The 144,179-nt window shown below is 43.1% G+C and overlaps 1 protein-coding gene and 1 long non-coding RNA gene across 2 annotated transcripts; one reads left to right on the forward strand and one right to left on the reverse strand.

The window, feature by feature from the left end:
• Window positions 1-37,184: 37,184 nt before the first annotated feature.
• Window positions 37,185-47,428, reverse strand: PAX1 (paired box 1). Its single transcript, XM_086701557.1, has 5 exons — window positions 47,062-47,428; window positions 45,971-46,600; window positions 44,248-44,390; window positions 43,502-43,724; window positions 37,185-38,656 (listed from the first exon to the last, which is right to left on the reverse strand). The coding sequence occupies exons 1-5, from the start codon at window positions 47,312-47,314 to the stop codon at window positions 38,565-38,567; spliced, it is 1,341 nt and encodes a 446-aa protein (XP_086557683.1). The 5' UTR covers window positions 47,315-47,428; the 3' UTR covers window positions 37,185-38,564.
• Window positions 47,429-49,938: 2,510 nt separating this feature from the next.
• Window positions 49,939-104,754, forward strand: LOC147582609 (uncharacterized). The gene is made up of 2 exons (XR_015248757.1): window positions 49,939-50,154; window positions 103,755-104,754. It is a non-coding gene; the product is annotated as an uncharacterized LOC147582609 (long non-coding RNA).
• The last annotated feature ends 39,425 nt before the right edge of the window (window positions 104,755-144,179 follow it).

A 144,179-nucleotide genomic window follows, 5' to 3' on the forward strand; every position in this document is an offset into this window, starting at 1 on the left:
GCATGAGCTGTAAGTCTGTGGACTTCTGAGCCTCCATGTATTAGTTTTCCATCTGCAATTTGGGAAGGCCCTGTAGATATAAACTCTACAATGTGGAGTATGGGAAACAGTCCTGGAAACCCAGGTGTCAGATTTATACTTGCCACTAATTAATTGCCAGACCATAGCCTAGTCACATTACCCTTCAGGACTCAGATTGTAAACCTAGATGTTTAGAGAATTTAAAAGATGTCTTTATTTTGAAAGTCACTGAGTTTCAACTGGTTGAGAGTTTATCCTGGGACATTAACATTCTGTCATTTCTAACCTGCCCCACACTCAGGCTGAGCGTGTTACTGCAGCCAGAGAACACACTTAGGCAGAGACAGGTAGGAATTTATCCATGTGTAGGCAGCTGTGTCAGAAGGACAACAGTGTTTCCCACAATTACCTTCCATCTAGACAACTATGGAACTATCTGCCCATCTCTTCTCTCTTTAGTAAGGTCCATCCTACCCACTGCTATATTCCATGAAGCTAAGGGACTAAGGGTTCCCATTGTGTGCTACAGGAAACATACACCAATGAATGCAGTCAGTGCATGCATGCATGGATAGATGGATGGATGGATGGATGGATAAATGAATGAAAACTACTATGTCCAAAGCAACACTATAAGGATGAGAACCATATTTATTATCTATTGCTGTGTAACAAATTGCCCCAAAAACTTACTGGCTTAAAACAACAAACATTAATTATGTCACAGAGTTTCTCAGGGTCAGGAATCCAAGAATAGCTTAACTGGGTGGTTTTGACTCAGGGTCTCTCATGCAGTTGCTGTCAAGCTATCACGTGCACCCACCATCATCTGAAGGCTTAACTGGGGCTATAGGATCTGCATACAGGATGGCTCCCTCTCATGGCTATTCTCAGAAGACGTCAGCTCCTTGCTGACTGTTAGCAAGGAGACTTGGGTTTTCAACACAAGGGACTCTCCATAGGGTTGCTTGAGGATCTTCAAGACAGGACACCTGACTTCCCCTAGAGCAAGCAATCCAAGAGAGAGCTGGAAGGAATCCACAGTGTCTTTGGTTACCTAATTTTGAAACTCATACACCATCACTCCCACCTTTCTCTATTTAGAAGTGACTCACCAAGGCCAATGTAGTCCACATGCAAGGGGAGAGACATTCAGCCCCATCTTTTGAAGGGAATGTCAAAGAATTTGTGAATATAACATAGACCACCATAATGACCATGTTTTCCTTCAACCCCCTTGAAGCCAACCACATAAAACACTCATTCTCAGACTGCATTCAAAACCCTCAGCCTTGTCATTCCAAACGTACCCTCAACACTCTTTCATAATCTTTCACACTAACCCAGTTCGTCTGTCTGCTGGTCATCACGCTTGCATTGCTGCTTCCTGATCTCTGAGCCTTTCTTACCACTGTTTTTCGAACAGGAATATTTTACAGATTTTGTCATAATTACATCCTACCTATCCATCAAGCGGAGCTCAAACTTCACCCTCTCCATGATGCCTTCCCCTAATTCCCCCCCACTGAAATCTTTAAAGTTACTTTGTACCATCTATAACACTGATCACTTTTTTTTTTTTTTTACTTCAAATTGTATTCATTCCCATGCCTTATCTTTCCAATGAGACTATAATTTCCTTGAAGTAAGGACTGGGCACATCATAATATGTTCAAGAGTGCTTCTCCAAATAACCTAATCTTTACACACTCTGCTGTACAGTGCCATGGTCTGTAAACACGTGGGTGTGGCTGTGTTCTGATAAAGACTTACATACAAAACAGATGCCTGGCTGGATTCAGCACATGGGCCACAGGTTGCCAATTCCTGAACTAAAATATTGCCTAGGTATCATCAAGTTCTAGAATTCTAAGATTCAGATATAGTAATTGCTGTAACTATTTTTATATACATTTTTTGGAATGTTTTTGTTGTGGAATTGTGTGTATATTTTCTGCTGTTTATACAATCTGGCCACATTTCCTTTATAATAAGAAAAAGAATATTTTAATTTTACAAATCTTTGACAGCTTTAGAACTCATTCTAAGGGAATAGAGGCTGGATGAGGTGTACACATATAATTATTTTTAACCATGTCCTTAACGTTCTTCTAATACAAAAGTCTCTATTTTATACTTTCTTATCTCATGTGAAAAACAACATATTTTATTCCCAAACAACAATTCTGTTGTCTACAATTCTGTGATGGCTAACCAGTAATTTCTACTCAAAGCTTTTAGACCACTGTTTTACAAAACAATCTTAATTTCACCTTTTGATTCATATATTTAAATTATTAACTTTTTTTATAAGAGAAGATATGCATTAATAGTAATAGTTTAAGAATCAGTGACCTACAATCCTATACATGAATTTAATGTGACTATTTAAGGAGCGAAGTTGAGCTTAATTAGCACATAATGCAAAAAGAAAGTGTCAGATTTTAGTGAGACAGCAAAAGAATGTGAGGGGATATACATTTGAAATGTCAAATGATGGGTTTTCATGGGGGAAGAATATTTTTCAACAAAACCGCTCTTAAAACCTCAACTCCTCTTTACAACATTGAATACGAAGCTTGAAAATTACCTTGGTGATAAATGAAACTTGCTGTTTTCAGGGAAATGTCAGGATGCAAACTGTACTCTTGTTTAAACAGAGCTAAGAGAGAGGCCACTGTGTGTGTTTGACAGTGACAAATGGCTTCCAGAGAAAATAAGGCAGCGTCTGCCCATCCCTGCCTTCAGCAAACCTGTTTTGCCGGCTGTCAAACCTTTGGCCTCCTATCTGTCTCAAGTAATCATGGGAAATGATTGTGAATCACTTACTGTCTTCACATTTACATGGACCCCTTCATTGCAAATATTTCACACCACTTCAAACTCTGTATGTGAGAAGAGTATGTTCCCTAAAATGTAATTAACAAATAAATGTTGAAGACATTCAACCAGCTTTAGATAATCTCCTTTATCTTTGCTGACCATAGCTCTTCCCTGGTCATCTGTGGAACTTTGAGGAAAGTATATTAAAACCTCAGTATCTCAAGGTCACCAGAATTTTTTTTTAAAAAGTGCTTATCTAACAAAGTGAGAAAATAAAGAGGTCAAATTCTGTGACCGTTGACTACAAAGGATAGGCCAAATTTGCTGAGTTAGCTCTGGAACATTATGGGAGAATCTAGCCTTTTTTTATAATACTGTGTGAAGATTTTTATTCTAATTATGGAACATTGTGGATAATAAAGTTTACTAAAATATTATTTTGAGAGTAGGACTGTCCCATCAACAAGAGAATGGATAAATAAATTGTGGTTTATTTTTATACTATAATATAGCACAGCAATAAAAAGAATAAACCCCTGGTACCTGTAAAACATGCATGAATCTCACAGGCATAATCTGAGCAGAAGAAACCAGACACAATCATACTAACAGTGTGATTCCATTTATGTGAACTTGGAAAACAAGCAGGCATGCTTGTGTTAACAGAAGCCTGGATGGTAGTTAATACTGGGTGGAGATGGGATTAGACAGGAAGGAGCATGGGAGAACCTTATGGATTCTCCACGTTGGTGGTAGTTACATGGGTCCATATGCAGTCATAAAAATTCATTAAGCTGTATGTCTAAGACTAGCATATCGTATGAACTTTACTGTACTTATGCTAGTCCTCAATTTTTAAAATCCTGAAAGTAAAACATTAATAGATTGTCAATAATTCTAAAATAAGAGACAGTAACTATAGACAAGATCCAACAGGACACCAGCAAGTCAATAACTGAGGAATACAAACTTGGGAATACAACTGGAGAACAGAGAAAGAGAGCATGAAAACAGAGGAGAGAAGAAACAAGAGTGGAAGCAGGAAAGAAAAGCATTAAGTGTAAGTGAAAGACGAAAAAGAATTAGCTGTATGCTTTACCTTCAGAGAATCCCATGCGACCTACAATTTCTTCATGCTTAGGTTTTAATCTGTTTTCTAATCAAGAGGAATAATTAGCAGAAAGAGCTAGAACATTTGGACCCCACCCCACCCCCACCAAATAAACTTAGGTAGAGGAAACTAGATTTATAATCACAAATCAAAAAATACTAGAGAAGCACAAAATTCAGTCCATGTGGTAATGGTACAAAAATGCCCAGGCAGACTGAGTGACTAAAATAGACAATCCAGGAACAAGCACCTTTAATTTAATTTAATACAGATGGTCCCCAACTTATGATGTTTTAACTTAGGATTTTTCTACTTCATGATGGTATGAAAGAGATACACTTTTAGTAGAAACTGAACTTGGACTTTTGAATTTTGATCTCTTCCTGGGCTAGCAATGTACAGTTTGATCATCTCTTGTGGTGCTGTTCAGTGGCAGCAGCTTTAGCTCCCAATCAGCCACATGATAACAAGGGTCAACAACCAATACACTTAGAACCACCTGTCCTCATACAGCCATTCTGTTTCTCACTTTCAGTACAGCGTTCAAAAAATTACTTGAAACAACACTGTATTTCAAAATAAGCTGTGTGTTAGATGATTTTGCCCAACTATAGGCTAACGTAAGTGTTCTGAGTATGTTTAAGGTAGGTGATACTAAGCCATGATGTTTGGCAGGTTAAGTGTATTACATGCATTTTTGACTTATTATTTTCCATTTATGATAGGTTTATAAGGATGTAACCCCATCATAAATTCAGGAAAATCTGTATATTGTAAAAAGGTTATCAAACATTTATGAGGATGGGGAAAAGTATTCACTACAATTGGTTAAGTCCTGGATGACCTTCCCAATGTAGAACCAGATACATTTCCCGGGGAGCCAAAATGCCCAAAAGTCTTAAGAGATCTGATTACCAAGAAAGATAAGCATTTGGAGAAAAGCTAAAGTAAATATTGACTATGAACATGGAGTTAACCAAGAACATGTCAGAAGAAGCACAGATGTTTGTATTTTGTCAGAAGCCCATACTGAAATACCCACAGGTCTTCCTCTCCTACGGGGTCAGAGGCTACTCAAGGAAGATGTTCCTGGTACTGTCCCTTTCCTATTTTGTGGCAAATTCATCTTTTTCTAGTCACTATTTGTGGAAATGAGGTCCCCACAAGGTCTGTTGAACTCACATACAACAACATGATTTCTTGCCCACTTTTCAATTTTTGATGATGGTACCCTGGTGAGATGAAGATGAGTATAAGGGGAAGCACCTATTCATATAGAGAATTTCATAACCTTCAATGAAACAATCTCTAGGGATGTCTGCATGGCTCAGTCAGTTGAGCAACTGACTCTTGATCAGATCTGGTCATGATCCCAGGGTAGTGGGATCAAGCCCCGAGATGGGTTCCGTACTGAGCATAGAGCCTGCTTAGGATTCTCTCTCTCTCTCTCTCTCTCTCTCTCTCTCTCTCTCTCTCTTCCCCTCTCCCCTGCTCACACACTTTCTCTGTCTTAAAAAAATTGAAAAATCTCTAAAGCCTTCAAGTGATCATGGTCAAATTAAATGTACCAAAAAGGAATGATTTAAGACCCAGACAAATATCTATGCTCTAGAATATCTATTGCAATGTGATTTATAAGAAGAGTAAAATTTGTAAACTACCTACTTGTCCACCCAAAAGGACATGATTAAATAAACTTTAATATGTCTGCATCATGAAGCATTATACAACCAGTAAGAGTTGCACTTGAAGAATGCATTGTTTCATCCTCATAAAACCTATGAGATGTGCACTATTTGCACTCATATTTTATGAGGGAGAGAAGCTAGGATGGCAGCATATTAGGAGGACTCTAGGCTTGCCTTGGCCCTCAAACACAGCTAGATACTATCAAATAATTCTGCATTCCCAAGAAATTGACCTGAGGACAGACAGACTGCACAACCACAGGGAGAAAAGAGGCCACATCAAGGAAGGTAGGAAGAGTGGATATGTGGTTTGGGGGAGCACACATATTTCACAAAGAAACTGAGGCTAAACATGATTGTTGGCAGGAGGCCTCAGTTCCTAACCACTCTTCCTAGGGTTGCTTGAGTGTCCCCATGACATGGAAGCTGGCTTCTCCCACAGCATTGAGCCAAAAGAAGCAAGGCAGAGTCACAATGTCTTTTATGACCTAACCTCAGAGGTCACATGCTATCATTCCTATAGAATCCCATCGGTAACACAGGTTAGCCCTTTACAGTGCAGGAGAGGACTACAGAATCAGTGGGGGCTGCCTTGGAGGCTGGCTGTCATGGGGATCTTTAGGAAGGGGGTTTCACTGGAATATTTTGAATATTTTCTGTTATATTTTGACAGAATGCTCTCCAAGCCGTCCTTGGAGTCACATCTTCAAAGACTAAAAAACAAATTATTTTCTTGCTTGAGGATGTTGGGAACCTGGTTGTTGATGAGCCGACAAGTATATATGTATATGTGTAAGGCCTGGAGACAAGATGGCAAGTTTGCGTGCCCTCAGATAAAGCCAGATCCTACAGAGGAGCACTCCACCCATGGCCTCTTTATCTCTTTCAGACTGTAAATTTCTCATCTTTTCCACATATTTCTTTCCAGATCAGCATAAATTGCATTGGGTAGGTTAATTGTAAGTGCCATCATTTAGCAAATAGAATTGAGTGCCTGTTACCTGCCAGATCTCCCTGTCAGGTGCTAGAAACTCAGTGTTGAGACAGACACACATGCTCAGGAAAACAGGTAGCAGGTGACACATGTAGGCAGAGTTCCAAAATCTCTTAACTTCACCAATGTAGAATTCCTGGGGACATCTACATTGGTGAAGTTAAAGGATTGCAGTTCAATTTTCCAACAGTAAGTAATTTCCACTGCCATGACTATAGACGTGTGTCCTGGGATACGGTAAGTAATGTTTCAAGCCACTGACCTGAATGAGGCCATTTGACAAGGATGCAATCTGGCACATAATTTTCAAGTTCCTGTTCCAAAAAGTCATAGATTTCACTCCCTGAGGTCTCAGGAACAGAACTGATATAAAAACAAGGTGGTCTTAGGAGATACCAGTGGATCAGCCCCCAAGTTCCCTAGAGGAACTGTTTTGAAGTCCCCCATAATATAATTTTGGTTGAACAGTAACCTGACACTCTGTACATTTTGTGACCAAGACTGGAAAAAGGATATGAAGAATGTGAGGAAAATATCTATATTATTTATATTTCAGGTAGCACCTTTCTCCAAGGAGCTCAGAAAGCTGCATGAACACTAGTCAGCATTATATATGGTGCTTCTGTTCTCACATGTTTGTTTGAATTTTTCAGTACTGCTTCCGCTGTGGTTTCTTTTTTAACTCTCTTTCTCCTGTTGCTATTCATAGTTATAATGTTCTGGTATATCCATTTACTAAAGAGATTCAAGACTTATGTTTTAGGAATCTAGAATACCAAGATGACATGGTTAAAAATAGAATATTTTTTTATGATTACAACCTGGTGATTCAGACTCTTATATATTACATGTTGAATAAATGCATGAGCACACTAAGAAATGTTCACAGCATGTCTTGCTTATGTCAAAGTGCCAGTAAATGTACATCCAGCCACTGGGAGCAAAAAAACGCCTGAAAACTAGGGACAGGTGTTCTTCACATGACCCAGGAGAGATCAAGATAATACCTTTAGTAGTGATTTGACAGTAGTTAGACAGAAAGATGTAAATTGGATTTGAAGTCACAAAACACCTCCTAGGTCTGGCCTGAAGTGGGAAAACCCACAACTTTATGGCTCCTGCATCCAGCCCCAGGGGGGGTGACTGGGTCTCCCTGCCCAGGGCTTCAGAATAGTGGGAGGAGGACAACCACGTGGCCTGGGCTGTTTCCAGAACAGAAATGGGGACGTCCTGGCACATTTTACTGATGATGAGAGAGGCAGCACAAGAAAGGAGAAGGTGGGGCCTAGGTTTTGGTTTTTTGTTGTTCTGTTTGCTTTTGCTGTTAAGGCCCAGTATCCCCATTCTTGGGCAATGCAGACCTAAAACAAAACAAAACAAAACAAAACAAAACAAAACAGCAAGCTTTCACAAATCATATTAACTCCTTCTTTTGGGAATGATTAAGCAAGGGAGAAGCTAAAAGTTTCCATTCCATGATTGCTCCCCCTTGAAAAGCAAGATAACATGTGATGAGGGAAATAAGTGTCCATTTTACTTGCATTTGACAGAAGATGGCGTCATGGAAGAGACTGTTTTAATTATGGACATTCTTAAGGATGTAGAGGGAGGAGTGTGGGCAAGAACATTGCTTCAGCCTCCATCTTAACAATCGCCATTAGTCAGCCACCATGACATTTTGAGGAGAAATGAGGAAAATAACCATTATCATGTTGTCATAAGCTGTTTGGTGGCCACTAAAAAGTAGTCTTATGGTTTGACCTCCTCCACGAAATAGCAGACTGGTTTCTCCCTTCATTCTACTCACTGCCTCCCCTTCCACATCCAGCCCTGAGACCACATTTTCTGTTCAGCCTCAAACTAAGGTCAAACTTCTAGCCACGTTGGTGATGTCTGTTGGTTCCTTTCCTACAGAGGGAAAATGGTAGCTGAGGAGTTTTGTGGCTTGTACTTCCTGGTGTTATGAATAAAGCACTTATGTGTTTAGGTCCTTTTAGGCCAAGCCAATTGTCTTTCAGGCTCAAGGTACAATTTGCCTCACTGAGTGCATGTCCCAAAGGCAATAAAGATCCTTGCCCAGTTTTCTAAATCAACTGACTGCTGGAGACCAAATCACCTGAGCAGCCTTCCTGTCACACGTATCTCTTCAGATCTGGGGGAGGAAGGTGGAGGGGTGGGAAATGGAGCTGGTAGCAAGAAGGGAGAGGCACAGTCACATGTGCAGCCACAAGTCTTGGGTCGTGAGGGTGAATGAATGATGAATGTCAATGCCTTCATCAGAACTGTGGCTTCAGCCAAGCTTAGCCAGCTGACCCCTGCCAGCACTGCAACCACCACTCAGCCGGCTCCTCCTCTCCCTGCTGACACATCCAAACACTCTCCTTGTTGCCTTGGCAGAGGTGTTCAGTCCTTAGATGTGGCTGCTACAGGGAACTGTGGAGTCCTGGATGAAGACCTGGTCCAGATTCTGGTTCTGCACATTAACTAGATATGTTAACTCAGGAAAATTATTCAGTCCTCCGAGTCTGAGACCTGTGACTTGCAAGATGAGGATAAGTGGGATTTGTTTCTAAAAAATGTATACATGATTCCAGTTATGGTGGACTAGTTTCTAATAAACCAAACCTCCCACATAGAACAACTACAAAAGTTGGATAGAATATTAAAAATACCACTCTGGAGGCAACAGAGAGTTGAGAAGGTAACAAGAATTTGAAGGGCCATGTTCCAAGGCAGAAGAAAAAACAGAGGTGAACCTATATTTGGTCTAGCCCTTCCCCTTGACAGATTTCTAGATTCCAAAGCAACAACCTAAGGGCCTAAACACTGAGTGGCAAAACAAACAAACAGACAAAACCAGCATAAAGTAATGGCCAGAAGTCTGAAATGTGCTATGTGTATGTTTATGTGCTCTCCCAAAGCTAGGTGGAAGGAACAAAAATTAGACCTCAGAGCAGACCAAAGACAAGCCCTAGACAATAACCACCAGCTCTTGGAGGCACCATTGCAGGGATACACCCTAGGAATAATGGCAAACCGTAAACACACCAGCCAGGACAAAGGCTGGGCTCAGTTCCTGACCAGAACTGATGATCTCCTGTTCTTTAGCAGCCTGCTTGAAGCACAAGTAAAGTCTACGAAGAGAAGAATGTCCAGAGCTTTAAGTTTTCGCTGACATTTCTGAAATACAATGTCAGGCATTTAATAAAAATTACTTAGCATTACCAGGAGACAAGACAACATGACAATATACAAGTTTAAAAAAAAATAGTCCCACAGAAAGTCCAGGTAACAGGGTTCCCAGAAAGGACTTTAAAAATAATTGTGATACATGAAAAGATGCTCAGCGTTGCTCCTTACCAGGGAAATACAAATCAAAACCACGCTCAGATATCACCTCACGCCAGTCAGAATGGCTAAAATGAACAAATCAGGAAACTATAGATGCTGGAAAGGATGTGGAGAAATAGGAACCCTCTTGCACTGTTGGTGGGAATGCAAACTGGTGCAGCCGCTCTGGAAAACAGTGTGGAGATTCCTCAAAAAATTAAAAATAGATCTACCCTATGACCCAGCAATAACACTGCTAGGAATTTACCCAAGGGAGACAGGAGTACTGATACATAGGGGCACTTGTACCCCAATGTTTATAGCAGCACTTTCAACAAGAGCCAAATTATGGAAAGAGCTTAAATGTCCATCAACTGATGAATGGATAAAGAAATTGTGGTTTATATACATAATGGAATACTACGTGGCAATGAGAAAGAATGAAATATGGCCTTTTGTAGCAACGTGGATGGAAATGGAAAGTGTAATGCTAAGTGAAGTAAGTCATACAGAGAAAGACAGATACCATATGTTTTCACTCTTATGTGGATCCTGAGAAACTTAGAAGACCATGGGGGAGGGGAAGGAAAAAAAAGAGGTTAGAGAGGGAGAGAGCCAGAGCATAAGAGACTCTTAAAAACTGAGAACAAACTGAGGGTTGATGGGGGGTGGGAGGGTGGGGAGGGTGGGTGATGGGTATTGAGGAGGGCACCTGTTGGGATGAGCACTGGACATCAATTGGACAATAAATTTCATGGAAACCAATTGGACAATAAATTTCATGTTAAAAAATAATAATAATTGTGATAAACATGCTCTAAGAAAACAGACGAGGGAGAATACAGCACATAATTAAAATCAATTTAAGAAAGAATTAAATGCAGATTCCATACTGAAAAATAAATGAACTGAAAAGAAATGGGTTCAAAAGTAGAAAAGAACTGATGAACTGGAAAAAAGATCAGTAGAATTTAATTAAACTGAGGCGCAAAGAGAAGAAAGATGGAAAACACGGAAAGAACATAAGAGAAGTATGGCGCACAGGGAAGTACAACATGCCTTTTAATAAATCTCAGAGGTAGGGGGAGGAGAGATTGTAGCAGAAGCATTTCTTATAGAAATAATGGCCAGGGTGCCTGGGTGACCATTTGGTTGTGTCTGACTCTTGATTTCAGCTCGGTCATGCTCTCATGGTTAATAAGGTAGAGCACCACATCGGGCTCTGAACTGACAGCACAGAGCCTGCTTGGGATTCGGTCTCCCTCTCTCTATCTCTGCTTCTCTCCCTCTTGCTCTCTATCTCTCTTTCAAAATAAATAAAAATAAACTGTAAAAAAAAAGGAACAATAGACAAAAACTTTCCAAAAGTGATATAAGCAGAAAAACATAATAAAGGAAACCACATCTAGCCTATCATAGTGCTGTTAGATAGGGCAAATGGGGAAAAAATATCGGTAAAGATATACAGGCTTAAATGAGACAATTAGCAAACTTGACTTATTGAACGTATATGGAATATTACAGAATATTCATGCTTTCTGAGCCCGTGTGGAAATTAGAATAGTAAGTGTCAAAGTAAAAGTGTGAGGTCATAAAACAAGTCTTAATGAATGTCAGAGGTTTTAAACCAAAGAGTATGTGTTTTCTGATCACAGTGGAATTAAGCGAGAAGTCAGTATAAAAAAAGATAACTAATAAAATCTCCAAATTTGCAAATTAAATAATACACTCTTAAAATCCCCAGAGACCAAAGTAGAAATCACAATGTAAATTAGAAATTATGTAGAACGAAGTGGTAGTTAAAAAATGTATCAAAAATCTGGGGCGCCTGGGTGGCGCAGTAGGTTAAGCGTCCGACTTCAGCCAGGTCACGATCTCATGGTCCGTGAGTTCCAGCCCCGCGTCGGGCTCTGGGCTGATGGCTCAGAGCCTGGAGCCTGTTTCCGATTCTGTGTCTCCCTCTCTCTCTGCCCCTCCCCCGTTCATGCTCTGTCTCTCTCTGTCCCAAAAATAAATAAACGTTGAAAAAAAAATTTTTAAAAAAATGTATCAAAAATCGTGAGATACAGGGACACCTGGCTGACTGAGAACACAGCTCTTCATCTCAGGGTTGTGAGTTTGAGCCCCAGGGTGGGTATAGAGATTATTTAAAAATAAAATCTTTTTTTAAAGCTTATTTATTTATTTTGGGAGAGAGGGAGTGTGTGCAAGTGCATGCACAACCTAAGGAGGACACAGAAGGAGGAAGAGAGAGAATACCAAGCAAGCTCTACATTGTCAGCTTGGAATCCAACTCAGGGCTTGAACTCACAAACCATGAGATCATGACCTCAGTCAAAATCAAGAGTTGGGAGCTTAACCTATTGAAGAAACCAGAACCCTCTTAAAAATAAAACCTTAAAAAAAAAGGTAGTGAGATACAGTAAAGACACTCAGAGAGGAAAATTTATGGCCTTAAATGGATATTTGAGAAAAAGAGTAAAGTAAAGTTAATGATCAACTACAGAAGTTAGGGGAAAAGAGTAAATTAAACCCAAAGAAAGGACACAGACAGGAATAATAAAAGTGATAGATACAGAAAACTAGTGTACAATACAAAAATCTAGAAATCCAAAAGTTGGTTCTAGAAAGGAACACAGGAGTAGAAGACACAAATGACCAATATCAGGAATGAAAAAAAGAACATCACTGAAGATTTTAGAAAATTAAAAAAACATGAAAAAATATTATGAACATTTTAAAACAATCTACCAATATAATACGTTTATATAATTTTTAATATAATTTAATATAATTTTCATATAATGTAATATAATTTTTCATATAATTTTTAATAATTTTCATCTTCCTGATGAAAATATGAATAGTTCCATAACATTTCGTAAAGACAACATTAAATAAATTGAATATGTAAGAACAAAACTCCCTTGAGGAAAGTACAGACCCAACTGGCTTCACTGGTGAAATCTACCAAATGCTGAATAAAGAGAGAATACCAATCTTACACAAACTGCCAGCATGCTGGAAAAGAGAAATTCTTCCTAAATCTTTTTATGAAGCCAGCATAACCTTGATACCAAAATCTGAAAAACCCATTGAAAAAAAGGAAATTTGAGGGCCAATGTCAGTTGTAAATGTTGGTGTAAAATGCTTAACAAAATACTAGAAAAACAAATCAAGTCATACATAGAGAATACTATGTCATTACCAGCTTGAGTTTGTTTCTAAAATGCAATGTTAACATTCAAAAATTAATAAATGTAATTCCCCACGTTGTTAGAATAAAGAGAAAATCATATGACTCTATTACAGATGCAGAAGGAGCATTTGAAAAACTTTGATATGCTTCAGGTTAAGCATCCGACTCTTGATTTCAGCTCAGGTTTAAAAAAAACATTGTAATTAATAAATAGTGATATATTCATACAATGGAATATTATAGAGTAATAAAAACAAATATTGACTGAGAGAAGCCAAACACAAAACAATCCACAATAAACTATTCCATTAATATCCAGCAAAGTTTTCATTTGGTTTTGGAAATCATGACTGAGCTTACCACTGAGGAGACGTGGGAGGTAGTTTGAGAAGAGAAATGAGGTTTCTGGGTGCTGATAATGTTCTATTTCTTGAGCCAGTGAGAAACCACAGGAATGTGTTCACTGTGTGAAAATTCATCGAGCCCTAATTGCTGATTTGTATACTTTCCTGTTGATGTTTTACTCTGACAAAACAGTTAACATACAATTGGCAGCCACCACAGTAATCACTATTTCAGACAAGAGTCATGAGTGGATGCTAAACTGAGTGTGGTGACACCATGATGAGGAATAGGATATTTGTCATCTCCAGGTGTCTCATCACAAGATATTTTTTTATATAAAGCCAAAGATCTGATTTATCCACCAAGTTTGACTATTTAATTTTTTTAATTTTTTTAAGTTTATTTATTTAGTTTGAGAGAGACAGAGACAGTGCAAGTGGGGAAGGGGTAGAGAGAGATGGAGAGAGAGAATCCCAAGCAGTCTCTGTGCTGGCAGCACAGAGCCCGATGCAGGACTTGAGCGCACGAAATTGTGGGATCATAACCTGAGTTGAAACCAGGAATCAGACACTTAACCAACAGAGCCACATCCTCCCAAGATATTATTAATTGCAAAGGGAAAAACAGTAATTTCGCAGTGGATAAAATTGATAGATACCACCTTACCGAGTGATCAAAGTTAACTTGTGAGTTAGTCTGAAAGGGCCACCATAACAAAGTGCCACAGACTGACTTAAACACCAGAAATGAATTTTCTCACAGTTCTGGAGGCTGGAAGTCCAAGATCAAGGTATCAATAGGGTTCATTTGTTGTGGGGGCCATGAAGGAAGAATCTGTTCTTCCAGGCCTCTCTCCTGAGCTTGTAGATGGTGGTTGTCTCCCTGTATGCTCACATCATCTTCCGTCTGTAAGTGTCTGTGTTCAAATTTCTCTTCTTATAAAGATACCAGGTCATAATGAATAGGGACCACCCCAATGACCTCATTTTAATTTAATTACCTCTGTAAAGATCCTATGTCCAAATACAGTCACATTCTGAGACACTGGGAGTTATGACTTTAACGTATGATGTGGAAGGACGCAATTCAGCCCATAACAACATATAGCAATAATGAGACAATTGGACAGCATCTGCCTCATGATATAATAAATTGAAATGAACACCGCATCATGTTTAGGACATTCTTGCCCAAAATCCATAACCTGAATCTCATCATGACAACGAAGTCAGAAATCAGAAAAACCCAAATTGGGACACTTCTAAAAAATCAGAAAAACCCTTGGGGTGCCTGGGTGGCTTAGTTGGGTAAGCATCCAACTTCGACTCAGGTCATGATCTCACGGTTCTTGAGTTCAAGTCCTGCCTCTGGTGAGATAGAGCCCTGCGTGGAGTGAGCACGAGCCCCACTCTCAGTTCCTCGCTGACAGTGCAGAGTTTGCATGGGATTCTCTCCCTCTGTCTCTCTGCCCCTTGTGGGATTCTTTCCTTCTCCCTCTGTCTCTGCCCCTCATTCACTCACACTCTTTCTCCCTCAAAAAAAGAAGAAAGAAAGAAAGAAAGAAAGAAAGAAAGAAAGAAAGAAAGAAAGAAAGAACCCATTAAAAAAAAATCAGAAAACCCCAATTTAGAGTATTTCTACAAAATAACCAAACCGTACTCAAAAGACTCAAGGTTATAAAAGACAAAGACCAAAGAATTTTTCTAGCTTAAAGGAACACAAACAAATACACAACCAAACACAGGATACAATGCCTGATTGGCTCCTAGGCCAGATAAAGGGAATAATCGGCAAAATTTGAATGAAGTCCATCAGTTAAATAATAGAATAATGTTAATTCCCTAATTTTACTAATTATGGTGTGGTTTCAGAGGAAAATGCCCTTACTTTAGGAAATACACGCTGATGTATTTGGACATAAATCTGAGGAATCTTGAAGAGTTTATAGAAATTTCTTGTATCATTTTTGCAACTTTTTTGTAAGCCTAGAATTATTTCGAACTTTAAAAATTAACAGAAAAAAGGAAAACAAAAAAGAAGGCAATTGGAAAAAAATACATAATTAACATATGTGAAAGCTGCTAATACTCATCAAAGTACCTGAGGAAACAAAAGCTGTTCCATTTACTCATTCATGCATTTTTTATCTTTTTGTTTGTTTGTTTTTTTCATTCATACATTTTTAAATGAATAGGAATGAGTGAAGGGATAAATTAAAACCAAAGGCAAATATGCATGAACTTGTACCATCTGGGAATCAGATTAACCTTCAGGGTAGTCCCTTAAAACAGGGGGTGGAATCTGGGGTTCCTCAACTGATGCCATAGCTTGCGCTCAAATTCTGGTTAAAAGCAAATTTTAAATAGTGTAAATCCTTATTAAAATGTTGTTGGTGCCACATAGATATAACTTCTATTAAACAAAGCCCCAGTATTAAAGAGGAACTTTCTATGACATTTTTTTTTTGTTTCTCCTCTGAAAACATACTTACTGTCACATAAGCCTCAAAATAGAGCAACTGACAGAAATTTCCTCTTTCTTTTTTAAAATTTTTTAATGTTTATTCATTTTTTGAGAGAGAGAGAGAGAGAGAGAGAGAGGAGAGAGATAGAACAGGCTCCTGGCTCTGAGCTGCCAGCACAGAGCCTGATGCGGGGCTCAAACTCAAAAGCCATGAGATTATGACCTGAGCCGAAGTTGGATGCTTAACTGACTGAGCCACCCAAGTGCCCCCAAAATTTCCCCTTTCAAGATGATGATTTTGTCATTACACAGATCAAAGTTGAAACTCTGGTTCAACCAGGATTCGACTCCATAATATTCCATTAAGTTCACTCATCATTTATTCATCCAGCAATTTTTGAGTGCCAATGTGTACCAGGCACAGTGCTACAAGCCACATGAATAGAAAGATAAATAAGGCATAGTATTTGTCTTTGAGAACCTCACCTTAAGATGCTAAGAATAAATGTTTTCCCTTCTTTTTGAAAATTATTATTAAAATATAAATTCTAGGGCACTTGGTTGGCTCACTTGGTGGAGCACATGTTCCTTGATCTCGGGATCATGAGTTCAAGCCCCACGTTGGATGGAGAGATTACTTAAATCTTGAGTGTTCGTTCCCTATAGCTGTCTGTGGTAAGAAATTACCACAAACTGAGTGGCACAAAACACCACAAATTAAATCTCTCATAGATCTGGAGTCTAGAAATCCAAAATCAAGATATCAGCAGGACCGTTTCCTCTGAGAGTCCGGATGGAACCCTTCTCTGCCTCGCTCTAGTTTCTGAGAGTGGCATTCAATTCCTTGGCTGGTGGTTGCATCACTGCAGCTCTGTCTCTGTCCTCCCTGTCTCTGTAGTCCCTGTGTGTCTCTGTCTTCACTTGGTGTTTTCCTCTTCTCTCAAGGACACCAGTCACACTGGATTAGAGTTCACTCTAATGACACCATCTTAACTCAATCACTTCTTTAAAGACTCCATGTCCAAATAAGATCACATTCACAGATACCAGGGGTTCAGATTTCAAAGAAGCTTTTTGGGTGACGCAATTGAACCTATAACACACACATTTCAGTAAGTCAATTTGATCATCTTTCTTGGAAATTTAAATCTTTAAGGAGAAGGGCAACACTGGTATGTTTTAGGTTTGTTTTCCATGACATAAATCAGACTTTTCATGATTTGAAGGGCATCTTTCTGGGCCTGTGGAGAAAGTTTAAGTGTATCACTGAGAGGGACTGTTCGAGAGGCATGCCAGGTAGAGGGTCTCAAGGGTGCTCAGATCTGTTGCTAAGTACTAATATCTATGCTTTGGGCCTAAAAGGGGGCATGTTGGAAGGAGACAAGGGAAGAATGGGGATTGTATAATGGCTAGGGTCCCCACCACCAGCCACGCTATCCATTGTTACCTCATCACCTGCTATACACATGGGATTTCTGTACAAAGATTCCCTGTGCAAAATAAAACACTTCTCCAACTGACAATATTTAAAAACCAATGGTTTATATGGCTGGCACATTTTTCAACACCACTAAGTTTCATTCCTGCTGGTGGTGGCTTTTTTCCCTCTGTCTTAATAAAATTAAGTTAGTCAGTTTATTTTCTACTTTAAATTATATTTTCCATTCCATTGCTTCTGCTCCTGTACTAATAAAATGCTATTGTCCTAAGTTTCTACTGATGGTAAAAATGTTTGAATAGTGGAAGACTAGAACATTTTGCCTGGAATTTTCTAAAAAAAATTCTAAAATACTTTTCTTTTAAAAATCAGTAATTCCCTTTTAATAATTCAAACTCCAGTATTGATTAAAATCTTATTACTACTGATATATGAAATTTGGGGAATTCATTTCCTCTGTCATTCTGAATGTTTTCTCAATGAACTCTGGCCTTTTAAGATAATGTCCTGTTTCACAGAAGAAAAACTGTATTCATTAATAGTTATTTTTTCTACATTTTGCTCACCATGTCTCTGTATAAACCTTTTTTCTTTTCTTGCTTTTTAAATATTCTCCCTACTTTATTCTTTTACTGTTTTATTATATCATGCTTAAGTTTTATTTATTTATTTATTTATTTATTTATTTATTTGAAACAGAGCATGAGCAGAGAAGAAGGAAAGAAGAGAGAGAGAACCCCAATCAGGCTCCACACTCAGCACAGAGCCGACTCAGGGCTCTATTCCACGACCCTGGGATCATGACCTGAGCCAAAATCAAGAGTCGGATGTTCAACCAACTGAGCCACCCAGGCACCCCTAATTTCTTTTTTGTTCTTAACTTTCTTCGACCCTAATGCCATAGCCCCACATTTTTAAATGTCATATACTTAAGTGATCCTGTTTGGACATTTTTCTTCATTGTTCTTACATCACTTTTAGTAAAAACTAAAAAGTATATTTTGTCTTATTAAATGAACATGACTTTTACTATAAAAAAATCACAAAATACAAATAAACAAAGATTTAAAGAAAAATAAAAAACCAAGCTACCACTTTGGGCAGCATTTTCACACTTTGATGTAGAGATTGACCATTGTGGGTAGGCCTGGCAAGGGGGAAAGAGATCCACCAGGGAAATCCACAACAGGAATTGGTCCTAAGGTGCCTGGTGAAGGGAGACACAGCTTTCCCCAGGGCATGGACAGAAAGGTTTGGGTGCCCCAAGCTGGCACTCCTTGAGTCGCCACAACTGCTGAAGCCCAGACTTGCCCTTGGGAACCTCAGGAAGACACCAGGGAGTCACATCTACACCCAAATGTCCTCCACCTTGTAGAGGCTCTGCTCACCACATCTGATGTGTAGAATGTGCTGGAATGCAGGAACCTCCATGTAGCTGCTGTGAGTGTCACCAGTGCACAGACCATGTCACTTTTATTTTTTTTTTTTTTTAATTTTTTTTTTTTCAACGTTTATTTATTTTTGGGACAGAGAGAGACAGAGCATGAACGGGGGAGGGGCAGAGAGAGAGGGAGACACAGAATCGGAAACAGGCTCCAGGCTCTGAGCCATCAGCCCAGAGCCCGACGCGGGGCTCGAACTCACGGACCGCGAGATCGTGACCTGGCTGAAGTCGGACGCTTAACCGACTGCGCCACCCAGGCGCCCCCCATGTCACTTTTAGGGGGTGCTTTAGCTGCAGAGAGCTGCCAGCACCCTTTCGCAGCAGTGATCCACTTCAGGGATGTGAGGTCCCCCGCTCTCGCCCCAGGATGGGACTGCCTTGGGGCGGGGGTAACTCATTCTGAACTATCTCCCAGGCGTCAGAGCCCTGTTGGCCCCCCAGCCACTCCTGCAGATCCCACAGCCTTCTTCACACTGGTTTCCACAGAAGTCCACTTGCTGAGGATCCCCACCCTGCCACATTGTCCCACTGGGCTCTAGAAACAACACCAAATTCTCCTTCCTCTGCCGACCATCAGGCCTGCTGCCCCAAGCCCCTCCAATGTTTAAAAAAAAAAAATCTTTGTATATTCAGTGAAGAGAGAAAAAAAATAGTAACAGGTTTTATTTGGCCTTTCTTTGATTACTACGAAAGTGTGGCTTTGTTTCACTGCTTCCTGGGCATTTGCTCTTACACTTCGTTACTGATATATAAATGATTTTTTTCCAGTTGTCCATTTCCTACAACAGTGATCATCTTTCCTCTACTGATAGGTATCTTCCCAAATGTATCCTTGGTCTTCAAACTAGATTTATAATACTTTTTTTTTTTTTTCAAGTAAGCTTCACGCCCAACAAGGAGCCCAGTATGGGGCTTGAACTCATGATCCTGAGATCAGGACCTGAGCTGAGACCAAGAGTCAGACGCTTAAATTACTGAGCCACACAAGTGTCCCTATTATATTTTTAAATATGCTGACATTTTCACTTGTATGTAGTCAGATGTCTCCAACTTCTCCTTTGTGATTTGTGTTTTTAATATCACATACCCAAAGTCCTTCATTACCCTACTGTTATAGAAATATTTGCTGAAGGAAAAGATTATTTAGAAACTGCCTAAAAGAGTATGAAATTGTCTATATAAATTGGGAAAGTTCTGTTGTGTTCTTGTTGTGTTGGTATTTTAAAAATTTATTATTTTGTCAAGGAAGAAAATAAAAGCTAACCACTATGACATCCAGGAAATTCTGTGCCCTCTGTCTTGTAGACTCTGGAGTCAAAGTCATTTCCACATGACAGGTGAATGTCTCAGTCAGGTTTCTCCAGGACCCTCTCAGCCTTCACTGCCTTTTAACATGGGATCGGAACAAGCTACGTATTTTAGGGTCCAATGCAAAAAGAAAATGTGGAGTTCCTTTCTCAAAAATTATAAAAATTTCAAGAGGGCAACAACAGAGCATTAAGCCAAGCTCCTTCTAAGCATAGGATCCTCTGTGACTGTACAAGTCTAAAGTCCATGAAGCTACCTGCCCAGAACATAGACAGACCAATCCTTCCAGGTCAATTCCTTTGAACAGGTAGACCAGTTAAGCCAGTCAAAAAATGTTTCATGAGGTTTTTGCTTGGTGAGTTTCTAAAAAGGATGTGACTGAATTCTTTTTGACCGAATTAGTTGAATGCAATGGTACCATGGGGGGAAAGTGAGGTGATTATCAGGTTGCAAGTTCTACAAGCAATTTGGGGGTAATATCTGAAGTGAAAACCTGAAATGTGGAATCTTTGAAGATCCCAAAGACAATTCCAAAATTCACCAATAACTGCCAATAATGATCATCCTCCAGGCCCTGGGCTGAGGGCATTAACAGGAAGGTTTGTTGACCACCCCACTCAGCAGGCACTGTACAGACCCATTTCACAGATGAGGAACTTGAGGCTTCAGGAGAAACAGAATAAATTCCCCATTTAACTTAGCCCATCAGCAGTGAACAGGGGTTAAAATTCATATCTGAATCCAGAACCTCCCTCTTGGCTTCCATGTTGTTCTGGAACCATGATCACAGGGCCTACCTTCCACAAACACAAGTGAAACTCTGGATTTGGGAGGACCATGGAGATTTCCAACTGGTGGTATCAGATTTCACACACCCTAAAATGGGCCTCTTGCTTGTGAAAGACCAGGAGGTCCTGAACAGTCCTGGACTTGCATGTCAAGGTTTCAGGGCTGAGGAAGGTGAAGCCACTGTGTTTTCTGCTAAAGACAAGGATTTTTTTCCCTCCTTCTCTGTATAAAGAGCAGGTTGTTTTCCTAGTTCTTAGCTGAATGCCAAGCCGCAATAAAAAATAAAAAAAGGAAATTTAAATTCTTGCATAGAACATTAAGGATCCAGCAGATGAACCTCAAAAACACAAGTGTTCAGGCTCCATGTGCACTACCAGCATTCCAGGTAACCTACTTAAGCCTTGCCTTCACCCAACAGTGTTTCAAAGCTGGCATTTACAGGCTTTTGCATGTGAATTGCCCTCTGCTTTTTGACCCTGCTGGAAACAAAGTTAAAATGACATGTTCATAGCACTGTGTGTTTCTGCTGTTCCTCCACAGCAGCCTCCAGATCCAGAGCAAAGTCCAAGAATTGAACTGTCTACAAGATTGAAGCCAAAATCATGGGGACATTTAGGACTTTCTCAGTTTCCCAGTTAACTATTTACACATAGATATCGAAATAAAACATCATACCTTTTCCTACTTCCCACGTCCCCTCAGGATTCAGACAACTGGACAGAAGTTTATTTTTTTTTTTTTTTTTTTTTATTTATATATGAAATTTATTGTCAAATTGGTTTCCATACAACACCCAGTGCTCATCCCAAAAGGTGCCCTCCTCAGTACCCATCACCCACCCTCTCCTCCCTCCCACCCCCCATCAAACCTTAGTTTGTTCTCAGTTCTCAACAGTCTCTTATGCTTTGGCTCTCTCCCACTCTAACCTCTTTTTTTTTTTTTTTTTTTTTGTTCCCCTCCCCCATGGGTTTCTCTTAAGTTTCTCAGGATCCACATAAGAGTGAAACCATATGGTATCTGTCTTTCTCTGTATGGCTTATTTCACTTAGCATCACACTCTCCAGTTCCATCCATGTTGCTACAAAAGGCCATATTTCATTTTTTCTCATTGCCACGTAGTACTCCATTGTGTATATAAACCACAATTTCTTTATCCATTCATCAGTTGATGGACATTTAGGCTCTTTCCATAATTTGGCTATTGTTGAGAGTGCTGCTATGAACATTGGGGTACAAGTGCCCCTATGCATCAGTACTCCTGTGTCCCTTGGATAAATTCCTAGCAGTGCTATTGCTGGGTCATAGGGTAGGTCTATTTTTAATTTTCTGAGGAACCTCCACACTGCTTTCCAGAGCGGCTGCACCAATTTGCATTCCCACCAACAGTGCAAGAGGGTTCCCGTTTCTCCACATCCTCTCCAGCATCTATAGTCTCCTGATTTGTTCATTTTGGCCACTCTGACTGGCGTGAGGTGATATCTGAGTGTGGTTTTGATTTGTATTTCCCTGATAAGGAGCGACGCTGAACATCTTTTCATGTGCCTGTTGGCCATCCGGATGTCTTCTTTAGAGAAGTGTCTATTCATGTTTTCTGCCCATTTCTTCACTGGGTTATTTGCTTTTCGGGTGTGGAGTTTGGTGAGCTCTTTATAGATTTTGGATACTAGCCCTTTGTCTGATATGTCATTTGCAAATATCTTTTCCCATTCCGTTGGTTGCCTTTTAGTTTTGTTGGTTGTTTCCTTTGCTGTGCAGAAGCTTTTTATCTTCATAAGGTCCCAGGAATTCACTTTTGCTTTTAATTCCCTTGCCTTTGGGGATGTGTCGAGTAAGAGATTGCTACGGCTGAGGTCAGAGAGGTCTTTTCCTGCTTTCTCCTCTAAGGTTTTGATGGTTTCCTGTCTCACATTCAGGTCCTTTATCCATTTGGAGTTTATTTTTGTGAATGGTGTGAGAAAGTGGTCTAGTTTCAACCTTCTGCATGTTGCTGTCCAGTTCTCCCAGCACCATTTGTTAAAGAGACTGTCTTTTTTCCATTGGATGTTCTTTCCTGCTTTGTCAAAGATGAGTTGGCCGTACGTTTGTGGGTCTAGTTCTGGGGTTTCTATTCTATTCCATTGGTCTATGTGTCTGTTTTTGTGCCAATACCATGCTGTCTTGATGATAACAGCTTTGTAGTAGAGGCTAAAGTCTGGGATTGTGATGCCTCCTGCTTTGGTCTTCTTCTTCAAAATTACTTTGGCTATTCGGGGCCTTTTGTGGTTCCATATGAATTTTAGGATTGCTTGTTCTAGTTTCGAGAAGAATGCTGGTGCAATTTTGATTGGGATTGCATTGAATGTGTAGATAGCTTTGGGTAGTATTGACATTTTGACAATATTTATTCTTCCAATCCATGAGCAGGGAATGTCTTTCCATTTCTTTAAATCTTCTTCAATTACCTTCATAAGCTTTCTATAGTTTTCAGCATACAGATCCTTTACATCTTTGGTTAGATTGATTCCTAGGTATTTTATGCTTCTTGGTGCAATTGTGAATGGGATCAGTTTCTTTATTTGTCTTTCTGTTGCTTCATTGTTAGTGTATAAGAATGCAACTGATTTCTGTACATTGATTTTGTATCCTGCAACTTTGCTGAATTCATGTATCAGTTCTAGCAGACTTTTGGTGGAGTCTATCGGATTTTCCATGTATAATATCATGTCATCTGCAAAGAGCGAAAGCTTGACTTCATCTTTGCCAATTTTGACGCCTTTGATTTCCTTTTGTTGTCTGATTGCTGTTGCTAGAACTTCCAGCACTATGTTAAATAACAACGGTGAGAGTGGGCATCCCTGTCGTGTTCCTGATCTCAGGGAAAAAGCTCTCAGTTTTTCCCCGTTGAGGATGATGTTAGCTGTGGGCTTTTCATAAATGGCTTTTATGATCTTTAAGTATGTTCCTTCTATCCCGACTTTCTCAAGAGTTTTTATTAAGAAAGGGTGCTGGATTTTGTCAAAGGCCTTTTCTGCATCGATTGACAGGATCATATGGTTTTTCTCTTTTTTTTGGTTAATGTGATGTATCACGTTGATTGATTTGCGAATGTTGAACCAGCCCTGCATCCCAGGAATGAATCCCACTTGATCATGGTGAATAATTCCTTTTATATGCCGTTGAATTCGATTTGCTAGTATCTTATTGAGAATTTTTGCATCCATATTCATCAGGGATATTGGCCTGTAGTTCTCTTTTTTTACTGGGTCTCTGTCTGGTTTAGGAATCAAAGTAATACTGGCTTCATAGAATGAGTCTGGAAGTTTTCCTTCCCTTTCTATTTCTTGGAATAGCTTGAGAAGGATAGGTATTATCTCTGCTTTAAACGTCTGGTAGAACTCCCCTGGGAAGCCATCTGGTCCTGGACTCTTATTTGTTGGGAGATTTTTGATAACCGATTCAATTTCTTCGCTGGTTATGGGTCTGTTCAAGCTTTCTATTTCCTCCTGATTGAGTTTTGGAAGAGTGTGGGTGTTCAGGAATTTGTCCATTTCTTCCAGGTTGTCCAATTTGTTGGCATATAATTTTTCATAGTATTCCCTGATAATTGTTTGTATCTCTGAGGGATTGGTTGTAATTTTTCCATTTTCATTCATGATTTTATCTATTTGGGTCATCTCCCTTTTCTTTTTGAGAAGCCTGGCTAGAGGTTTGTCAATTTTGTTTATTTTTTCAAAAAACCAACTCTTGGTTTCGTTGATCTGCTCTACAGTTTTTTTAGATTCTATATTGTTTATTTCTGCTCTGATCTTTATTATTTCTCTTCTTCTGCTGGGTTTAGGCTGCCTTTGCTGTTCTGCTTCTATTTCCTTTAGGTGTGTTGTTAGATTTTGTATTTGGGATTTTTCTTGTTTCTGGAGATAGGCCTGGATTGCAATGTATTTTCCTCTCAGGACTGCCTTTGCTGCGTCCCAAAGCGTTTGGATTGTTGTATTTTCATTTTCGTTTGTTTCCATATATTTTTTAATTTCTTCTCTAATTGCCTGGTTGACCCACTCATTCGTGAGTAGGGTGTTCTTTAACCTCCATGCTTTTGGAGGTTTTCCAGACTTTTTTCTGTGGTTGATTTCAAGCTTCATAGCGTTGTGGTCTGAAAGTATGCATGGTATGATTTCAATTCTTGTAAACTTATGAAGGGCTGTTTTGTGACCCAGTATATGATCTATCTTGGAGAATGTTCCATGTGCACTCGAGAAGAAAGTATATTCTGTTGCTTTGGGATGCAGAGTTCTAAATATATCTGTCAAGTCCATCTGATCCAATGTCTCATTCAGGGCCCTTGTTTCTTTATTGATCGTGTGTCTAGATGATCTATCCATTTCTGTAAGTGGGGTGTTAAAGTCCCCTGCAATTACCACATTCTTATCAATAAGGTTGCTTGTGTTTATGAGTAATTGTTTTATATATTTGGGGGCTCCGGTATTCGGCGCATAGACATTTATAATTGTTAGCTCTTCCTGATGGATAGACCCTGTCACTATTATATAATGTCCTTCTTCATCTCTTGTTACAGCCTTTAATTTAAAGTCTAGTTTGTCTGATATAAGTATGGCTACTCCAGCTTTCTTTTGGCTTCCAGTAGCATGATAAATAGTTCTCCATCCCCTCACTCTCAATCTAAAGGTGTCCTCAGGTCTAAAATGAGTCTCTTGTAGACAGCAAATAGATGGGTCTTGTTTTTTTATCCATTCTGATACCCTATGTCTTTTGGTTGGCGCATTTAATCCATTTACATTCAGTGTTATTATAGAAAGATATGGGTTTAGAGTCATTGTGATGTCTGTATGTTTTATGCTTGTAGTGATGTCTCTGGTACTTTGTCTCACAGGGTCCCCCTTAGGATCTCTTGGAGGGCTGGTTTAGTGGTGACAAATTCCTTCAGTTTTTGTTTGTTTGGGAAGACCTTTATCTCTCCTTCGATTCTAAATGACAGACTTGCTGGATAAAGGATTCTCGGCTGCATATTTTTTCTGTCTAGCACACTGAAAATCTCGTGCCAATTCTTTCTGGCCTGCCAAGTTTCAAAAGACAGATCAGTCACCAGTCTTATAGGTCTCCCTTTATATGTGAGGGCACGTTTACCCCTTGCTGCTTTCAGAATTTTCTCTTTATCCTTGTATTTTGCCAGTTTCACTATGATATGTCGTGCAGAAGATCGATTCAAGTTACGTCTGAAGGGAGTTCTCTGTGCCTCTTGGATTTCAATGCCTTTTTCCTTCCCTAGTTCAGGGAAGTTCTCAGCTATTATTTCTTCAAGTACCCCTTCAGCACCTTTCCCTCTCTCTTCCTCCTCTGGGATACCAATGATGCGTATATTATTTCTTTTTAGTGTATCACTTAGTTCTCTAATTTTCCCCTCATATTCCTGGATTTTTTTATCCCTCTTTTTCTCAGCTTCCTCTTTTTCCATAACTTTATCTTCTAGTTCACCTATTCTCTCCTCTGCCTCTTCAATCCGAGCCGTGGTGGTTTCCATTTTGTTATGCATTTCGTTTAAAGCGTTTTTCAGCTCCTCGTGACTCTTCCTTAGTCCCTTGATCTCTGTAGCAAGAGATTCTCTGCTGTCAGCTATACTGTTTTCAAGCCCAGCGATTAATTTTATGACTATTATTCTAAATTACTTTCTGTTATATTATTTAAGTCCTTTTTGATCAGCTCATTAGCTGTTGTTATTTCCTGGAGATTCTTCTGAGGGGAATTCTTCCGCTTGGTCATTTTGGATAGTCCCTGGCGTGGTGAGGACCTGCAGGGCACTTCCCCTGTGCTGTGGTGTATAACTGGAGTTGGTGGGCGGAGCCGCAGTCAGACCTGATGTCTGCTCCCAGCCCACCGCTGGGGCCACAGTCAGACTGGTGCGTGCCTTCTCTTCCCCTCTCCTAGGGGCGGGATTCACTGTGGGGTGGAGTGGTCTGTCTGGGCTACTTGCACACTGCCAGGCTTGTGATGCTGGGGATCTGGCGTCTTAGCTGGGGTGGGTAGGCAAGGTGCACAGGGGCAGGAGGGGCAGGCTTAGCTTGCTTCTCCTTAGGTGATCCACTTCAGGAGGGGCCCTGTGGCAGCAGGAGGGAGTCAGATCCGCTGCCGGAGGTTTGGCTCTGCAGAAGCGCAGAGTTGGGTGTTTGCGCGGAGCGAGCAAGTTCCCTGGCAGGAACTGGTTCTCTTTGGGATTTTGGCTGGGGGATGGGCGGGGAAGATGGCGCTGGCGAGCGCCTTTGTTCCCCACCAAACTGAGCTCTGTCGTCCGGGGGCTCAGCAGCTCTCCTTCCCTTTGTCCTCCAGCCTTCCCGCTTTCTGAGCAGAGCTGTTAACTTATGACCTCCCAGACGCTAAGTCGCGCTTGCTGTCGGAACACAGTCCGTCAGGCCCCTCCGCTTTTTGCAAGCCAGACTCGGGGCTCTGCTTGGCCGGCGAGCCGCCCCTCTGCCCCGGCTCCCTCCCGCCAGTCCGTGGAGCGCGCACCGCCTCGCCGCCCTTCCTACCCTCTTCCGTGGGCCTCTCGTCTGCGCTTGGCTCCGGCGACTCCGTTCTGGTAATCCTCTGGTGGTTTTCTGGGTTATTTAGGCAGGTGTAGGTGGAATCTAAGTGATCAGCAGGACGCGCGGTGAGCCCAGCGTCCTCCTACGCCGCCATCTTCCTCTTCCGAGACTCTGGACAGAAGTTTAAAAAAAATTTATTCACTTTTCTCATCCATGTTGGATTTGATAACAATCCAGAAGTGTCTCCTGATTCCATATCTAACGTTTGTTTGAAACTATTATCAATGTCTTAATGAGGAACTGGAAGTAGGAATGCTGAAATGACTTCCAAGCCATTAAAGAAAACATTGTAAATATTGTAAAAACATATTTTGCTGTGATTTTTTAAAAATTGATAACCCTGAGAAACTTGACGATATATTTCTCCCATCTGAGTATTCATGGCCCTTTGCAATGTGACTTTGATGTTCTCCCACAAGGAAGTGGAAACTATTTTATTATCTCTGGAGTCTGGGTTGGCCTTGTGACTTGCTTTGACCAACAGAAGTCTGTGGAAATGACATTATCCAACTTTTAAGACTATACCTGAAGAGATCCTGCAGCTTCTATTCTGGCCTTCTTGGACTGCTGCCCTGGGACTGCCAGGTAAAGAAGATGGTCTAGCTGACTGGATGAGAAGAGGCCATTTGAAGCAGACCCAAGGAGGGCCAACAGTCAGCACCAACTGCCAGCCATATGAGTGAGGCCACCTTGGACTTTTCAGCCTAGCCAACTTTCAGCCAAATAAAGCTGCATAAGTAAGTCCAGGGGGAATCAGCTGAGGAACCATCCAGCCAACCCACAGAAACAGGAGAAATAATAGAGCATTGTTATTTTAAGCCATTATGTTTTGGAGCCATTGTTTTAAGCCATTTGGTTTGTTACACAGCAGTGGCTACTTGATACATCTGCGGTAATGTTGCAAATGTCATGTAAAGATGATAGTTCTGCATTGCCTTGGAACCAATCTCAAAGTTAGGGACTTTCCAAATGTAACATATCAGTATCAGAAACAGGTAAGACCTGAAGGGCAGAGACCCTCCACTTGGAGTGAGGGAGAGGAGTAGATGAAACCACTGAGGTGCTTATCAGAATCTCTTGGTTTTGCAGGGATTAAGTATAGACTCTGAGGCCAAAGTGTATGGAGTCAAGTACTAGACCTGACAATATTAATTGAATAACCTCAGACAAGTCATGTTACCTCTCTGTTCCTTAATTTCTTCATCTACCAATGGGGATAGAAATGGTATCTCCCCCAAAGTCTGCAAGGAATGAATTAGAAAATATCCATAAACTACTTTGAAACATACATGGCACCTAGTAAAAGCATAATATTAGCCTTTATTATTTGGGGTGGACAGAGCCTATGCACTTTATAAGAGCAAATTTAATAATTTAAGATAATAGCCAATGTTCATGCACCCTGCTCTCCTGCACCCTGGCTCTAAAAACTGTAGACTCTACACTAGGTATCACTGATATGGGGTCAGATAGATAGATATAGACAGATATGGATATAGATATATAGTTTTGTTTATTTATTATTCTTGAGAGATACAGAGACAGTGTGAGTGGGAGAGGGGCAGAGAGAGAGGGAGAAAGAATCCCAAGCTGGCCACTGCCAGCACAGAGACTGACGCAGGGCTCAAACTCACGAACTGTGAGATCATGATCTGAGCCGAAACCAAGAGCCAGACACTTAACCAATTGAGCCACCCAGGCACCCCCATGTGGTATCTTTCTATCTCTGCTAGAAAAGGTTGGGACGTTGGGTGCCTGCGTGGCTTAGTAAATTGAGCATCTGACTCTTAATTTCAACCCAGGTCATGATTCCAGGGTCATGGGATTGAGCCCCACGTCAGCTCCATGCTGAGCTGAGCTCAGCTCAGCATGGAACTTGCTTAAGATTCTTTCTCTGTCTTCCTCTGCCCCTCTCCCCAACTTGTGTGTTCTCTCCCTCTCGAAAGAAAGAAAAAGAAAGAGAAGAAAGAAAGAATAAAGAAAGAAAGAAGAAAGAAAGAAAGAAAGAAAGAAAGAAAGGGAAAAAGAAAAAAGCTTCCAGCAAACAAGAGATTCCAATTTTCCATCTATAGGGCGGGGGAGGGGGAGGGGGAAGGAAGGGAAGAGTGAGATAGAGAATGTCTCTTTCACGATTAGAAATTTTTCTCCTATATTACTTTCTTTAAAGCCATAATACTTATTTTGAAACAATGTTTTACACATAGGAGGGTATGAAAATTTTATTTTTATCCAAAGAATCCTGAGTTTAAAGGCTCTACATTGATCAAAACAGATGAAAGTCAACTAGACCATTTATTATTTTCACGTGTATCAAACTCTCAAAAGAATCTCTTACTGAACCAATGGTTACCACTCTTGCAGCAATTGATAACATCACAGCTGAAAGTGAAGCTTGCAAGAAAATAATTTCTATGCTAATTTGTTTTCATTTAACTAAATGGAATGAAATGCTTGCAGCCAAAATTTCTTAATAATAATCCTCTGAGGTTATGTTATCACGGCAATTAAAAGTAACAACGTTGGCTACATTCTTGACTGGACTGTAGATCGTTTACTGATTCTGAGCAAACTTAGATACAAATGTTATTTTACATTCTTGACAGAATCCATTCCATGTGACCACAGGGGCTGAACATTGCTTCCCTTGTACTTTTTTTCCTCTCTCACGCGTCTTCCGCTTCAATGTAAATATTATGAAGCCTCAACTATTTGACTTGACTATGGTGTTATCCAAATTTAAATGACAGGGATAGTGTGCTGAGCACAGCAACTTAGAAGTTTGTTCAGGAAAAAAGAAGTCTGGCCATAAACTGTAGAATGTGCTTAAAAACAGAAATTCAAATTGCAAGTGCCACTCTGGAGCTTCCTTCAAAAAAGACTCTTGGGGGTAATATTAATCACTATTCCATGGTTCAAATGACATCATAGGATGAAGGAGTCTGCTCCTTTATGAATATATTAGGCACCTCTGATTATTTTTAAAGTCTAAATGTGAACTAAAAACACATTGTAGCCAGCATATTTCCTTTTAATTTTTAAATTCATGCATATCCTAAGAGAAATGAAATCCATATGCTTATAAAAATTCATTTACACTTTGCACTTCACAATGTGTGACAGTCTTTTTATAAATGTTTTAATGTCTTTGTTTACTTTTGAAAACATCCGTTCTGTGAGAATAAATTCCAAATAATTTAGAATCAGAATGCAACTGCCATATTCAATCACTATGCACCATTCACACACAACTGATAAGGCTACAAACATTTGGAAAAAACCCACGGACACCCTCTGGAGCAAAGAAACATTGTTAAATAAAAACACCTAGATGGATGCATATGAATGTTACCAAAATAGTAAATTCTAGAGCTATCCCTTAAATGTTACTTTGTCACACACATTTGAGCATGTGTGGATTTCCTGTAATTAAACTTCAGCAACATATGAAGATCCCACCTACACTTCAAACTCCAAAATGTACACCTGAGGGGGACAGGTCATTTCCTCTCCAGATGCGCCTAAAAGCCATTTATGGATCTTCCAAGGGGAAGACTTTAAATGTGACTCTTCCTGAAGATATTGAGTTGAAGGCTTCTGTGCTAACTTTTTGTGCCCCCAGTGGCAGCCAACCAGAGGGAGGAGGCAGGAATGGGGGTGGCTTCATCCTAACAAAACTCATGTTCTCAGTGAAGAACAGGAAGACAAAAGTCAAAGACCAACATGGCTGCCAATAATCAGTATGCTGTAGTCGGCAGGAAATGCAACAGGCTTTCCGGCCCCCTTGAGGTGAACAGAGTAGGATAAGGCCTCTGTATACCAGTTTCTGGTCTGCTGACTTGACAGGAAGCATGGTCACATGACATTGATCTAAGTGCACTTGGCACATAAAATCTACTTCAATGCAGTAATGATGGCCAACGGGCCAGTCATTAATCCTCACTGGTCTAGCCATAAAATCATCAAGTACTCTTAAGGTTTTGGTGAATGTCCCAGGGCTTACAAACTTTGATTAGTAGCTTACAGTGGCACTCCCTTTGATGCTGTTGAAAGTTTCAGGAAATTCCAAGCCTAGCATTAGCAGTCTTGACAGCCTCTGTATCTTTCACAAATCTGGTATACAGAAAATATGTTCTGCAGGGCTGTGACATGAATGAATGCACTATAAAATATTGATGAGGAATGCACAAAGCAAAGGAAGAAATCAACAATAACAACACAAATATTGACTAACTCTGACCCAAAATCCAGTCTCTACTTTTTACATATAATCACATTTAATCCTTGCAAGTGCCCTGAAAGGGAGATATTAGTCCCATTAAACAGACATGGAAACCGAGACTGCTAAGTTTTGTCTAAACTTGCCCAAAGCAACACAGCTGCCAAGTGGTAAAACAGAGATTTGAGCCTAGCTAGTTCTACCAACATTTAGCCACCACATACCCCATCTCTGCCCAGACTACTTCCTGCAGATGGGGTGATCCTCAGCTGGTAGTAGGAATTTAATACATGTAAAAGTCCAAGTTGAAAATGGTTTAAGAGGGGAAAACATAGTAAGAGAGTCTCCTTTTTTAAGGATTTTATCTTAAAATAAACAGAAAAGTGCGAAAGTAAAAGTCTTTTTCCTTGCTGCCTCTCTGTAATACATTGACACTTACTATAAGTATGAATTATGACTTTAAACAATTAAGAACTTCAAAAGTCATTGTTAAAAATATACATGTTGCTTAAAATTGAGGTTCAAATACAAATTAATCAAAAACAACAAAACTGCACAAATACAGATAAAATTCATTGTATTCCTTAAAATCGTCAGTTTCAATCAGGTGGTTTTTCAAACTCATATTTACTTGTTCTGCATTAAGAGAATTGGATGTATGTATCTACCAGGGTCAAAGTCAGAAGCGAAACTTATTTTAAAAGGGTTATTTACTTCTCAGCTAACTTATTTGATAATTCCCATGTGGATAAGCCTAAAAAATTCATTTTTCACCACATGCCCAGCTGGTCCTCTTTCTTCCAGAAATCAAAGCATCTGGTTATAAATTACAATAATAACATCAACAACAAAAGTGCTCTTCTTGTAAACAGATGTTGTTCACAACCTGGACAGGTCCACCAGAGTGATGAATTTTTTTGTGTGGATTGTTAGCTTTGTTTTCCTCTTTATCTGCACAGAACAATATGTGCTCCCCCTGGTGGCCAGAAGATCAAGAAGACTTTTCACTTCTTGATCAAGCTGATCTTTTTATACCTCTTTTGTCAAAGTGTTTTCTTTTTATTTTCTTTCTTTCTGTTTCTTTTGTTTGTTTGTTTCACAAATTTTAGGTTCCAATTAAACTCTTTAAAAAAATCAACTTCTTTCAATTCATTCAAATATCTCACTTATTTTTTCCTCCAAGAGATTTGTTGTTAAATCCAAACCATCTAGTTAAGGCATTTTCGTTTTGTTGTGTGTTGTTTTGGGTAAGAGAAAATCTTAGGAAGCTAAAACCGCATCCATCAGTAACCAGGAGAACTCCCAACAGTGAAAATTGTGCTGCTGGTAAGAAACTGGAGATAATCCATTGGTCAATATATCTCACCAGAGAAAAAGGAAATAAAATGCTACAAGATGGAAATGTAATTTAAGAACTGAATGAACACTCGATCAGCTTATTTCATCCTTAAGAAGAAAAAAGACAGTGGAGGCAGCCCAGGTGGTTCAACTGTAGTGCAGCTGAAATTCCATCACCCATGAAAACTGTAATTGGGATTCCTCTTTTGGATTTGTCCAGCCCAGAAACAGATGTGTGTTCCAACCAAGATCACAGACTGCTTCTCCTGGAGAAGAGCTCTTTAGAGTGAAACAGGGGTTTCAACCAGTTTCAACTCCAAAGAAGAAACTTGCCTAAATTGAGTATAATTGTTCCAACTTTATAGAATTCCCAAGTTGGATTCTGACTATGTGTGGTTCTCATTGTAATGCCTTGAAAAAGAGACAGTGTGATTCCTCCTTGCTCTGTGAAAGAAGAAGAAGGAGGAGAAGAAGAAGAAGAAGAAGAAGAAGAAGGGGGCAGGGAGAGGGGGAGGAGTCCAAAAACATGTTTTTTTCTTTTGTTTTGTTTCCTTCTTAAGTGGAGATTCAATCATTTGGCCAGAACTGTCTCAGCCATGGGACATTTCTTCAGTGAATGAGGCTATAGTTCAGACAGCAAGGTTAAGGTGAAGACCGAATACCATTTTGTGCATAATTCCTGCCCATTAAAAGAAGAAATCAAGTGTTTCTCATTACACAGCCTGTCTGGATGCACAGGCCTTTCAAATGAATTCCTCAGGCACATTTTGGCAAGATTCTAAATTCATATTACCCAGCATTAACATGGAGCAGGTAGGGTTTCTTTTGAAAAGAAACCCAGGCCAGTGTAATTCTAGCTAGGGAAGCTGATGCCAGGAAATCTACCGAGTGCTTTAACCGGAACCACCATTCAATTAAATGAATCCCATCCTCTTTAACAGGAGTCAAGAAACAAGCAAATGGGGAAACAGTTGTCCTTGAGCGAGGTTCATCTGTAAGGAGGCTAAGAGATTCCAAGTGGATTTGGGATGGGTAATAAGAAAGCCTGTGCCAGTATTGGATATTTACATTTTATTCCTATCCAATATTTCTACCCCACCCCACCTCAGTCTTTCTTTCCTGACCAAGAGAGACAGACAGCCTTCAAAGGAAAGGAAAATTGCATTTCTTAGTCACTTGCAGCTTTTTTTTTTTTTTTTTTTTTTTTAGTTTTCTTAACGTTTATTTATTTTTGAGACAGAGAGAGACAGAGCATGAATGGGGGAGGGACAGAGAGAGAGGGAGACACAGAATCGGAAGCAGGCTCCAGGCTCTGAGCCATCAGCCCAGAGCCCGACACGGGGCTCGAACTCACGGACCGAGATCGTGACCTGAGATCAGGACGCGAGATCGTGACCTGAGCTGAAGTGAGATGCTTAACCGACTGAGCCACCCAGGGGCCCCACCACTTGCAGCTTTGAATGCCCTTCAGTGATCTATAAAACAAATCAGAATGTCTTCGGGAAAGACAAAACTCTGTCTCTTGTCCCTGGGTCTCCTTATTGGTTTGCTTTCCTTCCTCCTTGCCAACAAGCAGCCACCTTTCCCAGAGAAGTTATTACAATCCATTCTAAGCACTTCCTCCAAAAATGAATGCAACAAAATCCTGCCTTTATTCATTCAAAGCACAGAGCTGGCCCTCTTTATAAATACTCTGTTTTTAATAAACCCTGATGATATGCATCCATTCAGGAGAATAAAGTGAATACTGTGGAGCTGAAGCAGCTGGTATGCAAAGATCAGATCTCCAGACCCTATCAGTATGTATAGAGCCCAGATCTTTGCACTGTCAAATAGCACACATACAGAAGCTGAGATATTCTGCTGTCTGCATTTTTGTTTCCTGGAAAGATTCATAACAGACAGGCACCTGGGTGGTTCGGTGGGTTAAGCGTCGGACTGTGGCTCAGGTCGTGATCTCATGGTTCATGGGTTCAAGCCCCACATCGGGCTCTGCACTGTCAGAATCTCCACTGGAGATTCTTTCTCTCTCCCTCCCTCTCTCTCTCTCTCTCTCTCTCTCTCTCTGTCCTTCCCCCACTTGTGCTTTCTCTCTCTCAAAAATAACTTTAAAAAAAGACTGTAACACTGTTCATCTTTAAGGACAGAGATGAGGATAAGAAGAAACTTACACTTTTCATTTCAGTGCTTCTGTACTGCTAGAGTTTTCTAACAATGTACATATGTTCTTTCAAAAAAACAAAGGGTTATTTGAATGATTATGTCTTTTTTGTTTGTTTCCTTTTTAGTGCTTCTCTGTATTAAAAAGGGACGTTATTCTTTAAAAAAAAAAAAGGCAGGTGCTAAAGGAAAGAAAAATTATTCTTGGGGAGTAATTGTTTCCTACATTCTTCTGCCTGACATGATACTACATGATTTTATCCAAAGTCTCCTGCACCTCCACAGATCCATATGCACAGAAACCAAAATTGCAATAGTCCAATGGGATCTTCTGGGGGAAAAAAAAAAGCTTAAATGCTGGGTCCCCCATCAACCATTAAAATGACTCCCCTCTGTTAACAGCAAAATCATCTCCAGGGAGATTAAGCAACACCGATGCTAGTCTTCCTCCAGGCCAGGTCGCCATGGGTGTCACTGCACTGGACGGTGCATTTCAGAGATGAGAACACAAGAAGCTGAGAGGTCACAGGCCTCCGTCACACACACTACAGTGGAGCAGGGATTTAAGCCAAGCTCACTGGGACTTGCCAGGGCCTAAGGTGTCAAGAGAGAAGGGATGTCCCTGTATGTCCCACATCCAATGTCAAAGCCAGCGGCACTGTGACTGCATGCTGCCCATGCACCATGAAATCTCACCCCACAGCCAAGGAACTCTGAAAGGCCCACCTCCAGCCATGGGATATGGGGAGCCACTGGGGACAGATTTGGAAAGTGCCAAATGCAGGTGGCATTTATGACATAAGTGTCTTCCACCCTTCCTGTGTTGCTTTTCCCACCCTTAACTCTGATCAGCACAAACACAGAATGGAAAGTGTCAGGGAAATGGGGATGATGGCAATTCAGGACACAGGCTAGGTACATAGAATAGTGTTTCTTCGGAGATGCCTTCTTCCTGGGCCAGGTAAGCCCATCCTTCTCCTGGCAGCAAGCATGGACTCATGACAACCGCAAACATATAAAATACATCTAAGGACATGAAGACACGCGGAGAGGTCCAGTGACTTGAAAACATGCTTCTTTTTCATACTTTATTCCTATTATCATTTTGAGCAGCTTCTCTGCAGGGAATGCTGGCACAGAAGGCTAAGGACCCAAGGCTCAAAGTTCAAGCCTCAATCCTGGCTCTCTGAAGAGATGGTGTCACCTAGTTTTTGTCCCCAAGCCCCCAAGCTACAGTTTGCTGTATGGTCCAGAGAAAAGAAACCAAATAGCTAGTCCTCAGCATTCTTATCTATAAAATGGAACTTTTTTTTTTAAAGGCAAGACCCTTTGAAAACCTGGGAACAAAAGTTTCTGCATGAAAAATAGCAGATATTCTTTTGTGATTAATACCTTCAGCGGTATGATTGCAATAAGACGCAATGAAAACAATCTCCCCACTGGCTCCCTCTGTTAGTCCAAACAGGCAGCTCCACTTACAAGCAAAACCTTCAATTCAAAAATCTCTTCCATCCATTTGAGAAAGCCAAACACAGGAAAGAAAAACAAAACAATTAGCCAGAGACCCCTGTGTAGTTAGAAATCCTTAGATTGTTTGGTAGCCTGGGATAATTTTCTTTCACTTTCAAAGTGTTAGAAATGTTCTGGAAAAGTCCTCATTGTTGCTGTCTTTTACCCATTTTATTCCTCTAAGAATTAGCTTCATTTTAGCATGATTTCTGCATAGTGCCTCTCTGCCTGGACATTCCTGGGACAAATCCTTGAGAAAGCTCCTCCTTCACCTTCTTCTCCACCTCCGGCCCAACCCAGGATGTGAGTGTTAATGAATAAACCAGTAAAATAACTCATTCTTCATAGTGTTCATGCTGGAAATTGAGGGGCTAGAGCAGGTGACTACACAGCACTGCAGACTGGACACAGACTTGCTCACCCTTACAAAGCGGCCTTCAGATGCTCTCTTTTATTCAAAGGCAGCCACGTTTTACAGGTGATGCCACACCGTCACCAATGACATTTTAAGGACTACAACAATTGCAGTTTTGTGTCCAGGGTCCCGCCACCAGTGCGCCTGAGCCTGGAAGCAGCTAACAGCTCTTGCGTCCAGCTCTACGAGACATTTTCTGGGGTTTTCCGACCCTCGTCCCCTTGCAAACCAGAAGCCAGATTGCACCTTTGTACCCGGAAGCAGTCTGTGGTTTAAATTAACAAATGTGCTGACCCCTGAAAACAAAAAGGGTGCTGATGCATTTATATTGTGTCAGATTCCCTCCTGTTAGGTGTGGAGGGGTGGGAACGGGAACCTCCAGGGCACGCAGTTTTCTAACTAGAGAAAATGCCAATGGCCCCAGTGCCCCCTACTATACCCCAATCTCCTTTGGGGACACATCATCTCAGGGAAAGCAAAGAGAAGTTCAGCCAGTAGGCATAGAGAAAATATAGATTATCAGACAATACCCTGGGGTGAGAGAGGGGACAGGACAGTTCATCCGGGTTTTGCTTGGGTTCATTAATATTAAAATATAAAATAAAGGCTATGGCCTCTCTGTCCATTTCCTAAGTTCCGGACCCTTCCCTTTGCGCTGGGGGAGCTCCAAGAGGTGGAGACTAAAAAGTCCCAGCTGCTCTGGAGGACTGTCGAGGAGTCCAGTCTGGGGCTCACCTGCGAAGGGGTGTAGGTCAGGAATGAAAAGAAATGAAAAGAAATGGAGTCACCGTAAAAGACGCTGAGGGGACAAGGGGGAGAGGAGCACAGGAAAGAGGGCACAGTGGTGCAGAAACGGATGCAGAGAGGGAAGCAGGGAAAAGAGAGGGGAGAAAAAACTAAGAGGACAAAGGGGAGGCAGGGAAACGTGAGGAAGGAAAGAAGACTGGGTAGGAAGGAGAGGGGAAACAAAGGGAGAGAGGAAACAAAGACCGAAGGGACGGGACTGATTCGAGGGGGAGAGGGGAACGGAAGAGGGAGGAGGGAAGGAAAGAGGGAGGGGGAGGGGTGCCGAACAACCTCGGGAGAGGTATGAAAGGACACTTGAGGCTGGCCGGGGAGGGAGGCCACGTAGGCGCAAGGATCCGGAAGAGGGTGCCACAGTCTAAAGCCAAAGTTCAGAAAAGCCTAAAACTCCTGGGCGGCAAAGGAAATGTAGCCGCCGGGCCGGTGGGCAGGGCGAGATCTGGGGGCCAATGGGGCGGGCCCCCAGCAGGCCGGCTCCCGGCACCTCCTCGGTGTGTCCAGGGTCCTGCGCGCGTCGCCGGGACTGCAAGGCCGAGCTGCGCGCCCCGGTCCGCCCGCGGGTCCGCTGCTTGCTCCGGGCTCAGGGAAGCGCTGCCCCTAGGAGGTCGAGGCCGGGATGGGCAGTCCGTGTAAGCCACTCAGGCCGTCTGGGGCCTTGCCGCCGGGGCTGGGAGGCTTCCGGTCGGCCACTGCGGGAGGAAGCACAGGGACATCGGGTCACTGGTTGGCGCGGCTCAGAGCGAGACACCTGGAGGCCCGGGACCTCCGCAAATTCGGGTGACAGCGCGAGGATCCGGGGTCGACACTTTAGGGTGTTGGAAGAAGGAAGCAGGGACCTGCACTCTCCATGGGCCCCACGCGCGCGCTAGCGCGCCCACCCTTCCAGATTCCCCTTAAGGGAGCCACTCCAGGGCACAGACTTTGCCCTTTTGCAAACGCTCCCTGACCGCGGCCCGGGTGCACTTGCGTTTGCCCAGCACGCTCTCAATAAAGGAGACGATGGGCTCGGGGCTGCCCGGCCTAGTCGTGCACCCCGGGGCGAGGAGAGGTTCTCAGCTCCAAGACCGCAGGGAAGGAGACACGGAGCTGAGACCCGCGCGCCCCTCCTCCAATGGCCACCAGACACCAGCCACGCGCGCAAGTCGTGGGGAACGGGGTGGGGGGAGCTCCCAGCGGGTCAGGTCCGCTGTCCCTCAAGCTACTTGGGGCGCTCGCGGTGCGCAGGGGGCAACCTAGTGGAAAGCGGGTCACCAAAGCCGCCCCTAGTGGACGGCCCGCGGCCGCTTGGATCCCTACCACACAGGAGGCGGCCGTGCTTTAAGTGGGAGGCCGTCTTCGTTCTGCCCTGCGGCCTGGGGACCCAGCTGCGATCCCCCACTGCGGAAATAGCATGCCCCAGGGCCTACGGGCCTCCGGATTAAGTGACAGTGGATTTGCCAGATCAGACGGCATTCTGCGTGTTGCTCTATTATTTCGGGTTTTGGGAAGGGGCCCAAGCGCTGCCGCTGGAAACCAGCAAAGTGACGGCACGATTGCGCAACCTGTTTCTCCTTTCCCAGCCCCCGGCCGCTCAGCTTTTCCTGCTGGAGGCACAAATTGTTTATACCTAAAGGCTCCCATTTTCAACTTTCTTTCCCCCAGCCCCCTTGCAAGTGCTTTTTTAAAGGGGTAGCTCGAAGCGCCTCACTTTGGGATGAGGGGGAACAGTTTCCCCTGCAGCTGCCCGCACCCCAGTCCCAGGTGCCGCTTGCCGTGGCTGCGCGGAGCTGGGCCGGATGACCCTGTTGGAGGGACGGGGTCTCTCTCTCTCTCTCTCTCTCTCTCTCACACACACACACACACACACACACACGCACGCACATCTGGTTTCGCAGAGGTTTTGAAGCTATCTGAAGACCTTTTCAGGACACAGTGATCAGTCTGCTCTCCCTCGACTCTCAGCTCTTTCCTAAACACAGTTGTGTCCGCTCAGCCAGCGAGGTCTATAGACCCTCGCTTTCCACTCTGTGCGATCGCTTCAAGGTGAGGACCTGTTTAGAAAACATCAGAGGAGGAGGAGGTTTCTCAGCTTTGGGCCGGTTGCCTTAGACATAAGCGAGAAAATGAACTGGTAAAAAGTTAGCATCCAGGAGCCCAGAGATAGATTCCACCCCAGCCTAGTGGGGTGACTCCTGCAGCTGAGTTTTTAGTTCTGTCCACACCAGGCCCTTACCACAGGACCTTTCCTCCCCTCCTTTCCCACACGCAGGGCCCAGGGCAACGTGAGTGGCTGCATAGGGAAGGCCTGGGAGGCTTGAACGGCCTTAGGTGCCCTGCATGCTCATTTAATCTTAGTGGGCAGGAATGGGGACAAGCGTTTTCAAAATACTGGGACTGCGATTGCAGGGCCACTGGGAACTTAGTTGGGGCGGACACAGGAGGGATCTGGGAAGGGGTCTCCAGGCCAGGTCAAAGGAAAGCGGGCTGGCCGCTGCTGGTCTCTCCCACAAACGCCTGTACCCTGTGCGGCTCTCTGGCAAAGTTTGCTTTCTGGATTAATCCTTCAGGTGCTAATCCCAAGCAGAGATGACTGGAACGAAGCTTCAAGTTATGTTTGACAAATACAACATATTTTCTTGGAGAAAAGCAGTATCTTATAGATTCAATATTGAAAACTTTAGTCTTTCCAAAGACACTATGGGAGGGATTTTAGAACCACGAGATTTTGATGGTTCTGGAAAACACACTGTAAATTATAAATACTAGCTGTCCTGAGCGAACATCTGGTGGCCTCTGTCACTTGTCTGGAGGCAGGGAAGGTGTGTGTGGAGATGGTCCTGCTCTGGCTATTACAAGAAAGTGGATGGGTGTTGAGATTCCCAGAATATCATGTCCCCTCCAAATGTAGAGGAGGCGGAACTTTCTTATTCTCTCAGGCCCCAAGAATTAAACTTTCCTTTCACAGATGGAAAACATAAATCATATTTTCTCACTTACATAAGAGGGAGCCCAGCTTCACTACCCTTTACCAAGATAAAATTAATATGTTGCAATGTGTAATTTGACATTTGATTTGGTAACAGTTAATGTCCATTTGCACCTGATTTGGAGAATGCATTGAAACATATGTATGTGTAGATAAGTAGATACAGTATTGTGTGTGTTGTGCGTGTATGCACTAGATGACCAAAAGTATTTGCTTTTTACTGAGCATTCATGATATTCAGTTGCTTTCCATACAGAAATTGTTACTGAAAAAAATTCCTACTATTCTTCAAAACTGAACAATAATTAATGATAGTAACTTGTCTTATGGGATAAGTGTCTTTGAAGATAATTTAAGTAATGATTAGAGAAATTAAAGGCAGTGATTCTTATTACTTTGTAATTTTTCAAAGACCAGTTGGGGAGGGGGAGGGAAAGTGAAGGTCTTTGAAGTCAACTTTTCTGCCAGTGAGAAAAAGGGTGAAACTCCATGCCCCAAGTAGGCATGTAATTCTCATTATTTTTATGTTCCTGTTCAAACACTAACACTTGAAATGACAGCTTGAGAAATCGTTTTCGATGATGAGCCTGATTTATTCAATGATTCTTTACCTAGATCTCTAAAGAACTATGGGGGTCAGGAAATTAAGGTATTAGTAACTAAGGTAGCTAATTATTGCTGTGGATTTTGAAAATGGGTGGGATATTTCATAATAGAAAGCAAATATGCTGGTAAAAAAAGGGCCATGAATGCCAGTGTCATTCAACGGCTCTGCATTTCTGAAAGAAAAGTATCTTCTAAAGAAAATCAGCCACCAACGAATCCCCCCTCAGTCAGCTAGAATTAGTTTAGAATTCTGAACTGTATGTTTTACCTGTGAATTGTTACCTACTCATCATAATTTGTTTCTCATGTAGAGTTTGAAATTTCTCAGGACAAAGTTTGTTTGGTTAGCAAACCAAAGGCATTATTCTGGAGGTATGAGTCCCTTTTCTGAAGTCTTCCTTCTCCCTGAGATCAGCCCAGGGGAAATTATTTAAATTTGTGGGTATACTTTTCTATTTCAAATGAACCTGCCTCGTTAAATGATTTGTGTAATGAAGAAAATTCTGTTTCTATTTCTAATTTAGCAGATAACCTCTAGCTGCTGATAAAACAGGAAGATTTGAGGTCAAGAACAAGACCCTGAGTAAAGCAATCATCCTGAGACCCCCCACCCCCATTTGCCCTTACATATAAAGCTTAAAGGGATATTAATACTCAGTTTTTGTAATTTATACTCCAACATGTTTGTGCTCTAAAAGAAGTGGAAACAGCAATTTTTTTTTCCTCCACTTGACTGCTACTGTTGACATCTTAATCTTTTCTCTCTCTTTCAGATCATGCTGTTGATCTCACTGAAACTACATGCAAATACAGCTTTTTGCCTGGACGTCACAAAGAAGGACTTCTGCCTTGGCAGGTGTGAGGCAGATCAGACGGTAAAGATCCCTTTGTAATCTGGAACATCCCTCTGCCCCACACTGCCCTCCAAGTTTGTGCTCAGTCTCCTTCGCTGCTGGGAAGGGAACGCCTTCCTTTTCTAGGGTTGTAGAAGTTGCAAAATTCTGGTGATGAGAACCTCGATGCAGGAAGTTTTGAAATTAGCATATCCAGTCCTTCCGTTCACCAACAAAGAAAAGGAGACTCAAGAGCAGGTGAGCTTTTCCCAAGTTATAGGAAAAAATAGTACCCAGAAGGCAGTGTAAGAAGATGCCCCTCACTGTTGACCATCAATTAAATACCTCAAATCTGTTAAGTGGACTTCTTGGAGTGGATTTATGGAGGGAGAAGAGGAAGGAGAATTTCCAGCTGCATTTCCCATAGAAACAAGGATGCCAGATCACACAGAATTCAAGAGTCTAGACTTGGGGATACATGGTTGAAATGTTCTCTCCATTCCCAAAGCATGTGTTTAAGGAAATGAATCAGAGAAACCAAGAAAAAGAGAGACCAGGGGAAAGAAGGAAGGAAGGAAGGAAGGAAGGAAGGAAGGAAGGAAGGAAGGAAGGAAGGAAGGAAGGAAAGGAAGAAGGAAGGAAAAAGAAAAAGAATAGGTGGTGCCTGGAAGAATCCAGCTGTAGTCCACAAAGCTCTGCAAGCCACAGAAAGGTGAACCTGAAGGTGCTTCTGGACCCTTCAACAGATGGAAAAATTGAGAGCCAGAAAGGAACAATAACTTGGTCAAGGGCACAAAACAAGGTTGGAACCTAGGAGTCCTGTTTGCCAGCCTGACCCTCTTCCTCTCTCTCCCTACAATTCAGGAAAGACAGTCCTGAGGTCTCTTTCAAACTCTACCTGCCTTTCCAGGGACAGAGCATATACACCATACACACCTGTTAAAATCAATCTGCTCCAAGAAGCTACAAGTTTAGTAAAGATTTATGCCTGGGAACCACTCCAGCTCTCCTCTCTCTTCTCTCTCTCTGCCTCTCTCTCCGTCCCTCTCACCACGACCCAGCCCACACTCCAACACCCTTCCTAACCCTAGGGGCATTCATCCGACCCCTTCCCTGCCAGCACCCCTCACCTTCCCGGCTGGGATGCTTGAAGGTCATCGCTGCGGCCAGCTCCCCGCCGTGCACAGTGACGCCGGCCCCGGGGGGCGCCAGCGGGGGGCCCTGCGCGGGCGACCAAGGCGGGCCGGGGGCGAGGTAGCCGCCGGCCGGTGCGCTGTACACGCCGTGCTGGTTGGAGGCAGGGTAGGCGCAGGCCGGGAGGAAACCGCCTACCGCAGAGAGGCCAGAGGCCGACTGTGAAGATCGAGAGGGACAGACCATCAGCAGCAGGCAGTCCCCCCGTATTCTCCCTTAGGCGCAATTACTGAGCTGGGGGGATCCTCATTTCCCCCAGCTATCCCCTCGGATCCCCACGGTAAGCCTGGCCGCTAATTTTCCCAGTAAGGACTCTGGCAAAGTGATGTCCATGTAAATTGTTATAAATAATAGTGAGTGGTTAGGGGGTCATGGTATTTACCACCCAAGATTTAGAAGGGAGTCCTCTACCATCTGTGTTCCGGGTTCCAGCGTTTTAAAATAAATGTATCTTGGCAAAAAGCAAGGCAATCCCCTGGACAGGCAGCCTCCCCAAACTAGCGCGATTCAGAAAATGAGAGAAATCTGTGGCGCAGACTCTCGCCGGTGGGGTAGCCAGACACACCAACACGTTCGCCAGCCTGGGGAAGAGTTCTCTTCCCTTTCTCTCTGCCCCCACCCTCCGACCCTCCCGCTCCCCAGTTAAAGACAACTCCTTCCCCGGCGCGCGCCGCCTGGCTACCTGAGTGTATTTAATGTCTGCCTCCAAGGCAGGTTTCTCAAGACCATTCACTCCAGGGGTGGCCGGGAAGGCCGTGCGGTTCACGCCGGCCCAGTCTTCCATCTTGGGGGAGTAGGCGGCACCTTCGCTCCCAGCCAGGGCCCCTGCGGGGACACAGGACGGATTAGAAGGGGCATCCCAATCTGCGCTGGGCACACGCGCGGCCCTCGGGCCGGGACGTTTCCACACAAGCCTACAAGCACTTGGCCGAGGGTCCTCCGGAACACCTGAGATACTCAAAAGCTCAGAAAGCGATCGGAGGCAGAGGGGCGGCTGGGCACCGGGTTTCGCTTTCACTCCTAGCAGGGCATAGGGAAGAACGGCCTGCTCCGCGCTCCTCCCAGACTTCGACCCGCTTGCCGCGAAATGGGAAGTCTCTAGCGGGTACTCGGCCTGTAAGGCAGGGGCTGGGCGCACTCGGCCGAGGCGCCTTTCCGCTGTCCACAGATGGCACCCGGAATGGTCCAAGTTCACATCCACAGCAGGCTCATGACTATTATATGGATTCTTCAGTCTGAACAGGCGTCTGGAAGGCGACACAGAACTGCCTCCGGAGACCTACCAGATCTCCCAAAAGAGGCAACAACACAGCCACCACATGCTTCTCTGACGCATGTCTGCTCCCCCAGCACTTCGTGTGCATGGGGAACCAAGAGAAGACTCCAGATCTGAGCACAAGCCTGATGAGGTCACCTCCCAGCCAAACGCCCACTAATCCTACCAAGGGAGCTTTGGCCCTAGCAGGTGGCCCAGGCTGGGTTTGAATCGGGAGAAACAAAGCTGTGCTGGGCCTCGGAGGGACCCCAAGGCATCTGGGGCTAAGCTTTCAGTTTCCTTCCAGCTGTCCCTCCCTCCTCTCCCTTGGGATGAGGTGAGTTTTGCTTTTTACCCCCCTCCTGAGTCTGCTCACCTAAGAGCACGCCATTCCCTGGTCCGCTGTTGGGAGAAGAGGACAGTGTGAAGAGACTCACAAGTTCTTCCTGAGCCCCAACCATGACTGCCCCAAACCTCCCTCCCTCCTTCCGCTCCCTCCCACTCCTGTTGAGAATGAGGAGCAACACTTTGCTGTGTTATAATTGCAGACAACGAGCAAATCCTTGTGGCACTCCCCTGACCCCCGCGGCTGCAGCCCTGGGGCTCTTGTAAAGGAGACCCCAGCTCCAGGAGCTACAGGGCCACTGGGCCTGCTGGAGATCTGGGCCACTTGACAAGACCAGCTAGACAACCCCCCTTTGGCCTTTACTCAAAAGAGCCTTTGGGCCTGAGAAGAACAGAACCCTCTAGGGTACGGTAAGGGAACCCAAAATATCGGGATATAAGAAAGGGTCGCAGAATTGACTCTGCGGTTTGTTTAGCTTAGATCTGGTGATAGGAGTTTGCATACTTTTTGCAAGAATGAAAAAGCGCAATTTCAGGCCTCTGAATTTGTGGTCGGCGATTGCTCTTCCATTTGAGAAATACTTTCCATATTTGTCATAAAAAGTTCAAGATGTCCGAGCACTCCCACAGAAGGCGCAAGACCCTCAGTCTCCCTGGCCAGCCCTGAACCCTCCCTTGAGCCATAACCGGTCTGAGGAGGATGGCAAGTGTGATCCTTCACCCGCATGCCCGCCAGCCCACCCCACCCCCCAGTCTCCCAATTCTGCCCCTTCCAGGAACGCAACAGAGGGTCGCTGAGACTGACCTGTTTGCTCCATAAATGTTCGGATGCCCAGGATATTGCTGACCGAGTGCGCCGAGGGCCACGAACGGGGAATGCTGACGTGGCTTGCTGTGCCCGGGACCCCGTGGTGGCTGCCCATCTTGGCGCCCGTGGGCGACACAGGGCTGGGGTAGGGGTATTGGTAGATGTGGTTGTAGGGCAGGGCCGGCTGCGGCGGCGGCTGCTTGCTCGCCTCGTAAGGCCCCGGCTGACCCAGGCTGCCAATCTTATTGCGCAGGATTCGGCTGATGGAGCTCACAGAGGGCACGTTGTATTTGTCGCAAACGCCGTCGGCCAGCAGCCGGTCGCGGATCTCCCAGGCAAAGATGCCAGGGTCGCCCTGCTTGTAGTCCCGGATGTGCTTGACCACGTTGGGGGTAGTGACACGAGGTTTGCTGCCCCCGATGGCCCCGGGCAGGATGGACCCTGTCTCGTTGTAGCGCGCCAGAATCTTGCTCACGCAGCCGTGGGATACGCGAAGCTGCCGGCTGATGTCACAGGGTCGGATGCCCAGCTGCGCCAGCTCCACGATGCGCAAGCGGATGGCGTTGGGCAGGGGGCGGCCGTTGACGAACACGCCGCCCAGCTGGTTCACCTCGCCGTACGTCTGCTCTGCGGACGCGCCGGACGACAGTAAACGGGAGGGAGAGAAAACACCGGCGGGTTAGCCAAGAAGGGTGGCCACACCAGACGAGGGGCCGCACCAGGCGCGCCTCTGAAAGTGACCAGCGGGCGGATCCTCAGAATCTGCGAGCAAACGGACTGTGTCCGGGCTCCGGGAATGGGCACCCGCGTAGGGACCGCGGAGGGGGACGCCGCGCGCTTCAGCCCTGTAAGCCCTTTCTCGACTTTTCACGCATCTAATTGGAACATCCCCTCCTGCGACACGCCGAACTCCCCCACCCCCAACCCCCGAGGGTTGGGGGCGTGCGAAGAACGCGACTTCTCCGGGACCCAGGACCCGGGACCCGGGACCTGCTCTCCCAGGGAGTGCAGGAGAGAGGGAAGGGAGGCGCCGGGACGCAACCCGCCTCGTTTGCCCGCCCGCGCCCTGCCTGCTTCCCGCCCCTTACCCATAGCGCGCGGGCCAGCCAGCTGTCTGGCGCCGAGGCGGCCGGGGCTGGGCCCGGCGCAGTCCGGGAGAGCTCGGGCGCCGCCGCCGCGGGAGAGGCATAGAGGGAGGGCGCGCGCGAGTCGTGAGCCGCGGCGGACGGGCCGCGGGCTGGAAATGCGCCGTGCGCCGCCGCGGAGCGCGCAGCCGCCCTCCCCCGGGCGCTCCCAGGACACTCTCCACGCCCGCGACCCCAGGCCTAGAGTGAACTTCATCCGATTAGGAGAAATTCGTCTGATCGGGAGGCTGCAGAGTGCGGGGATCAATTTGACGTGTCCTCCACGTCAATCTCGGCAGTCACGCCGGAGACGCGCGAGTTGGCAGCTCATTGGTTCCCGTCACTGCACCCCAGCGCCCCCCTCCCGGGCCTGAAACTCTACCCCCCTCCTTCTGTCCTCCTCCCCCCTCGGCCCTCTTCCGGGACCCATCCCCCCCACACACACACATACACACACACACACACACACACACACACACACACCACATACACACAAGTCCTAACCCCAGCCGGGCCTGGGACCTTCCAGGGTCTTGACTCCCCTCGAAGCCCCTTACGCCTCCAGTTTCGAGAATTGTGGGGGTAGTCATTTCAAATTGGTGACTATTTATTAGTGCTAGCATTAGTCGTAGAACTAGTTTTGGGTTTAGTTTTATTGTCACTTCCACCAACATTGCAGCTAGGACATCAGAGGATGAGTTGATCCTAGGAAGGTCGTTGGTGTATGGCTGCCTCTACCTCCTCTTTCCCCTGGGGAAGGGGCCCGGAAAGAGTGGTGCCAGTGCCCAAGTTCCAGGCATGGGTGCGTCGTGGTGAGTGCTCAGCGTGGTGCTCAGTGCTTGCCGGGGAAGGAGGGGGAGGCTAGAGCCTAAGGCGATTTGTGCTTGAGCAGACTCCTCCGTGTTCCATTTCCAGACGACACCCCAAACCTGACCATAGGAAATCTTTACAATATTTAATTGCCATCCACTCCATTGGGATAGTGGCGAGATTTCAGTGATGTGAAAAGGGCACATTCTAGATTCTTTCTGCGGACAGGCCCACCCACCCGAACTCATTTCTGATAGATGGCACAAGCCGCAGGTCGGAAAGTAATTCCCACCTGCTGCCCCCCAAGAACAGGGATCCTTCATCCTCCGGACGCCAGGCTTGTCCTGACGACTTGTGGGAGGTCGCATGTCCTAGCTTCCTCTGTAGGCCTAAAGGGCAGTTCCTTTCTTCCAGGCCGGGAACCCCACATTCTTCCCCGCCCAGGCGGCCTAGCCTCATCTGTCACACAGCATCCGCGGCTTCCGGGGGTCCTCGTTCAGTCACTGAATAGTCCCTTCGCCTTTATTTGTTCTTGTGTTTACACAGCCCCGAACTCTTTGGCCTTAGCATTTCCCCGTCAACTCTTCTCCATTCGTATCTGGGTCAACGCCCAGTTCTGGACTTCCCACTCTGTGTCGACAACGATGGCAGTCCCAGAAGGAGCCATGCAGTGGGGTCCAAGAGATGGCAGGTGGAGGGAGAACGCTTCCGATTTTGCACTGAACTAACAAGAGGAGACCGGGACCTGGGAGTCCGGAGCTTGGGTTCAGTAAGTGCCAAGGGCATTCATTGGCTGACCTGGCCGGAGCAGGAAGGGGGACGTAGGAGGGAGTGCTCAGTGCTCAGGACTCCCAGCTCTCCCCCGAGGAGAAAGGGAAAGTTTCCCTTGTGCTCAGTCCCCTAAGATCCTAGTGCTTGGGAGCCTACGGAGAGCTGCCCACTGCGCCACCCCACCCCCTACCCGACAGGACGCTGCCGGAGGCACCCCCGACCAGCTCAGCCTGGGGAGCCGAGGCGATCCTCCCACCCTTCGCTACAGGGCCAAAGAGCAACCAACGGCTCCTAACCAACCTGTTGAAATATGTCAATTAGGAGGGTCTGAGCCCTATACCCTGGGCTGTCTGGACAGAGGGCGCGGGGCCCAGACAAAATTATCTTTGGAAAAAGAAAACCGGGGTTCGGAAGAGGTGAGGACTCTTCCCTCCCGCTGCACCGAGAAAATAGTGCAGTCTTGGTCTCTGGGATCCTCGGGGAGGCCACGGGGACCAGGAATGGGACAGTCAGAGCTCTGGTGAGAGGAGGGTGGGGTGAAACTATTTGGACTAAGCCTGTTCACGACCGTGCAGGATCGGGTTACCGACGGGGGGAAAGGGGGTGGTTTGGATTAAGGTGGGCACAACAGAGCCAGGAGCTCTGCTGCAGGCACGGAGCGGAGAACTGAGCACACACCGGATGTAGAGCGTTCTGAGGCCGGGCCGCAGGGGGTGGCATGCGCCGGCCCCCGCCCCCGCTCAGTTCTCTCCAGGTGGTTTGGAACCTCTTAGTCCCCGATGCAGACTTTCATTGCCTAAATTTCAGGTCGGGGGCTGGAGACCAAAAAGATTGGTCCCTAGACATGGGAACCACAGCACCCATAACCCAGTGCATCCCCCAAGGCTAGGTGAAACAGCTAAAGCCGTTTCTTTCTCCTGTAGCAGAGGAGTCAGCATGCACGTTCAGAGAAGAGCAAATAAAACCGGAGGTGCCATGGGGAGAGCTGGTTCGCAACTCTCTGTCAGGGGAACATCTTCCCACCTCTGCCAGTGGAGCGCTGGACGCTGGCAAAGACGTGCAGCCCAGACAGCATCTTCTTCTCCTCATTCCCCTGGGCCAAGGCCGTCGGGGCGGGGGTTGGACCCGAGAGTTCTTTATGGTGTCAGAGCCCGCAGCCCCGCACTTCATATCCCACATCCACCCTCCCACCCTACCCCTCTAGCAGCCAGCTGCTTGCTGCCCAGACCACACAGCGCTTGCTGTAGCCTCCTCAGAGCTGGCCCCCCAAAAAGCTTACAGTTTGTCGCCCCCTGTCGGCCTCCGACCCTACTCAGCGTGTTCCTGCGGTGGGCTGTACTGGCCTGGGGGCGAGGTGATTGATCCAAAGGTGGGATTGCGAAGAAAAGGAAACGTCTCTTCCACCTGTCTGGGATGCAGCTTGGTCCCCTGCATGACCAAAGGGACGGCGACATGGTCGGCGCTGAGCCCGCAGAGGTAAAAAAAAAAAAAAAAAAAAAAAAAAAAAAAAAAAAAAAAGTAGTTTCATATGTACGCTGGGCTAGGTTTGGCTTAGTTGTTTTGAGCGCCCATGGCGCAGCGGGCAACCGAGTGAAGAGCGCTTCCCAGGGGCGAGGGAGCCGCCAAGGTAAGGGAGCACTCCAGGACCTGTGACTGGATGGGTCCAGCTAGGAGGGCTGCACGCCCTGAGCGAAGGGCGGATTCGAGGGTCCCGGAATGGGACCCAGATTTCCCAAGGCAGAGAAAGGAGAGGCGGACACCGCCAAAATCTCGAGTTAAAGATGAGGCAGGAATAGAGTGCCTGCCTCCTTGGGGGACTGGGAGCTGGCGGCGGCTGGAAGGGTCGTCCAGGGTCATCCTTGGGCCGACAGTCGCCCCTGCTTCATGTTTCCTGCGTCGCTTTAATTTTTGGTAGGACTGTTTCTGGGAGCCGTTTGGGTGTAAACGAAACCGTGCCAATCGCAATAGGCCAGGGTGTTCTCGGGAACCTTATATTCCAGAGTCTATGGAAGAAATCTAAACAGGCTCATGAAAGCCTGACTGGGGTCCCGCTGGGTCGAAGGAGCAACCGCGGGTCCCGGTGCGCCCAGTCTTGCGTTTCGGTTCTGCAAGAAGGACCCGAGGGCAAGAAACACAGGCAGCCTCCTTAGCCAAGCCTGGGCCTAACGACCAACGGCCGGTAGCCACCGCCTTCCCTTCCTCCCGCGACGCAGGACCAGTGCAGGCACCAGAGTAAGCAAGGTCAGGAGCCAGGGTTTTTCTTCCGACAGCCGTACTTTAGGCCTGCCAAGCCGGCAATTGCTCCCGCTTGTGTCCCGGTTCAGTCCAGTCCCCAAATTGTTGCTATGAGTTTAAGAACACTGTACCATGCGTCGTGTGGATAGAAATCAAACTAACCGAGTCTTTTAATTTTCCTTGCTCAAAAAAAAAAAAAAAAGTCGTGCAGGCTTCAAACGCCTTTTATGCACTAGGTTATATTGTGTCCCCCTCCCCAGATTTGCAAAGGAAATTCCACGCACCACACTTGAAAAACAGTAATGGGTTAGAAGAGCTGACCCGGATCGGGCAATTGCAAACCCTCTGCGAACGTGCCAAAGGCTGACTAGCTCGTTGGAAACGGGAACTTGAGATAAAGCAATGAAATTCCAACCCGAGTGTCTACTGTGGCGGCGGGAGTTGGGAGGAGGGCAAGAGGGAGGAAGACTCCAGGCTGAATTGGCCCTTTTGCCTGGGAGTGCTGGGCGGGTACCTCCTCCAAACCGAGTGGACTCACAGGGAAGCGCGGTGGGGAAGTTGCGCCCTGCACCTGCCGCTCCCCTTTAGGACACACACCTGGCAGATTTAAATGGACGGTGTTGAAAACGGTGCCAATCAGCATTAAAATAAGATCCACAAGAAGGAGAAATGCCGTCCTCAACCAGTCCCACGGCTTGTTTCCAGTTGGCCTGCTGGTGACCAAGGTGGGCTTGAAGTTCTTTGCCTAGCCTCGCATTTTATTTGCTAGCCTGGAAATGTTTATTATCGAAAGCAGGTCAAGTCGGCAGAGGTGGGGTGGAGAGCCATTTCTGCCTACACTGGCTGCTGTAAGGGGAGAGAAGCAAAGACATTTTTTGTCACTTTCCTAAAATGAAATGGTTAAACAAGAATAGATGTGTATTTTCCGCGTGAATAACAAAGCAGTCCCCTGATTCCGTTCAAAGAGTTGGCGGGAAAAATCGAAAAACAGCTGCGGAGAAACTCCCACAAGAAATAAACACGGATCAATTGAGCGTCTCAAATGAAGATCTAAGATACTTTGTATCCTGTGATTCAGTGATATGACTACTACATTTGTAACATTCCTTTTGGAGTAGAAACATTTTAAATGTCACATTTCGATGATAAAAATAAACAATAGAAAAACAATGCCATTTGCAGGAGCCAATGGTTTCTTTGAACCTTCTGAAGGAGCAGCGACCTTTCCATTCTTGCATGTATATTCAAATAGGCACCAAATCCAGCGTTTCCTTTATTGTTCTTAAATCTCCCTCCTTTTCTTGGCAGTGGGTATGTCAGATAAGCTTCAGTTTCCCCTTATATGTAATGATCTACACTATTGAATTAGATCTATTTCATTTCACTCCAGCAACATAAAATTTTGCACAGGGCTTCAGGCAATGGTCAAAATTCCACCTTTGCAGTGAGGTCTCCAAAATGTTTATGTGACAGTGCTAAAGTCTAAACAACAATATTAAAGTAGAAATATTTGGGAAACTTAAAATGTCCATGGGGCATATCTCCTGTACAGGGTCCGAGTACTTGGAAGAGGAGAGATCTGGGAGTAGCCACGTGTACTATCTAGTACACAAGATAGAAGTGGCAGTTTCAAGGGGCAGTGAGAGGATGATGGCATGCCTGCCTACAAGATGACTGGCAGTGGGCGAGGGTTTCCTGCTGCCTGGAGGATGCCCCTGTGAATCAGACTTGCTCTGTTGCAAATATTGACGCGTCTGAGACATTCACACTGCCCAGCCTAATTGGAAGCAGCTTGAAGTGAGCTGCCCTTGAATGCTTTGGAGGTTTTTCATCCTCCGTGGACATAGAACCTGGATGTGAACAGGCATATGGAAACTGAAGGACAAGAGGAGAGCCCCTTTTCTTGAATTAAAGACAATGCCCAGCCAGTCCTGGTTTACCTGGATTTGTCTGATTTCTTATTAAAGAACAGTCCTCTTCAGTCTTCAGTGCATGTGAGTGTGCACACACACGTAACCATAATTCAGGCGCTGGAAAGTGGGTAGGGAAGAGGTTTGCAGAATGATTGTTGTGATAATAAGTTGGACACAAAAGAGAAAAGAACACTGAAACCTGCCACTAGTTGATTTTCAACTTCCCCTCAGGCAGGTGGACAGGGAAGCAGGAGTCCCGTCCCCATTTTTGGTTACCTATTTCTTGCAAGCTTGAAATTATCATTCATAGTTAGATGTTACTGACTTTGTTTCTCAAATCCCCCACACTGTTTAGAAACGTTGCTATAAAGGCTTTGTTCCATGACTGTGGGTTTGTCTGTAGCATAAGCTCAGAAGTCTTGAAGGCCTCTGGTATTGCATATTCTCAAAGCAGGATCTCCTTCATATTCACTTAATTTTTTTTGTGCATATCCTGATGTCATTTCTCCCTGTGATGCCACTTAAATAATTTTCCTTGTCAGAAATCAAGTGTCCTTTATGATGAGCTTTCTTTCAGGCACAAACAGGATTTTTTACTTGTAACTTTTTACTGCCGGTCTAGTTGGTCACTTTTAGCTAATTAATAATTGCTTGATACCTTCTGTCTAATTGCTGCAATATCCTAATGCTGGCTACATATATATTCACATATATATACGTATGTATATGTGACATGTCTGCAGCTTGGTGATGGTTTTGATTTTCTCCCCCCCCCCCCCTTGTGTATGGGCTATGGAGTTTTATTGAAGACCCGTAATGCCTCCGGTTTTGATTTAGTGTTTTGGAGTTTGTGATCTCATTGCCCGGTATGGAAAATATTAGACAGGGTCTGCAGATTGTATGCAGGAAAAGACCCACATCACCACCATGAGCTGAGTGCTCGTCCCCAGTGCTACAATAAGCTGACTGCACAGCCATCTAGAATCATTATTCAGTTTTTATGCCTTTGGATAAAGACCACTTCAGCCAGTCCTGCTTATGCAAAGGGCTGTTAAAGACACTGCTTCTCTCCATGGCTGCACATTAGAACCACTGAGAGGCAGGGGGATCTTTAGGACACTGATGTCTGAGTCCCTCACCCCAGAGATTCTGGTTGATTGTCAGGGTGCAGCCTGGATGCCAGAATTTTGAAAAGCTGCCCAGGTGATTCTAATGTACATTAAAGTTTTGGAATCTCTGCCTTAGGGAAGGGACAATAAAATGTGATGCTTTTTGCTTTGCCACTGTCTTCAGGGACGCAGGACTGACTAGCCCTATTTACCTCTGTGAACATCTTAACACGACACATGAAAACATGTTTAAATCCACAACTAAAACATCCCTCCTGTTCGTTTTTACACGATGTCATCATTCTGGCTCTGGAACCGTCTGTAAAGGACAGCCACTGCCCTCTCAATCTGCTTGCTGTTTTTAAAACACGAACCTTCTGTCTCCCTGTCCCACACAGGAGAACACAGCCTCCTAAATTTAACCATCTGCACAGTGAGCTGAGGTGGCGGCCACTGTGGAGGTGGCAATTGGCAGCCATTTGCATTGAATAAGATTGACTTTGGGAAAGGTGGAAATGAATAAAAAACGCTGGCCCAAAAGGAGTCAGAATAATTGCATTGTCCAAGGAAGCGGGAGTCAAGCTAGACTTTTAACATTAAGTAACCGCTGAACCCTAGACTCCTAAGATAGCAGGGTAGGCAAAACCCTCAAACTTCTGGTCGCATCTAAGAAACACTGAATATTCGTTTGTTTTCATGATCATTGCTGTATGGTTAGCATTATTTGATTGCCATGCATTTGGGTAAGGACTTTTTTACAAAGGCTGTGGCAGTGTTGCATTATAGACCTGGTGTTGCTTTCCCACAGGATTGCTTGCTTGTGATAACAACAGCAGTGTCAATATCATGAGGGGGAGGGTAGAAAGAGGAGGAGCAAGAGAGGAAGGAGGTAAGAAAAAGAAGGAAAAATACTTCACCTGTCCTCTTTAAAAAGGTCTCAGAAATCAATTAAAAGAAAACGCCTTTTCATTTTTATTAGCCTCACCTTGGTAATAAATGGTAAGATTTAGTCCACTTTGATTTTATACTTATTGCTTTATAAGTTTATGTGTATTTCAAAATATAACCTGCATTTCATTTTTAAACAAGTTCCAAGAGGGTCTGAGAGTAAGTCCATTGCTGCAGGATGGATATTGACTTTAAAAGTGCATGTTTAAAAAATGTCTTTTAGAAGCACCTGTGTGGCTCAGTTCGTTCATCATCAGGCTTCAGCTCAGGTCATGATCTCACATTTCGTGGGTTCGAGCCCCACACTCAGCTCTGCACTGAGTGTGCAGCTCCAACTCGGACCTGGAGCCTGCTTCAGAGTCTGGGTCTCCCTCACTCTCTGCCCCTCCCCCACTTGTGCCCGCGCCCTCTCTCTCTCTCCCTCTCTCCCCCTCTCTCTCTCTCAAAAATAAACATTTTTTAAATAAATAAAAAAAAACCAAAAAGCCTTTTTAGCTATAAACATTTGTTTCTAAGTCACCACTACAACCAAGAGAACAAACACACTAATTTTTGTGGGGCTTTTAGGTCTTGTTTATTTTAAAAAATATTACATGGGCAGCTCTTGAGACCTAAAAATGTGTATTTTAGAAAGTACCGATCTTGTAAAAAATTCTTTATATTCATCTACTGTAATAAGATTATACCATTTGTACTATGTTCTAAGATAATGTTAAAATAATTTAAAGGCATGTGAAAGTTAATAACAGTAACAATCAAAACTAAAATGCCCTTAAAATGATCCAGCATTTCTCAGCAACAACCAGAAGCTGAAAGGTTACAGGGTTTAAAAAAGGCAGTAACAGATGCTGAACATGGACAGCCACGGGACTGTTGACCTTACAAACGGATATGCTGAGAAAATGAGTTTTGACAGGGTTTCTAAGCATCGAGATGTTGGCAAGGTGGATACCTGAATTAATAGCCGTCCGGCTGGGAAATACTCTGTTTGGAATATTGCCTTTTGACAGGCCAGCAGGCTAGAGATTTACTCCCCTGTAATGGGGCAGCGGCCGAGGTGCTGTCCATTTCTTTTTGGGTAGTAACACCTCTGGTTGAGCCAAGACTCTGCTTGGTTTCATGTCTCTTCTGTAATTACATTTCACAAAATACAACCCAGGTCATTTTGCGAGGAGCTGGTCTTTGCATGTGGGGGACATGTGTTCGTGTTTGCAATGTCAGCCAACTGATTTTGGGCAGAACGAATCTGGCACTTTCATATTCCTTTCTGTTTCAACTGGGCGTAGGTAACTCTGGAAGAGGGGCGGTGGAATTGGCTGGGCTTGGGGAACAGCACAGCTTTAATTTGGATGAATAGCCTTAGGTGCAGTTGGATGGCAGTTTAATCGCACTATAAGCTTGAGGTGCTTCTGGCATGTGAGGCTCTAGTCACGCTGCCCTTCATCACAGAGGGGATAGGGATTTGAGTTGATGGCTCTCTGTTCTCACTGTGCCTTTAGAGCTTTTATTTGTGTCTCTTATATTGAAGCTGATAGGAACGTTGGGGAAATTTATGATCAAATGTGATTAGAGCTACTAGTCATGGCAAGATCGTGTGTTTTGAATTGTGGAGTTGGCACACAGGGTCTATAAGCTCCTCTGTAAGCCTCACTATCTATTGGATCAAAAATGCACCGTGCACCTCAAACTCAGAAAGTAACCTGGTTACGGAAAGCACAATATTGATGAGTCCGGCCTTTTATTTGTTCTCAAGTCTCATGTTGGAATCCAGGCTCTCCCATTTACTGAGACCTAACCTCAGTGAGTCTCTGTGGGCTCACCTACAAGAGAGGGTCGCAGTAAGGTTTAACTACTCCCACCACAGAAAATGCTCAACAGCAGGAGGTGGTTAGGTTAATCAGTGGCCATTGTTCTCATTACATTATTTTTCCATATTTTTAAGAAACTAATACATTTTAATTTTTGTCTCTTTCATAGGACATCTGTTAGACATGCAGTAGATGATTTGCTAATAGAAATATTTATAAATCAAACTGTATTAAATTGTGTCTTCAGAAGAAAACAGCTTAAAGCATTTTCCTGAGTTTCTATTTGTTTGCCACATTCTTTTGTGGTTCTGAGGCACTGCACAGGACTGGCTTGAGGCGCTAAAGTGACACCCACCGGGGAGACAGGGTGTGCTGCCAAAGGAAGGCAAGTAACAGAGGTGTCGAGTGGCAGCTGTAAACTCTCCAGTTTGAGAAAAGTAAGGAAGAAGGGAAATGGGTAGTTGGCCCAGACTTTTCTGATAACATGGAAGAACGGTGGTTTTTATTGGAGCCAGTTCTTCTGGAAATGTTGGGCCCTGTACTAACAGGATCATGGGCCTGTTCTGGCTTTACCAGCTGTAACGTCATTCTCTTCTTTTGTCAGAGATAAGAAGATCTTTTACTTCTGTGTTTACTTTTTTGTTCTTTTGTCCCGAGTGGAGGGTTTTCCCTTGCTCGTCTGCCTCCTGGATGTGTTCTTTCTCCCAGAGGAAGCATGGGGCGAGGGGAGCTCTCTCACGGAATAGGCCCAGTGTCTTTTTTTTTTTTTAATTTTTTTTTCAACGTTTTTATTTATTTATGGGACAGACAGAGACAGAGCATGAACGGGGGAGGGGCAGAGGCCCAGTGTCTTGTAAACTGGGGCTTGGGCTTGTTTTTTTCAAGTTTTTTTTTTTAACGTTTATTTATTTTTGAGACAGAGAGAGACAGAGCATGAACGGGGGAGGGTCAGAGAGAGAGGGAGACACAGAATCGGAAACAGGCTCCAGGCTCTGAGCGGTCAGCACAGAGCCCGACGCGGGACTCGAACTCACGGACTGCGAGATCATGACCTGAGCCGAAGTCGGACACTTAACTGACTGAGCCACCCCAGCACCCCTTGGGCTTGGTTTTAAGTGGCTGTCTCCCCACGCAGAGACATGCTGTGATGGCATGCCCCTGGATGAATGAGAATAAGGCTTGAGTCTGCTACATTCCGCAAATTGCCATTTTTTTCCTAAAAAAACACATCTCTCTTGAGTTGCCCCACATTTTCCCCATTCCCTGAAGTGCTTCAAATCCAAGATTTTGGTAATGTGGCATCTTCTTAAAAAAGCCATACCCTGGGGATTACTGGGCTATTGGTTATTTACACCTCATTCACATAGGCAGCATGCTTTAGTGTTCTGATGACCTCTGTTTATTGTAGGACATTCACTTTATGCACTGTAGTGGACACCGTTGGGTGCTGCCCAGATCCCTCACCCACCCCGCCATCCAGGTCTCAGACACGCACCCCCACTGCTAGGGGTGCTGATGCTCACAGTTCCCAGCTGAGCCCCCCTCCCATTGCCCTGGGCTGATGACAGCCATCACACCCAAGCAGACACTCCCTTTCTGGGGGCAGCCCACATCTAATGGCTGCTCATGTGGAGGTTTGAAAGTCTCAGAGAAGAGCAACTGTGAAGTGCTGTCTCAGCGCCAGAGCTCAAGTGGGACCGTGAAGGCTTTTCTTGCAAAGGCTCATAGCCAAACTTTCCTCTCTCAGTTGTGGGCCCTCATCTCCCAGAGGTGCTGATCCCCAATAAACCTTCTGCCACAAATCCCGACTCAAGTCTGCTTCTTAGGGAACCCAGCTGCATGACGTATATGACCTCCTTTGCCAGTCACGTGGGTTTGTTCCAAAGATGAAAGGTTGAAGGCATGGAGTGAAAATCATTGCCACCCAACCACACAGGAATGGAAGCCAGGATGGCTGGCTCCCAGCTGCCCCACCATCCTCCTGCCCAACTGAGGGAGCTGCTCTAAGCAGGTGGCAGTTCTCAGAGAAAGGAAATTATTTAGCTTGTAGAGCCCCAGGCTAAGGAGAGAGCTGGGCGAACTATAGTAGGGCCATGTCAAATTAGCATCAGGGGTTTTAGAATCTGAGAAGCAAGAGAAAGGCAGTTAAGTATGAAGGCATGGAGGAGGGGGCTCTGGGACAGATGCAGTGATTTTAAAATGTGGTCTGGCTCTGTTTCCAATGCTATGTAAATTTCTGAAATGAAAATACAGCAGAACTCCTAGGGACTCCACAAATTAGAATTTGGGAATATGAGCTGTGTTCATGGGCTTGTACCAGCTCTGAAAAAGAGTCTCATTGAGCAAATTAATCAAGTAGCTTCTATTACAAGGGAAACCTATCTACTGAAAATTAAATGACTTTCAGACTCTTCAGAAGGGTTGTGTTAATGGGCACTTCATTTGTGAAATTATAAAGAAAATTCTTTCTACAATCAACACACAGATGGTGATTCAGGGCTTGGGATGTGGTTTTGCCCTTTATGGACTTTATGTTCTGGTCACTTGTTTCTTAAACTTAAGCATGCGTGTCTAGCTGGTGCTTGGCCATGGGATAGAGGGAGCTCCCAGCCATGAGAAAGCACATCCTCCTGAAATGCCAATCTCACCTAATGATTTTGGAAAATAACATTATTTTCATATCAGAACAAGCATGGACCCTATGTTTCTAGAAGCATTACTTACAATAACGAAATTATGGAAGCAGTCCAAGTGTCCATCAATAGATGAATAGATAAAGAAGATGTGGGATATATATGTATATATATATACATGCATATATATAAATATATATATATACACACACATACATATATATACATATATATATATATATATATATACACTCATACATACATATATACATACACACACGAGGGAATATTACTCAGCCATAAAAAAGAATGAAATCTTGCCATTTGCAATGACATGGATGGAGCTAGAGAGTATTTTGCTAAGTGAAATAAGTTGGTCATTGAAAGACAAATACCATATGATTTTACTCATGTGGAATTTAAGAAACAAATGAGCAAAGGAAAAAGAAAGAGACAAACCAATAAACAGATTCTTAACTAGAGAGAACAAACTGATGGTTACCAGAGAGGAAGTGGTGGGGGTGGGGGCGTTGGGAGGTATGGGTGAAATAGGTGATGGGGATTAAGGAGTGCCCCTGTCGTGATGAGAACCAGGTGATGTATGGAAGCGATGAGCCACTATATTGTACACCTGAAACTAAAAATACATTGTATGTTAACTATACTGGAATTAAAACTAAATATATATACAAAAAAATTTCCTTCCTTAAAAAAACACAAGTATGGATTTTTCATGGCATAGGAGCAACATGTTTGCCCATTTGAAGAACAAAATAGAAGCTGTCACCCTGGAACCTATAGATAGGCAGGGAGTTCCCCTTGAGCATCAGGAGTACTGTAGTGGAAACTTTGAGCCTCACTGCAAGCAGAGTGAATCAGAGGTAAAACCACAGTTCTGAGGTGAAAGAGGTCACGAGTGGCTAGGGGCCATGGGCGTTTGAGGAAGGAGTTGGCTTCTGAGATCAACCTTGAAGAGTGAGTAGACTTTGACAGGTAGAGGCCCAGAGGGTGAAGGAGGAGCAGGAAGGGGCTTTCCAGGAAAGACAGTGAGCAAAGGGAAGGGCATGGGAAAGCAGGGGTGCAGAGTAAATAATTTGGTTTGGGAGGGGAGCAGGGCCCCACATGGAAAGTGGTGGTAAGGACAGTAGGACAGAGAATTGAGGCCATGCAGTGGGCGCCTTGGAAGACAAGTTAAGGAGCAGCTATGGAATTAGGGGGCACCAAGGAGGGGAGGCTGATGAGATGAGACCCAAGTCCTGGGGAAAAGCATTGACTGCAGAACCCAGATTGTGCAGACTGAGGATGACTCCTGGCTCAAACACTTTCATTCTGTGGGCAAGGCATCAAACCTCTGAAGGTCAGTTTTTCCATCTGGAAAATGGGATCACAATATAAGTGATTTCTGGAGTTATGTACCTGAAGTAAAGAAGATAAAGCACTTAGTAAAATGCCAGCTGCATAGCAAGTGCTCAATAAATTTTATAACAATTATTGGTTATAATGATACATAATCCTTTTAATATAGTATAATATATACTGGCTGCTATGGTTCTCAAGACAAATTAGTGAGAAAGCAAAAGGAAGCCAGGTGAGCTGGGAGCTGGGAATCCCAGAGAGGATAGTCACCCAGGCAGGCATTTTGCTCTGCTAATTGTAAAACAGTCTAGTATTCACCAAGTCAGAATTTATGCAAGTGACAGCCTGCTGGCCTCCAACATATTTATCCCTCCCTGGAGAACAACAGGACCTCATTTTAAAACCCCTTCTGAGTTGCGGTATGCTTTCACAATATTCTCCTCCACCACAATACGCTCAGCATTGAGAGCAGTGGAACTTTGGGGATAACCTGGAGAGGCCAGGGGCCAAAAGGGAAGCAAAAGCATTATGTCCAGGGCCCCCCTGGAGATTGATGGGCCAGTCCCTTCCTTGAGGAAGTTATATGCCTTCAAGACCGTGAAACTAGTCATTCTTTAAAATTTGATTTTATTTTTTGTCAATAGGTGAAACGTTCATATGACTCAAGGGTCAGTTTCCCTTTGAGAAGCCTTGTTTGTACACACATCCTGCCCTGTTCCATCCTTGGAATGTACAAGGACACATTCTTATTATTTGCTTTTGTGGCCTCTTATGCAAATATATGCAAATGAGAATACATAGTCTTTCCCCCCACTTTCTTCCACAAAAGGCAACGTGCCAGACACACTGTTCTGCCCTTGGCTGTTTTCACTTATCCTGGAGATCTTCCCACATCAGCATATGAAGAACTTCACGTTCTTTTCTTAATAGCTGCATAGTGTTCCACTGCCCGAGTACCAGAGTTTATTCCGTGTTTGAATTATGTCCAATCTTTTGCTGTGTTGTGGGCACACAGGTATGCATCTGTGGGATAAATTCCAGAAGTGGAATTTCTGTGCTAAAGGATCTATGCATCGTAATCTTGATAAATACTGCCAAATGATCTTCCATGGGGGTTGTGCCATATCACACTCCCTAAAGCAACTTTTTTCAGCCTCTCTGTTAAGGGATAGATGGTGTATTATTGTGGTTATAGTTTGCATTTCTCTTTGTATGCATGAGATGGAACATCTTTTCATGTGTTGAAGGCATTTTGTAGTTCTTTTTCTGTGAAATGTCTTTGCCCATTTTTATATTGGGTTGTTGGCTCTTTTCTCTGTTTCTAGGAAATCCTCGTATAATAGAGAGAGTCATACTTTATCTGTAATTTAAGATGGAGATCCCCCTCCTCCAGTTTCTCACTTGTGTTTTGACTTTGCTTTTTTTTCCCCCAAGAGATTCTTGACTCTTAGGAATTGGATTACCCTTTTCTTCCTTTTTCTTTCTCTCTTTCTTTCTTTCTTTCTTTCTTTTTTTTTTTTTTTTGTAAATTTGATGGATTCTGGATTCTTCATCACCATTAGAAAAGCTTTCTTCCTTCCATAATACAAGAAGTCTTTCATGCTTGCATCTGGTACTTCCATGGCTTCATTTTTTACATTTAACCTGTGATCCATTGGAGTTAACCTGAGTGTGTAGTGTGAGGTGTGGGTCTGTCTTTCTCCAGTGGACCACCTGGGACAGGATCCACTCATAGAAGTGTCATTTTGAGCTGACAACCGTGCAGTTCCTGGTTTGAGGATTATCAAAGCTTCCTAACCTGTGCTCTTGGCCTCTGCTAATGTCATCCCATGCCATTCCTCCTGTGTGTTTGTGATTTCCTGGTGTCTCATTCCAAAACTCCTCTCTGACCATGTTGTTCATCAGTCTAAAACATCCAGTGACCCTCCAGCCCTCCTGGGAAGCACCTACACTAACACCATTTGTTCACTTCCACAGATGGCCTGACTCAATGTCTCCAAAGAAACACAGAAGTTCCTGTTTCACAGTCCTGACCAACCAAGTCATTGTGCTCAGGGGGCAGTCCCACAGTGATGTTTTTCCTTCCCTTGGATCACCATGCTATCTTAAGGACATAGCAGAATAAAATGGTTCAAACTTACAACAGCAATAATAGCATTTATTATTTAATCCTGTTAAGGCCCAAGACTCCGCTCCAAGTGCTTTACATACATACAAGGCATTTAACACAGGGCCTAGGCTATATGTGTTCAAATAAATTTTATTATCTGCATTTCTACCTTCATCTTGCCTTGTGTCCATATACGAGGTCTCTATGGCTGATACTAGTCTATTAACTATACCTGAAACATGTTAAACAGCTCAAAAATTGTCTTCAGGCCTTTTGCGGCACTGATGAAAAACTGTCCACCAATAAGACTGACAACACCTAAACCCAACAACCAGCCTTATCACAAAAAGAGGAGCAATCAGACCCTTTGTGCCTCCGTATGTTGCAGTGGGCATTCCAGGTATGAAGAGTGAAACTGAATCTGATCAAAACTCTGGATCAAATAACCAGCCTACAGGACATGAAAGATAAAGATTGTTATTAGATGACCTCATGAGGATGCAATTAGTCAAATCCAAAATGTGAGAAATTTGAGAGATGTGAGTGACCTTATTTATTCAATATGGCAATAATGGCAAGTTTTAAAAAGAGAGAACATATAATAGATAAAAATAAAATTAAGATCAATAAAAGCGCCTGAAGAGGTATATCAACCAATGGAAAGAGTTGATCTTGACAGAATCCTGATTCAGAGAAAACAACTGTAAAACTCATTTCTTGATTGATCATGGAAATGGGAATACTGACAACATTGCCAGATGTTAAAGTTATTGTTAGTTATTTAGGTGTATAATGGTGTTTTTGTTTTTAAAAAATCCTCATCTCTTTGCTATGCATACTGAAACATCTACTGATAAAATGGCATCAAGAGTGGACTTTAACACAATCCAGCAAACGTACATGATGTATTCTAGTACATTTCTTACCCATGCCTACTACCTCAGGAGCTGTTCAAGGTCATGAAACAGGTCCTATTTCCTTCCACTGGTCCTCAAGCATCAAGTTTCCAGGAAACATTTGCTAACTTTTCCCAGCATAGAGTCACATGAGCATAGGAGCATAGCTTGGTTTCCAAAAGCCCCTTCGTTTGAGTGTTGCCTCTAGGCAAATTGGAACATCACAGGAATCTGGTAATACTCCAGTAGTTTGGTGAGAGTTGACCTTCTTAGTTTTTAATTGCAGATATTGTCAAGCCCATTTTCAATACCTAGGCTCCCTCCCCACAGAAGCTTGGAAAATAGTGATACCAAGAGCCACCAACCCCCTCTTAAGGGTCTGAGGTACAAGAAAATTAAAAAAAAAAAAATCTATGTGGTCAATTTCAAATGGCTCTTAAAACTTGTGTTGTTTTGTTCCCAAACATGGTTGAGCTCAAATGGTTGTCCAAAAAATGGCCAGTCAGTTGTTCTGCTCCTCTTTATAAATGTCAACGTCTTGCTCACCTATAATTTAGATATTTACAATTCCTGCTCATGTACAATATATACATCTAAATTTTGAGGCTAAATGTATACATGTAATATGAAGCATACTTTTCTAGTATTGATTTAATCACCAAGTCACCATGGGGGATACTGAAAAACTTACCCATCAGTTTGCTCTGCATGATATCTCTGGGCAGATCTTTTTCCTAGACCCACTCCCCATTTGTCTTTCTTAAAGACACGGCCTGCTTTCTCTCCAATGCAGAACTGTATAACCCATCCTGCTTTCCCCAGATTTTAATGTTCATCTACCATAATTATATTGGATATCAGCAATGGAGCATTTATTTCCTTTAATTTTTTTATGCTTATTTATTTTTGAGACAGAGAGAGACAGAGCATGAACAGAGGAGGGTCAGAGAGAGAGGGAGACACAGAATCCAAAGCAGGCTCCAGGCTCCGAGCTGTTAGCACAGAGCCGGACGCGGAGCTCGAACTCACAGACCGTGAGATCATGACCTGAGCCGAAGTCCGACTCTCAACCAACTGAGCCACCCAGGCACCCTCGTCCTTTAATTCTTTTTAAGTAAGCTCTAGGCCCATGTGGGGCTTGAACTCATGACCCTGAAATCAAGAGTCACATGCTCTACCAATTGAGCCACCCAGGTACCCCTGGAGCATTTATTTCATCATCCTTTTGTGACCTTGCTATTTTTTTTGTCTTGTTGATATAGAACCTTATTGCATACTAACATAAAATAAAACCAAGATTTTAAATTTTCAAGAAAGCCTGACGTGTGTAGTAGCTGCCAGACCCTACTGTGTATGATGGTGACATACACCATCAGGTGTTGATGTGATAGAAGACAAAAATAAGTGATGGTCTGGTTTGGGCGGGGGCGAGGGGGAGTCTTCCCTCTATTGATAATGGTCTTGCATAAAACAACTCTGTGAGTACATGTTTATTCTCTGGAATGGGACATCAGCCATCCCATTTCATGTGCTTCCCTCATCTCTCAGCTCAAAAAAATTTTATGGGTCCTGACGCCTGGGTAGCTCAGTCGGTTGAGCAACCGACTTCGCTTCGCTCAGGTCATGATCTCACAGTTTGTGAGTTCGAGACCCTCATCGGGCTCTGTGCTGACAGCTCCGAGGCTGGAGCCTGCTTCGGATTCTGTGTCTCCCTCTCTGTGCCCCTCCTCCACTCATGCTCTGTCTCTCTCTGTCTCAGAAATAAAATAAACATTATTTTTTTTAATTTTATGGGTCATGGTAGATAGCCAAGACAGTACAAAATTATTCCTTATAACCACAAGCAGATTTTCCTACTACTCCATGATGTAGGTGGCAAACACAATGTGGTATGAAGCTCAGACACAGCAATGCAATTGTGCACCATGACCTTCAGGGTCATCAGCTGTCAGACTCCTTCTTTATGCCTTGCTTCACCTGCACATGAATTGTCCTGGGTCATCTCCACTCCCATGACAAATCTGCCCTAGCCAAGAGCACCCACTAAGAAAGAGCTGCCCAAGCTGGGTGTCTTGGGTGTCACCTGTGCCCAAAGAATGAAGTGTGCTCCTATAAGCCTGCTTTGCAACAGTCCAAGGAGCACTGGAGGAGTGGGGAGGGGCAGTGAAGACATCCTTTAATATTCCCTGTCAGGAATACCCTGGATTTCATTATACTGACAATTCAGATCATGAAAGTAGAATTGAAACTCTGAATTTCACAAGAGTTGAAAAGCTTCCTAAAGGTAAAAAAGGCTAATAAGAAATTTTAAAAAATGAAGATGAGATGCTTTTAAGCTAAAAGGTTGTTTATAGGGAACATTCCTTTTATCCATGTGCCTTCTTCGTGTCAGACATTACTTTAACCATTTGTACATATTATATGATGAGTCTCACAATAGCCCTTGGAGACTAAATTAATTTAGAATTATTCCCATTGTGCAGATGAGAAAATTGAGGAGCACAGAAGGCAATGTGCCCCTGGCCACAAAAAACAGGAAATGGCTGAGCCAGGATTTGAACCTGGCATCTTGGCTTCAGGGTGTACATTTATTTGCTATGCAGATCGAAACACTGAGGAAGGGACACTCTATTCTCAATCCAGGAAGCTTCAACTCTCACTACACTGTCCACTCAGAATTTCCCAGGACTGATTTCTGGCTAGCAGTCTATCCAGGTCTTGAATGTCTCCTTGCACACCCTCTAGCTTCCCAACTGGAGATGTGTTGACTGCTCACCAGCACCCCCACCAGGAGGTGGCTGGTGGGAAGCAAAGTGATGGTAGTCAATTGGGAAATTTGGCTAAGCCTGGTTTCAAAACTATTTGGTAGAGGAGATAATTGAAAGTGATTTATAAAGTGAAGACCTGGGATAATTTGAAGATTTCAATTATCCATCCATTACTTTTTTAATGTTTTTATTTATTTTGGAGAGAGCACAAGCTGGGGAGAGGCAGAGAGAAGGGGACAGGTGATCCAAAGCAGGCACTGTGCTGACAGCAGCAAGTCCAATGCAGGGCTCAGACTCACAAACCATGACATCATGACCTGAGCCGAAGTCAGATGCTCAACTGACTGAGCCACCCAGGCATTCATTCCTTTTAACTGGAGGTCTTGGGTCCTCTGGACAACAGGTCCACAAATCTCTAAAATTTACTCTGAAATTGTGTCTGTATATTTTCTCAGGAGAGTATCCTTTGTTCTCATTATATTGTCAAAGAGCTTGACTTAAAAATCTAAAATCAGTATTGTCTTTGTTATTCAAATTTGTGGATAAATGAAAGTTTGTTGTGAAATAGGCTTGGTGGCAAATAAAAAAATCATTTGGGGTAACACAGTAAGTTTTACTATTTTCTACCAGGACCCAACCTAGCATTTTTGAAAACATGCTGAACTTGGAATCAGAAGATCTTGGTTATTGTGCCAGCTCAGTCATCGAGAAGGATAGTTTTGTATTGCTCGAAGTCTCAGCCACCTTATCTGTGAAGGAGCAGAACAAGATCTGCCCTGCCTGCTAACTGTGGTGGTTCTGTTGTGGCCTTGAGAAAGTACTTTAACTTCAAAGAGTGTTCCCAGAGTTGATACACAGTGCTGCCGTAATAAGCTTTGGAGAGTGACAAAGGACAAGTAGGCATCCTGCCTGGCCAAATACCCCACAGCTCTTCACTTCTGGGAAAAGCAGGCATCAGAAAGACATGCAGTTGTCCTTCCTTAGGTTGGAAGTTGGGAAGCAACACTGTTTTCTCAGGTTGCAAGGATTCTGGACTCCAGAGTGGCTGGACAGCTGTGTTGTGGGGCTGTAGAGAGAGGAGACCCTGGATGCTGAGGGCATGACACAGAATATGAAATGCTCAGTCTCCTTCATCGTACAGAGTTGTTCGGCTTGGCCACAGCTCCATCTCAGCTGTTATGATTCACACCAACCATGTAAGGTGGGGTCAACAGTACTTGGGCTGGGCCTAACCTCACCCAGAAATTTTTCATCGAACATGGCCTCTGCTTACAAACTCAGGCTTCCCCAGCAAGAGCTGCAAGCCGGAGATGACCTGCCTGTGTTCAGTCATTTCGATGGCCCAGAAGTCCAGTGATCAATCAAGCCCCTGTTGAAGAACCCCCCCTTCGGCCCCATAATGCTTCAGGGGTCTCTATTTTAAAAAACTTGTATTCTTTGGTCTGGTGGCTTTGTATCGCTGAGCCTAATGACTGTTTCTATTTAATTTTCAGATGCTTAATTACAGTGGAACACTTTAACACCATTAAATTAAAACAAGCTACTAGCTCATACTTGATTGTGGCCTGGCACACTTCCAAATGACGTTTAGAGCAATATCAGATATTTAATTCATACCACACATTTTGCTAACTTCGGAACAAAATGGGAAAATGCCCTCCACAAGTCCGATGGTGAGCTAGGAACACTTCCTTTGGGAAGAGGGTTGAGGCAGCACGTCTCATCTTTTAATGACTTTTTAGTGTTTCAAGGGGACCAGAGCCCCTTTTCTTGTGGTATAATGATTTTCCAATTTGGTTTTCATAAGGACTGCTTATATTACATTTTGTGAAAAGTAATGAAATTACATATTTCTTGTAATCATGGTCTTCTTTACATGGTCATGGGACTGAGCCTATTATTTGGACTTGGCAAATGAGCAGACGTGCAATTAATCCCCAGCCTTTTGGTGCGGAAAGCAAGCTTTTTGGGTGCCACTAACCCCTGAAACACAGGTACGGATGTATGAAGGGAATTAACATAAGGGGGCAACACAGGCCCCTGTAAGATAATATTCTTTGGGAATGGATGTTAAGAGTTAGTTTGTGTCTTTACAACATCAGTCATATGGGTATTGTTTGCATCTGACAGTTTTTCTTTTAAGATTAATGTGCTTATGAAAACCTTGTGCGTTACTCTACCAGGCAAGCTTGAAATCCATCAGCATTACCATTGGAATGACACAATGCTGGGGGAGCAAACCAAATGACAAACAGAATCTGGTTTTCAGAGGCCAGTGTGTGTTGAAGAGAAATGATCTGAAGCCAAATTTGGCCTCCTTCCATAAATTCCTCCTGCTACACTGTTGGCACTGTCCACTAAGGGTGGGGGCTGGGGGAGGGCAGATGAACATGGAGGGGGAGACAGTACCTCAGGGAAAGGGGCGTCGGAAAGGAAGCATGATTGATTGAAAAACTGGGACTTTACAGCAAACAATAATCATATGTAAAACCAAGTTGGGGAGAAAAACTTTATGAAAAATGGGACTTTTTCTGGATCATTAGGGAAAGTCATTTCTAACATCACCATTTGACATGCAGTTGGTGATGTGCAGTTGAAGTACGTGATGGGAAAGTCCAACATCTGGTTGGATTTGAGGAATAGGAACAGAAAGGGGGGACAGTGGCTTAAACGGAGGAAGATCACAATGGACTTCAAGTGTGTAAAGAGCTTTTACATTCTGCAAAGGATATGTGAGCTCATGAGAAGAGGGTGTCTAGGGCACAGGGAAATCAAATAGATGTCCAGTTTGAGAAATCATGATGTCTGTGGAAGCAGATGTATCAGGCACTTGCAGGCCTCGGGACGGACCTGAGATGGACGATGGAGGCCAGGCCAGGCAGACAGAATGGCAGGAGGGGCTGGCAAGGACCCATCCCAGGTGTGTGAATTGACAGCCCGCTAAGCCAAGAAGGATGAAAATGTTACTCACCCACCCACACCCATCATGTTGGCTACCATCTTGCTTGATTTCAGACAGTTTCACTTCACCCCAGCTTGGCCAGATTCCACTTTCTCGACTCAGAAAGTGGGTGGCCAGAAGTGGAAGAGAGCAGCCATTCAGAGTTTCCTCATTGTGCAGCCTTTCTCATCCCCAAATCACTTCCAAATGTGGCAGCCTTGGTGGAATGCCAGGAGATCCGCTGCCTGCAGCCACCACACTTTGGAGATGTGATGAATTGCTGGGACCCCAGGGCATCCATGGCCAGCATAGAGGGCCAAGAGGCTGTCACTGCCTGGAGGAGTGAGAGCACTGTGCAGCAAGGCTGGGTTTTCACACCCTCATGGCCCAGGCCGGCCCTCTCTGGCAGGCAAGTCTTCAGATGGGCGTTGCCTAGCATTGGCTTGGGAGAAGCTGCAGAAGACCAACTGTCTGAACCAGACGGTAGATCCAAGAGTAAAGAAGATGGAAATGGCAGTAGGAGGAACTGGAGAGCACATTTCATAGGCTTCCTGGGACGTTCCTAGACATTCGCATCTGGGGAGCCCCTTCCCAGCTCCAGGCCTCAGAAGAGCTTGAGTGCAGTTCAGACTGGTTGCCCAAGAAGGGATTTCTCAACAGGTTGCTTGCACATCTCTGCAACTTTCAAGGAAAGGAGAAAGGCATGGTGCCCATGGGCTGCAGCCCTCTCTCTCCTCTCCCCAGCGGTCTCATCTGCAGGACACATGAGGGTCATCCTTCTGTGTGTTTGCTGGGTGGGCTACTTAGCATGTCCAGAGGGTTTTGAAAGCAGAAATTATTCTAATGCAAAAATGTCTTCACCTCGGCTTCTCATGAAGCTGGGGTGGATTCTTCTGACTCCGCTGACAATTTATTTCCCGTGGAGGTGGCTCTCATCAAAGCCAGCACTACAGGAAGAAGCAATGGTCCGGAACTGGGTGAAACCTCTGTCAGGCTCATTTTATTTTAATCTACACCTTCTGTGGGAAGGAGGCGTCTGGGCGAGGAGATATAATGTTCCAGATTCCCTTCTGTCACTCACTCCCAAGCTGTCCCTGAGCACATCATTAACATCCAGCACCTCTATCTTCATCTGCAAAATGGGAGCAACACAGTGACCATGGATGCAGAAGGATGGATGTGAGGAATCTACATGTCACTGAGTTTTAAACATTTTTTTAATGTTTATTTATTTTTGAGAGACAGATCATGACTGGGACATGGGCAGAGAGAGAGGAAGACACAGAATCTGAAGCAGGCTCCAGGCTCTGACCTGTCGGCACAGAGCCCAACGTGGGGCTCGAACCCATGAACTGTGAGATCATGACCTGAACCAAAGTCAGATGTTTGACCGACTGAGCCACCAAGGCACCCCAAACAGATCACTGAGTTTCAAAATCATCATCATAGACTTAGTCCATCAACAGAGCACAGGATGTTTTTCCCCACTTTTATGGAGGTATACTTGATATTTAACTTATTGTGTAAGTTAAGGTGTACAACATGTTGATTTGATACTTTTTACATTATAAAATGATTACCACCTCCATCCCCAGAACATGGGAATTTTTAAAGGGTAAAGCTCAAACTCTTGAAAAATAAATAAATTGAAAGCATTGAAATGTATTTTAATGGAGCATCTTTTTTTGTGATAGTGATATGGATATCTCTATACCATTTTGGAGGCATAAGACTTTTGAGAATTTAGTATTTCTTTAATTCTGAAATCTTTTTTTAGCATTTATTTATTTTTGAGAGACAGAGAGAGGCAGAGCATGAGCAGGGGAGGAGGGGCAGAGAGAGAGGGAGACACAGAATCTGAGGCAGGCTCCAGGCTCTGAGCTGTCAGCACAGAACCCGATGCTGGCCTCAAACTCACGAATTGCAAGATCATAACCTAGGCTGAAGTCGGACGCTTAACCGACTGAGCCACCCAGGTGCCCCAGGATTTCTTTCATTCTGATCAAATTCCTTTTTCCACCCTATAAGGAGGCTGCATAAACCAGTCCATTCTTCTATTGTGCCATAGGAGGGTCCAGAGGGGACATTATTCTATACAGGTCCTGAGAAGGCACCATATCACTTCCCTTACATGTTGAATGGTGTATTTGCAAACATTTATAATCCATGGGAATGGCTTACCCACCCATTCTTGAGGCATCTTCAGCCTTGGTGAATCACTTAATATACATGCCTACTGAGCAGCTGGGAAGGGTACCAAATCACAAATCCAACTATGAATTAGAGCTAGGGGGTGGGAGTGTAACATTGCCAGTAGGAAGGCAGATTGGTGCAGCTTTTGGAAGAAGAACTGGGCAGCATGTCAGAAGGTTTGAAAATGGGCATCCACTTTGACTCGGGAGATACTCTTACAGTGACCTTACATCCCCCACCCCCTGCAATAAGTAGAGGTTCCCACTAGGTTAGCTACAAGGATGTCCATGTAGCATAGCCCCCAGCAGGGAAAGAATGGCACCAACCCATGTGTCCAACAACTGGAAATTGATTCAACTGTAGTATGTCCATTTAGTGGAACAATATGCAACCAATAAAAGTGATATCAGAAAACTAGTATGTGGCAAAGAAATAAGAAGAGTTCTGGTTTGAGGGTGTGGTGTAGGAGATTAACCAGGCATGAGAGAAATTTGTTGGTTGATAGTAATGCCCTACACCTTGACAGGGGTTGTATTACACAAGCATATGTGTTTGTCAAAAGTCCGTGAATGGTTCGCCTAAGATTTGTGCATTTCACTGTATATAAATTTTCCTTAAGGAAGTATAAACAAATATTGAGCTCTAGTTAATTACACACATACTGAGGTGTTTAGGAGTGAAGCTTACTGGTGCTTGGAATTTGTAAAATGAAAAGATTGGCTGATGGATAGGTAAATATTTAATAATACAAATGCAGGAAAAAGTTAATTGTAAAATATAGATGATAGACGTACAGGTGTTCACCATCTGTAAACTGTCAACCTTTCTGTGTACTTGACAATTTTTTTATTTACAAATAGGGGGATGATGGCAGATAATGATATTCATAGTAAATTACTAAAATATGGTTAATTTAACTCCATTCTATTGAAATGTTAGAAGAGTTATTTCTAAGTATTGGTTTTAGAAATGATTTGTGGGGTGCATGGGTGGCTCAGTTGGTTGAGGCCCAGCTCTTGATATCAGATCAGGTCATGATCTCACAGTCATGGAATCAAGTCCCGCATCAATTTGGGTTTCTCTCTCTCTCTCTCTCTCTCTCTCTCTCTCTCTCTCTCTCTGCCCCTCCCCCACTTGTGTCACTTGTGTTCTCTCCCCCCCTCTTCTATCTCTCAAAATAAATAAAATAAACATTAAAAAAAAGAAATTGCTTCTTATAATTCAATTTCTCCTACTATTCAAAGTGAACATTGAGGCCAGGGTTGTCAGCAAGTGCTTAGACAGATTCCTCACCATGTGTCCTGTGAGGGCCATGCAGGACCCTCAATGACAAAGGTCAAGTCCATGGATTTTGTGATCACAGTCATAAATAAATGCATCTTTTCCCCACACAGTTTCTAAAGCCTCAGGCATGTTGCTCAATTGTACATATCATTTTCCTTGAAACCAAACTACAGATGGCTTGAAAAAAATCATCTGAGGTGATGTGATAATACTCTTCACACTTGAATTCCAAACAGCTCTATGATGTTACCAATACGATTCCAGGTCTATTTCTTGACTTTTCCTAGGGGAACAGATGGCCGTGTTCAGTGTGAAGAGCAGATCTAGAGCTAGTGGATTGAATGTGCTCAGTGAGGATCACAACTTCAGCAGGTGAGGAAGAGTAGGTCACCATAGATCTCCTAGGTACAAGAAGGATTAGCACACACTGTCAGTTTTTATGAACTACTGAAGAAGATGTTCATATTACTTTGTAGCCTGACACTTCTAAGAGGACTCTGGACATTTCTCTTTTCCTTTTGAATTGCTGGTACAAATACTTATACTCTCTCACTTTAATTTTTAAAACTTTCTAACTTAATATGGTAAAATTCCATTGTCTTGGTAAATGCGCATATGAATTTTGACAAATGCATAGTCATATAACTACAACCCTAATCAGGATGTACCTTTTCTTTCAAGAAATACACATAAATTTCAGAAGTCTCTGGCTAAGGCAGTTGAATATTGCCTTTCTGCTCATTTTGTACCTGGAGAAATAGAGGCCAGTGATGATCTTGAAATGTTTTTGCTGAAAAATATTTGAAGTGTTGTCTTGGGAAAGATTGTCATCTTCTTGAAATAAAGTAGATTTCAGGAAAAGAAGTTAATCAAGTTATCAGATGGGGTCAAGTCTTTGTGGGCAAATGATATTACCTTCTTGGAAAACGAATTCAAAATCAAAATGGTGAGCACAACTGGCTGGTGTTGTGGGGCATTCACAACCACATGGTGCTGTTGTTTGACTAGAGCATGACTGTTGGAGCCAAACTCCCTGGGCTTCAATCTTTTTTTTTTCTTTCTACTGTTTTATTGAGGCACAATTAATATCCAAGAAAAAAAATCCCTGCACTTGTTTTTTAATTTTTTAAATGTTTATTTATTTTTGAGAGAGAGAGAGAGAGACAGCATAGGCAGGGGAGGGGCATAGAGAGAGAGAGATAGGGAGACACAGAATCTGAAACAGGCTCCAGGCTCTGAGCTGTCAGCACAGAGCCCAATGTGGGGCTCAAACTCTGAATGGCGAGATCATGACCTGAGCCAAAGTTGGATGCTTAACCAACTGAGCCACCCAGGTGCCCCCAAAACCTGCACATGTTTAATGTGTACAATTTGATGAGTTTATCTGAACTCAAATCTTGCTCTGCCACTTACTATGTGACTTTGGGAAAAGCACTTAACCTCTCTGTGCCTCAGTGTTCTTATCTATAAAATGGGATATAATAGCATCCACCTCATAAAGGCATTATAAGGATTAAACTAGAATTTAGGCACATGGTAGGCAGTCAAAAAACATCAGCTGCTATTATCTTCCTTATTGCTGTCAAGCAATACTATTTTCATGCACATGACTCTGTTTCAGGTGTGCATGCCTGGATTCAATCACACTGAAAATACCACTGGAAAAGATTTCAGAAGAGGGGAGTTTGCATCTGACTTCAGGCAGCTTTTCAATGGAAAAGTCTACTGAGAGATGGCTGATGGAGAAAAATCCCAAAAACTTTTGCTCCATGCAGACAGGAAGCCAGTTGGGCAGACATCCCCTTTAAAATGGTTGACCAGGGGTGCCTGTGTGGCTCAGTTGTTTGAGTGTCCAACTTCGGCTCAGGACATGATCTCACGGTTCATGAGAGAGAACCAGCCCTGCATCAGGCTCTGTTCTGACAGTTCAGAGCCTGGGGCCTGTTTCAGATTCTGTGTCTCTTTCTCTCTCTGCCCTTCCCCTGCTTGTGCTCTCTCTCTCTCTCTTTCTCTCTCTCTCTCTAAACGATAAAATAAAATCGTTCACAAGCCACATGTGCCCACTCACCTTGTATGGAGACAGAGTTGGCAGGGCAAGGGCTCCAGGATTTCAGGACACCTGTTCCTATCTAAGGATACCTTTCCTTCCATGCCAGCAACTGGAATGGGGAGGCTGAGGAGGGAGCCTGTCAGGCAGGGTGCTCTGTGCTGCCTAAAAACGCTGGCTTTGAATGAAAGGCAGGTCCCTAACAGACCCATTACACCCCTATTCAGGACTGCAGACTCACTTACCAAAATACCCCAGCTTAGGACATGAGGGGGAGCTTGTTTTCTCTTTGCCTATCACATTTCTCTGGACGCCGGAATCTCAAATCTCACTGGGGTTTCAAAGACAGTTCCAGGGAATCGTTCTTACCACCTGTGTTGTGGAGTTGCTGTCAGGCTGACCTAGTTCTGTCATTGCCTCCAGCTTAGGCCCCCTCATCCTCTGCCACCCTCTGAAGCCCTGTACCCCATTCCCACCCCACCCATTAGCCTTGCTTCCCACAGCCTCCCCCCACTGTGCACCACAAGACTCCTGTCCCACCATTGCTCTGCTCAAGCAGGGCCCAGGACTCCCAGCCCTGCCTCTGAATTTTGTCCCCTACATCTCATCCCTTCCCATAATCACATTCTCCTACTGACAACCCAATGTCCCCAGGTCCTGAGCCCCCTGAATCCCTCTTCAAACTGAAGAACGATGTGGGGGCAGGGAAGTTAAGACTTCAGTCGAGGGCCTGGACCTGAAGGCCATCTGGGGGTGGCAGGGATAGGGGTGCCTGGAGTCTGGGAGCCACGTCAGACAGGTTTTCAGTACAGTGTTTCTTTCTCCTAAGTTTCTGGATTGGAAGACCTCACTGAGAAATTTCGGTTATTGCCTTACCTAACTGTAGTCCCATTAGACAAGAATATCCCCTTAGTGCCAGAGATTGAGAGACAGGGTATGACCTTAGGGAGATGTGTGTGTGTGTGCTTTGAGTTTCTGCCCATATATTTTTTTTTTAAATATAAGGCAATCAGAAAATCTCTGCAATGTGGCATTATGGCATTTTTACTTTATTTGACAAATACTTTCAAACTGAAGGCAGCATGTAAACAATAATGGACCCCCAAGAGGTGGAACAGCTCAGGTGTTTCAATGTTTAGATAAAAACAGATTGGCGCAATTCCCAGCTACCCATTGGGCATCTGGTTCCTATGGGGTGGGGTTAAGAGCCCCCCAGAAAGAATGACTCCATCCCTGTTGTTCTGTTATCTATTGCTGCATAGATACCACACAACTTGGTATCCACTGTTTGACCCACTGATTCTTCTCAGTGATTCTGTTGTCAGGAATTTGCACAGGGCAAAGGCAAGGTGGCTTGTGTCTGCCCCTCCACATCTGAGGTCTCAGCCGGGAAGATTCAAATGCCTGGAATCTTCTGGAAGTGTCATCACTCTTGACTGTGGCGCCCAAGCTGGGATGGCTCCAAGAACAAGGCAGCTGATAGGGGCACTTGTACTCCAATGTTTATAGCAGCACTTTCAGCAATAGCCAAATTATGGGAAGAGCCTAAATATCCATCAACTGATGAATGGATAAAGAAATTGTGGTTTATATACACAATGGAATACTACTTGGCAATGAGAAAGAATGAAATATGGTCTTTTGTAGCAACGTGGATGGAACTGGATAGTGTTATGCTAAGTGAAATAAGTCATACAGAGAAAGACAGATACCATATGTTTTCACTCTTAGGTGGATCCTGAGAAACTTAACAGAAGACCCTGGGGGAGAGGAAGGAAAAAAAAGTTAGACAGGGAGGGAGGCAAACCGTAAAAGACTCTTAAAAACTGAGAACCAACTGAGGGTTTATGGGAGGTGGGAGGGAGGGGAAAGTGGGTGATGGGCATTGAGGAGGGCACCAGTTGGGATCAAATGGATGTTGCATGGAAACCAATTTGAAAATAAATTATATTTAATATAGAAAAATTAAAAAGAGGGGTGCCTGGGTGGCTCAGTCAGTTAAGCATCCGACTTCAACTCAGGTCATGTTCTTGCAGTTTGTGAGTTCGAGCCCCATGTCGGGCTCTGTGCTGACAGCTCAGAGCCTGGAGCCTGCTTCGGATTCTGTGTCTCCCTCTCTCTCTGCCCCTCCCCCAATTGTGCTCACCATCTCTCTCTCTCTCTCTCTCTCTCTCTCTCTCTCTCTCTCAAAAATAAATAAACATTAAAAAAAAGAAAAAAGAAAAAAAAGAACAAGGCAGCTAACAGGAAGGCCCATGCAAGGTGTCTCACTGTGGCTTGGGCTTCCTCACAGCATGGTGGCCTCACGAGGTCTGGAGTTCCCCCACGTGGCTGAAGAATCAGGTGCTCCAGTGTACAAGCTGTATGTGGCATGGCTTGTTGGAACCACATCCCAGAAGTCCCGTGGCATCACTTACACACGTTCTGTAGATTACAGGAGTCACAAGGCCACCTAGATTCTAGGGGAGAACACACAGACCCTCCCTCTCCATGCGAGGAGCTTAAAAACCTGCAGCCATGTTTTTACAAATACCACACCTGCCCTTTAGAAGTTTATAATACACAAAAAGATATTAGTAAATAATCATAAACGTGAATATGAATTTTTTAAATCATAAACAGTGTTAACTAGGAAAAGAACATATGTGGAAGTCTCCTCTGCTGGTGTTTCAGGGTCCCAGGTGTGCTCCCTGGTATTATAATCATTTTCTATTTAAAAGAATCTCTATCAGTGAAATATTCAGTAGTTTCCAAACTTGGGCTCTGTTGCTCTCCTTGCCTACTTCTCAAGATGTCACCTGGAGCAGGGATAGTTCAACACGTCTCCCTCAACTCCTATCTAGCCTTACATGGTGTGGCTGAGGGGAAGTGGGTCTGGTTCTCAAGTGTGGGCCAGCTGGTTTACCCAAGGTAGGGCTCATGGAGGCCACTTCTGGGAACCTTGCTAGTGTTCTTGCCAGTGTCTGCCCCTGGGGAGCTCATGGTCTTCCCCTGGCCTCCCGTTATTGGCTTAGCCACCCTGAGTCTTGCTGGAACCACAGAGTGCCCCACCCCCTGCTCCTAATTGGTCCTCCATCTGGTTACTTCCCCTGTATTTCTCAGTTACTGGCCTTTTACCCTGGCCATGTGTAAATTCCCCTGCCATACTCTTAGCTACATTATTGTTACAGCTTTGGAACATAACTGCAAATTCTTTGACACTCTTTCCATTAAGAGGATGTGTCTCTACTCCCTTGAATCTGGGGCAGATATGTGGCTACTAGGATCACTAGATTAAGCTAAAGTGTGGGGTTTATGAAATACCATGAGAGGTTCTGCTCATCTTACTGGAATACTCACTGTTAAAACGGTAAGCTGCCAAGTCAACTGCCCTGAAGCAGCCATGTTGTGAGGAAGCCCACGCCACGTGGAGAGGTCACAGGCAGGTGCTCCAGGCAACAGTTCCCAACATTCAGCTTTCCATCACAGGCAACAGCCATGAGAGCAGAGGTGCCTTGAGATGATTCCAGGCCCCCAAAATTTGAATCTTCCTAGCCGAGACCTCAGACATCACAGAACAGACACAATCATCCACCTGGTGCCCTTTCTGAATTCCTGACCCACAGAAACCTTAAACATAATACAATGGTTATTGTTTTATACCAGTAAATTTGGGGTGGTTTATAAGGCTGCAACAGGTGACCAGAACAATTGCTACCCGCTTGGGCATATGAAGACTTGTGGTTTCTTCTGCGCCAGACAGGAACCACGAAGGGGCTGGGAATGTGCACCTAGGGTCATCTGTCTGGCCATCTCTGCTTCCTGCTGCTGCACTGTTTGTTCTGGCACCCATGCAGCCACCAAGCCACCCTGAAAGGTGATCTTCCAGCGTTCAGAGCAGAAATGGAAATAAGTCCCTGTCTTTAGTTTAACTCTTCAAACTATCCAACACTTCATTGAAGGATTTGAGTTCAGAAGTGGAAAACAGAAGATTGCACCTGCCTCTCCCCATTGTCCCCACACTATTATGTGTATCATCCCTTTATCTTATTTTTCTGTCGCATGGACTTATGTCTCCACATTCCCTCTCTACTCCTAACTTACAGTAAAACTTCATCATCCTGCCCATGAAGCTGGTCTCTTGATATGCTAATGGAGATAAAGAAGCTTAGAAAATACTTGTGAAACCCCCCCACCCAACCTTCACCAAAGCCTAATTTTCAGTATTTAAGTCGGGAACTAAACCATCTTCCTTTATATGCCAAAAGTTGGACATTGACTCTTCGTGTTGGCATTTTTATAATGATTTCAGTCCATCCCGAGAGGGAATTAGGAGGATGTCACAAAGAGCAGAGCTGATAATATATTCACAAAGACCACCCCTGTTACTGGATTTATGTTTTCTTTCTTTCTTTGTTAATTTTTCCCATGTGTATTCATTTTTAGAGAGAGTGCGTGTGCGTGCATGAGCGGGGGAGGGGCAGAGAAAGAGGGAGACACAGAATCTGAAGCAGACTCCAGGCTTTGAGCTGTCAGCACCGAGCCCAATGCAGGGCTCAAACCCACAAACAGTAAGATCATAACCTGAGCCGAAATCAGGTGCTTAACCGACTAAGCCACCCAGGCACCCCTGGATTTACGTTTTCAACATGGACAGGTACCCAGACCAATGCCTCTTTCCAGTAATAAGCATAACAACACCTTACATTGTGAATCATACCATTTGAAATGTGATTTCTCCTACCATGATTCATCACATCCGTCCTGTGATGTAGTAGGGGTGATCTCCTTCCTGATAAAGAAACCAAGGTTCAGAGAGGTCCAGAGGCTTCCCCTGGGCCACACAGTTGACCAGGCAAGCAAGGGAGAGTCAAGCCTTTTGCTTCGGTGTCGCTGCAATGTTGCAGTGCCTCATAGGTTTTTTATTTGGGGGTTTCTGAAGGTACCAGAGTTTAAAGAGAGTGCATAGGAGATGGTGGTGGTAATCCCTTCAGCCGTCACCATCAAACACACAGAGCAATGAGAATAGAGAAACCCAAATCCCATGAACCCCACACACCAGTGGATGGAAACAAACCAGCCAACAATGTCAGGATCTTCATACTGCTGGCTTCTGTGCATGAGGAAGCAGCAGGAAGTGAAGGAGCATTTCAGAACCCTGGGACAAAGGTATATCCTCAAACCACCGGCTAAATCCAGAGGTGCTTACCTTCCCCACAAACCTTAGTTAATGTTCGAAGAGGCTGGAGCAGAGGGTTCCAACACACTCTCAAAACCAGACCCCCAGGCCCGCCCAGGACAGTCTTGAGAGAGACAAAGGAAAGGGAATATTTGTGGGGGATGCACAGACCCCAAAGATCTCCAAAAGTCACCTGCCAGGTTCATTAACACCTCCACCAACCATAGAAGAGGTCTTCTGGAGCCACTTTATAAAAATGATCCTAAATCATGCCTTCCTTCTAAAAGTTCCAGGAATCTAATTTCATATAAAAATGAGAACCAAAAAGATGACTCAAGTCAAATTCTACACAAAATCATTATAAGGAAAAAGAGAAGGCAAAGAATAAAAAGGGTACATGGTGACAACAAACTTACACTTCAGATTGCCTTCATGATCTCCTTTTTACCTTTACATCAGTGCAAATAGAATTTTACAGTAACTTATAAGTGATATTCAATATAGTGATAATGAATGTATTTTAAAAGTCCAAAGGCACGATAAATAAAAGTTAAATAATCCCAGGATGGTGGAGTTTGTCCTAAACTACAGAAGGGTAACCATCTTCTCAAAAGACATGGTTTCTGAGAAGTGTATGTGATCATGAGCAAGGCATTCATCAGAAGAGTCTGATGACCCGTCCTACATCAGGCTACACTCAGAAACAGGAAACAAGTACTGCTATGCCAGGATCAACCGAACTTGAGGAAATGGTGTGTATGTGTGCATGAGTGTGTGTAGGAAGAAGGTTGGAAACACAACAGACTGATATATGGCCGTGTTTAGCAGCAACACTCTGCCGAGCAATGAAACAAAGAATTGAAACCTGACCTGAGTGAGTGGTGGTACTTTTGACAGGATGGGTAAAACCAGTCAGGGTGCTAGTTTGGAGATGAATGTGGCCTTACCAGAGTCAAGAAGTGACAGATGCAGGACAGGAATGCCCACCAGGCCCTCCATGAGCTGAAGTTAGGTCTGACATGAGTTGGAGCTAGAAACAGCAAGAGGAACTTCTGCCTGGGGTTTATTAAGGCTCTGTGTTTGCTGTTTTAAAATGCTTCATATTACTTTTGGATTTGTGGTTTGTAAGTGAAGTCCTGTGGGAAATAGGGCATGTGCCAGGGGCTTGGAGCCTCGTCCCACAAGTGGTCCCCCAGCCCCCAGCCCCCAGCCCCCTGCCTCCCAAGGATGGGGTCTTGGCCACCCATTCCCTGCCCCCTGGCTCCCATGACCCTTCTCATGGGGCAGTGACCTGGTCTCAACAGTCGGAAGGACCTGAGGCCTGGGCAAAGGGAGGTCAGGATTAGATGTGTCACCCCATGGTGTCTCAGAGCAGGGCAAAATGGCAGCTGTCCTGCCCCAAGCTGGCAGCAACCCACAAATCAGGTGGGTGAGTTGGTGAGGCCTCTTGCCCACTGCTGATCCAGCATGTCCCAGCATCGTGGAGGTTATAACAGCTTGGGGGTCACCCAGTAGCTGCGGACTGGGCGGTGGGCCAGCAAGAAGGGGACACCAACTTCCCTGCTCCCAGTTGGGGCCCTGCATTTCGCTCTTGCACTAGGTGCCACAACTTCTGCTGCCAGTCCTGCACATGCTTTGGTCTGCAAGAGTTTGGAGGCTTGTCACAGGAATCCATAACTAATAGTTGTTGAAATATTGACAAGGCTCTAATAAGCAACTTCTCTTCATAAACTAGAGCAGATTTGAGCTCTTTCCACCAACTTGCTTGCTTTCCTTGAGGAGGAAGAAAAAGGAGGGAGCCACAGCCTGCCTGCTGACCCAGGAAAGAACTTTCAGCATAAAATCTGGGAGGCACAGCTAGTGCTGAGGCTGGGGAGGGCAGGGGATGGTCTCCTTCAGTTGCAGATGAAGACAGAGGGGTGTCAGGGGTAAGGGCTGGGAACCCATCTTTTTGGTGACTGAGGAAATATTTTCAGTGGAGTAGAAGGAGAAACAAGATAGGAAGGAGCCAAAATGGTGTCAAAGTGGAGGCATATTTGAAGCAGAAGGAATGAGAGAGTGCAGGAGTCAAGCTAAGATTTCTCTGAGACAGAGAAAAAGTAGAGGAACAAGACCCAGAGGAGAAAGAGCCACAGAGAGAAAAGAGGAGGTGTGGTAGACACCATGACTAGGGTCCAGGTCAGAGAGCTGCCTGCCCCCATCCACACATATGCCAAGCTGCCCTAGGTGCAGTGTCTCATGCCCAGCAAATCATTTCCATGGATGTATAAAACCTGGCCACTTTAACCAACTCAGAACAACTCAGAAGCACTATCCTACTGTAGAGGTCCTTGTGGGCTGGCGAAGAATGTCCTTGGACCTGAATTGGGACTCTACTCCCTCTGCCCACTTCTGCTTCCTTCCCCACCTTCCCACACACACTGATCCCAAGGACACTCTGAATGAACATCCTGTATGATCCCAAGGGCACTCTAAATGAACATCTTGAATGCTACGCTGGTCTCAGAGGCAGCTTGCTGTGGAACCATCCTATCACAGGTGGGATCAAGGTACATAGGGGACCTCTAGGCATGAGTGGGAGGCCAGCCTTCTAAGAAAGCATCAAGCCATTGGTCTCACTCAGCCCACTGACTCCACATTCCCAGATCTCCACTACTAGTTTGTGAGCAGCCTTTGGGGGCCACTGGACCATAGGGTTTCTCAACACCCCCAGGGTTGGCCATGCTGGTAGACCTGGGTCACCTGGAAATGAAAGCTGTATGGAATCAGTTGTGTGATACTTAACTGCTCAAGTTTAGTGTCACTGAATTTCATCTTGAAACTGTGGCATTATCAAGAATAATGCTGACATCAGAAGAAAAAAAAAAAGAAAAGAAGCACAAATAAATCCACATTTGAGTCATGTCCAGAACTTGCACACTGAGCCTGGACCCTCTTGACTCACCAAAAGATGGCACAGAGCCTACTCAAGCCAGATTTCTGATTACATGGCCCACTGCTGATTTTTGGTGCTCCACTCGACATGTCCTCTTTCTCTGAGACTGAAGAGCAAGGAGATTTGGTGGGGGATTCATTTGGAGAAGGGGAATGTTTCCAAGTGGCTTTTTGTTAAAAAAGGGTAAGCTGGGGCGCCTGGGTGGCTCAGTCGGTTAAGTGTCCGACTTCAGCCCAGGTCACGATCTCGCGGTCCGTGAGTTCGAGCCCCGCATCGGGCTCTGGGCTGATGGCTCAGAGCCTGGAGCCTGCTTCCGATTCTGTTGTCTCCCTCTCTCTCTGCCCCTCCCCCATTCATGCTCTGTCTCTCTCTGTCTCAAAAATAAATAAACATTAAAAAAAAAAGGGTAAGCTTTCATCATCTGGTACACGAGTCATTTCTTAGGGTTTATCATCAACATTGAGGAAGAGCAAGATGTTAACAAGGCTGTGTGAAGCAGAGAATAAGTCCACTTTTTTTCTCTCTATTGGATTTACTTACCAAATTTGTTCATTTCCAAAACATAAGACCTGTGATGAGCTCTACAATCTATAAGAAAGAGAATCAGGGTGCCTGGGTGGCTTGGTTGGTTAAGCATCTGACTCCTGGGGCGCCTGGGTGGCACAGTCGGTTAAGCGTCCGACTTCAGCCAGGTCACGATCTCGCGGTCCGTGAGTTCGAGCCCCGCGTCGGGCTCTGGGCTGATGGCTCAGAGCCTGGAGCCTGTTTCCGATTCTGTGTCTCCCTCTCTCTCTGCCCCTCCCCGTTCATGCTCTGTCTCTCTCTGTCCCAAAAATAAAAAAAAAAAAAAAAAAAAAGTTTAAAAAAAAAAAAAAAAAAAGCATCTGACTCCTGATTTCTGCTCAGGTCATGATCTCACAGTTTGTGGGTTCGAGACCAGCACCGGGCTCTACACTGACAGCGTGGAGCCTGCTTGGGATTCTCTCTCTCTGCCTCTTCCCTACTCATGCTTGTTTTCATTCTCTCTCTCTCTCAATAAACAAACAAACAAATAAACAAATAAATAAATAAATACACTGAAAAAAAAAAAAAGAAAAACTTCAGAGAGCAAAAGTTGATCGCAGGAAATACACCTGAGAGATACAGCGGATGTGCAATGAAATGTTATAATTCAAACTTAAAACAATGAGACAGCATTATTTTCTTAGAATACCAGCAATGATTTACAAATGTTTGAGACCAGTGTTATAAGAGGAGGGCAAAGAGGACTTTTATATAGTACGATGGTGTGTACTACCTTACTGCAGAGTAGTTTGGTAATATGTGTCAAGGTCATAGAAATGTATATGGGAAAGACAGATTTACCAACCTGTCCCGAGGAAAGGATCATGCAGGACCTGTAAAAACTTCATCACAGGAACATTTACTGCAACATGGTTTATAGTGGTAAAAACTGAAACCAACCAACATGTGCAACATTATGGTATTGGGGAGATAAATCATGGTACATCTACAACAGAATATTATACAATCACACCAGAAGGATCCAGTATATTTAGGGGATAAAATAATAGTGATTAAAAGTGTAGGCTCCAGAATCATACAGCCTGGTTTCAAATTCTACCTCTTCCTCACACAAGCTGTGTGACCTTGGTAAGCTGCTTAGCTTCTCTCTGCCTCCGTCTCCTCGCCCGTAGGATGAAGACAAGAACTCCATCTCCACAGGGTTTGGGCAAGGAGTCAATGAGACTATGCTAGAAAATGCTTGGCATAGGATTTGACATAAGAGTATGTACTCAATAAATGTCATGTCATAGTACCACTGGTATTTATGAACATGAAAATATGCTCACGACAGTTAAGTGAATGAAAACGTAAATAATAATTCAACAGACTAGGAGCTTATTAAATAGAGAAAAAGGGGAAAAGAGAGATGAAAACACATGTGAATCTTGCACTGCTATGAACTTATTTGGAGAATACTGGAGGCCATGTGGAACATTCTGGCATGAATAAATCTTTTGCCTGTGTGATGTCAACTGGGAATTCTCATTTTCTCTAAAATAAATATTCACTCTCCTATTCTTTGCCTGTGTTGGGGTTTCCTTATGGTCAAGAGTAACTTATGCATTCTTAGAGGAACCCGATGGTGAATCAGGTGAGATTTTTCTGGAAGAGATGGCATCTTAAATAAGCTATTTATACACAAACATCTTTGAGAAGCCATCTTTCCTGACCAGCTGACCTGTGAACAGGTTATGGTCCATGCAAACAGTTTCATCTCTGTAGGTGTTACCAACCATCCAGAGCCTACAGCTAGGAGAAGGAAAAAAGAACTTTGATCCAAATAATAGCAGAGGAAACTCAAATTCTTCAAGGTTGCTGGCCTGCTTCATGGAGTAAACACCCAGGTCTGAATCAGTGAAGTTAAACAGGGTCAACAAATAACAGAGTCAGGAGCAAATAGGTCATTTTTAAATGAGTCCCACTGTTTGTGGCAGCCACATAACACTGTCTCATACAAAAGGCAGAGCTAGACCCTAATCTTTCCTTTTTGGAGCTTTTTTTTTTTTTTTTCATCACCCAACTCCACACATCAAAACCTTCAGTCTCACCTGCACGGAATATGGCACCACCATTTACCCAACACTCTGGCAAAAAGCCCAGGAGTCATTCTTGATTCCTCTCTTCTCCTCTGTCCCCATGTCCAGCCCATCAACAATTCCAAGTGACCCTACCTTAGGAACATATCCAGAATCTGACCACTTCTCATTACCTCCATGGCTGCCACCCTGGTCCAAGCCAACATCATCTCACACTTGGACCACAGCCACATTCTTGACTGGTCTTTCTAATACAGCAACCAGAGTTCGCTTTTTAAACTATAACTCGTATCCCTTCACTGAACTCAAATCCCAACAAGGGCTTCCCATTGCACTTAGGATCACAAACTGATAGCGTGGCCTCCAGGACTTTGTGATCTAGTCCACATCTCCCTTCCCATCCCAACCACACTCACTCTCACCATCCACCTTGGCAGGTTGCCCCTCACCTCCCTGTGCCCCACCACATCAGCCTTCCTTCTTGCTGTCCTGGACAAACCAGTTTTGTCCTTGCTGTTCCATCTGCTGAAAATGTTCTTCCCCCATGTTGTCACATGGCACACTTCACATCATTCCAATATCACCTGCTTGAACACTCTATCTAAAATCACCTCTTATACTCAGCTTAACCCTACAGATATTTGATAATTCTATTAACAAGAAGACTGGAGGATGGCAGCTCCAAGTCTGATTTGGTAGTTCAGCAATGCCTTCAAGAACCAGGTCCTTTCCAACTCACTGCTCAGCCATCCCAACAGGTTGACTCTTTATCTTCCTAAACGTGGATATATGATCACAAGATGACAGCCTTAGCTTCAGATTTCGTGTCCTTTTACAGCCATGCTCAAGTCAAAAAGCAGGAGTCATTCAAGGCAGATTCCTCCTCAGACCCCCTTTTTAATCAATGAAGGAAGGGAAAGCTTCCATAGAAGCCAACACACTAGATTTCCTCCTTCACATCTCCTTGGCTTGATCTTAGTCCTATAGCCACCCCTAAATCAATCACTAAAAATGAAAATGAAACTTTTTGCTTGTCTTAAACTAATTATACCTCTTTCTCTGGGGCAAGTAGAGTTCACTCCCACTGATCCATTTTGCCGCCTTAACAAATTTCAGTTGTATTAACTGAGAAAGAAGAAGGGGAATGGATGTTGGTTAGGCAACCATTGTTTTCTGAACTCACATTCAGCCCCCATTATTGTCTATCTCCTTCTTCTGCTTTGTTTTTCCTTGTGACACTAATCACTACCTGAAATACATTCTGTGCTTATCCGCTTGCTTACTGTGGGTCCCCACACCAAAAAGGGACTTTGCCTAACTGGTCTCTGCTGATGCCCAGAACCCCAGACAGTACCTGGGAATCAATCTGTATTCATTGAATGAAAGAATGAGAGTTTAGTGAATACATGAGTAAAACTTAGGATTTTTATGTAACCTGTCTAAGCCTCATTTTCCTCATTTTTAAAATGAGGATGATTTGCCTACCTCTCCTGTGACAATGAAATGAGATCGTGCAGCCAAAACTCTTAATACAGTGCCTAGCATGAGTGCTCAATACATTTAGCTCTCAGTGTTATTCTGTAGCAGCAACATTAGGCAAGTACAAGAAAAATGTAAGCATACATATTAATTTCATATTCTTTTTCTGATTAGGAAATAATGCACTTCAAGGAGCCAAGCATTTGTGAAATGTATGACTTAGAAAGTGAAAGTTACCCACCCTTGGGTATATGTTTTTTGTAGCTATTTTTTCCCCAAGAATACACTAATATAATTTTTACATAAATGGAGAATAGTAAGCACGCTGTTTTCCAAGTTCATTTTGCCCCAAATATCTTTCAAGTATTTTTCCACAATTATTAATGCAAATATATCTTTTTATTATTTGATTCCATTTGATATAAAATAGAGATCTTTTTTTTGTTGGAGACCTTGGTGGCCTGCCCAGAGCTCCCCTTCTCTTAGGTTATATATGTCTTGGAAGTTGTGTATCCACACTGGCACCATGCCTTTCCCTGGTACACTAGATCGGAAGATGTCCTTCATTGTCACTTCAACATTTTTCCCTCTAAGATGCTGCTATTGAGCTGTGTTCATTATTACAGTCTTCCCTTCATGCAGACCCATGGGAGAAACAAGAAGAAAATTTACATCTCCTATGATCACACACTATAAATATTTTTAAGAATTCTCTCCTCCAGCCCTTTTCCTATGCAAATATAATTTATTTTAAATCTACTGGGGACCATCCTGGGAATATAGTTTTATGTCCTTGGCTTTCACTTAACACTAAATTTTGAATATTTTTCCAAGTCTTATGCAAACAAGATCATCAATGCTTTGAGCCATAAGAAACTTTAGAAATTATTTAGTTCTGGCCCATCATGCAAATTTTGCAAAATGAGGCACCAGAGGGCTGAGTTGTTTGAGTTTCTCCAAAATGTTTTAATACCTCAGTGACGTGCAGTCTGATCAAGCTGATGCAGAGCAGGGAAGGCTGGGCTATGCATTGCTTTGTGTACACATCAACCAAAGGCAAGTGTCTCTTGATCCCACAGAAACTGGGCTGCAAGCAGAGCTCTCCTCGCCCTTGGGTGACTTCGCTGACAAGTATGTTATCCTTACACCCCTTTCTGTCAACAACCCCCCCTCAGGAGAAGTTCAAGACCTAGATAGGATCTGGACACCAAAGCAAACCTGTCAGACCAGCATGAGTCCCGAGAGAAGCTGCCTGTTTTGTGCCCTTCTTGGGGACGTAGGTGTTTTGTCAAGCTGGTGTATTTGTACTGTGGAGGCAGAAGGGGCATCAGCATAACCGCATGCCTGGGGAGAGAGCTCAACCAAGTGTGGGACTTAATCCCCAGCAAGATCAGTCACGGAGCAAGACTATTTTTCCACATGGAATGCCATCACTTGGTACTACTGGAAATAAGCCTGCAGGGTGCATGGTTAGAAACCAAGTCCACTGCTATGTAGCCATGGGACCTGGAGCAGGTCCCTCTCTGACCTTCAGCACCCTCTTTTGTAAAGAGGGGGTCCATAGCGTCCACTTGGTGGAGCCTAATGCCCCCAGCATGCATGTCAGCACCCAATAAATAGGAGCTATTGTTATTGCTCTTCTTTTACCCTGTGCAAACAGTCCAAGACACATAGTAGGGACTCAATGGATGTTTATGGCATGAATAAGGGATGCAAGCAAATGAGGTCACACAATTTGAAACCAAACAGTCTACAGCAATAACAGTAATAACTCAACAGTTATTACTGCCACACATGATTCTGGAAAACTAGATTCCAGGTCTCTTGACATAGATAATTTCAGATTCTCCTATTCTATCATGATTTCCATCCACCCCCCCCCCCCGCTTTTTTTTCAATTTAATTATCAAGAGAATTGTTTTAACTTTATTCTCCACTGAGGCAAGATGGGTAGTGCCTGGGTGGTTCAGCCTGTAGAGCACCCGACTCATGATCTCAGCTGAGGTCTTGATCTCAGGGTTATGAGTTCAAGCCCCACCTTGGGCATGGAGCCTACTTAAAACAACAACAACAACAACAACAACAACAACAACAAAACCTCTATCAAGAGATGAAGATAAATACTATCCTTTCAGATAAATCCCCTATTGTTCTAAGTCATTTTATTATGATAGAACACTATTGGTTAAGTTCTTTTTCTTCATTACAGAGTAACAGAGTTCATTACAGACAATTTGGGAAGTGAAGTAGAACAGAGAAAAAAAGTAGCCAAAGTGTCTCCACCAAAAGGCAACACCTCAGAGCATGTTGGTGCTATTTCTGTGTGCACTTTGTAGTTCATTGTGACTTTACACAGTATCCAAATTTATTTCCAGCTTTTTTCATGAACATGAGGAACTGAAGTTTTCCAAAATACTCCCTCATTATTCAACCTGTTGCCAGTGTTTCACAATTTTAAATAGTGCTGAAATGAATATAATTGTTTATAAAACATTTTCCTGCAGTTAGGAAAATATTTCTCAGGCAACATTCCTAGAAGTGAATTGACTCTTTTTTAAAGAGTATGAACATTCTTTGGTACCCATTCAAAAGGCATTCAGAAATCATAGGAGAAATTTGCAACTTTTCACCAGCCCTGGATATTCTCATAATAATTGGCAGGCTAATTTTGTTTCATTTTTTTATTTTCACAAATGTTTATTTTATTTACAAATGGGACTGAATAGTATAAAATAGTTTTTAAATACCCATGGTTTCTCTTTAGCCTGCTATCCTATTTTGCCCAGGAATTTTGAGAGTGTGGTATGATTTTTATTAAGTTATGTGACACTACAGTTTAAGGATTAACCTTTTATCAAACAGTGAGAGATTTTTCAATGTCTTTCTATCAGCATTCTCATTTTGTTTGTATGTCTTTTTGGGGATTAAAGAGGTCTTAATTTGTATTTAGACAACTTAACAGTTTTGTTTTTCCCTCATGAATTGTTATTGGATATATCCATTCAAGGACTTTTCCCATGTAGAAATCAGAGATATCCACCTCTTTTTTTTTTCTTAGATTCTTAGTCATTTACTTTTTTGTGTGTAGAGAGTATTGGGGTTTTGTGTGGTTGTTTGTTTGTTTTCCTATTTTTAATTGTGATAAAAAAATATATGTATAATAAAATAAGATTTTCTATTTTAACCATTTTTCAGTGTAAAATTTAATGACATTCATTATAGTTATAATATTGTACAACCATCCCTGCTACCCACTTCCAAAACTTTATCACCCCAAATAGAAACTGTATGCAACAAACTATAATTTCTCATTCCCTCCTGTCTCAAGCTCCTGGTAACCTCTAATCTACTTTCTGTCTCTAAGAATTTGTCTACTTTAGGTACCTTATATCAGTGGAATCATACAATATCTATCCTCCTATTGTCTGTCTGATTTCACTTTGCATAACATTTTCAAGGTTCAATCATCCTGTAGCAAGTGTCAGATGATTTTTTATGGCTGAATAATATTCCATTGTGTGTGTATATAATATTTTATTTTTTCATTCATCTGTTGGTGGATACTTGGACAAATGGGTTGTTTCCATCATTCAGCTATTGTAAATAATTCTGCGATGAATGTTGGTGTATAAGTATCTATTTGAGTCCGTTTTCAATTATGTTTTTAAGTGTTTATTTATTTATTTTTGAGAGCGAGAAATACAGACAGAGAATCCCAAGCAGGCTCTGCACTGTCAGTGTAGAGCCCAGCATGGGGCTTGAACTCACGAACTGTGAGATCATGACCTGAGCTGAAATCAAGAATTGGACACTTAACCGACTGAGACACCCAGGTGCCCCCAGTTATTTTGATTATATTTCTAAGAGTGGAATTGCTGACTCAAATAATAATTATACAGTTAGCTTTTTGAGAAGCCCCTGAACCATTTTCCGTAGCAGCTGCATCATTCTATATTCCTACCAGTAATGTAGGAGGCACCAGTTTATCCATATCTGGGTCGACATTTGTTATTTTTCATTTTGCTTATTATCATCATCCTAGTGAATGTGAAGTTGTGTCTCTTTTGTTTTGTAATATTCCACTATATATGTGTATGTGTGTGCATATCACACCTTATTTTTTAAGTTTTTATTTTAATATACCTCATCTTTTTTATCCATTCATCTGTGAATGGACATTTCCATATCTTGGCTATTGTAAATAATGCTGCAATAAACATAGGGAGGCATATATCTTTTTGAATTTGTGTTTTTTTGGGGGGTGGAGAATACCCAATAATGGAATTATTAGATCATATGGTATTTCTATTTTTAATTTTTTGAAGAACCTCCATATTGTTTTCCATAGTGCCTGCAATAATTTATATCCCCAGGAATAGTGCAAGAGGGTTTGTTTTTCTCTACATTGTTGCCAACACTTGTTATTTCTTGTCATTTTGATTTTAGCCATTCTGACCCATGGAAGATAATATCTTATTGTCTAATGTCAAGTGTCAAAACTTGCATTTCCTTGATGATGAGTGATGTTGAGCACCTGTTCATGTGTTTGTTGGCCATCTGTGGCCTTCTTTGGAAAAATATCTATTCAGGTCTTCTGTGTACTTTTTAATCAGATTGTTTGTTTGTTTTTGGTATTGAGCTGTAAAGTTCTTTGTATATTTTGGATATTAACTCTTTATCTGTTATTTTTTAGTGTAAATGTTTACAACTATAAAATTCCTTCTTAGCATAGCTTTCTGCATTTCACATGCTTTGGTATGTTATGTTTTCTTTCTCACTTATCTCTAAGTATTTTTTAATTTTCCTTGTGATCTTGTTTGACCTATTGGTTGTATGTTATTTTATTTCCACAAATTTGTGAATTTTCCAGCTTTCATTCTGTTGATTTTTAACTTCACCCCATTGTCATCAGAGAAGGTATGCTGTATATCTATTTCTTAAAATCTATTGAGACTTGATTTGTGGACAGACATATGGCCTGTCCTGGAGAATGTCCTGTGCATGGAGACATGCACATGAGAGGAATGTATATGCTATTGTTTTGAGGTGGAGTGTTCTGTATATGTCTGTTAAATCTAGTTCCTTTTCTGTGTTGGTTGATCCTCTATTGTCTTGCTTATCTTTTGTCTGTTATTTTTAATCAATTATTAAGAGTGGAGTGTTGAAGTTTTTGACTGTTTCTTCCTTCAATTCTGTCAATTTTCCTTCATATATTGTGAAGGTCTGTTATTAGATGCATAAAATTTATAGTTGTTATATCTTATTTCTGTATTAAAACTTTTTATTTTTTAAATTTTTTTTCAACGTTTATTTATTTTTGGGACAGAGAGAGACAGAGCATGAACAGGGGAGGGGCAGAGAGAGAGGGAGACACAGAATAGGAAACAGGCTCCAGGCTCTGAGCCATCAGCCCAGAGCCTGACGCGGGGCTCGAACTCACGGACCGCGAGATCGTGACCTGGCTGCAGTCGGACGCTCAACCGACTGCGCCACCCAGGCGCCCCAAAACTTTTTAAATATATAACGTCTTTCTCCATCTCTTGTAAACTTTTTTGATTTAATGACTATTGTGTCTTATATTGGTACAGCCACTCACTCTCTTTTTTTGGTCACTATTTGCATAAAATGTCTTTTTTCATCCTTTTATTTTCAACCTATTTGTGTCTTCAAATTTAAAGTGAATCTCTTATAGACAACATATAGTTGGATCTTGTTTTCTTTTTTTCTCCCATTAAGCTAAACATATGTCTTTTAATTGGGGAGTTTAATCCGTTTAAAGTAATTACTGATAAGGAGAGACTTACTTATGTTGTAAGAGAGACCATTATGTTGTTTGTTCTCTGTATCTTAAATTTTTTTCCTTCACTTTCTGCATTGGTGTATTCATCTTGGTTTAGTTAATTTTTATTAGGGAAGCATTTTAGTACCCCTCTCATTTCCTTTTGTCTATATCCTATAGCTATATTTGTGTGTGTGTGGTTACATGGAGAGTGCATCTAACATCTTAAAGTTCTAACACTCTAATTTAAATTTATAGCAGCTGTTTTTAATAGTATACAAAAATTCTGCCCTATATGGCTTTGTCACCACTTACTTTCTGCTATTGATGTCACAAACTTATATCTTTACACATTGTGTGTCCCAAAACATAGATTAAAAATTGGGTTTTTATTCATTAGTCTCCAAAATCATGTAGAAAACAAAAAGCAAAGTTACAAACCAAAGGTACAATAATCCTAATTTTTGTAATTGCCCACATATTTACAATATGTGGATATGTTTACTGGATATGTTTCTTTTTTTTTTTTAACGTTTATTTATTTTTGAGACAGAGAGAGGGACAGAGCATGAACGGGGGAGGAGCAGAGAGAGAGGGAGACACAGAATTGGAAGCAGGCTCCAGGCTCTGAGCCATCAGCCCAGAGCCGGACGCGGGGCTCGAACTCACGGACCGCGAGATTGGGAGATCATGACCTGAGCTGAAGTCGGACGCTTAACCGACTAAGCCACCCAGGCACCCCGAGGATATGTTTATTTCTTTATACAGCTTTGAGATACTAATCTCATAGCCTTTCATTTCAACCTGAAGGACGCCTTTTAGCATTTCTTCCAGAGTGTGTCTAGTGGTAAATGAACTCCCCCAGATTTGGTGTATCTGAGAATATCTCAAGTTTCTTCTTCCTTTTTGAAGGACAGTTTTGGTGGATATAGTACTGTTTCACCTTTTTTTTTTTCTTTCAGCACTTTGAATATATCAACCCGCTGCCTTCTGGCTTCCAAGGTTTCTGATGAGATATTTGCTGATATTATTGAGGGTCCTTTGTATATGATGAGTCACCTCTCTTGCTCCTTTCAAGATTTTTTCTTTGACTTTGGCTTTTGACAGTTTGATTATGTCTTGGTGTATTAACTTGGGTCTCAAGTTTATCATACTTGGAGTATGATACTTGGAGTTTATCACACTTTTTGGATGTTTATATTTCTATCTTTCATCAAAAGGGGGAAGTTTCCTGCCATTTTGTGTTCGTATAATCTCTCTTGATGTGTCCTATGGGTCCCTTAGGCTCTGTTCCCTTTTCTTAGTTTTTTTTTTCTTTCTGTTCCTCAAACTCAAAACCTTCAGTTTACCTATTTTCAAGTTCACTGATTCTTTCTCCTGCTTGCTCAAATCTACTACTAAATCCCTCTAGTAATTTTTTTTTTGTTCTCATTATTATAGTTTTTAATCTCAAGAATTCCTTTTTATGTTTTCTATCTCTTCATTGATATATCTACTTCGTGCATATATCATCTTCTTGACTTTGTCTGTGACTTCCTCTGGCTCAAGAGTCTGCATTGTATGAATGGGAGTCTTGGTTCTTGGATTTCCCACTAAAGATTTACCTGAGTATCCTCAAATGAAGACAGGCAGAAGGAAAGTAGCAAACACAAAGCAGTTCATTAAGGACAGTGCATCCTCACGAGAGAGTGGGCAAGCCCAGAAGTGGCAACTGCACTGAGGCTACAAGGGTCTTTTCTTTTTATGTAAGCAGGGTCTTGGGTCATGGATAGGTGGTATCTTATGGGGCTTCTTCCAATCATTTGGATGCTTCCTCCCACTGTTGAGGAGGAGGGTTTTGACCCTGCAAGGTTTGTACCGGAATAATCATGGCAGCCTTCCCCCATGGTGGAAGGGGGCCCAAACTACAATGCAAATGTATTATATTGAGTCTAGGGGTTAGCCTAGGACAGAGGTGGAAGAGGAGAGCACATGTTCTGCATATGTGGCTCTTCCCCTGTCTGTCCTGGGGTCTTAGAAGCTGCAAGGCCAGAATGTTGAAAGCCATGAAATCAGGATGTTGTGCCCCTGGGCTTCTAATACATAATTTATTTATCACTGTCCTTGCCTCCAGCTCATGTCTAACTGTCTACTTATCAATAGCTGTTTTAAAGACTTTGTCTAGCAAGTCCACTATCTGGCCTTTCTCTGGGACATTTTCTAAATCTTTGTATATCTTGTGATTTTTTTGTATAAAAATGGAAATTTGAATCTTATAATGGGATAACTATGAAAGTCAAATTCTCCCTCTTTCCCAGAATTTGCTGTTTTTTCTAAATTTCTGGGTTTTTTTTGTTTGTTTGTTTGTTTGTTTCTTTGAGTGTTGTGAGTTGGCTGTGTGCCAAGAATCAGCCTGATATAAGGGGCGCCTGGATGGCGCAGTCGGTTAAGCGTCCGACTTCAGCCAGGTCACGATCTCGCGGTCCGTGAGTTCGAGCCCCGCGTCGGGCTCTGGGCTGATGGCTCAGAGCCTGGAGCCTGTTTCCGATTCTGTGTCTCCCTCTCTCTCTGCCCCTCCCCCGTTCATGCTCTGTCTCTCTCTGTCCCAAAAATGAATAAACGTTGAAAAAAAAATTTTTTTTAATTAAAAAAAAAAGAATCAGCCTGATATGTAAACTGAAGGTCTTCTTGGGTCCTTTCTAAGCCTGTGCCTTTCCTTGCACAGGCACAGCAACTTTCTAAATTCCCCCATATATGTGCTTACTTTTGATTGTCCAAATCCTTAAGTGTCTGACTGCCAAAAGGGAAAAATAAAGGGAGGTAAAAAAAGAAAACATGGGCACTGACCCTTCCAATACCCTGGAAGCCACGTTAGCTAAAGGAGATTGCAACAGTGGAGGTGACGGATGTAACAATGACAGCCTGCTTCTGTGTTTGCACCTCTACAATCAGAAGGAGCGAACAGTGATGAGAACACAGATCCTTGATATTTGAAGGACAAAGTCCTCCCTGGCTCCCACAATCTACAAGCAAGTTGTTCCAGGAATAAGTGCACAGCTTCCTACCATGGGATGAGATGAGTAGCCACCAGCTAAGAGTTGAAGTTAACTGAAATTAAGCAAGATTTACCATCCATGCCTTCTCCCCTGGAAGCTGCAAACTTTCAAATACATTCCAGAATTCCAAAATGGTTCTATCTGACAGCTTCTGCCAAAGCAATTGTTGTCTAGATGGACAGAGAGATTCCTTGTGCTTCCCACTCTGCTATCCTCTCTGATGTCACTCAATAATGTCTGTTGATCCATAAAGTTTTTCATTTTGATAGAGTCCAATTTTTCTGTATTTTTCTTTTATTGTCTGTGCTTTTGATGTCATTTTTGAGAAACCCTAAATCCAACCCATATACTTTTCCCCCTATGTTTTCTTCTAAGAATCTTATAGTTTTGGCTCTTACATTCAGGTATTTGATTAATTTTGAGTTAATTTTTTATATGATGTTATTAAGGGTCCAACTTCATTCTTTTGCATGTGGCTATCTAGTTTCCCCTGTATTATTTGTTGAAAAAACCATCCTTTTCCCATTGAATGGTCTTGGCCTCCTTGTCAACATGAAGATTTATCTCTGAGCTCTCTCTTCCATTGGTCTCTATGTCTGTCTTTATGTCAGTATCACACTGCTTCAATTCCTGTAGCTTTGTAATGTTTGAAATCAGGACGTGTGATTCCTCCAATTTTGTTCTTCTTGCTCAAAACTGTTTTGGCTATTCTGAATCCTTTGAAATACTATATAACTTTTAGGATGAGTTTTTCCACTTTTGAAAAATGTCATTGGGACTTTGATTGGAATTCCATTAAATCTGCAGATCACTTTAGATAGTATTGGTATCTAAACAATATTAACCATCCAATCCATGAATGGAAGATATCTTTCTACTTATTTAGGTCTTCTTTAATTAATATCTTTTATCAATGTTTGGTTAATTTCCATCACCTTGGGAGACAATGAGTCTAGGGAAGACAAGTGAGCTCTGAAGACTCATTTGCCAAAAGCATAGCTCTAAAAAGGTAATTCAGCTAGTTCACTCATTCTTTCATTCACTCATTCATTTGCTCAGTAAATATTTATGGAGTGCTTATTCTGCACCAGGTAATTTGGGGATACAATGATGAACAAAAGATGCTATTCTGTAAGGAAACATTTGTGGAGGGCTTCTTACATGTTAGGCCCCATCTGAGCACCAGATAACAAAAACATGTCAGGGTCAGCCCTCGAGGAGTTCAATTAGGAGGTCAAACATACAAAGCAACAACTGTGATACATAAGTGCCTATATGAGAGATACAGAGGCCCTAAATTTATCATGTGTATGTTGAGCTTGGAGTGCACAGGAATCAGGGAAGTATTGACCTAGGTGATGCTTGTGCTAGGTATAAATAGGAGTTTGCATGGGACAGCATGGAACAGGGTGTAGGACTGGTTGCAGGGTACATTCTCAGGAGGGGAAGCAACATACGCAAAAGAACTGAAGCATGAACTCATGAAGAGTGAGTGCATGTTGTGGCAAAGGAAGTGTGGCTGGGATGAGGGGGCAGGGTTGATCAGGCAGCAGAGGCTTCTCACACCATGCTAAGGAGTTAGCATGTTATCGGGAAGGCAATGGATGCCCGCTGAGGAATGATGAGCTTAAAACAGTGATGTATTCAGTTTCCTTTTAGAAAGAATTATTATTCTAGGAGGGAGAGCAAGTTGGAGAGGTGACATAGAGGCATCAGAGACCAGACCACTGGCATAAAGCCAGGCAAGGAACAGTGTGGGCCTGGACTCAATGTGAGAAGGGGGCAGAGGGACAGGTGTTCGAGATATTTAGGAAGCGACTGATCACTGGTAGCAGGTGTAAGAGAGAGAGGAAATAATGACAACTTGAAGTACACTGGCCCAGCTCCAACCACCTTAGAAATCTAGGTATTACCATGATGAACCTCAGAAAAACAATCCCAGGGGAACCTGATTGACTCAGTCAGTTGAATGTTCGACTCTTGATTTTGGCTCAGGCCATGATCTCACACTTCATGAGTTCGAGCCCCACACTGGGCTCTGCACTGGCAGTGCAGAGCTTGCTTGGGATTCTCTGTCTCTCTCTGCCACTCCCCAGCTTGCTCGCTCTCTCTCACTCTCTCTCTCTCTCAAAATAAATAAATAAATAAACTTTTTAAAAATCCCAGTGGGAGTAAGCAGAACATCCTACAAGAAGCAAATTACCTCTGTTCTCCCAGTGACCCAAGTGGAGGCCCTATACCAGGGGCCTGTGGGGTATGCAAGTACCATATCTGCCCTAATCCCAGGGGTCTTGGAAGGCAATACTGCATCCCTGCAGCAAAAAAAAATCTCCTTTACAGCTTTCCTTATCACAGCCTCCCTCTCCACCGAACCTCTCATTGTGTGTTCAGGAGATGAGAGCTGTTTCTTTCCCCCCTCCTTCTTCCTGGGCCAGCTGACAGGGAGCCTTCAACAGTCATGTATACGAAGCCGAAATTTAAGTCTGCACAGCGCTTGCCCAAGCTCCTCCAGAAGGCCTGTCCTCGCACGATCAGAGGAGACTGGGGGCTGTTTGCTTTGGCTAACACACACACACACACACACACACACACACAAATGCTGACAGAATAAAATGCGACACCACCATATGAAAGGTTGAATGTGAACAGTTTTGAGGTTAAAATAAGGCTGCCCTGGAGAGGATGAGGAGAAAAAAAATTGACGTTACAATTTTAGAGGCAAGGGCAGTATATGGGTATTTTTATATGTCTGGCATTCACATGGTCTCAAAAGAGCATTATTTAAAAGAGAGAAGTCCACACATAGAGAAATAAAATGTGTCTGTATGTTTGGTGGTGTTGCTTGATGTAAACATGTCAGAGTGACTTTGTCCATGTGATGTCATCTGAGTGAAAATTACAGTGATTTTTTTATACGCTATTTTTTTTCTTATCCATTCCAATGTGGTTCCAGAAAATAAGGACTGTTACACAGTAATTTGGAATCTTACTGACACCTGATCAATATATTTTCTTGAAGGTTCCATTGTGACATATAAACTCAAACTTGTCAACCTGCATTAGTGCACTGTATCTATTTAAGTGACTTTTGATCGGCTTTGCATGAGTTATTTACGAGTACAAATTTTTATTTAAGAGCATATGTTAAAAGATCCAAACAACCAGTCTGGTGGTGGATAAACCTGTCAGAATTAATAAAAGTTTTAGATTTATAGGTTTCTTTTAAAAAAAGAAATGTGGTGGCTACTGGGTGGCTCAGGTGGTTAAGTGTCCGACTTCGGCTCAGGTCATGATCTCACGTTTGTGAGGTCAATCCCTGCATCGGGCTCTGTGCTGACATCTCAGAGCCTGGATACTGCTTTGGATTCTGTCTCTCCTTCTCTCTCTTCACTTCCCCCAGTCATGCTCTGTCTCTCTCTCCTTCAAAATTAAATAAACATTTTTAAAAAAAATTTTAAGAATTGTGTTTTAGTAGGACTTCCACAGAAGGTAGGCTGATAAAAAGGTGTGTTCAAGCAGGGAGACCTGACAGGTGCCACAGGTGACACTTACCTGGTCCTGGCACTGTGCCAAATGTGTTACATTATCTCACCCAATCTTCTAAGTGACCCTGTGGGGTATAGGTACTGTTAGTATATCCATACATAGGTGAGGACACTGAGGCAACGAGAATTTAATCTATACAAGGTCACACAGCTAACAAGTGGAGAGCTGAGATCCAACCTCAAAGTTGAAAAGAGTTCTGGCTTTTGAAACATTTCACTGGACAATGTCTGGAGGGATGGCAAGACCTGTGGACTGCATGTAAGCATTCATGGCATCTGGCATCTGTTCCACAAGCCTAATTGACCCCATACCCCTTATCCCTTGACCTTAGACTTCTAAAATGCAGTTGTGGAGAGAGGGCAAGACCTGCCCAAAGGAACCAAGAAAAACAATGAACATCAACTATACATAAATAAATTGAATCAATGCTCCTAAGGTCTTTCTCTTAAACTCTACCATTTTTTCTTTCAGTCTGCTTAACATTGTTTTCTCTTTTTTTTTAATTTAAATTTTAGTTAACATACAATGCAATATGGGTTTCAGGAGTAGAATTCAGTGATTCATCACTTCTATACAACATCCAGCACTCATCACAACAAGTGCCCTCCTTAATACCCATCATCCATCTAGCCCATCTCCCACCCACCTCCCTCAATCAACCCTCAGTTTGTTCTTTATAGTTAAGAGTGTTTTGTGGTTTGTTTCCCTCTCTTCTTCACCCCACCCTTCCCATATGTTCATCTGTTTTGTTTCTTAAATTCCTCATATGAGTGAAATCATATGGTATTTGTCTTTCTCTGATTGACTTATTTCACTTAGCATAATACATTCTAGCTCGATCCATGTCATTGCAAATGGTAAGATTTCATTCTTTTTGATGGCTGAGTAATATTCCAGTGTGTGTGTGTGGGGGGGGTGTCACATCTTCTTTATTCATATAATATCCATATATGTGATATATATATACCACATCTTCTTTGTCCATTCATCAGTCGATGGACATTTGGTCTCCTTCCACTTTGACTATTGTTGACAATGCTGCTATAAATATAGGGGTCCATGTACCCCTTCAAATCTGTACTTTTTTATCTTTGGGGTAAATACCAAACAGTGCAATTGCTGGATCATAAAGTAGTTTTATCTTAAGTTTCTTGAGGAATCTCCCTACTGTTCTCCAGAGTGGTTGCACCAGTTTCCATTCCCAGCAACAGTGCAAGAGGGTTCCCTTTCTCTGCATCCTTGCCAACACCTGTTGTTTTAGTGTTGTTAATTTTAGCCATTCTGACAGGTGTTAGGTGGTATCTTATTATGGTTTTGATTTGTATTTCCCTGTTGATGAGTGATGTTGAGCATTTTTTCACGTGTCTGTTAGCTATCTGGAAGTCTTCCTTGGAAAATTGTCTATTAGTGTCTTCTACCCATTTTTAAACTGGATTATTTTTTGAGTGTTGAGTTTGGTAAGTTCTTTATAGATTTTGAATACTAAGCCTTTATCATATATGTTGTTTGCAGATATCTTCTCCCATTCCATAGGCTGCCTTTAGCTTTGTTGATTATTTGCTTTGCTGTGCAGAAGATTTTATCTTAATGAGGTCCCAATAGCTCATGTTTGCTTTTGTTTCCCTTCCTTCTGGCAATGTGTCTAGTAAGAAGTTGCTCTGGCCAAAGTCAAAGAGGTTTCTGCTTGTGTTCTCCTCTAGGATTTTGATGGTTTCCTGTCCCACATTTAGGTCTTTCATCCATTTTTGATTTATTTTTGTGTATGGTGTAAGAAAGTGGTCCAGTTCTGGGGCACCTGGGTGGCTCAGTTGGCTAAGTGTACAACTTTGGCTCAGGTCATTATCTCACAGTCTGTGGGTTTGAGCCCCGTGTTGGGCTATGTGCTGACAGCTCAGAGCCTGGAGCCTACTTCGGATTCTGTGTCTCCCTCTCTCTTTGCCCTTCCCCTGCTTACACTCTGTCTCTCTCTTAAAAATAAATAAACATTGGGGCGCCTGGGTGGCGCAGTCGGTTAAGCGTCTGACTTCAGCCAGGTCACGATCTCGCGGTCCGTGAGTTCGAGCCCCGCGTCAGGCTCTGGGCTGATGGCTCAGAGCCTGGAGCCTGTTTCCTATTCTGTGTCTCCCTCTCTCTCTGCCCCTCCCCCGTTCATGCTCTGTCTCTCTCTGTCCCAAAAATAAATAAAAACGTTGAGAAAAAATAAATAAATAAATAAATAAATAAATAAATAAATAAAAATAAATAAACATTAAAAAAAACTTTAAAATAAAAAAAGAAAAGAAAAAAGAAAGTGATCCAATTTCATTCTTCTGCATATTGCTGTCCAGTTTCCCAATACCATTAGCTAAAGAGACTGTCTTTTTACATTGTATATTCTTTCCTGCTTTGTCAAAGATTAGTTGTCCACATAGCTGTGGGTCCATATCTGGGTTTTCTACTCTGCTCCATTGATCTATGTGTCTGTTTTTGTGCCAGTACCATACTGTCTTGACTACAGCTTTGTAATGTAGCTTGAAATCCAGAATCGTGATACCTCCAGTTTTGTTTTTCTTTTTCAAGATTGCTTGGCTATTCAGGGTCTTTTGTGGTTCCATAAATATTTTAGGATTGTTTGTTCTAGTTCTAAAAAAAAAAATCTGGTGATATATTGACATGGATTTAGCACTGTTCTTTCTTATAGAGGTTGCAAAGATCATCTTTTGCCCAGTCCTGGATCTGTGAAGCAGTGAGAGTTTCTGGTTTTGAAAGGCACCCAGAAGTTATGTTGGCTGGAGAGAAGGATGCATGAATCAGCTCCAGCCCTGTCAGTGTTTGTCAAATTGCAGGGGTCATCAGATCAATTTAGTGTACCACTGCCAGTATTTTTTTAATAAAATGAGATATAATACAATGAAAATTATTTTATGAATCTTTTATTTCAGTTAAAAATTATAAATATAGAGGCTCCTGGGTGGCTCAGTTGGTTAAGCATCTGACTCTTGACTTTGGCTCAAGTCTTGATCTCACAGTTTGTAAGAGCAAGCCTCATGTCTGGCTCTGCACTGACATGTGGAATCTGCTTGGAATTATCCCTCTCCTCCATCTCTCTGCCTCTACCTCACTGTCTCTCTCTCTCTCTCTCTCTCTCTCTCTCCTCTCTCTCAAAATAAATAAACTTCTTTTAAAATTATAAATATAATGTGTATACTGGGTCACATTTTAAAATGTATTTCTAAAGATTTTTTAAGTAATCTCTACACCCAATGTGGGGCTCAGACTTACAACTTCCAGACCAAGAGTCACTTCTACTGACTGAACCAGCCAGGCAACCCAAAATGTATTTCTTTTTGAAGTGTAATAAAAAATATCTGGAAGACATCATTCTTAAAAAATATATTTCCCCTAAATTGGGACATCTCTGGTCCTCTCAGTCTGGGTGAGGTCCTATGTAAATCACGCCAAATAAAACACAGAACACCTACAGTGATGGGAGCAAGTTAGTGAAGCCCCTCCAGAGTATGATACAGTTTTTATTATCCCACCATCACTGACAAAGGCCTTAGTCTAGAAAGTTCTGGAGGATCGAGAAGTATTTATTAAAGAACAGGAATGTGGGATGGAACACGTCAGGCAAGTCAAGCCCCGTTAATGCCTCTGGATCTGGTTTACTGATGACAGAGTATCAACACCAAAACAGCTGCCTCTCTTGATAGGCTGTTACCCACAGTAGAGGAGACACACAGCAGGTATTTCTCACCTTCAACTTCCTGTCACCATCCCCATCAACCTGCCCCTTTGGCCTGAAATCTCTCATCTTCTGCTGGATTGAATCAAAGCCCATCTTCCTCACATCACAGTACCTCCTCCACCAAATCAGGTTCCTTCTTCCAAGTTCTCACCAGACTCCAAATCTTGCCTGAGCAGCCCAGTCTCACACCAATCCCTGCCTCTTCCAACTTCCCTTAAATATCCTTGTCGCTGCTTATGGGATTGCTCGTGTTTGTGTCTGCACCCTTTGGTTCTGTGCATATTTGTGCCTCCTCCAGCCCCCAGCCCCTGAGCTTAGACTAGTAGCTCAGGGGAGAGCCAGCCCCCACCAGGGCAAGGACCACCAACTCCCAGAGCCACACCACACAGAGCACTCAGATGCTGCGAATGTGTGGCCCATCTAGTTGATAGACTTTCTAGACAAGGGGAATGAAACATCCTTGGAAAATGGAATCTGTGCTGAGAAGGTTGTTTTAAGAAACTAGCATCTGCATCTCATGCATGCTGACTTAAAGTGCTTCTCTAAATGCAGTCTTTGACTTATATCTTGCAGCTGCTTCTTTTTCATGGATTGAACCACCTGCCTCAACACATGTTTCTCTGCCTGCCTGTTACCACCACCTATTGGTTCCTAGAGGAAATGAAAAGGAGCAGTATGCCTGAGAGTATGTGCTTCTATCCAAGTTTCCAAGAGGCTTCCAGCAGCAATGATCACAAGAAGCCAACATGGAGGGAATGTGATGTCTGAGAAACGCTTTTGCCAACTGCTCCTGGTTCTGTCCTCCTGCCCCTCTTAAACATTGGTAGCTTAGGGAACTCTGCATTTGTGCAGAAAACATAAAGACAGAGGTAAGTCCCCAAAAAGAACATGAGTATAGAGAGGTGAGCTATCCACATTTTGAGAAAACCAGTGTTCCAGGCCCATGTTGCCGAGCACCTTGCTTCAGCAGAATTTTTTATCTGTAATGTATCTATTAGATTAACTGCCTTTGCCAAGGCCTAAAATACAACCCCTTAGCAAAGCAAAAACTGCATCCAGATTTTTCTGTGAGGTCTCCAGCCAATCCTTTCTCTGCATGTTGCATCAGCCTACGGACAGCCACCGAAGCAGAATCTCACATGATAAACCAAGCTACTCTCAGAAAACACAGGTATTTCCCAAAGTCGAATGTAGGCTGTGTCCCAGCCCATCAAAGGTGGAAGACTTTGCATAGAAAATTCTGGCCGTGAACGTAGGCTGCCATCTCTAACCCCAAAAAAATCTGGCTAGGAGGAGCTTCAGGGAGTTGAACTCATGATGGCTTTCTCAGAGGGCAGAGGTCTAAAATTGGGCCTTTCCTGTTTCCAATTCCGATGTCTGTCACTGCTCCTGGAAACAGCCCAGCTCTTCCCAATTTTAAGAAAATTCAGCGTTGACCATTTACCACAAGAAGGTAATTTTCAATAAATAAAAGACAAACTCTTTTTAGTTGCCTATTGCTGTGTAATAAACCACTTCACAATATAGTGACTTCAAACAACTTCTTATAAAATTAAAGCAAATTATTAAGTAACACGGTATGACTTCTCGTCATTGTGAGGATTGGCTGGGGAATCCTTCTGCTCTATCTCATGTCAGCTACATGTCTTCAGCTGGGAGGGCCTAGAAAACCCAAGGCAGCCCCTCTCATAGGTGTTCCATGTGGCGTCAGCCTCCAGAACCTCTTTGCATGACTTCTCACTCTACCACGATATCCTGGATTTCCTTATAGCATGGCAGCATAGTTCCAAGGAGGCCAAAGCAGAAACTCCCACTTCTCTTAACAGTCAGGCCTGGAATTGACACAGTGCCATGTCTGTTCCATTCTGCTAGTCAGAGTAAGGCCAGCCCAGATTCAGGGGGAAGGAAACTGGACTCTGGCTATCAGTGGAAGGAGAAATTATCTCCTACAGGAGAGGAGACAATTATTGGTGCCATCTTTAAAGGCAACCTGTAACACAGACCATAACCAAGAAAAGAGAACCAGATAGGCCTCATTCTTCTGCCTTCTGTGCTGAGGATATGGAGAAAGTTATAACCTCACTGAGCTGCCTGTCCTCATCTGTAGAACTGAGTCAGGAATCACTACTCAGACTCTTAAATACAGAGAACAAATTGAGGGTTGCTGGAGGGGAGGTGGGTGGGGGTGGGCTAAATGGGTGATGGGCATTAAGGAGGGCACTTGTTGGGATGAGCACTGGATGTTGTATGTAAGTGATGGACCACTGGGTTCTATTCCTGAAACCAATACTACACTGTATGTTAATTAACTTGAAGTTAAATAAATAAATTTTTAAAAAAGAATCACTGGGGTGCCTGAGTGGCTCAGTCCATTAAGGGTCCAACTCTTGGTTTTAGCTCAGGTCATGATTTCACAGTTCAGAGCTCAGAGCCTGTCTCTCTCTCCCTCTTCTCTTTCTGCCCCTCCCCTGCTCTCTCTTTCTCTCTCTCTGTCTTAAGATAAATAAACTTAAAAAAAATAATCACTACTTGGAGGGTCATTAAGATTAAATAAGATTCATTCCTAGGTATTTACTCAAGATAAATGAAAACATGTGTCTACAAAAGACTTGTACAAGATTATTCACAGAAATATTTTTTAATAGCTCCAAACCAGACACAACCTAACTGTCCACCTAAGAGAATGGATAAACACATTAGAGCATATTAATTCAATTGACTAACATCTAGCAATTAAAAATAACAAACTTTTAAAAAGCACCAAAAAAAACCACAAAAAACTTTAAGACACACAATAATTTAGATAAATCCCAAGATCATCATATTAAGCAAAAGTAGTCAGTCACATAAAAGTACATAGTGAATGATTCCATTTATATAACATCCAAAAACAGGTGAAACCAATCTGTACAAGTGGGGTGGGGAGTTGGGACTGAGTTCAAAAGGGCACAAGGAACATTCTGAGGATTGTGGAAATAGAGCCGATTTGGGGTGATGGTTATGTAGGTGTGTATACAACTGTCAAAATGTATTAAATTAAAACCTTAATATCTGTGCATTTTTATTTTAATTACACCTAAATAAAAATATAAAAACAAACAAACAAAAAGGTTAAGATCATTACAGTTAGTGCCTTGCATATGGCACATGTTTGTGGCTCAGGAAATGGAGCCAATTCCCATAAAATCCTGGAACCCACAAAGTGCCCGTGAGAACCCAAAGAGGTGGTGCTATTTTAGAAGCTGCAATGTTCAAGACTGGCTCCAAAGCTCACCCTACTGTGGGTTTGCTGCAAACACAGATGTCTTGGTTACCTTTTCTTGCCTTCATTTTCTTCCCTGACCCATCTAAAATGCTGCAATTTTTTTTCCTTGAAAACAAAGATTCAGTGGAGACTAATTTCCTATTTCCAATGAAGATGAAGACATGAAGGAAAGGGCAGGTATGAGGCCCCACAAGCTAGGTTCTGAGTTTACAGGCCCCTCCTACAATAATCTTCCCTTTCTCCCATTTGATTTGTTGCAGTGGTTCTACAGAAGATATGGTGTGAGATTTGAATCCCTGGTTTCTTACACAGTGTCACCTCAGCAAGCAGGATACTGCCAGAATGGAACACCAGAGGAGAAACTGACAGGGATAAGAAAGGCTTCTGGGCAAGAACCTTCACCTATTTCTTCATCTCACCCAGGATGGGCTCTGAGGATGGAATTGGGGGCTGGAGGAGGATGTGTCTGTATCACATATGATTCCTTCCTCTTTTCTGCCTGTTTTCATCAGACTCATCCCTCCTGCCTTGAATTCTTCTTTCCCTTCCAACCATGACAACTCAAACCTTGTGTAAGATGCTTCTATTATTTTTTTAATGGATTCCCAGACCTAGCATTCTCTTTTTCTCCTTCAGGTTTATCTCTGGCCCTATCATCAAGTCTGCTCTGGTTTGGGGTTTGCTCAGTTCACTCAACTTTTCTTATGTGATATTTTTAAACTCCAATACTTATTTCTTTTGTTTCTGTTTATTTTTTATTTTAGAGAGAGCGAAAGTGCAAGTGGGAGAGAGAGACACAGAGAGAGAGAGAATCTCAAGCAGGTTCCACACTCAGCACGGAGACCAACATGGAGCTTGATCCCATGACTCTGGGTTCATGATGTGAGCCAAAATCAAGAGCTAGACACTCATCTGACTGGGCCACCCAGGCACCCCCCAGTACTTATTTCTAGAGGTGCATAATTCTGTCAGTTCAGAAGTCTAAGGCTTCCAGGGTCTGGGCTTTGTATTGAGAACAGGAATATAGGAAACAACAGAGAGCCTGGAGGGAACTGTGCAAAAGCACCAGCTTTACAGAATTCAGGGTTCTGGGTGGCTGTTTGGTATTAAAACATGGATGCTCACATGATAAATACATACGTGAGGCAAGATTCTGCCTCCAGTAGGGAGTCGAGGGCTCAAGGTCTCCAGATTATTCCTAAACTTGCCTCCTTATCTCTAGAGGGTGCAGGAAGAATCCTGCAGCTTGTCTCCACCTTCACTATTTGCCCACCTAACTTTCAGTTTTAATCCTTCCTACCCTCTGTTTCTATGGAAAGGGAGACAAAAAGGAATTGAATTACTCAATGCCCTAGTAGTTGTAAGGGACAGAAAACAAACTCAAACTGGGGAGTTATTAGTTTACATAACTGGAAATTCCAGCTATGTGTCTAGCTTCAGGCACAGTGAGATCCAGGAGCTTAAATTATGTTACCCCATTTCTCCCCTAGTACTCTTTCTGTGGGCCGTATTCTTGGAGCATTCTTGCAGGGTCAGAATTGATACTCACCTTCCAGGATTAAGTGACCCCAGTGGAGAGACAGTTCTTCCTTGATATTTCCAGCAAAAGTCCAGACGGGCTCTTAACTTGGCCTGGTAATGAGCCAATCCCAGATCCAATCATGGCCATTGCACTCTGACTCACATATCCATGCAGGATTTAGAGGAAAGGTTAATCCCACCCAAAATACATGGAAGAAGGTAATTAATTAAAGGAAAATCCAGATATTACTAGTACACAGGGAGAAAGAAGGTTGGTTGGGCAAAGAACAAGAGTTATACGCCTCAAGAATTAATATTACTGACCATCTATCATGGTCCAGCAGTCTGCCAGTCTCTATTCATATGCTGTCATTAAATCCTCAGAGGTAGATAGGATGGCTCCATTTAATAGATATAAAAACTAAAGGTCAGGAAGGTGAAGGCCTACAGCTTGGTGATCATAAGTTTCTCCATCTATTGGTCAAAACTGGCATCTATTTACTAGTCTCCAGCCCCACATCCCATCTCCCAGAATTCAAGAAGCAGATTCCTGTCTCTCCCTGTTTCAGCATCCATGACCCTTGAGGCCTCCCACATGGCCCCTAGGTCATGATTATGGAGACTTCTCAACCCCGTTGCAAAAGAGAAAGGACCAGTTTGCCTAGCATCTACCCAATGGACACTCATGTCCTGGTCAAGGTACCAGCTCTGCCCACATTCCCAAATCTCTGCGATGATGATCATTCTATTGTTCCCAACAAGTGGTGGAATTTAGCCCCAACTCCATGGATTTCATTTTATAGTGAAGAATTCTGAAGACACATAAAATAGGCATGTTATTGTATTTTATTCTCAACAAGCATAAGAAGGGAAAACATTAGAGATGAAACAAGGAAGTAAATTCTAGAAAGGATGGATGCTCCACCCTCACCTGGAAATGAGGTTCTCTCAACATTACTTTCAACTCAAAGTTTGTGTTTCACTATTTTTTTTAATTGAAGTACAGTTGACATACAATGATGTGTTAGTTTCATGTACACAACATATGATTTGACAATTCTATACATTACTTAGTGCTCACCACCTGTCACCATACATTATTACATTTTCTACTATATTCTCTATGCTGTACATTTTATCCTCACAACTATTTAAATTTTATTTTAGTTTTGACTTACTTATTTTATAACTGAAAGTTTATACCTCTTAATCTCCTTTGCTTATTTTGCCCACCCTCACCCCCTTCCCTTCTGGCAACTGCCAGTTTATTCTCTGTATTTATGAGTCTGTTTTTCTTTTGTTTGTCCATTTGTTTTGTTTTTTAGATTCCACATATAAGTGAAAACATATGGTATTTATCTTTCTCTGACTAATTTCACTTAGCATTATCCCTCTAAATGTGTCCTTGTTATCACAAATGACAAGATTTCATTCTTTTTTATGGCTGAGTTGTATATACCTTATTCATTCATCTATCAATGGACATATAAGTTGCTCCCATATCTTGGCTATTATAAGTAATGCTGCAATAAACATAAGGGTGCAGGTATCTTCTCAAATTAATGTTTTTTTCTTTGGATAAATACCCAGGAGTAAAATCACTGGTTTGTATGGTATTTCTATTTTTAATTTTTTGAGGAACTTCCATACTGTTCTCCATAGTGTACCAATTTACATTCCCACCAACAGTGCATGAAGGTTCCTTTTACTCCACAGCCTTGCCAACACTTGCTATTGCTTGTCTTTTTGATACTAGCATTCTGGCTGGTATGAGGTGATATCTCATTGTAGGTTTGATTTGCATTTTCCTGATGATGAGGTTGAGCATCTTTTTAAGTGTCAGTTGGCTATCTGTATGTCTTCTTTGGAAAAACGTCCTCTGACCATTTTTTAATTGGATTATTTGTTTTTTGGTGGTGACTTGCATGAGTTCTTCATATGTTTTGGATATTAACTCCTTATAGGATATATCATTTGCCAAGATCTCCTCCCATTGAGTACGCTATTTTTTTGTTTTGTTAATGTATTTCACATTTCTAATATAATTTCAAGTGATGATTCATATTGCAAACACGTCTGTTCTATTCCAAGCACGAATGTCCCTGCTATGTCAATCTGTCATCCATCAATCTGAAGACAATGGAAGAGTTCAGTTCCCCTTGATGCTTTTGCCTTCTCATAGACCAGTCTCCATTTTCAGGAGAATGTCAGGGCAGGAAGAAACCATGAGCACGAAAACCCACCTTGCATTTTCAGCCATGACCATCTTCAAAGCCAATTCAGAAGGTAAAGTTACCAGGGTGCCTGGGTGGCTCAGTTGGTTAAGCACCTGACTTTGGCTCAGGTTATGATCTCACGGTTTGTGAGTTCAAGCTCTGCATCTCTGTGTTGACAGCACTGAGCCTGAAGCCTGTTTCGGATTCTGTGTCTCCCTCTCTCTGCCCGTCCCCTGCTCACACTCTCTCTTAAATAAACATTTTAAAATTTTTTAAAAAAGAAGGGAAAGTTGCTGCTCAAAGCCCAAGTGCCTAGAGCAGCATTTTGGAAACATTTTTTTGTGCAAAAAAAAAAAAAAAAAAACCTTTGGGAAATCCATTGCATCCCTTCTCAGAATGCTTTAATTACATTAAGTAAAACACACAGGTGTACAAAGGAAGCCAATCATGTTGAACTACAGTTATCAAAATATTTTAAAACAAATTTATGATGTATTAATGCTGCGATTATTAACTGGTCATTAAGTAGCATGACCTAGCTGCATATCTAGTAATTAACCTGATTTTGACGTCATGATGAATATAAACTATATTTTGAGATAACTGTAAAAACAATAATGTAATATGAAGATGTCTGGTTTCTATTGATGAAAAAGTCACAGGCCCTTCAGGTGCCACTGTGAGTTGTTGCCTACATAACTGAAGGAAATTCTAACTTGTATGTAGCTTTGCACAAAAATACAGGTGCAAGTCTATTTCTTTTCTTTTAAATTTTTTTAATGTTTATCTTTTGAGAGAGAGAGTGAGCGGGGGAAGGGCAGAGAGAGAGGAAAACACAGAATCCGAAGCAGGCTCCAGACTCTGAGTTGTCAGCACAGAGCCTGATGCAGAGCTCGAACCCACAGACCGTGAGATCATGACCTGAGCCGAAGTCGGACGCTCAACTGACTGAGCCACCCAAGCACACCAGTGCAAGCCTATTTCTTATTCGAGTTTACAGAATCCCTGAATTCTACCCTCAGAACCCTTGTGGACTTCCAGTGGACATTGGGCTGTTCTAGAGAGTTTGTTAATAACATCCATTAATGGTTGCCTAAAGCCATTCTCGTGGCAGGCCTCTAAGCACTATTGTCTCTGTCACTCAGCTAAGAAGGCCAAGACTGGGAAAGCTAAAGCTGTGGGATGACACAACAGTGAGCCAGGCCAGTTCCCTTCACACACTGTTAACGGAGGGTCTCCTTCCATCTGAGCAGCCTCAGCATGGGGAAGCCAACTTCCATGCCTTGTTTCCAGGAAGAGAGGAAATAGGTGGAGAGCACGTGCCCCCAACACCAAGGACACGAGTAAATCCTGCAGCTCTCCTCCCTCTCCCCAGAGGATTCTCAGAGATGGAGAAAAACACGGATATATGCAAGCCCTTTACGGGAGGGAAAAATGTGAGGGCAATTCTCCCAGCAAGACCTGCCATGAAATTAGGCCACCTAGAGTGGGAATCGCAGGTCCCTGGGAGTCAGCCAGTTGGGGCCTGGTTAATCTTGTGGGGGTGGGGTTGGCAGCATCCAAGGAGCACTCTTGGGTGGGGGGCTCAGTAGGAGGTGGAAGTATTGCCTCTTGCTTGGGCGGGGCATGAAGGCACTGGGAGGTTGGGCCTCTAGAAATGAAGTGTCAGGCTCAAGTCTTGCCTTCAGCCTCCCCCTCTCCTTTGAACTCAGGGAGGTGTAAAACTACAGCCGCCTGGCTAAGCCCCAACTCAGGAAATTGCTTTTTGCCTACTGGGGCTCCACATGCCTTTCCATTTTGCTGGCCTCTGGCCCAGCAGCCTATGCGATGAGCATCTGCCAGGGGCAGGGCTTGCTCCCTGGCACCTGGGCCCCACCTTGGTGATTCCTCACACACAATACCCTCAGCATGGAGCAGAGCAGAGCTCTGGGCTGGGAAGACACTGCAGAGATGAACCAGAAATAGAGATTTAACTAAGGCTGGCACAGAAATACCTGGAGCCCGTGACGACCCAAGTGAAGTGTTAAGCAGACAACCTAGCTACCAGCCTTACCCAGTTCAGCTAAAATCTCTTCCAGGGGGTGGATTTGCCATACAGGGTCAATTCCCCTGTGCAATAAAGTCCCTGATGGAAAAGCAAATTGAAAGCAGATTTCATTCAGTTTGAGGCCTTAAAGGGGGCCTTAAAAGCTAGTTTTTTAAAATTAATCTGAACTTATTCATGAGGAAACAATCAGACAAACCCAAATTGAGGGACACTCTGAAAACAACTAGCTTGGACTTTTCAAAATTGTCAATGTCATGGGGGCAGAGTCTGAGGAATTGTTCTAGAGTTGAGGAAACTAACAAGATAAGACAGCTGAATGCAGACCCTGGGCTGGGTCCTGGAGCAAACAAACAAGGAAACGGTCACAAAGGACATTGTTGAGACAATTGGAGAAAAATGACATACAGACTGTATATTAGATAATAGAATGTACCAATGTTACATTCTCTGATTGCCATAACTACACAATGGTTATAGGAGCAGAGGTTTTTGGCCTCAGGAGAGATGTACACAGTTTTTAGACGAGAAGGGTCATATATCTGTGACCCTTCCCAAATGGGTTTAGAGAATACACTTAGACAGATAGTAACAAGGATTCTTTGTTTCACTAAACTTTAATCAGGTTCCTGAACTTTCTCAAGGTGTCTCTGTGCACTACCTTATAAAATCTTATTCTAGGGACACCTGGGTGGCTCAGTAAGTTAAGTGTCAGAATCTTGATTTCAGCTCAGGTCATGATCTCAACATCATGAGATTGAGTCCCACTTCAGGCTCTGCACTGACCATGAAGCCTGCTTGGGATTCTCTCTCTCCCTCTCTCTCTAACCTCTCCTGCTCATGTTCTCTCTTTCTCTCAAAATCAATAAGCTTAAGAAATAAATAAATAAAATCCTGCTCTAGCAAGAACCCTGCTAAGTGAGTTTAACCAGAACCCCCACACTTGATACCTGATCACCTCCATGTCTATTCGGCTTCCTCATTCTCCGCCATCCCTCTGGTGATGCCTGATCAGCCTGGCTTGTCTTCAGCAAGGATCTCATTAGGTCAGCTTAGCCAGAACCCTCATTGCTCCTGATGTTTCCTCCTGGTAATTTTCCATCCACTGACTCCTCCTACCCTGCTCTCTGACTATATATTCCCAATTGCCTGTGCTGTATTCAGAGTTCAACCCCTTTTTTCTCCCCCATTGTAAAATCCCATCACAGTAGTACTTACACTTATCACAATGGTCCTGAGTAAAGTCTGTCTTACCACTTTAAAAAGTTTCATTGAACTTTTTTCTATAACAATAGATAATAGAAAGATGATAGATAGATGATAAATAGATAGGTAGATAAATGATTAATAGATAGCACAAATGAGGTAAAATGTTAATAATTGGTGACTTGAGATGAAAGGTAAAAGGATATTTACCGTAATATTTTACTACTTTTTGATAAATTTTTTTCCAAATGAAAATAAGGTAGACTTAGGAGGGTTCTTGCTGAAAAATAAAGAGGAAAAGCCTTTGAAGGGGAAGAAAAAGAAATTTGTGACTTTCAAAAAATGTTAAAATAGTGGTTACCTGCTCAGGGGAGTAAGCGAATGGGATCAGGAAGACACATCAAGTGTCAGCAGGTGGCTCAGTCAGTTACGTGGCTGACTCTTGATTTCAGCTCTGGTCACAATCTCACAGTTCATGAGTTTGAGCCCCACATCCAGCTCTGCTGCACCGGAACCTGCTTGGGATTCTCTCTCCCTCTCTCCCTGTCCCTACCCTACTTGCACTCTCTCTCTCTCTTTCCCCCAAAATAAATAAATAAACATTTTTTTTTTAAGTGTCAGTGATTTTGGTAGCTACAGGTTGTCAAGATGGATGTAGGTTCATTAGTCATTTTAATAACATGTTTCATAAATTACAAATAAAATATATTACACATTGCCTTTTATAAGTATCAATTATTACATAGAATTATTTTACAAATACTTGCTTTGCAAAAAAATGTTTCTTTGCTTTTTTATTAACATTTCATTCACTTCATTTATTTGTTTACTTATTCAGTCTCAGAAACAGATGAATGACAGTCTTTCATGGGGAGGTCCTGAAGTAACATTTGTCTCTTATTGATAGAGAAAGTCCACCTCAGCAGATAAAAGGGTGGAGGGGTTTTGTTTACAACAACAGAACTTCTTGCCTGTGTGATGCCCAAATTTAGCTGGTTTTTAAGGCAGCCTTCCCTAGTGATTACCTGTGAGTGATATATGGCAAAAGGAACTTTTCAGATTACGTTCAGGGTCTGAGATGTAAAGATCCTCCTGAATGAGAGTTAAGTGTCATCATTTTTTATAAAATATAAAAAAAATATTATAAGAGGAGGCAAGAAAGTCAAAAAAGAGAGAGTTCCTATGCCAAAAGAAGCATAAACAGGAGTGATGAACTTTGTAGCAGGAGGAGGGGGCCACAAGCCAAGGAACGTAGATGCCTCTGGAAGCTGGAAAGGTAAGGAAATGAGCCTCCCTTGGAGTCTCCACAAAGAGCCGGCAGCTCACACCCTGGAGTTGGCCCAGTAGAATTGTCAGACTTCTGGCCTCCAGAACTGCAAGAGAATACATGGTTGCTGTTTCAAGCCCCCAAGTTTATGGTAATTTGTTACACTGGGCATAGGGAACTCTTACTTTGAGTAACTCTTGTTTGTACTGCAGAGTGAGGAACTACATGAGGGTAGGAAGTCTCAAGTGCACCACCAGCACTTGTTAACCACTGGCTCCACCATAAGAGTTTCTGAGTGTGCCATTTTGCTGGAGAGCCTCCAGTATCAGTGTCTTTCATTCCTTCTTCTTGGTTTAGACAGATTTCCTGGAAAATGCACCCCCGGTCTGCTAACTGGAAGGTGAAGACTGGCTGTAACATCCGGGGAGCCAAGTAAAAACTAAGGGGCCAGGCATCTCTGCACAGAGTGCCCCTTATCCCGTTTCAGTCCCGGGACCAGAGACCACCTGGGTCATCCTCTGCAAGCTGCCTTTGCCCCAGGGGCTGGATGGTGCCTGGCCACCACCAGCAGGGTGGGGGTCCGGAGATCTGACCTCTTCTTAAACAGACTCTCAATCTATTGTTCTTTGAGGCTTTCCGCTTTCCTCTCACTTCTAGAAATACAATTCAATTCAATTCCTTAGCGGTGGGGAATTTGTGGTATAAATTTGCTATTTTGTGATGTCTCCCCTTACAGCCATATGTTCTTCTTGTTTTTGTTTTTTGTTTGTTTGTTTACCAGTTACCTCCCATTCATCGTCCCCCCCCACCCCAGGCTTCCAAACTTTTTAAAAATTCTCATTCCTTCCCCCATTCTTCCCAAGGAAATAGGTTTTGCCTTTTTCAAAACAACTATTCCTTGTTTTTCAGCAGGGGCTGGGCGTGGGGGTCGGCTTCAGAGGGAGTCAAAAGCAGACACGTATGTTCAACCAGTGAACTTCACCTAGAAGCACCCAAAATGTTGTATGTCACTCATCTGGCTTAAGTCTCATTTTAATTTGGATAACATTAATGTAAGACAGGTGAAGACAATATTCTCACGCCCATTTTATGAAAACTAAACCTCAGAGAGGTCATTGCTTTGCCCAAGGATACAGAGTCTCTGGTTCTGGGACTGGGGGCACATTCCGTCACTGTCCCAGGAACTTAAAATCTACCAGGATAGACATGGGGAAGGAAGGACAAGAAGAAATAGAGACTGAGGCAGTGTTGCAGTTTATGGATATGAAACTATCCCAGGAGATTCATGGAAGCCTATTTTTTTATTAGTTAGAAATGAACCATGAAGCCTAAATAAATAAATAACCGGGAATACAGGAGAATTTCCCAGTGAGAGAGCAATCATAAAGGTTGCTAATAAAATTCTGAATGAAAGTAAAGCTTCGACTTTTATTGCATGCACAATTATCCAGTCACTGAAAACTACCCATTAAACAATTGTGCTGGTTTATTAAGCTATTATCTCTGAGCTCCAAACCCACTTCTACACTTGGCCTTGCGACACTGGGGCTGGGACTCTGCATCCATATTTCTGTTTGGCCAGCAGCTCCCCCTGGCACCTGCCAAGTGTGGGTCATGCAGGGAGACTGTGAGGCTGCAGAAGGGAGAGGACCCTCTTCCCTCCTGGCCCTGGCACTTCCTACTGCTATCTGTATCACTTCCCTTCAGCAATGCTCTTCAGCCAGGTAGTGGCAATTCCTTCCCACAGCAGCAACAGAACCCAGGTTACAGTTTTTCCAGTACTAGCAGAACGAGTTTCACTGTGCCCCCTGCTCAGATGTTTGGGTTTCAGCTCCATGCGGCCCCTTCTGTGAGCTTCTCATTTTTAGAAATTTCCAACTCTTCCTTTTGTTCCCTCATCCCTAAGGGAAGAAGCTATTTCCTTCAACTACCACCACCATGATACTTTAGAGTTATTTTCTTGCCTTTCAGTTACCCCATTAACAATTCTTTATTTAAGATTCTCTCTGTTCAAATAAACGTGTGGATATGTCTCCTGGCTGGTTCAAGTGCTCACTAGGAACTAGCACGAAAGCCCTGTGTTAGGTGCTAAGCCGGAAAGAAAGAGGGCCCCCCCGCCTCCCCAAATTCTGACATATTTCCAAAGAATGAGGAGATGGCTCCCCAAGATGAATTAGGCTTTGTCTCTATGCTGAATTGGACAAACATTTGGAACAGTGTGGTTTGTGGTTCCCATGGGGTGCTATCCCTCAACTCCAAGGAAATGACTTCAGATATCAAGTCTCCCGTGGCTGTGCCTTTGACATGCCAGGAGACAGCAGGAGATTTGGACAATGGAGCTGTCCATGTCCTCCAGGTCAACCAGGATGGCAGATTTGCTCAGCACACAGATCTCTGTTGAGCGCTTTCACAAAATAACCTGTCCAGTGCAGAAACAGATACCATGCCTGGAGGAATGAATCCTGCTTGCGAAAGAGCTTCACCAGGACATTTCAGATCTTGGCAGAGTTCCCTGGGCAGCTGTGAAATGCCTTCTTTAATTGTTCTCCAGACCCCTGTGTGAGACTGAGACAGTTTTTTTCTGGATGGGAAAGCTGGTGCTGGATAGAAGGGGACAGGTCCAGGCATCCACAGTCCCCCAGAGCTCAGCTGAGTCTCCAAAAGCTGTCTCCTTTCCTTCCCGGTCAGACCCATGGGTCATCTGGCTAAGACACATGGTCTCATTCACCCCGTGGCATATCTCATCTGCACCTCCTCCCCACCCTTCACGGCTAGACTTCGAGCCTCTTTGAGAACTGGGATTGCGCCTTATTTCTATCACTGACTCTGGTGAGCAGCATGGTACCTGACCCCTGCTGATGTTATTGGTGTTCTTGAGCTGAAACAAATTGAAAATTGAGTGTTATAGTTCCTAGTGGGAGCTTTGAGGACTCTGTAGAAACACGACCCCACACTCTGACCTAGAGCCGATAGTGGTTTGGCCCTTTCGTTCATCTCTGTTTCCCCTTCCTTTAATCAGAAGAGGGAGAGAGAATGGGCTGGTTATTCCAACCCGTCCATGGCCTCCACGAAAATGCCCAGAGCTGGGGGAGGGGCCACAAGTGTCCCCAGTAATCCCAGACCCAGGATAAGGCAGCCACAAAGTGAGACACCTTCAGGCAAGAATACACTTGCCAATCCTCTTCCTAGCTTAAAAATTGAGCTGTTTTAACTTCCTTTGTAATCAAAAAAGCAAAATATAAATAGCACAAAGTAGCTTTTTTGTATCTATGAGATTGGTTGTAATTTTTAGTATTATTAATAGTAACATTAGTGTTAACAGCCAACATATATGGAGATCGAGTTTTTATTAATTCACTTAGAACACTGGCAAAGATGGAAAAAGATGGGCAGCATTATACATGTATTAGAATGACTAAAAAGAAAACTGTCCATACCAAGTGCTAGCAAAGATGTAGAAGAGTTGGAATTACCATGCTTTGCTGGTGGAAACTCAAAGTGACACAGTTGCTCCGGAAAAGGTTTGGAAAGGCCTTTTTTTTTAAGTGAAACATGGAGGCATCTGGGTGGCTCAACCGGTTAAGCATCTGACTTTTGATTTTGGCTCAGGTCATGATCCCACAGTCTGTGGGATCAAGCCCCGTATGGGGCTCTTTTTCTGCTCCTCCCCTGCTGTCTCTCTTTCTCTCAAAATAAATAAATAAACTTAAAAAATAAAGTGAAACATAAACTTACTGTATAAACTTACAATCCCACTCATAGGTGTCTACCCAACAGAAATGAAAAGTTATGCTCGGGGCGCCTGGGTGGCTCAGTCAGTTGGGCGTTTGACTTCGACTCAGGTCATGATCTTGCAGTCTGTGAGTTCAAGCCCCATGTCAGGCTCTGCGCTGACAGCTCAGAGCCTGGAGCCTGCTTCAGATTCTGTCTCTATCTCTCTCTGCCCCTCCCCTACTCTCACTGTGTGTCTCTCTCTCTCAAAAATAAAATAAAAACATTAAAAATTTTTTTTTCAAAAGAAAACTTATGCTCACACAGAGGTGCACATGCACAAAAACCTAATGACAATGTTTATGTCAGCTCTATTCATAATCTCCTGAACCGGAAGCAACCCAAGTGTGCTTCAGCTGGTGGACAGATAAACAAACCATGGTACATCCACCCAATGGAATATTCATCAGTCCACACTAACGAGGAATTAGCACACAACAAGATGGCGGATGGCAAATGAATGAGGGGAAGAGGCAAGACTCAAAAGGCTGCATACGTATGATTCCATTTGTATAACAGTCTAAAAAAGGTAAACCGAAGGTGGGGAAAAGATAAGTGGTTGCCAGAGATCACAGGGTGTGTTTGATTACAAAGAGGCAGCCCAAGGACTTTCTGGTCTGATGGAATTGTTCTGTATCTTGACTGAAGTGTTGGGTTTCAAGATCTATACCTTGCTAGAAGCCCTAGAACTTACACCAAAAAAAAAAGCAGTGGTAGCATACATGAATTTAAAAAATAATAGTAGTAAGAGAGATTCAATAAATAAGCCATGATGAGAGGGTTCTGGATAAATGGCCAAGTCCAGGCCTGAGGCAAGGAAAGTATAACGTGAGCCTGGAGCATCGTGTGCTACAAACTGGGACATGCTCAGAGGGCACAGGTGCAGCCTAAAGAGGTGCCACTCACCAAATCTAGGATTCTCCTGCTACCAAAATGAATTATTGAAGAAACACACTGAATATAAAAAGAATTGATGAATCCATATGGATACTGAAGAAGAGGAGGGATAGAAAGAAAAGTTTTCCTTTACAGAGTGGTGATAATTAAAAAAAAAAAAAGAGTGACAATTTGAAAAGAGGTTCCTCAAAAAATTAAAGATAGAAATACTATATGGTTCAGTAATTCTATGGGGTGTTTACCCAAAAAAAATGAAAACACAAAGGGCTGCCTGGGTGGCTCAGTAGGTTGAGCATCTGACTTTGACTCAGGTCACGATCTCACGGTTTGTGTGTGTGAGCCCTGCACTGGGTTTTCTGCTGTCAGTGCAGAGCCTGCTTTGGATCCTCTGTCCACCTCCCTCTCTGCACCTCTCCAACTCTCAATTCTCTCTCTCTCTCTCAAAAATAAATAAGCATTATAGGGCACCTGGGTGGCTCAGTCGGTTGAGCGTCCAACTTCGGCTCAGGTCATGATCTCACGGTTCGTGGGTTTGAGCCCCACGTCGGGCTCTGTGCTGACAGCTCAGGGCCTGGAGCCTGCTTCAGATTCTGTGTCTCCCTCTCTCTCTGCCCTTCCCCTGCTCACACTCTGTCTCTCTCTCAAAAATAAATAAAGATTAAAAAAAATTTTTTAATCAATAAACATTAAATAAAAAGAAAATGAAAACACTAGTTCAAAAAGATACATGCACCCTTATGCTTACTTCAGACTTATTTACAATAGCCAAGATATGAGAGCAAATTGTGTCCATCCACAGATGAATGGATAAAGAAGATATATAATGGAATATTACTCAGCCATAAAAAGTATGAGATCATTCCATTTGAGACAACATGGATGTACCTAGAGGGTATTGTGCCAAGTGAAATAAGTCAGAGAAACACAAATACCATATGATTTCATTCATATGTAGAATTTAAGAAAAAAACCATACTCTTAACTATAGAGAACAAACTGATGGTTACTAGAGGGGAAGTGGGGGGTGGGGTGGGTGCCATAGGAGAAAAAGATTAATAGTACAGTTACCTTGATGAGCACTGAGAAGTTTACAGAACTGTTGAATCACTGTATTGCACACCTGAAACAAACAAACAAAAAAGTAAAATAAATAATAGAAAATGAAACTCATCACTTTAAAGCCAGTAAAGCAATAATTTATTTGGACAAGGACCATCAATAGATTCTAAAATCACCAGTTGACAGCATGAATGTTGAGAAGCAAAATATTCATTCTTCAATATCACTCAGTCTGTCAGTTACTCATCACAGAGGATCAAGGTACTTTTCCAGGGGAGACATATGGCAGACACTTCCTTAACCAAGTGATGAAAAAGTGAACGACACCAATAACAAGACTATTTGGCATCATGGTCCTCCTGGTACAATGCACTGAGAAGGAAGCAATATCAACCATGTGATATGCAGTCAATGAGAGTCCTATAAATCTAACCCGAAGGAAGCAATCAGATAAATCCAATTGAGGCATTCTACAAAACTCTTCAAAATGTGAATGCCATGAAAGACCACAAAAAGAGGAGAAAACTGTTCTGGGTTAAAGGAGATAAAAGAGACATGGCCACAAAACTCATTATGTGATCCTTGATTCTATTCCTGTTCAAAACAAAAAGCTCTTAAATATTTGATAATTTGATATGAATTTTACATTAGGAAACTGCACCTTATCACAGCAAAAATTTCCCGTGTGATGATTCTAGGATGTTTATGTAAGAGCATGTCTTTGTTGTTAAGAGATACATGCTCAAGTGTGTGGGGGTCAAGTGCCATGATGTCTACAACTAACTCTAAGAGCTTGATAAAAATGCATCAGAGAAAGAAAGCAAATGTGTCAAAATGTTAACAGTTGGCGGATCTATAATAGCATTTACAAGGGTTCATTGTACTTATCTTTGCAATTTTTTCAGAGACTATATTTCAAAATTTAAAAAAAACAGGGAAAAGAAAATATTTTTAAATGATTTGGGAAGTCCTCATATTGGCAAGAACATGGAGTGCTAAAAATGCTCATATACATCTGGAACAAGCATGATTGGGTACATCCTGTCTGGAGACAAGGTAGACATGTATCAGTTTATTAGAACCTTAGGTTTTATGCCAGAAAAAAATGGGTAAATAAATTATGGAGTATTTCTAGTGTTGTGGTCTAGAGCATGGGCTCTGAAGTCAGATGCCTGATTCATTTCCTTGTGCCTCAGCTTCCCCCTCTGTGAAATAAGCATAATAAAAAAAAAATCCTGCCTTGTAAACTAGTTATGAGATTACATAAGATCACTTACTTAAAGTATTTAGTACAGTGCCTGGCACATAGCAGGTATCCAATCAATATTACATATTGTTAGCTATTACACAATTGATAAAAAGATGATGCACATCCACCTTTACTGACCTGGAAAGAAGCCTGTGACATGATGTTGAATCAAAGAGCAGATTACCGAATAGAATGCAAGTTCGAATACCACTTTTGTAAACGTATGCTTTGCATTTCCACTTGGTTACCTTGGTAGCAAGATGCTCACCAGGACGGCCACCTAAGTGTTAACAGTGGGTACGTAAGGGGCGGGGAGGGGTTCCAGCCTTACTTTCCAGCCATTTACTTTCCTCTTTGTGCATTTCTATGTGGTTTGATTTTATTTTTTTGCAACACATGTATAAATGTTTTTACAATCAAGTTTTTATTTGGAGAAGATAAACAAATCACGGATCCGTGGGTCTCTCTGCTCAGGCGTGGCTTTATCTGAGCATCCGGCCAGATGTCCTGCTAGATAAGGAACGCCAGGACACTTCTCGCACCACCCCTGCCCCAATACTGACATTCGATGACCTTTGACACAATTCACTGTTTCCTTTGCTCCGCCTGGGTGTTCCGCAGCAGCTCTGCCGGGCACACAGCAGGCATTCGGTAAATATGTGTTTGTTTCTTTATTTTCACTGGGGGATTATGTTTTCTCCCCATTTCTACCCCATTTTCACACAGCAGGTGTTGTGGGCCTGCAGTGTCTGGCTCAGGGAATGACAGCATACATGAAGATTCACTGAAACCTATCTTGGAGGGAACTCAACTATTTCCTGGGTGTTTTTAAAAGGCATCCTCACTGTCCTGCAGAAATGCAGCTTATGTCTCAAGTCCTGGCTCTCGGCAGCTTCGCCCAGAACCGAGGTGCTGTGTTCCAAGATGACCACGAGATGGCAGTGTTTCCTTGCATCAGGCTTGGCGGAAGCCTGCATCCCCGACTTGTGTGTTTTCTGAATCCAGCTTCTGTGCTGCCCCAAGCAATTTCAGGAAAGAGACTCTTTATACTAAAGAGACCTTCACCAAAGAAGAGGACAGTAGGATTAGATATTCGGAAACAGAAGAACTCGAAGAAGAAAACACAATTTCCCAACACCACGTGCTCACTCAGCCTTCTCTTCAACAAAAGTTGCAACAGCTTTGTGTCGATTTGCAGTCTGGAATCGAATTAGAATTGCCAAGCATCCCAGCCCGCTCTGAATCCACATTCCTTTATCCCTTTGTGCCACTCAAAGCCAGATATTGATGTCTGAAAACAAGATACATAAGCTTCATTATTTAAGTGTCTTTTCCTTAAACAAGAACGCTTTAATACTTAACAAGGTAGGGAAGCTACATAATTTAAAATCTATGCGAACAGAAATAAGAAATTATTTGTAGCGGTCTCCACTTTTACACCCACCAACAAAGAAAGACATTCACAATTTTTTGCCTTCCCAGGGCCCCAAAATACAACACTGGCCTGTTCTCCTGCTCCCGGCAGAAGCTGCAGCTGAAACTGGTCTTTATCAGCTTTTCTTTCTCAATATTTACCAACCAATAAATCTTTTTTTCCTCTAAGACAACTGACATTCGAATCCTGTTCATGTGGAGGCTTGTTATCCAAATAATATAAAATGAACTGCTTCATTATCCACTGAGAAAGTATTAAGATGGAATTTTTTCCCCTACAGATCAATATTGAAGAAGGGAAGGAGGTGTTTTCCATCTGAGGGGAGGGCAGCTGCCTGCCAGTGGGGAGCATACCTCAATCCAGGGGCCTCCTGCTCTGCTCCGGAGGCTGGCGGGTCGCCTCCTCTCTGTCATGGGGGCATGTGTGCTAATCGAGGGAAATCTATTTTGGCTCAAAAGGCTTCCCATAGAGGCTGCTCCAAAGTTGGCCCCAGCAAGGACCAGCCTGTCTGTGCAGTTACCCTGAGGACTCCAAGAAACAGAAAGGTTGTCAGAGCCACAGGCTGTTTTGCCCATTTCCAAAGTGGAAAACTTCAGTCTTTTGATAAGAATTCTAATTCTATTGTTCCATAAGACAATGCCACCTTCTCCTCCTTCTGTGAGGGTGGTGTGGTGTCAAGCAAGGAGAGAGCAGTGGCCTGAGGTTTCAGGAAGTGGGAGATGTGGGGCCGGCCCTGCTAACTGCCTGGTGAGGCCAGCCCCAGGATTTGCCTCAGTTTCCCCATTTGTAGACTGAGATGTCCCACTCGTTGCTCCTTAGGACCTTCCCATAATTCTACTTACCAAGGATCTGAAACAAAGGAAGGGGCTTTGGGGCACTGAGAACTCCCAGTCATCAGAGACCACAGATGCTGGCTTGATCTTTATGCAGACTAAGCAATTCAGCCCCTGGAGAATCTTCTAGAGAAAACGATTTTAGACTACTAATAGCAATAGATAATACATAGAGATTTTATCGTACCAGGTTTCCTTCTAGAGGTTTGTCATATTAATTAATTTAATCCTGACACCACTCCCATGTTATGCTCCTTGTATACTTTATACAGAGAGGTTAATTTCCTCAGTGTCACATAGGCAGTGACTAAAAGATTTGAAGCCAGGGGGCTCAGCTTTATAGTTTATTCTCTTAAATCCCTGCTGCCTGGCTGGTGGCAATTCTAGGTAACCTCTGAGGTCTGTCTCATCCTGGGCTGGTCATAGGGCAGGACTATGTGCCAGACGCCCTGTCTGTTGGGTGAGTCATGGCTCTAACCTTGGGCACACCCTGTAGGTGGTCTTGTCTCCCTCCCATCCCCTACCCCATCTTTTTTTTTTTTTCAAGTTTACTTACTCATTTATTTATTTTAAGAGAGAGAGCAGGGGAGGGGCAGAGAGACAGGGAGAGAGAGAATCCCAAGCAGGCTCCCAGTTGTCAGCACAGAGCTCCACATGGGACTCAAACTCACAAAACATGGGATCATGACCTGAGCTGAAATCAGTAGCTAGACGCTTAACCAACTGAGCCACCCAGGTGCCCCACCACCACCCCATCTTTATTCTGACAGGCATGGCCATGGATGATATCTGTGCTCATCAGCATGTGCAGATTTCTGACATTATTTTATAACTACATAAATAACTCATGAGTAATGTTTCTTTATTTAAAAAAATAAAAAACACAACTTTACAAATAAGGCTTAAAAACTCCCTTTTGGGGGCGCCTGGGTGGCGCAGTCGGTTAAGCGTCCGACTTCAGCCAGGTCACGATCTCGCGGTCCGTGAGTTCGAGCCCCGCGTCAGGCTCTGGGCTGATGGCTCAGAGCCTGGAGCCTGCTTCCGATTCTGTGTCTCCCTCTCTCTCTGCCCCTCCCCCGTTCATGCTCTGTCTCTCTCTGTCCCAAAAAAAAAAAAAAAAAAAAAACTCCCTTTTGACAATCACCATTCTTGTTTCCTTTCCTCCCTAAAGTAACAGCTGCTATCAGTTTTGGGTATAGTCTTACAAAATATTTTCTGTGCTGCATATACACTTAGAATACTTAGAATGTAGTAGCGCTTCGTACTTTAAGGGAGCTTCTGTTCCCTTCAGAAATGGTATTATGTGGTGTATATTATCTGGGAATTCCTTTCCTTACTCAGCAGTGCATCTGAGAAGCCCTTCCGTGTTCCTACCCACAGACCTGCACATTCTTTTTAGAGTATCTCATGTGTGGACAAATCGTTGTCTATCTGTCTATTCCCCTTTCGATGGATAGCTAGGTTACTTCTAAATTTGTATTATTCCAGACATTGCCACAGTGTACTTTCACATGCTCCCTTGTGCATATGTACAAATATTCCTTTGGTGTAAATAATAAAAGTGAAATTGCTTGGTGTGTACATATTTTATTAAACAGACACAAATATCACTTAAGATTTTTATGATGTTTTCCAAAAATGTTTAGGAATTTAAAACTCTATAATGCCCCCAAATTACTACAAACAGCTAACAGAATACCAGTAAGAGTTGCAGGCAGTGAAATGCAGTAATGGTAAGAATGAGAGTCGGTAATACATATGAATGGTAAGTTCACACTTTTTGCTTCCATCAAGAAAATGTATTAGAATGCAACATGGCTAAAAATGATGTTAATAATGAAAACCCTTCAAGGTACTATAATTGAAAAAAAATTAACTTATTTGCAAACGTGTCTGAGGTCTTTTGTGGTTTGTATGCATTTCCATTCGCCTGCACAGCCCATGCTCTCAACCAGAGCTCTTCTGCCCGCCAGCAACTCCAAGAGGCACAGCACCACTTCTCCACATGGACATTCCAAGGACCCCTGAACAACATGTGTTGAAACAGAAATGTACCCAAGGATGAAGGGATAGGTCTGCGGGCCATACTGTAAGTGGCAGTGCATCCTGATGGAAGTTGACGTAGAGACTGAACTGGTGCATGCCACACACACACTCACTCACTCACTCACACTCATGCACACACAAATATACACACATACATAGTGAAGCATCCACACACTCCTGCAATGCCAAGGTTCAGATATGAGGTCTCTGATTCCCAAAAAGAGCACCATGGGGTGGGGGGAGGAATATGCCATTGGCCACATATCTGGGGGCATCCCAGGCCCCTTGGAGCTTACTTTGAGTCTATGAAAAATGAGAAAGAGGATTTACTTTTAGTGAGTGGAACCCCAAGACCAGCTTCTGCCAGGATACCTTCCTTCTCTGCTATAAACCCTCCTGCTGTGTCCACCCTCTCTCAAATGGAGACTTTTCTCTGATCCTCAGATCTACCTGGGACTAAAAAACAAGTGAACTTGGTGCCTGGGTGGCTCAGTCGGTTGAGCTTCTGACTTCGGCTCAGGTCATGATCTCACAGTTTGTGAGTTTGAGTCCCCTGTCAGGCTCTGTGCTGAGGGCATAGAGCCTGGAGCCTGCTTCGGATTCTATGTCTCTCTCTCTCTCCCTCTCTGCCCCTCCCCCATTTGTGCTCTGTCTCTCTCTCTCAAAAATAAATAAACATTAAAAATAAAAGTGAACAAAGTTGGTCCTTAGGGAACCCTGATTTCCACTTTCTCGGTACATCCCCCACTGAAGACAACCCATTTTTCTGTCTTGTCACTCCTGGTTCCCACAGACTTTGTCTTTTTTTCTCCATCCCTTTCCCTTTCCAGACATGCCTTCACAAAAGTAGCTTCTGTCCACTCTCTAGATCTATGCTAGTCAGAGAGCAGTCTTAGGGGTCCACGCTGGTGCGTGTACACTTTGTCCCGGTCTGCAGTGGGACCGCATAAACATTTAACTTTAGGGCTACTAAATCTAAGCACAAATTTAGACTTGAATTTTGAATTTTTATTTCATTATCTTAGTAATTTTTACTGAATTTTACAATCATGGATTCGAAATATTTTAAACATGTGTCTTTGAGTCAGGATATTCTCTTTCTCTTAACTTCCTCTGTGGATTAGTTATTTCATGGTTTGTGGAGCAGGTGGAACAAGAGGTCCTGATTCTAGGTACCCCTCACTGCAAGTGACTGTCCCCTTGGCTGGTGTGGGTGGCTTGTGTAATGTCACGTGCTTGTGAAGAAGGATTTTGATGTTTTGAGGTTTCCTCTTTTTTTAATGTTTATTTTTAAATTTCTTTTAATGTTTATTTATTTTTGAGAAAAAGAGAGAGACAGAGTGTGAGCCCAGGAGGAACAAAGAGAGGGAGACACAGAATCCAAAGTAGGCTCCAAGCTCCAAGCTGTCTGCACAGCACCTGATGCAGGGCTCAAACTCACGAGCTGTGCGATCATGACCTGAGCTGAAGTCGGACACTCAACCGACTGAGCCACCCAGGTGCCCCTAATGTTTGTTTATTTTTGAGAGAGAGAGCACAAGTGGGGAAGGGACGGGGGGAGGGGGCGGTACAGAGGATCCAAGGTGGGCTCCAGGCTGACAGCAGGCAGCTGTCTGCTCAAACTCAGGAACTGTGAGATCATGACCTGAGCCAAAGTCAGAAGCTTAACCAACAGAGCCACCAGTAACCCCCTGAGTTTTCCACTTTAGTGTTTTCAGTAGGAGTGCAACTTTGGGACAGTCCACATATGAAGACTTCTGCCTGTTTAGGACCTCCAAGAGCAGCAAAAGTTTTTCATGGTTCTTCTTGGTGCTTAAGGGTAAACATGACTGAATTTTGCCAACTGACACTCCTGTTATCTATTGCTAAATAATTAACCCTCCCCAAACCTAGTGGTTCCTTAACAGACACATTACCAAAGAAGATACACAGATGGCAAATAAGTATATGAAAAGATGTCCAACATCATATGTCATTAGGGAAATGCAAGTTAAAACAACCATACGATACCACTGCACACCTATTAGAATGGCCAACATCCAGAACACTGACAACACCAAATTCTGGCAAGGATGTAAAGCTACAGGAACTTTCATGCATTGTTGGTGGGAATGCAAACAGTATAGCCACATTGGAAGACGGTTTGGTGGCCTCTTACAAAACTAAACATCGTTTTACCATATGATCCAACAATCATACATGCTTGGGGATGTGTGAGAAATCTCTGCACCTTCTGCTCAATTTTGCTGTGAGCCTAAAACTTTTGTAGAAAAATAAAATCTTAATACAAATGAATTGATGCTAGTTTAGGGGGAAAAAGCTATTTAAGCCAACAGCACCTCTTGTTTCACTCATGAATAAGCACTCTGGGTGGAGCTCAGGGGGAAGAGACACCTCTACACCACTCAGTGTCACCTGACCAACCCAAAGGCTGTGCTGGAGTCATCAGAGGCTCCTCACAGCTGGCACCTGGGCTGGGAGATGCAAACAGGTGGGGCTGGAGCATCTGGAACCCCCCACCCCCACCCTTCATACCCCAGTGTGGTCTCTTCAGAACAGCGGCTTCAGAATAGCTGGACTCCTTACAAGTGAGTGCAAGACTCACAAGGCACTTGTTTCAAAGAAAGAGGCATGCGGAAGCCATGTCACCTTCTATGACTTAGCCCCAGGGTCACTCACTGTGACTTCTGCATTCATTGAGGCAGTCACCAAGGCTCACCCAGGTTCAAGGGAAGGGAGAGAGACTCCACTTCTTGATGGGGTGTGATAAAGTTCTGGAAGACACTGGGGGTCAGAAATATCATTGCAACCATTTTGGGAAGATAGAGTCTACGACCACAGACACATAACTGTAAGGGACAAACATGCAAGGAGTTAACTGAGGGTGTCAAGCAAGTCTAAGTGTAAAGGTGCCCGGAGCAGTGGCCACCACTTTGATGTTGTGCTGTGGCTCTGACTTAGCTGACAGCCCACTGGCCCAGTGTGGCCACAGTAGGCTGTCAGGGCCATATCTTCAGAGAAGAAATGATTGGTGGGGTCTTTCACTCTTTGCTAAGTATTCCAGTCAAAGCTGTTTTCTGTGGCTCTGAAGCCAAATCCATCTAATGACCAGTACCCTGCTCTACCCAACCAGACCAAAAGCCCCCTCCACCATGTAGCCTTCCTTGATCCTCCTCTCCTAGCGGGATGCACCATCCCATCTTTGGGACCATGACTGAACCGCCCACTAAGCTCTCAGCCAGAGCATGCCAAGTCGTTATCTTTCTTTGCCATTGGCTTGTTGTGTTCCGTGAATAAACTGAAAGTTTCTCAAACTCTGGGGCCACATTTGCTGCTTTGCTTCATCCCTGGCTGTGCTGGCCCAGTGACAAGCACACGCAGGCTATTGATTGTTGATTGCAAATGAGAGAAGAGAGTGGGCAAAATCCCAAGGATGCAGCCACTGTGCCATTTATATTCTTTTCGTGGAAAAAAGTTGAAATTCTGTTTTGTTTCTATTTCACAGGGAATTCCACTCATATACATACATTTATGTGTGTCTTAACTGTGTGGTGAACAAGCATTTGTGTGAGTGTTTCTGTGTGTTTATCCATATGTGTGAATGTGTATGTATGTATAAAGGTGCATATGTCTGTGTTTCAGTGTGTTTGTGTGAGCGTGTGGATGTTTACGTGTCCGAGTATGTACGTTTGTGTCTGTGAGTTTGTGTAACATGTGTGTGAGTGTATGCCTGTATGTCTGTGCATGCATATTTGTGTCTGTAAATGTGTATATGGGTGTGTGAATATGTGTGTGCTGTGTGTATATATGTGAGTGAGTGTGCACACAGCCGCCATCCAAAGTCAGCCATAGGTCTGCAAGCCTGGGCCGTGGGGCGTCCTGTTCTCATTGGTGATTCTTCCAGCATCCTCCAGGAGGCCATCCTTACTTCCTCTCTGGGACGAGGAGCTGAGCAGAGGTCAAGTGACTTGCTCCAGATCCCACAGCAAGTCGGGGCAGCTCTGTGAGGGTCTGATTGCCAGGCTCACACCCCCCTGTGAGGCCGAGCTGCCTCTCTGTGGCATGTTGGCGTCTCGCCCAGGCCTCGCTGCCCAGCTCTGAGAGCTCCCATTGTGGGCGACAAGTGGCTGTGTGCCATCGCCCGAGACTCCGCAGGTGACGGGTCTGCTCTGAGATGCTGAGGGAGGAGCAGCTCCCGAGGGGACAGGAAAGGGGACACCCTTCATTTTGTGTGGCTAAAGGGCTGGAAATAACGGACGTGTAAAAGGGGGAAAGAGGAGAGAGGAAACCAAAGCTAATGAGGAATAATGAAGATGTCGAAAAGGACACACACGGAGAATGGGGGAGGGGGCCATCAGAAGCGGAAAGCACACGCACACAAACAGCAGCAGGAAGCAGAGAGAGCTGGAGACCACATTGGCTCAGGAAACGTTTTGTCTCTTGCTTTAATTGGTGACCCCACTCAGAGTTGCTGGAAGTGGGCACAGATCAAGAGACTTGAGTGTTGGTGTGGAAAACAATGGGAGGCTGAATGGCATGGAAAGGCAGCCAAGAAGGGCTTTCAGTCCCAGGCACCAGTGGATTTTAGAGCTACTCCTCTGGGCAAAGAAGTAAGGCTCCAAAACTTTCCCAAACTGTGCTCCCAGCGGGACTCTTCATGGAAGAGGACACCTGGACAGAGGTGCCCGCTCATGTGAGAGCTGGAATAGCAGATGTGCCAGCTGGATACTTTGTGTGGGGAGGCAAGAATGTCACTGGAAGTGGAGTCACATGAAGGAAATGACATTCACCAGAGCTTGTCTCATCAAGTGTGACCAAAAGGAATTCTTTTGAATAAGCTACTTGGGGTGGGGGAGTAAGACCTCCCAAGGGTCGGGCTTAAGTAACCACAGGCAATGAACTTCCATCTGGAGAGGAGGTTGCTGGTTAACAGCAGATTTGTGTCTTGTATGTTGGGATATGTGGGTTAGGGGCCAGAGCAAAATAACCTCCGACAACAGAAGAGCCAAGACTGCCGTCAGCAGGTGCCTTACACCACACTCCCCCACGCCTCTTCCCTAATGAACAAATGTTTAAAGAACATCAGCTTAAAGAAGCACCAAGTTATTTTCTAGGAAAATTAATACAAAGCAGAAACATGTTAACGAATAAGAATGCGTAGAGAAAACTGTGGCTCAAAATGCACAGGATGGTACATAATGCTGCAATAACATAGGGGTGCATGTATCCTTTTGAATTAGTGTTTTTGTTTTCTTCAGGTAAAGCCCCAGGGGCTATTATATGCTAAGTGAAATAAATCAGACTAAGAAAGACAAATACCATTTGATTTCACTCATAAGTGGAATCTTAAAAACAAAAAACAAAACAACAACAAATGAATAAATAAACAAAAAGCAGAATCAGACCTATAAATAGAGAAAACAAACTGATGGTTGTCAGAAGGGAGGGGAGAGGGGTTTGGGTTTGGGTTAATGAAAGTGGGAGAGACAGGCTTCCAGTTATGGGATGAATAGGTCACAGCCTAAGGAATATAGTTGATCATATTGTAAGAAGGATGTATTGGGACACTTGTGGTAAATATAGCATTATGTATAAACTTGTTGAATCACTACGTTGCACACCTGAAACTAATGTAACATTGTGTGTTAACTACACTATAAAACAAAAAGACACTTCAAATATAAGGGAAAAAAATTCACCAGATGGGACCACAGTGAAAGGGGCCAGCCTACCAGAAGACTCCCAAGAGGCTACAGGCTCAGTGTCAGCAGACTCAGGGATGGGCAAGTGAGAAAAGAGAGACACAGTAGGGAAGAAATTAAAGATCAATTCCCCAACCACTGAACTGTTCACTCTGCATACCTCTCTCCTCTCTGTCTTCCTCCAACTCTGAGCACAAAGAAAACAGGCCATGCAGCATGTACCTCTGGCTTCTGGGAAAGAGAAAGATGACAATGGCAACAGCAATGCTTTTATCTGCACATTGAACAAGACACTAGGCATTAAGAACCGGGACTCATAGAATCAGTCCCAGCACTCAGAGCCAAGACCTCCCTGTGATGGTATTTGAGGGGTCCCCGGCATAAAGGCTTCTTCTCTGCTTCATTCTAAAGTGAAGTCTGCGAGTCAATCAGCCCTGCTCTTCTTGAAGACTCCCCATCCAATCTACACAGTTCATAGCCACAAAAATGTACAATGGCTACCTAGAAATTATCAAAACCAATGCAATAAGAGAAACAAAGTTATCAGAGGATTTAATCTGAGTCTTCACAGTATAATGGCCTATTGAATACCAGCAACAGGAATGAAAAATGATTCAGAACTATATAGATACTTGTTAAATGTCAAAACACCAAAGATGCAAAGAACATACAAAACATTTGCAGATAGAAAAAATAGGTCATATACAAAGAACAAAGACTCACAGTAATGTTAACAATATTGGGTGTTATTAGACAATGCAGAAAGGCATTCAAGGTTCTATTAGAGTGGTGCCTGAGTAACTCAGTTGGTTAAGCATCTGACTTTGGCTCGTGTCATGATCTCAAGGTTGGTGAGTTCAAGCCCCACTGACAGCATGAAGCCTGCTTTGGATCTCCTGTCTCCCTTTCTCTCTGCTCTTCCCTTCTTCTCTCTCTCAAAAATAAAAATAAACATTTAAAAAAAAGGTTCTATCAGAAAATTAATTTACCTAATAATGTTATACCAAAACTAATGTATGCAATATTAACCAAAATATTAATAAATCTGAGATAAAATAAGCACATTTTTGATCATGCAAGAACTCAGAGAGTAATCTTTTTACACATCCTTTCTATGGAAATTAATGAGGTGCCACAATAACAAACGAATGAAAACTAATATAAGTGAAAAGGTAACATAAAAACAAATAGTAGAGGTACAATAAAAAGAAATCTAAGGATTATGGTTAAAGAATCAGCCTAGAATGTAATTAGTCCAAATTAGAAGAGAAAGTGATTAAGGTCCATGAAGAGTATCTTTAAGGAAAACTGGATAGGGGTGCCTGGGTGAGTCAGGCAGTTGAGCGTCCAGCTTTGGCTCAGGTTGTGATCTCACGGTTCATGAGTTTGAGCCCCATATCGGACTTGCTGCTGTCAGCCTGTCAACATGGAGCCTGTTTAGGATCCTCTGTCCCCCTCTGTCTCTGCCTCTCCCCCACTCACTCTGTATCTCTCTCAAAAAATAAAGAAAAAATTTAAAAACTGGTTTTTTTTAATCTGGAATAGAATTAACTGGTGGAATCAGTAAGAAGTCAGAAAATATTTATGACATGGTAACACATGGTAACATCTCTACAAAAAAAAGAAAAACATTAGAAACTCTAGAATACAGGAAAAACATTCAAGAGAATCAAAGTCTTGGTATGAAAATGACTAAAATGTGGCCTGATTTTGAGAAAGGAATGGAGTGTAACAAGGGGATTCCCTTTGCTCTAGAGTGCTAGAAATGTTCTCCTTTGAGTGACATAAGATTGTTGGCATTGAACCCATGAAGAAAGAAAGACCACTCTCTCTACTTGGCTCTGCAATTAAAGAGAGTTATCAAAGCATAATAATGTACATTTAGTTTGTTGGTTTTCAACTTTTATTTTTTTTTCAACGTTTATTTATTTTTGGGACAGAGAGAGACAGAGCATGAACGGGGGAGGGGCAGAGAGAGAGGGAGACACAGAATCGGAAACAGGCTCCAGGCTCTGAGCCATCAGCCCAGAGCCCAATGCGGGGCTTGAACTACTGGACCGCGAGATCCTGACCTGGCTGAAGTCGGACGCCTAACCGACTGCGCCACCCAGGCGCCCCTCAACTTTTAGAATCAACCTATAGGAAAAAAATCTAAGAATATTTCAATATGGTAACAGACTATAAATGTTAGCAATCTAAACAATGTAAAAGTCAAGATAGAGCTGAAAAAAATATGGAAATGTAGAGAAAAGGTGGAGGAAAGGGGAGGGGAAATAATATTTCACCTTAGACCATGAAGAATCAGGATATAGAGTCTAGATTTGATGACTAGACATGGAAATCCATACATTTTGCTTAAAACTCCCCATTCTTCTTCAACTAACTCTTAGTTTGGGTTGCCCCAGTCGCAAACCCTAATTTAAGGATTCAGCCACAAGTAATTTATTTGGGAGATAAAGAAAACTCTGGTAGAAAAGTAAGGAGGTGAGACAAGGAAGGCAAGGGCACATTACCTCACCTGTGGTCATTGTGGGTGACTGATGCATGGTGGGAGATCAGTCTTGGATAATGACAGGTTGGCGGTTGAAAGTTTGGCCACTGTGACCCAACTAATAAGAACAATGGGGTATGGGTAAGTCAACAGTAACGTCTGCTATGTATACCTATTAAAAATCAGAAAAGGAGACATATTTCATAACAGGCATATACCACAATGTATTCTATGATGTATTTAGTGTTGGAGCAGAGGAAGATGAAACCAGGTGTTTAGAGGAGATACCAGGAGACAAGCTGATTCACCCAGTAAAGAACCCAGTAGAGGCTAAGGCACCAGAGGGGCTAAGGCACCAGAGGGAAGAGTGAGGTCTAATGAAGAATGTTGGAAACAAGGGAACTTACTGTCTATTTAAGGAACAGCTAAACTGCTAAGGAAATGGGGAGGAAGATAGCATGGCAAGTGGTCCAGGCAAACTTCCTGTTTCTGAGTTGAGTCTGCAACCACTTGTGAACACTTCTGATGCTGAAATCTCTACATCTAGCTCAGAATAGGCACTTAATAAACATTTGCTGAATGAATGAATGAGAATCTTCTCAGAGTAACCAGATATTTCATCTGCGAAGTTTCCTCTATAAAATGAAACAAGGTGCATCTTGTATGGCATCTTCTGGAGACCTCTTGGTTTTCCATAGCCATTCTGCTGCTAAAAATAATCAGAAGTAAATGTGAAGTAAATGCCTGTGTCTTCAAAGGTTAGAAATTATACTTAATGAAAACTCTTAAAAAAATAAGAGAGATGGATTTTAATCCTTAAAACATCTTTGAAATTAATATCAGTCCAGGAAGCCCAATAACCAATAATGAGTTCAAGAACAACAACAAAAACAAAAACAAAAACAACAAAAGAGAGGAAGATATTATTTAAAAATAAAGAAATGCCTCACTAAACCTTACCAGAACTAAAATACATGAGTCTCCAGATTGAACTCACCCATCAGATGCCTGTCAAAATAGGTAGGAATATATCTACACCAAGGCTTATGATTTGCCAATTTCAGAATCCTGCTGACAAAGAGAAGACCCTAAGAATTTCCAAAGAGAAAAATACAATTTTATATACAAAGGATTAGGAATCAAAATGTCTTTGGATGTCTCAATAGCAACACCAAAGCTAGGAAAAAAAAAGTTTCCAACCTGGAATTCTATACTCAGCCAAACTAAAACAAGTGTAAAGGGAAAATAAAGAAAAAAAATATATATATATATAGTCATATTCAAGCCTTCCAAAAATGTATCTTTTAAGCCTCCTTTTTTCAGGAAGCAACTTGAGAGGGAGGAGGAGAGGTAAATCAAGAAAACTTAAGACATAGGATCCAGAAAACATGAGATACATCCCAAAAGAAGAGAGAATCCAATGGTGGTTAAAGGATGTCCCAGGATGAACAAGTCCAGGAGGGATGCCATCAAGATGATAAACAGATCGATTCTGGAAATGTTTAATCAAACATTTAATCTTGAAAAGAAACTTCTGGAAGAAAGCTGGAAGATGAATTAGTGATACATAGTATTTTCTAACAAGCAAATAGTTTTGTTTTCAAAAAGACTATTACCAACTGTACCAGGAAAAGTTGTACACAAAAGAAAAGAAAAGTAACTGTAGCATACAGTCTGGCCCAGTTGCAAGTGACATTTACTTATGCTACAACCACAGTGGCATGGTTGGGGATGGAAGGTATGCATAGAAGTGTTCCAAATTCCCATCTCTTATAGCAGGATGCCAGTGTATAATATCTCAAACTGAACAGTAAGAAATAGCAGTAAAAACATTTAGTTTGAAATGTAGTAATAAATCCAAATAGCTAAAGTGTTCAATTTCATTGCCTCCTCATGATAGTGGGGGTGAAGGAGGTGAGGGTTAAGTTACTGCTGTCCTATTACCAGCCTTATGAGACTGTATGATTTTTTAAAACAATATATCTATGTAACTTTGTACTTGTGAAAAATGTGTATTTAAAGAAACAGTGTAAAATAAAAATTAAATTTAAAAAAGGAAAACAGTGGCACCTGGATAGCTCAATTGGTTAAGCGTCAGACTTCGGTTCAGGTCATGATCTCCCGGTTCATGAGTTCGAGCCCCACATCGGGCTGTCTGCTGTCAACACGGAGCCCGCTTCAGATCTTCTGTCTCCCTCTCCCTCTGCCCCTCCCCCACTGGTTCAATCTCTCTCTCTCTCTCTCTCTCCCTCCCTCCCTCCCTTCCTCTCAAAATAAATAAATAAACTTTAAAAAAAGGAAGACAAACATATGTAAAATAATTGAGAAAGTTTATCTGAAACTCTTACTACCAGAGATAGCCACTGTGTAACTGTTTGATATATGTTTCTCCATCCTCTCTTGTGAGCACAATTAAACCAAACAGCACCACATTAGACTGTATTGTGAAAGCTCACTCTTCTCCAAGAATAGTATCTCTTGGATGTCTCTCTGTCAATTTATGCGAACAGTCTCAAAAACATTATTATGTGAACAATATTAATGACTGCTGAGCAGGACTGTTTTAAGGATTAAATGCTTATGAGACACTGAATGTGGAATCACTATGTAAATTACAAGGCAAGATAAGTAGTGTTGGTTATAGCTATAATTATAGTTAAAAATATAGAAAATTTGATGCAAAGCCAAAGTGCTTCATTAAGTGGTATACTCCATGATCAACAGATATTCTCATTCATCATACCCAGAGATCACAGAAATCACACCAGAAGCTGCTGGGTTTCCAGGAGTACACCTGAATTAGAGCACGCCATGCATTATTTAAAACCAGGAGAAACAGCCTAACAGATGTTCTAGATAATGGCTGTTTGTCATAGATATTATCTCCTTTGTCTGGGAACATGTACTCATGTTTATAGAAGCCCCTCTTGGGTTCTACATACTGCATAATGATAGAAACGATTCTTGAAAATGCAGCTGTGGGAGCACATTTTTTCCACTGGGAATCTAGTGTGACCGCAGCACAGCTTTGGGCTGACAAGCCAGCTTGGTCAGCCTAATGTGGTGCAAAGTAAGGGCGCATGACCTGGCTCTGCTTCTTATGAGCTATTACTAAATTTCTAGGAACCCCAGTTTCCTATTCCCTAAAATGGTACTAACAAGACTTTCCTCCCAAATTTGTTAGGCAGATAAGATGTAATATGCATAGTGTGCCCAGCATATTAGAGGCATTTGCTAACTGGAGTCCATTGTTGCTTTGTGTGTATTTATAAGGAAGAGATACTAAGACACAACTGCTTTTGCCTTATTTTTCATGAATTCTATTAATTTTATTTTTTTTTATTTTTTTTATTTATATATGAAATTTATTGTCAAATTGGTTTCCATACAACACCCAGTGCTCATCCCAAAAGGTGCCCTCCTCAGTACCCATCACCCACCCTCTCCTCCCTCCCACCCCCCATCAACCCTTAGTTTGTTCTCAGTTCTCAACAGTCTCTTATGCTTTGGCTCTCTCCCACTCTAACCTCTTTTTTTTTTTTTTTGTTCCCCTCCCCCATGGGTTTCTCTTAAGTTTCTCAGGATCCACATAAGAGTGAAACCATATGGTATCTGTCTTACTCTGTATGGCTTATTTCACTTAGCATCACACTCTCCAGTTCCATCCACGTTGCTACAAAAGGCCATATTTCATTTTTTCTCATTGCCACGTAGTGCTCCATTGTGTATATAAACCACAATTTCTTTATCCATTCATCAGTTGATGGACATTTAGGCTCTTTCCATAATTTGGCTATTGTTGAGAGTGCTGCTATGAACATTGGGGTACAAGTGCCCCTATGCATCAGTACTCCTGTGTCCCTTGGATAAATTCCTAGCAGTGCTATTGCTGGGTCATAGGGTAGGTCTATTTTTAATTTTCTGAGGAACCTCCACACTGCTTTCCAGAGCGGCTGCACCAATTTGCATTCCCACCAACAGTGCAAGAGGGTTCCCGTTTCTCCACATCCTCTCCAGCATCTATAGTCTCCTGATTTGTTCATTTTGGCCACTCTGACTGGCGTGAGGTGATACCTGAGTGTGGTTTTGATTTGTATTTCCCTGATAAGGAGCGACGCTGAACATCTTTTCATGTGCCTGTTGGCCATCCGGATGTCTTCTTTAGAGAAGTGTCTATTCATGTTTTCTGCCCATTTCTTCACTGGGTTATTTGCTTTTCGGGTGTGGAGTTTGGTGAGCTCTTTATAGATTTTGGATACTAGCCCTTTGTCCGATATGTCATTTGCAAATATCTTTTCCCATTCCGTTGGTTGCCTTTTAGTTTTGTTGGTTGTTTCCTTTGCTGTGCAGAAGCTTTTGATCTTCATAAGGTCCCAGTAATTCACTTTTGCTTTGAATTCCCTTGCCTTTGGGGATGTGTCGAGGAAGAGATTGCTACGGCTGAGGTCAGAGAGGTCTTTTCCTGCTTTCTCCTCTAAGGTTTTGATGGTTTCCTGTCTCACATTCAGGTCCTTTATCCATTTGGAGTTTATTTTTGTGAATGGTGTGAGAAAGTGGTCTAGTTTCAACCTTCTGCATGTTGCTGTCCAGTTCTCCCAGCACCATTTGTTAAAGAGACTGTCTTTTTTCCATTGGATGTTCTTTCCTGCTTTGTCAAAGATGAGTTGGCCATACGTTTGTGGGTCTAGTTCTGGGGTTTCTATTCTATTCCATTGGTCTATGTGTCTGTTTTTGTGCCAATACCATGCTGTCTTGATGATGACAGCTTTGTAGTAGAGGCTAAAGTCTGGGATTGTGATGCCTCCTGCTTTGGTCTTCTTCTTCAAAATTACTTTGGCTATTCGGGGCCTTTTGTGGTTCCATATGAATTTTAGGATTGCTTGTTCTAGTTTCGAGAAGAATGCTGGTGCAATTTTGATTGGGATTGCATTGAATGTGTAGATAGCTTTGGGTAGTATTGACATTTTGACAATATTTATTTTTCCAATCCATGAGCAGGGAATGTCTTTCCATTTCTTTAAATCTTCTTCAGGGGCGCCTGGGTGGCGCAGTCGGTTAAGCGTCCGACTTCAGCCAGGTCACGATCTCGCGGTCCGGGAGTTCGAGCCCCGCGTCAGGCTCTGGGCTGATGGCTCAGAGCCTGGAGCCTGTTTCCGATTCTGTGTCTCCCTCTCTCTCTGCCCCTCCCCTGTTCATGCTCTGTCTCTCTCTGTCCCAAAAATAAATAAATGTTGAAAAAAAAATTAAAAAAAAAATCTTCTTCAATTACCTTCATAAGCTTTCTATAGTTTTCAGCATACAGATCCTTTACATCTTTGGTTAGATTTATTCCTAGGTATTTTATGCTTCTTGGTGCAATTGTGAATGGGATCAGTTTCTTTATTTGTCTTTCTGTTGCTTCATTGTTAGTGTATAAGAATGCAACTGATTTCTGTACATTGATTTTGTATCCTGCAACTTTGCTGAATTCATGGATCAGTTCTAGCAGACTTTTGGTGGAGTCTATCGGATTTTCCATGTATAATATCATGTCATCTGCAAAGAGCGAAAGCTTGACTTCATCTTTGCCAATTTTGACGCCTTTGATTTCCTTTTGTTGTCTGATTGCTGATGCTAGAACTTCCAGCACTATGTTAAACAACAGCGGTGAGAGTGGGCATCCCTGTCGTGTTCCTGATCTCAGGGAAAAAGCTCTCAGTTTTTCCCCGTTGAGGATGATGTTAGCTGTGGGCTTTTCATAAATGGCTTTTATGATCTTTAAGTATGTTCCTTCTATCCCGACTTTCTCAAGGGTTTTTATTTAGAAAGGGTGCTGGATTTTGTCAAAGGCCTTTTCTGCATCGATTGACAGGATCATATGGTTTTTCTCTTTTTTTTTTGTTAATGTGATGTATCACGTTGATTGATTTGCGAATGTTGAACCAGCCCTGCATCCCAGGAATGAATCCCACTTGATCATGGTGAATAATTCTTTTTATATGCCGTTGAATTCGATTTGCTAGTATCTTATTGAGAATTTTTGCATCCATATTCATCAGGGATATTGGCCTGTAGTTCTCTCTTTTTACTGGGTCTCTGTCTGGTTTAGGAATCAAAGTAATACTGGCTTCATAGAATGAGTCTGGAAGTTTTCCTTCCCTTTCTATTTCTTGGAATAGCTTGAGAAGGATAGGTATTATCTCTGCTTTAAACGTCTGGTAGAACTCCCCTGGGAAGCCATCTGGTCCTGGACTCTTATTTGTTGGGAGAGTTTTGATAACCGATTCAATTTCTTCGCTGGTGATGGGTCTGTTCAAGCTTTCTATTTCCTCCTGATTGAGTTTTGGAAGAGTGTGGGTGTTCAGGAATTTGTCCATTTCTTCCAGGTTGTCCAATTTGTTGGCATATAATTTTTCATAGTATTCCCTGATAATTGTTTGTATCTCTGAGGGATTGGTTGTGATAATTCCATTTTCATTCATGATTTTATCTATTTGGGCCATCTCCCTTTTCTTTTTGAGAAGCCTGGCTAGAGGTTTGTCAATTTTGTTTATTTTTTCAAAAAACCAACTCTTGGTTTCGTTGATCTGCTCTACAGTTTTTTCAGATTCTATATTGTTTATTTCTGCTCTGATCTTTATTATTTCTCTTCTTCTGCTGGGTTTAGGCTGCCTTTGCTGTTCTGCTTCTAGTTCCTTTAGGTGTGCTGTTAGATTTTGTATTTGGGATTTTTCTTGTTTCTTGAGATAGGCCTGGATTGCAATGTATTTTCCTCTCAGGACTGCCTTCGCTGCGTCCCAAAGCGTTTGGATTGTTGTATTTTCATTTTCGTTTGTTTCCATATATTTTTTAATTTCTTCTCTAATTGCCTGGTTGACCCACTCATTCGTTAGTAGGGTGTTCTTTAACCTCCATGGTTTTGGAGGTTTTCCAGACGTTTTCCTGTGGTTGATTTCAAGCTTCATAGCATTGTGGTCTGAAAGTATGCATGGTATGATTTCAATTCTTGTAAACTTATGAAGGGCTGTTTTGTGACCCAGTATATGATCTATCTTGGAGAATGTTCCATGTGCACTCGAGAAGAAAGTATATTCTGTTGCTTTGGGATGCAGAGTTCTAAATATATCTGTCAAGTCCATCTGATCCAATGTCTCATTCAGGGCCCTTGTTTCTTTATTGACCGTGCGTCTAGATGATCTATCCATTTCTGTAAGTGGGGTGTTAAAGTCCCCTGCAATTACCACATTCTTATCAATAAGGTTGCTTATGTTTATGAGTAATTGTTTTATATATTTGGGCGCTCCGGTATTCGGCGCATAGACATTTATAATTGTTAGCTCTTCCTGATGGATAGACCCTGTCACTATTATATAATGTCCTTCTTCATCTCTTGTTACAGCCTTTAATTTAAAGTCTAGTTTGTCTGATATAAGTATGGCTACTCCAGCTTTCTTTTGGCTTCCAGTAGCATGATAAATAGATCTCCATCCCCTCACTCTCAATCTAAAGGTGTCCTCAGGTCTAAAATGAGTCTCTTGTAGACAGCAAATAGATGGGTCTTGTTTTTTTATCCATTCTGATACCCTATGTCTTTTGGTTGGCGCATTTAATCCATTTACATTCAGTGTTATTATAGAAAGATATGGGTTTAGAGTCATTGTGATGTCTGTATGTTTTATGCTTGTAGTGATGTCTCTGGTACTTTGTCTCACAGGGTCCCCCTTAGGATCTCTTGTAGGGCTGGTTTAATGGTGACAAATTCCTTCAGTTTTTGTTTGTTTGGGAAGACCTTTATCTCTCCTTCGATTCTAAACGACAGACTTGCTGGATAAAGGATTCTCGGCTGCATATTTTTTCTGTCTAGCACACTGAAAATCTCGTGCCAATTCTTTCTGGCCTGCCAAGTTTCAAAAGAGAGATCAGTCACGAGTCTTATAGGTCTCCCTTTATATGTGAGGGCACGTTTACCCCTTGCTGCTTTCAGAATTTTCTCTTTATCCTTGTATTTTGCCAGTTTCACTACGATATGTCATGCAGAAGATCGATTCAAGTTACGTCTGAAGGGACTTCTCTGTGCCTCTTGGATTTCAATGCCTTTTTCCTTCCCCACTTCAGGGAAATTCTCAGCTATTATATCTTCAAGTACCCCTTCAGCACCTTTCCCTCTCTCTTCCTCCTCTGGGATACCAATTATGCGTAGATTATTTCTTTTTAGTGTATCACTTAGTTCTCTAATTTTCCCCTCATATTCCTGGATTTTTTTATCTCTCTTTTTCTCAGCTTCCTCTTTTTCCATAACTTTATCTTCTAGTTCACCTATTCTCTCCTCTGCCTCTTCAATCCGAGCCGTGGTGGTTTCCATTTTGTTATGCATTTCGTTTAAAGCGTTTTTCAGCTCCTCGTGACTGTTCCTTAGTCCCTTGATCTCTGTAGCAAGAGATTCTCTGCTGTCAGCTATACTGTTTTCAAGCCCAGCGATTAATTTTATGACTATTATTCTAAATTCACTTTCTGTTATATTATTTAAATCCTTTTTGATCAGCTCATTAGCTGTTGTTATTTCCTGGAGATTCTTCTGAGGGGAATTCTTCCGCTTGGTCATTTTGGATAGTCCCTGGTGTGGTGAGGACCTGCAGGGCACTTCCCCTGTGCTGTGGTGTATAACTGGAGTTGGTGGGCGGAGCCGCAGTCAGACCTGATGTCTGCCCCGAGCCCACCGCTGGGGCCACAGTCAGACTGGTGCATGCCTTCTCTTCCCCTCTCCTAGGGGCGGGATTCACTGTGGGGTGGGGTGGTCTGTCTGGGCTACTTGCACATTGCCAGGCTTGTGATGCTGGGGATCTGGGGTCTTAGCTGGGGTGGGTAGGCAAGGTGCACAGGGGCAGGAGGGGCAGGCTTAGCTTGCTTCTCCTTAGGTGATCCACTTCAGGAGGGGCCCTGTGGCAGCAGGAGGGAGTCAGATCCGCTGCTGGAGGTTTGGCTCCGCAGAAGCGCAGAGTTGGGTGTTTGCGCGGAGCGAGCAAGTTCCCTGGCAGGAACTGGTTCTCTTTGGGATTTTGGCTGGGGGATGGGCGGGGAAGATGGCGCTGGCGAGCGTCTATGTTCCCCACCAAACTGAGCTCTGTCGTCCAGGGGCTCAGCAGCTCTCCTTCCCTTTGTCCTCCAGCCTTCCCGCTTTCTGAGCAGAGCTGTTAGCTTATGACCTCCCAGACGCTAAGTCGCGCTTGCTGTCGGAACACAGTCCGTCAGGCCCCTCCGCTTTTTGCAAGCCAGACTCGGGGGCTCTGCTTGGCCGGCGAGCCGCCCCTCCGCCCCGGCTCCCTCCCGCCAGTCCGTGGAGCGCGCACCGTCTCGCCGCCCTTCCTACCCTCTTCCGTGGGCCTCTCGTCTGCGCTTGGCTCCGGCGACTCCGTTCTGCTAATCCTCTGGTGGTTTTCTGGGTTATTTAGGCAGGTGTAGGTGGAATCTAAGTGATCAGCTGGACGCGCGGTGAGCCCAGCGTCCTCCTACGCCGCCATCTTCCCTACCTGGATCGAATTCTATTAATTTTAGTGAAAGCAATGAAGAGTTAATTCCTAAACCCTCCAAACTGAATTTGAATTCATCCAATATTAATTTCACATGTGTACACCTGATGGTAATCAAAGTATATAGCAAATACATCATACACTTTGGTGTCCAACCTAGATTTGAGTCCAAGCTCCATAAACTTCGAATCAAGAGGCCTTGGGCAAGTTACTTGAGGTTCAGTTTCTTCATCTCTAAAATGGGCATAATAACATACATACACCTCAGAGCATTGTTGTAAAGATGTAAAGAGAGCATACTTGAAAAGTACCCAGCACAGTTCAGGCTTCATTTTTTAAGTGATCCACAAACCCATCCTCTTAAAATCTCTCTCCAACAAGGGTCACCTGGGTGGTTCAGTTACTTAAGTGTCTGACTTCAGCTCCAGTCATGATCTTGTGGTTTTTGAGTTCAATCCCCAGGTGCTCAGAGCCTGGAGCCTGCCTCAGA

This window comes from Puma concolor, chromosome A3 (genome assembly GCF_028749965.1).
Source record: "Puma concolor isolate L17-30 chromosome A3, mPumCon1.1.hap2, whole genome shotgun sequence".
Lineage (NCBI taxonomy): Eukaryota > Metazoa > Chordata > Mammalia > Carnivora > Felidae > Puma > Puma concolor.

Coding starts and splice junctions, on each gene's coding strand:
- PAX1 (XM_086701557.1), bottom strand. CDS start 47,314: ATGAAGTTCACTCTAGGCCTGGGGTCGCGGGCGTGGAGAGTGTCCTGG. Junction 46,601..47,061: donor GGCTGGCCCGCGCGCTATGG/GTAAGGGGCGGG, acceptor GCGCGTCCGCAG/AGCAGACGTACGGCGAGGTG. Junction 44,391..45,970: donor AACATTTATGGAGCAAACAG/GTCAGTCTCAGC, acceptor GTGTCCCCGCAG/GGGCCCTGGCTGGGAGCGAA.